This window comes from Platalea leucorodia, assembly GCF_965183815.1.
Source record: "Platalea leucorodia genome assembly, chromosome: W".
NCBI classification, from domain to species: Eukaryota; Metazoa; Chordata; class Aves; order Pelecaniformes; family Threskiornithidae; genus Platalea; species Platalea leucorodia.
The window spans coordinates 41,073,904-41,212,602 of record NC_138859.1 but is presented as its reverse complement, the minus strand read 5'-3'; the positions used below and the strand labels follow the sequence as shown (position 1 = coordinate 41,212,602).

General features: G+C 45.1%; 1 protein-coding gene, 1 long non-coding RNA gene and 1 pseudogene across 3 annotated transcripts in view; 2 read left to right on the top strand and 1 right to left on the bottom strand.

Moving 5' to 3' along the window:
• Positions 1–30,699: 30,699 nt before the first annotated feature.
• LOC309601981 (lens epithelium-derived growth factor-like) lies at positions 30,700–122,952 on the bottom strand. The gene is made up of 17 exons (XM_082335242.1): positions 122,908–122,952; positions 122,328–122,507; positions 108,689–108,765; positions 103,372–103,510; positions 94,373–94,489; positions 84,317–84,412; positions 83,867–83,929; positions 63,461–63,554; positions 60,682–60,757; positions 58,947–59,172; positions 58,145–58,263; positions 50,899–50,951; positions 47,637–47,707; positions 46,565–46,666; positions 46,135–46,354; positions 41,645–41,756; positions 30,700–30,838 (listed from the first exon to the last, which is right to left on the bottom strand). Exons 2-17 carry the CDS (start codon positions 122,397–122,399, stop codon positions 30,790–30,792), a joined length of 1,686 nt encoding a protein of 561 aa, XP_082191368.1. The 5' UTR covers positions 122,400–122,507; positions 122,908–122,952; the 3' UTR covers positions 30,700–30,789.
• On the top strand, positions 31,684–37,096 carry LOC309602014. The gene is made up of 3 exons (XR_014230615.1): positions 31,684–31,779; positions 36,068–36,293; positions 36,977–37,096. It is a non-coding gene; the product is annotated as an uncharacterized lncRNA (long non-coding RNA).
• Positions 122,953–133,376: 10,424 nt separating the features above from the next.
• LOC309601980 (uncharacterized protein KIAA1958-like) overlaps positions 133,377–138,699 on the top strand; it is a 13,878-nt pseudogene continuing 8,555 nt past the window's right edge. Inside the window, exon 1 of the transcript in view lies at positions 133,377–133,440. The product of the transcript in view is annotated as an uncharacterized protein KIAA1958-like (transcript). The remainder of the gene's footprint in view (positions 133,441–138,699) is intronic.

Genomic DNA, 138,699 nt, shown 5'->3' with positions numbered 1-138,699 from the left:
CCCATTCACTATAACCCTTTGAGCCCTGCCGTTCAGGCAGTTCTTCACCCGGCGCACCATGAACCTGCTCATCTCACAGTTGGACAACTTGTCCAGAAGGATGCTGTTGAGGGACAGTATCAAAAGCCTTACTAAAATCCAGAAAGACTACATCCACCGCCTTCCCTTCATCCACTAGGCGGGTGACCTTATCATAGAAGGATATTAAATTAGTTAGACAGGACTTTCCCTTTGTGAACCCATGTTGACTGTGCCTGATGATTGCATTATTCTTTAAATGCCTTTCAGTAGTACCCAGTATGACCTTCTCCATAATTTTTCCAGGTACTGAGGTTAGACTAACAGGTCTGTAGTTTCCTGGGTCTTCCCTCACGCCCTTCTTGTAAAGTGGAATAACATTGGCTAGCTTCCAGTCAGCAGGGAACCAAGACCTTTGGTTGATGATCGAGAGGGGTCCTGCCATAACATCCTCCAGCTCCTTCAGTACTCTGGGATGAATCCCATCAGGCCCCATGGACTTGTGAACGTTCAGCTGATACAGCTGGTCCCTTACAATTTCAGTGTCCGCAAATGGAAAGTCACCGCTCCTGCACTCGTGGTCCTCCGACTCAGGGGACCGGGCAGCCCAAGGTCTATCAGTATGACTGAGGCAAAAAAAAGCATTGAATGCCTCCGCTTTTTCTTCATCCCTATTAGTCCGGTGACCATCTTCAACAAGTATTGGTCCAATGTTTTCCTTAGACCTCCTCTTGCTATTAGGGTACGTAAAAAAGCCTTTCTTGTTGTCTGACACAACACTGGCCAGTTTCAACTCTAATTGAGCTTTGGCCTTTCGTGTCTTCTCCCTGCGTATACGAACCATGGCTCTGGAATCTTCCTGCGAAGCCTGTCCTTGCTTCCAGAGATCATACAATTTCTTTTTCCTCTTGAGCTCCTCGAGGAGTTGCCTGTTCAGCCAAGCTGGTCTTCTGCCCCGCTTGCTTGACTTTTGACACACTGGAATTGCCTGCTCCTGTGCTTCTAAAAGGTGGTTCTTAAAAACTGACCAGCACTCGTGGACTCCTAAGCCCTCAAAGGCAGATTCCCAGGGGACTCTGCTAAGTAGCTCCCTGAGTAGCTTAAAGTTTGCTCTCTTGAAGTCCAGGGTAGCAACTCTGCTGTCCTTTTTTCTCATTACACTGAAAATTTTAAGCTCAACCATTTCGTGATCACTGTGGCCAAGACAGCCACCTACCATCACATCTCCCACGACTCTTTCTCTATTCACAAACAACAAGCCTAGGAGGGCATCTTTCCTAGTTGGCTCACAGAGTACTTGTGACAAGAAGTTATCTATCTCCCACAAACTTCAAGAATTTCCAAGACCTGCTCGTCACAGCAGTATGATATTCCCAGTTGATGCCTGGGAAGTTGGAATCTCCCATAAGGACAAGGGCTACCGATCCAGAGATTTCTCCTAATTGCCTATAGAATAACTCATCAGTGCTAACATCCTGGCTGGGTGATTGGTAGTAGACACCCACTACAACATCTCCTTTTGTTTTCCATCCCCCTAATCCTCACCCAGAGGCTCTCCACCACATCACCGCTAACTGTAAGGGCTGTACAATCAAACCTCTCCCTTACATATAGTGCGACACCTCCACCTCGCCTGCCCTGCCTATCCCTCCTGAACAGCCTGTAGCCCTCCATCCCAGCACTCCAATCATGGGACTCATTCCACCAAGTCTCACTAATACCAATGATATCATAGTTCTGGGAACTAACCAACACTTCCAGTTCATCCTGTTTGTTTCTCATACTGCGTGCGTTGGTGTACAAGCATTTCAGATATGCTCCTGAGCCCTAAATCTAAATCTAAATCTACCCTCTTTCAGTTTAAAACTGTTGCCCCTTGTCCTGTCACTACAGGCCCCAGAAAAAAAGTCTCTCTCTGCCCCCTTTATATATTGAAAGGCCGCAATAAGGTCTCCCTGGAGCCTTCTCTTCTCCAGGCTGAACAACCCCAACTCTCACAGCCTTTCCTCATAGGAGAGATGTTCCAGCCCTGTGATCATTCTTGTGACCCTCCTCTGGACGCGCTCCAACAGAACTGGATGCCCCAGAGCTGCGTGCAGTACTCCAGGTGGGGTCTCACGAGAGCAGAGTAGAGGGGGAGAATTGACCTGCTGGCCACGCTTCCTTTTATGCAGCCCCGGATGCGATTGGGTTTCTGGGCTGCCAGCGCACATTGTCGGCTCATGTCCAGATTTCTGTCCACCGGTATCCCCAAGTCCTTCTCCGCAGGGCTGCTCTCAATCCCTTCATCCCCAGCCTGTACTGATACCAGGGGTTGCCCCGACCCAGGTGCAGGACCTTGCACTTGGCCTTGTTGAACTTCATGACATTCACATGGGCCCACTTCTCTAGCTTGTCCAGGTCCCTCTGGATGGCATCCCTTCCCTCTAGGGAATCAACCGCACCACTCAGCTTGGTGTCATGTGCAAACTTGCTGAGGATGCACTCAATCCCACTGTCTGTGTCGTTGATAAAGATATTAAACAGTATTGGTCCCAGTACGGACCCCTGAGGGACACCACTCGTCACTGGTATCCACTTGGACACTGAGCCATTGACTGTAACTCTTCGGACGTGGCCATCCAACCAGTTCCTTATCCATCTAACAGTCCATCCATCAAACCCATATCTCTCCAATTTAGAGGTAAGAATGTTGGGGGGGGGACTGTGCCAAAGGCCTTACAGAAGTCCAGGTAGTTGACATCCATAGCGCTTCCCTTGTCCACTGATGTAGTCACTCCATCGTAGAAGGCCACTAGGTTGGTCAGGCAAGACTTGCCCTTGGTGAAGCCATGTTTGCTGTTTCCCCGTCATCTGTATGCCTCGACATATCTTCCAGGAGGATCTGCCTCGACATATCTTCCAGGAGGATCTTACCGAGCACGGAGGTGAGGCTGACTGGCTGGTAGTTCCCAGGGTCCTCCTTTTTATCCTTTTTCAAAATGGGTGCAATGTTTCCCTTTTTCCAGTCACCGGGGAATTCTCCTGACTGCCATGACTTTTCAAATATCATGGAGAATGGCTTGGCAACATCATCAGCCAATTCCCTCAGGACCCTGGCATGCATGTCATTGGGTCCCATGGACTTATGTATGTTCAGGTTCCTCAGGTGGTCTTGAACCTGATCTTCTCCTATGATGGGAGGAACTTCTTTCCCCCAGTCCCTGCCTCGAGGTTCAGGGGCTTGAGAGATGTGGGAAGAGAGATTGCCAGTGTCAGGGTGATTGAAGTCCCCCAGGAGGATCAGAGCCTGCGAGCGCAATGCTTCCTGTAGCTGGAGTAAGAACGCTTCATCGACATCCTCCCCTTGATCAGGTGGCCTGTAGTAAACACCAACCACGAGGTTTCCTTTGTTGGCTTTTCCCTTATTTTTGCCCATAAGCTCTCAACCTGTTCATTGCTGTTTTTCAAAGACAGCTCTGTGCAGTCAATCCATTTTTTTAGATAGACGGCAACCCCCCACCCCCACCCTTCCTTCCTTGCGTGTGCTTTCTGAACAGTTTATAGCCATCGACTGCAGCACTCCAGTCGTGCGATTCGTCCCACCAAGTTTCAGTGATAGCGATTAAATCATAGCTTTCCAGGTGCACAGTGGCTTCCATCTTTTCCTGTTTGTTACCCATGCTGCGTGCATTGCTATAGAGGCACTTTAGTGGGCCTATCGACCTTGTCACCTTTTTAGAGGAACACAGCCTAATTCCTTTGAGGCATTTCACAGGTGTTTCCCTGTTGGTTCCTAATGCATCAGCAGCCCCTGGCTCTTGTCTGGTGCTCAAAACTCCATCCCCTTCCCCCACACTAGATCTAGTTTAAAGCCCTCCTTGTAAGTCTGGCCAGCTTGTTGGTGAAGACTCTCTTGCCCCACTTGGTCAGGTGAATCCCATCACCTCCCAACAGACCTGGCTTCTCAAAGGTAGATCCATGATCACAGAAGCCAAAACCTTCAGTATGGCACCAGCTACAGAACCAAGCATTCACCTGTTCAATTTGCCTCCTTCTTCCTGGACCACTTCCTCTGACTGGGAGGACAGAGGAGACTACAACCTCTGCTCCAGATCCTTTTAACATTGCTCTGAGGGACATATAGTCTCTTTTGATGGTTCTAAGTTGCCTCGTTACGGTATCATTAGACCCTACATGGAACAGTAGGAGCAGATGATAATCTGTAGGATCTAGGGAGGGTGCTACAGACTTTCTGCCCAGACTGCCAGCTACTGGGGGCATGAGTGAATTTGGTACCAACTACTGGAGTCAGACCAGAGTTGTAGGCGTCCCTGGCCTGTGGTATCAGCTGGTGGAGTGAGTGGAGGGGTCTCAGTTCCATCCACTGGAGCAAGTGGGAGTCTTTAATCTCTAGCCACTGGGGTGGGAACAGTGTGGGTCCTGAAAACCAGCTACTGGGCAGGTGGACTGGTGTGAGTGAGGTGAGTGAGGTGCTCAGTGCCGGCAGCTGGAGCGGGACCGTGGGTCACAGTCTGTGTGGCTGGTGCTGGCTGCTGGGGGAAGGCAAACCCAAACCTGGTGTGCATGGGGGCGTGCATGTGTATTCACTATCAAATTTCAAGATGGACTAATTGGCAAGTAGCAGGGGCCTCAGGTCTGGGCCAGGGTGTCAGGCGGGCAAGGGTCTGTTCTGGTATGCCCAGGGGGACTTGCGAATGTGGAGTGCCTGGGGGACGAGTGTGTGAGCATGTGTGTTTGCTAGTGAGCATCAGTCTGGACTAGCCAGTGAGTAGGGGACCCATGAAATGGGTAAGAGGGCCAGTGATCTCAATTCTTGAGTCTCTCTTGTGTGTCTCTCATTCCTCTCTCATCTTTTTCTCATGTCTCTGTCATCTCTTTCATCTCTCTCTTTGATCTCCTTAATCTCTGTAGTCTCTGTCATCTCTCATGCCTCTTTTTTTTTGCCTCTGTTTTCTCTCTCGTCGCTCTCTTGCCTCTCCGTTCTCTTGTATTGGGTTTATGTGGCAAGGTTTTGGTAGTGGGGGGGCTGCAGGTGTGAGAAAAGATCAGGAGCTGCCCCCATGTCAGACACAGTAATTTCCAGCCAGCCCCAAGACAGACCTGCCGCTGGCCAGGGCTGAGCCAATCAGCGATGGTGGTAGCGCCTCTGTGATAAGATATTTAAGAAGGAGGAAAACCATTTTGCAGCAGATGTGAGAATATGTGAGAGAAACAACTATGCAGACACCAAGGTCAGTGAAGAAGGAGGGGGAGGAGGTGCTCCAGGCACCGGAGCAGAGATTCCCCTGCAGCCCGTGGTGAAGACCATGGTGAAGCAGGTTGTCCCTGATATCCACACTGCAGATATCCACACTGCAGCCTGTGAAGGACCCCACACCGGAGCAGGCTCCTGGCAGGAACTGTGGCCTGTGGGGAACTCACACTGGAGCAGTCTGTTCCTGGTGGACTGTACCCCATGGAAAGAACCCATGCTGGAGCAGTTCTCCAAGAACTGCAGCCCATGGGAAGGACCCATGCTAGAGCAGGGGAACAGTGAGAGGAGGGAGGAGTGGCAGAGATGAAGTGTTATGAACTGACCACACCCCCCATTCCCCATCCCCCCTGCACTGCTCAGTGGGGGAGGAGGTAGAAGAGTTAGAAGTGAAGTTGAGCCTGGGAAGAAGGCAAGGGGGGATAGGTGGTTTTAGCTTTTTTGTTTCTCACTATCCTATTCTGTTATTAAGTGGCAATAAATTAAATTAAACTTCCACAAGTCGAATCTGTTTTTCCCGTGACGGTAGTTGGTGAGTGATCTCCCTGTCCTTATATTGACCCATGAGCTTTTTAATCATATTTTCTCCCCCTGTCCTACTGAGGTGGGCACCTGGCGGCCAGCAAAGGTCAACCTACCACCTCTCTATGCTCTGTCTCCTCTCACTCCTCTCTATCATCTCCCATCTCTTGTCTCTCTCATCTCTCAGCTCTCTCTTGTACCTCTCATCTCTCATGTGTCTCATGTGTCCCATCTCTTTACTCTCTCTTCTCTCATGTCTCTTCTCCCTCTCACTTGTCTCACCTGTACCTTCTCTCTCCTCTCTCTCCTCTCTCCTTTTTCTCCTCTCTGGCTCTGTCACCCCCCGGTCTCTCGTGAGTCTCTCCCATCTCTCAGTGTCTCTCTTCCCTCTTGTCTCTCATGGCTATCGCATCATGTGAGAATCTCGCCGCTCTCGTCTCTCACTTCTTGTCTCTCTCATCTCTGCTGTGCCCCTCTTGCATCTTTCTCTCGTTCCACTCTCTTCTTTCTCTCATCTTTCTCATCCAGTCTCTCAAGTCTGTCTCATCTGTCCAATCTCTATCTCTCCCCCCCATCTCCTCTCTCCTCTCTCTCGTCTGTAGCGGCTCTCTCCTCTCTCCTCTCTCCCCCCTGTCGTCTCTCATGTCTCTCATTCTTCTCATGCTTCTACCCCTCTAATTGCCTCTCTCTCTCTAACATCTCTCCCCTCTCTCATGTCTCTCTCGCGTCTCAGTGTATCCCGTTCATCTTGTCTCTCACACCTCTCTCGCCTCTCATTCATTTCTTGTGTCTCTTGTCCCTCTTGCCCCTCTCATCACTCTCATCTCCCCCCCCTTGTTCTTCTCACCTCTTATGTCTTCCTTGTCTCTCATCTGTCTAGTCTCTTGTGTCTCTCTCTCCCCTCTCCTCTCTTGTCTGTCTTGCATCTCGTTGCTCTCTCTGTCTCTATTGTCTCACATCTCTCTTGCTTCTCTCCCGTCTCTCATTATTATATTAGCTCTTTTCCCTCTCTCATTCCTCTCATCACTCAACTTTATCTCATCTTTATTATTTCACAATCAGAATCAGAGAATCACAGAATGGTTGAGTTTGGAAGGGACCTCTGGAAGTCTCCTTGTCCTGATCAAGCAGGGCCATCTAGAGCCAGTTGCCCAGGACAATGTCCAGATGGCTTTTGAATATCTCCAAGAAGGGAGACTCCACAACCTCTCTGGGCAACCTGCTCCAGTGCTCAGTTACCATCATAGTAAAAGAGTGTTCCCTTATGTTCAGAGGGAACCTCCTGTGTTTCAGTTTGTGCCCATTGCCTCTGGTCCTGTCATTGGGCACCACTGAAAAGAGCCTGGCTCCATCTTCTTTGCACCCTCCCTTCAGGTATTTAAATACATTGATGAGATCCCCCTGAGCCTTCTCTTCTCCAGGCTAAACAGTCCCAGCTCCCTCAGCCTTTCCTCATAGGAGAGATGCTCCAGTCCCTTAATCATCTTCATAGCCCTTCACTGGACTCTCTCCAGTATGTCCATGTCACCCCCCTCGACCTGCTGGCAATACTTTGCCTAATGTAGCCCAGGATACCTTCTTTGCAGCAAGGGCACGTTGCTGGTTCTCATCCCTCTCTCGTTTCTCTCATCTCTCTAGTCTTTCTGTTCTGTACAGCCTACCTCCCCCCTCCCCTCTCCCCCCGTCTCTTCTCCCTCTCCTGTTTCTCGTCTCTCTCACCTTACACCTGTCTCATCTGTACCATCTCTCACCTCTCTCCCCGCCTTGCCTCTCCCCTTGCCTCTCTTCCCCTTTACTTCTCCCCTCCCTGCTCACCTCTCTCCCCACCTCTCCCCCTGACCTCTCACCCCTGACTCTCCCCCATCACCTCTTCCCAACCTCGCCCCGTACCCCCCTTGCCCCCTCTTGCCTCACTCCCTCTCACTTTCTCTCTCTTGCTCCCTCCCTCCCTCATGTAACATATTGTCTCTCCCTTTGTCTCTCTTGTTCCCTCTCTTGCTTTCTCACGCTCTTTGTCTTTGTCTTTTGGTGTCTCTCTTTTCCTCTAACTCTTTTATTGTCCCCTCTCACTTTCCACATCTCTTTCTGCCTCTTTTCACTTCTCTCCTCCCCCTCCTTCCCCCCCTCCCTAGCCCTCATTTTCCCTCCTCCCTCTATCTTTCTCCCTTGCTTTTTCTCCCCCTCACTTTGTCTTCCAGTGTCTCTCAATCTCCTATCCATCTATCTTGGACTCTCTGTCTCAGACTCTCTCTCGTCCCCTCCCTCTCCAGTCCTCTCTGTCTTGGCCTCTCCTGGCCTCTTTCAAACTCTCACTCGCTCGGCGCACACACACCCCGCCCCCCCAGGGTCTCTTTCGGTATCTTTCTCTGCATATCTCTCTCCCCATCTTGTGCTTGCTCCCCCCCCCCCCGCCAGTGTCTCTCCCTCTCTCTCTCTCAGCCGCCCCCCCCCCCCCCCCCCCCGCCTCTCTCTTACTCTATTTCACAGTCTCTCAATTTATCACACTCTCAGGCCCTTGGTCTCTCTCTCTGCCGGGCTCTCGCCCCAGCTATCTCCCTCTCCACTCTTCTGTGTCAGTCTCTCCCTCAGTCTCTCCGGGTCTCTCTTTCTCTCTAACACAAAGTCTTTCTCAGTCTCAGCCCCCCTCTTACCTCACCCTCTGGCTCTTACTTGGTCTCTCACTCTCTTTGACTCTCCCCCTCCCCCCGTCCGTCTCTTGCCATCTCCCCCCCCCATCTCCTCTTGTCGTCTCCCCCCCGTCGCATGCTCCCTCTCCCTCTCCCCACACTTGCTCTTGCTCTCCCCACCCTGCTTGGGGTCTCCCCTGCCTCTTGATCTCTCACCCCATCTCTCTCGGCCCCTTTCTCAGACTCCCTCTCACCCACTTTCTTTCTTCCCATCTCTCTTTCTAAGTCTTGCTCATACTCTCGATCTCAGTCTGCGTCTCTCTCCCCCCCAGTCTCTCTCCCATACCCTCTCGGTCTCTCTGCCTCTTTCTATCCGTGTATCTCGGCTTCACTCTCTCGATCTCTGTCTCTCTGCCTTTCTATTGGTACATCTCTCTCTGTGTCTCTTGGTCTACCCCACCGCTCGGTCTCTCTCGGTCTCTCTCTCAAAGCCTCCCTCAGCGCCTCTCCCTTGTTCAGCCTCTCCCTCGTTCACTTTATCCCTCCCCACCTCCCTCTCTTGGGGTCGCTCTCCCCGGCTCTCTCAATTTCGCTCTCTCATTCTCATTCTCAGGATATTCCCCCCCCCCCCCCCCCCCCCCAATTTTCTCAGTCTCTCTCACACCCTCCCTCTCAGTGCTCTAGATCACTCTCTCAGTCTCTATGTGTGTGCATGACTCTCTTTCAGCCCCCCCTCCTTTTTTCTTTTGCCCCCCACCCCCTTCCTCTCTCAGACTTGGACACCCCCCTCCCGGTCGCAATCACACGCTCTCGGTCTCCCTCTGTCTTGGTCTTAGCCCCCCCTCCATCTCTGTGCTACCCCACCTATCTCTCTCTCCCCACCGTCTCTGTTCCTCCCCCCCTCCCACCTTGCCTGTTTTGGTCTCGATAACTTTCTTTGCCTACCCGCTTCTCTCTCCCTCTCCTCTGTCTCTCCCTTCCCCCTCCCCTCTCCTCTCCCTCCCCCCCTTCTCTTTCCCTTTTATATCTCTTTCCTTCCCTCTTTCTCTCTCCCCCACTCTCTTTTCCTTCTCTTTTCCCTCTCCCTTTCTCCCTCCTTTCCCCTTACCTTTTTTCGCTCTCTCCCTATCTTTCTCCCCTGCTATTTATTCCTCGCTCTATCTTTTCCCTCTGCCCTTTTCTCTCTTTCTCCCACTCTTTTGCTGCCTCTTTCTCCTTCTCTTCCTCCATCTCTCTCTCTCTCTCTCTCTCTCGCACTCTCTGTCTGCCTCTTCCCTCTCTCTGTTTCTCCCCCTTCTTCTCTTTTTCTCTCTCTTCCTCCCCCATCTCCTGTATCCCTCTCGCCCTCCCCATCTCCCTCCCCCTGTCTCCCCCTTCCCTCTATTCCTCTCTTCCTCTCCCTCTCCCCCCCTTAACTTATATCTTCTCCCATGTATTCTCTCTTTCTCTTTCTCTTTCTCTTTCTCTTTCTCTCTCTCTCTCTCTCTCCCCTGCTCTCTTTCTCTCCCCCTCTCTACCTTTCCCTCTCACGCCTTCCTTACCTACCTCCACCCACCCCCCCACCCCCTCCCGGCACTCTCTGACTATTTTATCTCTTTCTCTCTCGCTATCTTTCACATCCTCTTTCTCCCTATCTTGCAATCTCTTTTTCTCTCTCTTTTGCGTGCGCCCTCTTTCACTCTCTTTTTCTTTCTCTCACAGGGCTAAGGTGATTATTTCCAAGTATTACAAACTCTTGATTGTCAAACTTAGATATATCTCTAAAATAGATCTAAATATATATCTCTCAAAACCAGCTCTTCTAAAGGTTCTTTGTTTTGTTGTTTTTAAAGCATAGCATTGTCAAAATCCAGTTACTGATGATCAGTGTTACCAAATTTTAGCTCATAAACCATTAAATGCCTTGTTTGTAGTCTATTGCATTTTGTTTGTACACCTTTACATTCATATTGTTTGCTTGTTCTGATTCATGACTCTTATCCATATATATAGATAAGCAGTTGTCCAGATGAATTTTTTAGTATTGGTATGAACATTTAGAAGTACTGATATGGAGAAATGTAATGATGTTACCACGAACATAAAATGGAATAAAATAAGTGCTGGTGTAATTTATTTAGTTAGTTAGTTAGTTAGTTAGTTCTGTCATGGTATGTTGCAATATTTTTGACCCGTTCTGACAACTGTCTGTAAATATGAAAGAAATGTAGAGAGCAAGAGGTACACATATAAAAATGAACATGTTTGATTTGGGGGTATTGATGTCTATCTAAAGAAGCAATGTGCATATATAGCCATAAACTATTTAAACCAAAAGTGCAAAGCAGTCTGATGGTTGAGTTCCTCTTCTTCACTTCCGTTTTTCTATAAATGAACTAACTCCATGTTAATTTTTCTATTTTCAGTCATCAAGTAAACAGAATAATAATTTACCTACAGAAGACAGAGAGATGGATACTGTCAAAGAAGATGATGTCCCGTTTGAAAAACTCAGTAGCAAAGTACGTGGAATGTTACTCTCTTTAACCTAAAGAAGTTAACTTTAATACTGTGCACTTTGACTTGCAACCGTATCTTCAAATACTTAGAAGCTACAGTTGCTAGCACTGTGACTGTCTCGGGAGTGGTTTAAAATGTAAAGTTTCATATGTATTCAGATATATTTATACCCCTTGTTGAAGCTAATGGGAATTAGAGATATCATCAGAGAGCAAACTTTAACGTAATGATATTTAGTAACAGAAAGCATCTTGATGTGATGAAATTTTTTGCCTAAAAGTAAGTTGCATATCAGAAGCTTCAGTTATGTGATTTCCCTGAGAAATTCTTGATCATTTAAACTATATCTTAAGTTTGCTAAGACACTTTATTTTTTCTTATCTTCATAGGATGTGATGAAAACAAATGATATATGCACTCCTAAAGTTGTTAGAAGAGGAAGGAAGAGAAAGGTAACAATATATTTAACTAACTAACTTGTTAGAATCTGGATTGGAAGGTATTTTCTTATGGGATAGTCCGATTTCTTTAATCATAGATTGCGTCGGTTTATAGTGCTTTTACCTTCCCCTGTGCACACCACCCCCACCTCCAATTTGAAAGGGTTGTAGTAACTTCTGTTTTCCCAGAGGCCATTTTGCCACTCTCAATTCTGCGTTTGAACTTGATGCAAAGTAGGGAACTCCCATCTTTTCCTGGTTTAGTGTAAATAAGAAATGTTAAGGAATAAATTGTTGTTAAAACACTAACAAAATATAATCTCTTTTGACCCCCCCCCCAACATTTCTGTAACCTGTTCATAACACTGAATCAAACACTTGAAATACCGTCCCTTTTCATGAGGCTATGCTTATGTAGTCACATCAATCCGGCATAAATCTGGCTGCCTTCTGAAAGCAGTGGTCCCAGCTGCTTGTGCAAGCATTAATGCTCACAGCAAGCCAGATCGGGGAGTTGATCTAGAATAAAATGGGGTAAAGTCTAATTTTAAGTTGAAGCCATTTCCTGATTCAACTTGCTTGCATTAGTGCTGGCAGCAGAAATGAGTAGGAAGGTATAACCATGGCCTTAGTGTGCTATGCCATGAATCATTAGCATACTGAATATCAGAAAGATAAAGAAAGATGCAGCATTTGTATGTCCTTATGAGAATTGCTTCTCTTTTTTAAAAAAAACAGAATTTAAATAATACCTTATTAAAAATCCAGCCTCCAACCTGGGACACTGAGGAGCCAAAAGATTGTGTGGGTGTTTTGGTTTTTTTTAACTTCCCAAAGGGACGAAAACCTCTCAGATGACACTCTGAAAGAGAGATCTCATTCTTGAACTTTTTAAACACTCGACCTTTCTGGTTCCTTGGCCTCAAAATGGCTTCCAGGCCCAAGATTATTTTCTCTGTCAGGCATGTGCAGCTCTGCTCAGATGAAAAAGGTGTTTGAAAACTTCTCCCGTAAGTTCTTTAAAATGAATTAAGATTTTTTTTTTTTTTTAAGTCTGAGCCTGACCTTATTCGTATAAAACTGGACTAATTGCATCCATCCCCATGTCAGTGGCATGAGCTAGAGCTAGTTTTGATACTTTTGGTACTAACAAGGCTACAAGTATATGTAGTGGACAAAGATGTACAAAGGGGTACATTTTCTTTAATCTTCCTTTTCTGTCCAACGTACCTGTAGTACGTGTGTCAGTCAGGTTTGTCTCTGTATGTTCCTGTTTATGTCTTCTTTGACCAGATACCCTTAAAGGAGCAGACACTCTCCTTCCACATACCCTTACAAAGACATGCAGCTAACTGCCCACACCAATGCAAGTGCTCACAGCCAAGTTCTCTTGTCAACTACACTTGCTGTTTGCAGCCCATTCTTGTGTTTCAAGACAAGAGCTTTGGCTACAAGACAAGAGCTTTGAACTGTGACAAGAATGGGCTGTAGAAGGGAAGTGTGGGCAGGTAGGAGAATTTGGCTGTGAATATTGTGTTGGCACGGGCAGTGTCTGCAGGTCCTTGCACAGTCAAGAGAACAGCTTGTTGATAAAGATGGTTTTTGGCTGGTGAGCGAGGAGAGTGCCCAGAGCTTCAGTCAGAGCACAACAAGAATTAGCTGCAGAAGGCAGTTGTAGGCAGGAAAGAGAAAATGGCTGTGAGCACTTGTGTTGGTGTGGGCAGTGGCTGTGTCTCCTTTTTAAGTGAGCAGCTGAGATGAGCGCTTAGTGGTAGACACGAGTTTCAGCTGTCAAGCAAGGGGAAGCAAGGTGCTCGACTGCAGTCAGAGTGCAACAGAATGGGCTGTGGAAGGCAAGGCATATGCAGGAAAGAGAAGTTGGCTCTGAGGACTTATATTGGTGTGGGCAATGGCTGCGTGCCCTTAAGAAGCACATAGTTCAGATGAGAGCTTAGCAGTAGAAGTGAGTTTTGGCTGGTGTGTGTGGGGAAGCCCAGAGCTTGGGTCGGAGTGTGACAAGAATTTACTGCAAAAGGCATTGTAGGCGCTCAAGAGAATTTGACTGCAAGATTGTGTTGGAGTGGACAAGGGCTGGCAGGGAAGATAAAGGTTGGGCATGAGAGGGGTGGGCTGGTAGGGTAGGGTTTTGGCTTGGAGGAGTTGGTGTGCAGGGTAAGGGTTGGGTTTGGAGTGGTTATCAGGTAGGGTATGGGTTGGGCTTGGAAGAGTTAGTGGGTAGGGTAAGGATTGGTCTTAGAGGGGTTGCTGGTAGGTTATGAGTTGGGGTTGGTGAGCAGGGAAAGGATTGGGCTTGGAGGGGTGGGTGGGTAGGAGAAGGGTTGGAGCTGGAGGGATTGGGTAGAGTACGGATTGGACTTGGAGGGGAATGGTCTTGGAGAGGTTTGGCATGCTTTGAGGGGTTGGGTGTGGAATGGTTAATGGACTTGGGAGGGATGGGCTTGGAGGGGTTGGTGGGAAGAGTAAGGGTTGGGCTTGGGAGATTTGGGGTTAGGGTAAGGGTTGGGCTATTTGGGTTTGGCGGGCAGGGGTTGGTGGATAGGATAAGGGCTGTACTTGGAAGGGGTGGGGTTCAAGGAGTTGGCGGGCATGGAAAAGGTTGGGCTTGGAGTATTTGGGGTTAGGGAAAGTGTTGGGCTTTGACAGGTTGACAGGCAAGGTAAGGGTTGGGCACTGAGGGGTTGGCGGACAGGGTAAGGGTTAGGCTTGGAGAGGTTGGTGAGCAGGGTAAGGGTTGAGCTTGGAGGTGTTGGCAGCAGGGCTTGGAAGCATTGGGCTTGGAAGGTTTGGCGGTTAGGGGAAGGGTCAGGGTAAGAGGGGTTGGCATTTGGGTTGGGTAAAGTGTTGGAGTTTAAGGAGTTGGGGGGTCAGGCTGAGGGTTGGGCTCAGAGGGGTTGGCAGTTAGGGTAAGTGTTTTGGTTAGAGGGGTGCGGTTAGGGTAGAGCGTTGGTGTTAGCAAGTTTGGTGGTTAGACTAGGCCTTGTGTTTAGAGGGGTTGGGCATTAGGCTGGGGGTTGGGTTTGAGCTCCTTTCAGTTGGGGTTAGAGTGGTTGGATTTTAGGCTAGGTGTATGGGTTGGGCTTGGAGGAATTGGCAGGAAGGGTAAAAGTTGGGGTTGGAGGGGTTGGCTAGGCCTTGGGCTTACAAGGGTTGGTGGTTAGAGATGTTGGCAGTTAGAGGAGTTGGGGTTTAGACTAGAGGTTGGGCTGAGAGGGGGTTGGTGGATAGGGTAAGGTTTGGGCTTAGAGTGCTTGGTACTTAGGGTTAAGGGATGGGCCTGGAGGGGTTGAGCTTAGAGGGGCGAGCAGCTAGGTTTAAGGGTAGGTCTTTGAGGGCTTAACTGTCTGGATATGAGTTGAGCTTGGAGGGCTTGGTGGATAGGGTAGGGGTTGGGATTGGAGGGATGGGTAGACAGGATAAGGGTTGGGCTTTGAGGGTTTGGATTTTGAGGGGTTGTCAGGCAGAGTAAGGGTTGGGCTTGGAGGGGTTTGCTGGCAAGGTAAGAGTTGGGCTTGGAGAGGGGTTGATGAGTTTGGATGGGTTGGGCTTTGAAGTCCTTCATGGGTAGGGGAAGGGTTGGCAGTTAGGGGATGTGTCAGGGCTTGGAAGAGGTTGGTGGGTAGAGGAAGAGTTGAGGTTGGCTATTAGTGGAAGTTTTGGGCTTGGATGGGTTGGCAGTTGGGGTATGTTTGGGGGTTAAAGGACTTGGAGGTTAGGCTAGGGGTTGGTGGGTAGGGTAAGGGTGGGCTTGGAGGATTTGGGGTTGGGGTGAGGGTTGGGATTGGAGGGGTTAGCGGATAGGGGAAGGGTTGGAGAGATGTATTGGGCATAATTGGCAAGGTTTTGGTAGCAGGGGCAGGCTGCAGGGATGACCTGTGTAGGAGGAGGTCATGGACTGCCCTGTGCTGGTCATAGCCAGTTCCAGACAGCTCAGCAACAGACAAAATGGACTGACTGCGCACCAATACTGAACCACTCAGATGACTTTACAGCGCCTCTGCAAAAACATATTTAAGGGTGGTAAATGCTGAGAAAACAACGCCAGAGCAGAACAACCGGCCCGTGGGGAACCCATGATGGTGCAGTCTGTTGCTGAAGGACTGTACCCCGTGGAAAGGATCCATGCTGGAGCAAGGGAAAAGTGTGAGGAAGGAGCGGCAGAGACGAACTGTTACGAACTGACCGCAACCCCCCATTCCCTACCACCCTCCCCGCACTGCTCGTGGGGGCAGGAGGTAGAAGAGTCGGGAACAAAGGAGTGAAGTTGAGTCTGGGAAGAAGGGGTGGGGTGGTGGGGGGGTGTTTTTAGTTTTGTCTTTGTTTCTCACCATCCTACTCTATTTTTAATTGGCAACAGATTAAATTATTTTTCCCCAAGTCGAGTCTGTTTTGCCCATGATGGTAATTGGTGAGTGATCTCCCTGTCCTTCAAAACTAGCTTAAAACTAGCTTGTGCTTAATTAGGAGTAGGTAGGGCTATCAAGGCTAAAGTAAGATAATTCTGTCCAAAAAGCATATAATGGAAACAAAATATAACCAGCATGGACCATAGAGTCAGAAGGGAGTTGTTGTGGGTTAACCTCAGTAGGCAGCTAAGCACCACACAGCCGCTCGCTCACTCCTCACCCCCAGTGGGACAGGGGAAGAGGAAAAGAAGAGTAAAAGCAAGAAAACTCATGGGTTGCGATAAAAATTAATAAGCAAAGGAGAAGTGGAAGAAGAGAGGAAGAAAACAAAACAAAACAAGTGATGCAAAGGCAATCACTCACCACCTCCCATGGGTAGACTGATGCCCAGACAGTTCCTGAGCAAAAGATGGCAAAAGATGGCTAACCTACCTAAACCCCTCTCTTCTCCGTGTTTGTTTTTTTTTTTTTACTGAACATGACATTATATAGCATGGAATATCTCTTTGGTTAGTTCGGGTCAGCTGTCCTGGTTGTGTTCCCTCCCAACCTCTTGTGCATCCCCATCTGTTCACTGGGGGGGGGGGGGGGGGGCGGGCAGAGTGAGACACAGAGAAGGCCTTGACGCTGTGCAACCACTGTTCAGCAATAGCTAAAACATTGGTGTGTTATCAGCATTGTTCTGGTCACAAATCTAAAACACAGCACCATACAAGCTGCTATGAAGAAAATTAACTCCATCCCAGCCAGACCCAGTACAGGAGCCTTGGGATGCAAGGCCACCTTCATCTAGGTAACTGTATCAGTAATACTGTAATACCATATTAGGCTGAAATTGCCTAGGTAACAATGTCGGAAACACCGAATTTGGGTAGAGATGTAACAGAATTGGGACCAATGAGGAAAAAGTAATTAGGGGTGGGTTGTTTGTTTGGGACGTGTTTGGGTGGAGAAAAGGAGGTTGCAGGGGTGGTTAAAAGGTGTGTTCAGGAAAAGAAAAAATGGGGAATAAGGTATAAAATCAGGTGGAGGACAAAGAACTGAGGGATTTTGCAACGGTAGAAGTGCAGAGGCCTACAGACGGTGGTGAAGCTGACCTGCAGAGCCAAGCTCCCCAGGACACTGGAGGGAACCCCCTTGGACAACCTGCTGGACTCTCCATCAGGCTTATGTCCAGAAGACTTGGTGTGGGAGGATGGAGTAAGAAGGAATAAACTTGTATGGAGGGATAGGCTTGTGCCTTACTACTAAGTGCAGGAGGAAAGGCAATAGAATTGCAACTTAATAGCACTTATGTGTGTGTTTTATAAGTTTTCTTTATAGTAATATAACTGTGTATCAATAACGATACTACTAATAAGCAATGGAATCATAACTCAATATTACTTGCAGTGATATAATTGTGTACTAATGTTACTAATAATAGTGGTGAGTTTGTTAGCCAACTAAGGTATTATTAGCTTTTTAAAGGTGTGTTGCTTAATCAGTAAATATAACCATCTTGATCAGCTATGTCTCAAGCCTCCAATCTAAAAGGGGAGAGTCAGACTTAGGGAGGTAACACAGGTCTAGCCTGGCCTGGGCCTGGTTGGGATGATGCCTCTCCAGTGTTTACAAGCCAAGTGGCTTCTGCCAAATGAACATCCCAATTTCTCATATCCCCTTTTCCTCGGGCTTGTAGCATGATTTTCAGGAGTCCATTATGCCATTCTACCTTTCCCAAGGCCTGGGGATAATAGGGAATACGGTATATCCAGTCAATTCCATGTTCAGCTGTTCCTAACTGTATCATTTCATTTTTGAAATGACAGCCATTGTCAGACTCAATTCTTTCAGGTGTACCATGTCTCCACAAAATTTGTTTTTCGAGACCTACTACTGTGCTTTTAGCAGTGACATGGGTCACTGGGTAAGTCTCCAGCCAGCCTGTAGTCATTTTTACGATGGCTAGGACCTATCAATGCCCCCTAGTAGTCCTGCACAAAGGTCCAATGTAGTCTACTTGCAGTCTACTTGCCACGCATCTCCAAATCGGTGCTTTAAATGTCATCTTCCATGCCTCAATATTTTTTGTTGTTTAGCTTTTTCACTAATGCACAAATTTCAGTCCTTTGTTATTTGTATAATAGAATCTTTAGACAAGTCCACCCCTTGGTCTCTTGGCCAGCTATAGGTGACATCTCATCCTATATGTCCTGATGTTTCACGAGCTTCATAGAGCTACAAATAGTTCCCCTTTATGTTCCCAGTCCAGGTCTTTGTCGATTGTGGCAATCTGAGTAGCTTGATCCACTTGATGGTTGCTGATTTGTTCTTCAGTGGCATCTCTTTGGGACATGGGCACTGTGGGACATGGGCTCGAACTCCCTTCATATACTGCTAGTATCTCTTTTTCAGTCAGGGTGTAGCAGGCCTCAGATCCTCTATGTCCTCATCTCCAAAACCCTAGAGGTCAACCTCGAGTCTCTCCAGGTGCTTTCCGCCAGAGGCTCCAGGTGGAGCCATGCTCCCCGGCTGTGCTGTAAAGCACGTTTCTCACAGCTTGTCCTGTCCGGACTGTCCCAAGGGCTACCGCATGAACAATTTCCTGTTTAATCTGTTCAAAGGCTTGTCCCTGCTCAGGGCCCCATCCAAAACTGTTCTTCTTTCAGGTCACTCGATAGAGAGGGCTCACAATCTGTAACCTGGAATATGCATTCTCCAGAAACCCACAACGCCTAAGAAAGCTTGTGTTTCTTTTTTGTTATCTGGTGGGGACATAGCTGTTATCTTATTGATCACATCCATTGGGATCTGACGATGCCCATCTTGCCATTTTATTCCTAAAAAATGGATCTCCTGTGCAGGTCCTTTGACCTTGCTTTGTTTTACGGCAAAACCAGCTTTCAGAAGGAAACACAAACGCTTCCTCTGCTGTGTTGTGCCACACGATGATGTCATCGATGTATTGCAGGTGTTGAGGGGCTGCACCCTGTTCCAGTGCAGTCTGGATCAGTCCATGGCAAATGGTACGGCTGTGCTTCCACCCCTGGGGCAGTCGATTCCAGGTGTACTGGACACCCCTCCACCACATGAAAGCAAACTGTGGCCTGCACTCTGCTCCCAAAGGGATCGAGGAAAACGCATTGGCAATATCAGTTGAGGCATACCACTTGGCCACCTTTGACTCCAGTTCATATTGAAGTTCTAGCATGTCCAGTATGGCAGCACTCAACGACAGCGTGACTTTGTTCAGGCCACTGTAGTCCACTGTCAGACTCCACCCTCCGTCAGACTTTCGCACTGGCCATATGGGACTGTTAAAGGGTGAGCACATCTTGCTGATCACTCCTTGGTTCTCCAGTCGATGGCAAAAAAAACTCATGGATGGGAACCAGGGAGTCTTGGTTGGTGCAATATTGCTGCCGGTGTGCCGTCATGGTAGCAATCGACACCTGCTGTTCTTCGACCCACAGCAAGCCCACAACGGAGGGATCCTCCAAGAGGCCGGGCAAGGTAGACACCTGTTTAATCTTCTCTGTACCCACGGCAGCTACACCAAAGGCGCACTGGTACCCTTTTGGGTCTTTGAAGTACCCACTCCTGAGGTAGCCTATGCCAAGGACGCACGGAGACTCCAGGCCGGTCACAGTAGGATGCTTCTGCCACTTGTACCCTGTTAGGCTCACCCCAGCCTCCAATGCAGACAACTGTTGGGATCCCCCTGTCTCTCCAGAAATCCAGTTGGGTTCTGCCCCCTTGTACCCTGATGGCATTAGGGCACGCTGTGCACTGGTGTCCACCAGAGCCTTATACTCCCGTGGGTCCGATGTGCCAGGCCATCAGATCCATACAGGTCAATAAACCCGATTGTCCCTTTCCTCCACCTGGCCAGAGGCAGGGCCCTTCTATTCCTGGTCGGAGTATTCATTACCTGACTCCTGTAACTGCAAACCAGAAGTCCCTTCATTAGGATCAGAAGGAGGATCAGCCCTTCTGCTCTGCCTGGGGAATTGCTCAACAGCAACCGGAGCAGTAATCTTCCTGGATGGACCCTTTTCCTTGCAAGCCACTTACCTGATCTTCTAGGTTCGAGGTAGGTGCACTGTCCCACTTCCTCATGTCCTCCCTGTGGTCGCGCAGATAGAACCACAGAGTGGCGTGAGGCGTGCGCCCACAGTACCCTTTTCCTTGAGAAGAGAAAGGCAGGCCAGTCTAGCCACAGTTGGTGCCTCAATGTCTGTCCAATCCATTATCACCAGGGTATTGGCATATCACCTCCACTGCTGCTTATTCCCTCAGATACTGGATACTTCCCTCAGTGGTGGTCCACTTGCCTCGGTAGTTTACAAGGTCTTCCTTGAGGGGATACCTTGCCTTCACGCTCAACAGGAGCTGCCTCCAGAGGCTGTGGGTTGTTGCCCCTCTTCCGATTCCTTTGTCGATACTCTGGTCCCTAGCGAAGGATCCCAGCTGCTGGGCTTCCTTGCCCTCTAATTCCTGACTGTTGGCCCCAGTATCCCATCATCAGAGCAACCAGGTGATAATTTGCTCGCCTGGATGACGGCCAAAATCTTTCTGCGTATCTCACAGCTCACTCAGGGATAGGGACCGGGTGGTTTCTGACTCGTTTATGATTTCTGTCTCTTCCCCCTCCTGTTCTTGTGACTGCTCTGCTGCAGAACAGGCTGCCTCTTCTGATTTTTCCTCTCCTGCTCCCTCTTAGGAGAAGCTTCTTTCTCCCTCGCTAACCGAGTTGACTTCCCTTTCCATTGTTCCTTCTTGACTATGGGAGCGACAGTTGAGGGTTGGGTCTCTGGTTTAGCCACAGTGTCCGTTTGTATGTCTTCAGATCCAGAGACCCTCTCGCCCCCTTGAGGGTGCTGAACAGTGGCTCAGTAGGCATAGGCCAGGCCCCAGCACAGTGCGAGAAGTTGTGCCTCTTTGGCATAGCCAGGGCATCCTTTTTTCAAGTGTTCTGTTACTTCATCAGGATTCCGCACTTGTTCGGGAGTGAAGTCCCAGACCATCGGAGCTGAAAACCGCTCTAGCTACCTGCCCGTATTCTCCCACGCACCTTGCCACCCATGATCAGACTGCATCAGGGCACATCCCTGTGTGATATTCCTAAATAGTTGGTTAACTTTGCTTTTTCCAGAAAAGCTGGAAACAGATTCTTGACTGTACTAATTTTGGCTGGCATAGAGTTAATTTTCTTCATAGTAGCTTGTATGGGGCTATGCTTTGGATTTGTGCTGAAAACAGTCTTGATAATACAGGGATGTTTTAGTTACTGCTGAGCAGTGCTTACACAGCATCAAGGCCTTTTCTGCTTCTTAATGTATTGGGTTTGCGTGGCAAGGTTTTGGTAGCGGGGGGGGGGGGGGCGCTACAGGGGTGGCTTCTGTGAGAAGCTGCTAGAAGCTTCCCCTGTGTCCGATAGAGCCAATGCCAGCTGGCTCCAAGACGGACCCGCCACTGGCCAAGGCCGAGCCAATCAATCAGCGACGGTGGTAGCGCCTCTGTGATAACATATTTAAGAAGGGGGAAAAAAAAACCCAAACCTGCACAACACCAGAAGCAGTCAGAAGAGAGGAGAGAATATGTGAGAGGAACAGCCCTGCAGACACCAAGGTCAGTGAAGAAGGAGGGAGAGGAGGTGCTCCAGGTGCCGGAGCAGAGATTCCCCTGCAGCCTGTGGTGAAGACCAGGGTGAGGCAGGCTGTCCCCCTGCAGCCCAACGAGGTTAACGGTGGAGCAGATATCCACCTGCAGCCCATGGTGAAGACCGTGGTGAGGCAGGCTGTCCCCCTGCAGCCCAATGAGGTTAACGGTGGAGCAGATATCCACCTGCAGCCCATGGAGGACCCCATGCCAGAGCAGGTGGATGTGCCTGAAGGAGGCTGTGACCCCGTGGAGAGTCTGTGCTGGAGCAGGCTCCTGGCAAGACCTGTGAACCCGTGGAGAGAGAGGAGCCCACGCTGGAGCAGGTTTGCTGGCAGGACTTGTGACCCCGTGGGGGACCCATGCTGGAGCAGTCCGTTCCTGAAGGAATGCACCCCGTGGAAGGGACCCACGCTGGAGCAGTTCGTGAAGAACTGCAGCCTGTGGGAAGGACTCACGTTGGAGAAGTTCGTGGAGAGCTGCCTCCCGTGGGAGAGACCCCATGCTGGAGCAGGGGAAGAGTGTGAGGAGTCCTCCCCCTGAGGAGGAAGGAGTGGCAGAGACAACGTGTGATGAACTGACTGTTTTGATTGGTAATAAATTAAGCTAATTTCCCCAAGTTGAGCCAGGGTCAACCCACCACACTTACACCACCCCACCAGTGAGTAGGCTGGGGGGTGCACAAGAAGTTGGGAGGGGACACAGCCGGGACAGCTGACCCCAACTGACCAAAGGGTTATTCCATACCATATGACATCATGCTCAGCAATAAAAGCTGTGGGGAAGAAGAAGGAAGAGGGGGATGTTTGGAGTGATGGTGTTTGTCTTCCCAAGTAACCATTACGCGTGATGGAGCCCTGCTTTCCTGGAGATGGCCCTAAACACCTGCCTGCCGATGGGAAGGAGTGAATGAATTCCTTGTTTTGCTTTGCTTGCGCGCGTGGCTTTTGCTTTACCTATTAAACTGTCTTTATCTCAACTCACAAGTTTTCTTACTTTTACCCTTCCAATTCTCTCCCCATCTCACTGGAGGGGGAGTGAGCGAGCGGCTGTGTGGTGCTTAGTTGCCGGCCGGGGTTAAACTACGACGTTGACACGCGCCAATATGAGCATTCTGATTACCCAAGGTTGTTCAAGAAACTGAAGAGCCATTGTAACAAGGCAGAAAACATCTACCCCACAGGAGAAGAAGGGGAAGGTGCCATTTTTTGTTTCCTCCACAAATTGGCTCTCGGCAGAGGAAAAAGGTGTAATTGTTAATTCTCTCCACCAGATGGTTCCCAAAGTACTGGGACAGCAGCAATGCAGGGCCTAAATACCTGATTAGGCTCAAGGCCAGTGCTTTTATCATAACTCTGCCAGGCAAAACACAACAAAGTGATAAACAGCACAGCAAACTGCAGAAGCCAAAACCAGCCTTTAACAAGCCCTCAAATTTGATGTACGGCAAGAGAGGAAGTATGCCATGGAGCAGCTAAGGGAACAAATAAACCAGTGTCGAGAACAATTAAGTCAACATCGTGACCAGCGACAGTAACAACTTGTCAAGCAACGGCTAAACAGGTATAACAAATGTAAATTCCATCTAGCATGCTATGGTCAAATCTGTTGTTATCTCAAACCCCTCAAGCCCCACGTTGGGTGCCAAAAAGGACTGTGGTGGGTTGACCCCAGCTGGCAGGTAAGCCCCTACCCAGTTGCTTGCTCACTTCTCCCCCCCCCCCCCCCCCAAGAAAAGATGGGGGAGATAATTGGAAGGGCCAAAGTGAGAAAACTTGTAGGTCGAGAAGAAGATAGTTTAATAAGGGGCAGGGGGAGAAAGTAAAAAAAAAAAGTGATGCAAAAGCAATCACTCACCACCAGCAGACCGATGCCCAGCCAGTTCCCAAGCAATGGCTACTTTAGAAAGACTTCCTCCCCCTTCCCCCCGACCCCTGCCTTTTATTGCTGAGCATGTCGTTATATGGTATGGAATAACTCTTTGGTCAATTCAGGTCAGCTGTCCTGGCTGTGTCCCCTCCCAGCCTCTTGTCCACCCCCGCCTACTCTGTGCGGGAGCCAGAGTGAGAAACAGAGGCGGCCTTGACACCGTGTAAGCGCTGTTCAGCACTAACTAAAACATCAATGTGTTATCAACACTGTTTTGGTCACAAATGTAAAGCGCAGCACCATAGGGGCTGCTATGAAGAAAATTAACTCCATCCCAGCCAGACCCAGTACACGCATCAACTTGTCACACTGGCACATGAAGTTTTTCCAAATCCTGTGCGATGTTTTCCCTCAAGTTAGCCATCCAAATAGGTTTTCCTTGTCTCTGCCACTTCCTCTGTTTCCGCTGTGTGAACCAGTCCCAGAGGGCGTTGGTCACCATCCAGGAGTCAGTATACAGGTATAACCTAGGCTATTCCTCTGTAATGCTACATCGATGGCCATTCTTTCCTTTTTTTTGGTTGGTGGTGCCATTGCCACAATATCTTGTCAATCATGTCAATAGGAATGAGATGGCACCCATCTTGCCGTTTGACACCCAGAAAATGTATTTCTTGGTGCAGGTCCTTATTCCTCTTGATCGCAAATCCTGCATTTAGTAAAATTTCAGTGATCTGTTTGCCTTTGCTATACCCCTCTTGGGTGGTGTTTCCCCATACTATGATGTCATCAATGTACTGTAAGTGATCTGGGGCATTGCCCTCTTTCAAAACCTTTTGTATAAGTCCGTGACAGATGGTGGGGTGTATTGGGTTTACATGGCAAGGTTTTGGTAGTGGGGGGGCTTCAGGGGTGGTCTCTGTGAGGAGAGGCAAGGGGCTGCCCTGTGCCAGACACAGCCAGTTCCAGTCAGCTTGGCAACAGACCCACTGCAGGCCAAAGCTGAGCCAATCAGCAAAGCTGGTGGCGCCTCTGTGAAAACACGTAAGAAAGGGTAAAACACCACATGACATTGTGAGAGTAGCGAGGGAAAAAAAAGTGTGAGAAACAACACTGCAAATACCAAGGTCAGTGAAGAAAGAGGGGGAGGAGGTGCTCTGGGCACCAGAGAAGATATTCCCCTGCAGCCTGTGGAAGAGACCACAGTGGAGCAGATATATCCCTGCAGGACATGGAGAGGACCACGCCAGAGCAGGTGGATATTTCCTGAAGGAACTGCAGCCCGTGGAGTGCCCACGCTGGAACAGGTTTTCCTCACAGGAACTGCAGCCCGTGGAGGAGCCCATGCAGGATCAGGTTCTCCTGGCAGGAACTGTGGCCCATGGAGAAACCATGTTGGAGCAGATTTTTTTCCTGAAGGTCTGCAGCCCGTGGAGAGGACCCATGCTGGAGCAGGGGAAAAGTGTGAGGAGGAAGGCGTGGCAGAGAGGAACTGCTATGAACGTTTACTGCTATGAACGTTTACGGCTGTTTACGGCCTCAAGCTGCGCCAGGGGAAGTTTAGGTTGGATATTAGGAAAAACTTCTTCACCAAAAGGGTAGTCAGGCATTGGAACAGGCTGCCCAGGGAAGTGGTTGAGTCTCCATCCCTGGAGGTATTTATAAGAAGGGTAGACGTGGTGCTTGAGGACATGGTTTAGTGGTGGACTTGGCAGTGATAGGTTAACGGTTAGACTCGATGATCTTAAGGGTCTTTTCCAACCTTAATGATTCTATGATTCTATGAACCTCCCGTTCCCCATCCTCCCCACGCTGCTCGGGGGGGGGGAGGGGAGGTAGAGGAGCTGGGAATGAAGGAGTGAAGTTGAGCCTGGGCGAAGGGGGGGAGAGCGGGAGGGAAGGTGTTGTTTTAATTTTTGTGTTTGTTTCTCACCATCCAAATCTATTTTAATTGTCAATAAATCAAATTCATTTTCCCCAAGTTGAGTCTGTTTTGCCCATGGCAGTGATTAGTAAGTGTCTTTGTCTCGACCCACAAGCTTTTTCATCTTGTTTTCCCCCCCCCGTCCTGTTGAGGAGAGGTAGCGAGAGAGTGGCTGAGTAGGCATCTGGCAGCCAGCCAAGGTCAACCTACCACATGGGGCTATGCTTCCATCCTTGCGGCAGACAGTTCCAGGTGTATTATACTCCTTTCCCAGTATAGGCAAACTGTCATTTACAGTCAGGTGTCAGGGGAATTGAGAAAAAACACGTTAACTATGTCAATGGTCTCATGCCAGGCAGCATTCTTCGCTTCGGGTTCATACTGTAGTTCTAGCATATCTGCTAGATATGCTGCACTCAAGGGTGGCATTACTTCTTTCAAACCTCAGTAGTCTATGGTTGATCTCCCTGTTGGGTTTTCATGCCGGCCAGATGGGGCTGTTGAAGGATGAATGGGTTCAAGTAACCACCCCTTGACTTTCAAGCTCTTTGATAAGACTGTATATGGGACCGAGCAAATCCCTTTTGGTCCAATATTGCTGTCGGTGTGCCATTTGGGTTGCCACTGGCACCGACTGAGGTGATGCCTGTAGCAGTCCTACTACTGACTCTTCCTCTAAGAGACCAGGTAGTTGAGGTATTGAATGTGTGTCTATAGGGGTATGTGGAAGGAGAGTGTCTGTTCCTTTAAGGGTATCTGGTCAAAGGAGCCTCACTTCCTTGTGCTTCAGGCGTTCTTCTCTCATATGCTTTTTTAAAAACTGTCTTAAGTTATTGGAAAGGAGTTTTAGTAAAGACAATTGGGAAGCTTTCAACATCGTTCTACTTTACTAATAAGAGCTAACAATTAATCTGGATGATTAAGAGTATAAAAGCCTTTTCTTCTCAAATAACAAATTCCTTTATGTTACCCTGTCCAGTTGTGATACACGTTCAGTTAAGTAAGTGGCACGCAGATGGCAAAAGCTGATACTCTGATATTCCTTCTAATGCAACAGACGGTAGTATGCATGATAAACTTAACACTGTTAGAGAAAAGGTGGAAGTACAGGCTTCCTCAAAGGATGGAAGGTAACATTTAAGAGGTTTCCGTATACTCCCCGCTTAAAATCAGCCCTTAGGTCTCTGTGGTGGATTGAACTTGGCTGGCCGCCAGGTGCCCACCAAGGCGCTCTGTCACTCCCCCTCCTCAGCAAGACAGGGAGAAAAAACGATGAAAAACTGGTGAGTCGAGATAAAGGCGGTTTAATGAAAGAAAGCAAAGGCCATGCCCAGAAACAAAGCAAAAAAAAAAAAAAGATTTATTCTCTATTTCCCATCAGCAGGCCATGTCCAGCCACTTCCTGGGAAGTAGGGCCTCAGTAAGCTTTGGAAGAGAAATGCCTTAATAACAAATGCCCCCTCCCTCCTCCTTTCTCTTAGCTTCTACTGCTGAGTATGACATCATATGGCATGGAATATCCCTTTGGTCAGTTTGGGTCAGCTGTCCTGGCTATGTCCCCTCCCAACCCCTTTCTAGCTACAAATACAAAGCACAGCACTATGAGGGCTGCTATGGGGAAAGTTAACTCCATCCCAGCCGGACCCAGTACAGTCTCAGAAATCAGCACTATGCAAAGATAATATGTTTTCAGTTTCTTCCTCTTCTTCCAATGTACCCCCAGAGGTGGATGGGCCACCATGATCCCTGGCACTGTCATCCCCCCCCCCCGCCACATTTGCATTAATCATTCTGTTCCCTTCCTTTTCCATTGTCTAGTTTGGACTAAGGGGGCAACTCCAGCTAAGTAAGCCATTACTGCGCTCTAGAGTGGCTGCTCGGCTCTCTGCTTCTCACACCCGCAGCTGGCCTTTACAACTCCATTCTAAAAGAGACCAGCATGCAAAGGCACGCCCGTACATCAGTGTGGTGCATTTTTCATCATTTCCTTGTAAGCATGGGGTGGGTTGACCCCAGCCAGCAGCAAAGCACCCACCAGCTGCTCACTCAACTCCCCCTCCCCTCTGAGAGATGGGGAAGAGAATTGGAAGAGCAAAACTGAGAAAGAACATGTCGGTCGAGATAAAGACAGTTTAATAGATGAAGGAAAGAAAGGAAAAAAAACCACACGATGCAAAGGCAATCACTTACCACTTCTGTGGTGGGTTGACCCTGGCTGGATGCCAGATGCCCACCAAAGCTGCTCTATCACTACCCTCCTCAGCTGGACAGGGGAGAGAAAATATAACACAAGGCTCGTGGGTCGAGATAAGGACAGGGAGAGATCACTCACCAATTACCGTCAGGGGCAAAACAGACTCAACTTGGGGAAATTAGCTTAATTTATTACCAATCAAAACAGTCAGTTCATCACACGTTGTCTCTGCCACTCCTTCCTCCTCAGGGGGAGGACTCCTCACACTCTTCCCCTGCTCCAGCATGGGGTCTCTCCCACGGGAGGCAGCTCTCCACGAACTTCTCCAACGTGAGTCCTTCCCACAGGCTGCAGTTCTTCACGAACTGCTCCAGCGTGGGTCCCTTCCACGGGGTGCATTCCTTCAGGAACGGACTGCTCCAGCATGGGTCCCCCACGGGGTCACAAGTCCTGCCAGCAAACCTGCTCCAGCGTGGGCTCCTCTCTCTCCACGGGTTCACAGGTCTTGCCAGGAGCCTGCTCCAGCACAGACTCTCCACGGGGTCACAGCCTCCTTCAGGCACATCCACCTGCTCTGGCATGGGGTCCTCCACGGGCTGCAGGTGGATATCTGCTCCACCGTTAACCTCGTTGGGCTGCAGGGGGACAGCCTGCCTCACCCTGGTCTTCACCATAGGCTGCAGGGGAATCTCTGCTCCGGCACCTGGAGCACCTCCTCCCCCTCCTTCTTCACTGACCTTGGTGTCTGCAGGGCTGTTCCTCTCACATATTCTCACTCCTCTCTCCGGCTGCAGTTGCGCAGTTTTTGGGTGGGTTTTTTTCCCCCTTCTTAAGTATGTTATCACAGAGGCGCTACCACCGTCGCTGATTGGCTCGGCCTTGGCCAGTGGCAGGTCCGTCTTGGAGCCAGCTGGCATTGGCTCTATCGGACACAGGGGAAGCCTCTAGCCACCCCTGTAGCGCCCCCCCCCCCCGCTACCAAAACCTTGCCACGCAAACCCAGTACAACTTCCCATGGGTAGACTGATGCCCCAAGCAATGGCTACGTTGGAAAGGCTCCCCCCCCCCCTCGCTTTTATTGCTGAGCATGACGTTATACGGCATGGAATTTCCCTTTGGTCAATTTGGGTCAGCTGTCACGGCTGTGTCTCTTCCCAACCTCTTGCCTACTCCCTGGGGGGTGGGGTGGGGGTGGGCAGTGTGAGAAACAGAGAAGGCCTCGATGCTGTGCAAGCACTGTTAAGCATTAGCTAAAACATCGGTGTGTTATCAACACTGTTTTGGTCACAAATGTAAAGCACAGCACCATAAGGGCTGCTATGAAGAAAATTAACTCCAGCCCAGCCAGACCCAGTACAAGGCATTAAAACCTTTTCCCAGTTGGGTTGCCAGTTCTTTCAGGCTCTTGGTGTGCTCGGGTTTCAGTTCCCAAGCCACTGGAGGATGCATCCAAACCAGGCACTGAGCCGAAGGCACCCATTCCTCATCCCATCCAGGTACTGGAGGTTCAGGAGTCACTTCCCAGGTTCCCTTGCTCTTACGCTAGAACAAGTTTCAAGATGTTTGTGCTATCCTACCTCAAGTAGGAGTACTAAACGCACTTCCTGCCAGACTCTTACCCCCAAGCGCCCACCCTCAAGATCTGCAAGATTACACTCGGGCAAACGAATTTGGCAGCTGTAGGTGGTCTCTGCATTGTGGACATTTGTTGGATGCACTACAGCTGTACAATCCTCTTTTCACAGTCCAAAGCTTCCTTCGAATCCCACTTCTGACAGCAGTTTTAGTAATGTCATTGTTTAGGTCTGGACAGACTAAATGCATGCATTGATTACTATGCAATAATTGGTTCCGTGTGAAGGAGCGTGGATATTTATTGTCCCTGTGAAAGAGTGATTATTAATGCAAAGAACACTACAAAGTTACAGGAAAAGTGGCTATCTCTACTTCCCCTTTCCTTGCTGACAGTAGCAGCAGTTGTCAGAGGTTGGGAGGAGTAGGGTGCTGAGGGTGTCTGTTCTGGCCACCACGAGCATGGTCCCAGGCATCCCCAAAGGCAGAGTCATGATGCCCCCCTTCGGGCTGAGGTGGATGTGTTTTATGAGGTGGAGAGCACCTTCCAGATTATTTCATCTTTAGTTGTTGTTGGACTGCTCTGAACTGTCGCTCGTTGATTGGTGTAGCAAGTCGCCAGGCAAATATTCTTGTATAAGTTTAGTTCTGCTATTTCTGCCAGTTATGTGTTTTTTTATAACACCCGCTTTGTTGCGCTTCATCTAACAAAAGTTACAACCCTAACAACTACATAGCAACATACCGAAGGTCAAACAGTGGGCCTCCAACATCAGTCTAGTTATTCGAGTGATGTCAGCTCAGAAGGCCAAGACAACCAGAGGAAGGCAGAGAGCACAGGGGGCAGAGAGGGGGGCCATGGGGGCAGAGAGAAAGAGAGAGAGCACAAGGGGGCGGGGGTGTTGCACGAGAGTGGGGGCAGGGCTGAGGGATTTTACAAGTGTAGCACTTCTCTGTCTCCTTCCTTTCTTGCCTTCAGAAATCTTTACAAGTTTTTGTTTTTTGGAAAACCTAAGTAAGTTCTAAACCCCTCAAGTTCATGCCAAGGAAAAGTTCTTAACAGCTTTGATTTAGACGTTCCAACAGTTATGGCCCTTATGAATGCCTTAATTTATACAATTAAACTCATACAAAGAAGTTGATTCTTTTTTTTTTTTTAAAGCATTCAAGACTGTTTTCTAACCAATGTGCATCATCAACAGGTTCAGTGAAAACACCAGATTTTTTCCTAGTATGACATCTATAATACCAAAAGCATACTATGAGAATTCACGCAGCATAAATTGGTACATAGCATCACTTGGTACAATGCTTTACAAGAACGAAATTAAACTTTAACATTAACCGCTATAAAAACAATGTTTCCAACTCGTACAAAGCACAGTAAAAAGCCATCCTGACACGTGTTGAAAAACTACACACTAACAGGTCAGTATGACTGGAAGAGAGTATGTTTTATAAAAATGAAGCAATTAAGCAGTTGAAAAACTATTTACACTCTTTCCCGCTATTAACTGGACAAACATACAGGAATCAGATTAAAACATGCAACAGCTCTGTCTCCTGTTTTCTGAATGTGATTTTGAGATGTGTATTGCTTATTAGTACTGGATAAAGCCATCAGCAAAGCATTTAAATACTTTTCAAATGAAGATTAAAGGGGCTGTTATTCCACAAAATTTAACATTAAAATACTATGCTTATAAAATTTTTAAAACTTTTGGTCCATAGATTTCAAATGCAAAACTTAATAACTTTTATTAAAAAAAAAAAAAAAATATACTCCAGTGGCATCATTTCTTTTCAAAGAGATTCCTTTGGATTTTCAAGCTCTCTCTCTTCACCTGATGTTCTAGAAAAATAATAAAGCAACATTAATAGCCATATAAAGAATTTTAGACATAAGTCTTATTTTAAAATTAATTGACCTGGAATAAGACTAGAATCTCAGTGTGTTGATGCACATTCAGCAGTAGATGAAGTTTGGAAGACTGAAGCAGTTAGTGATGCCAGCTTCTCTCCTTGAGAGGACTGTGTGTCCCCCCCAACACCCCCACACACCAATTGAGCTCAAGTCAACATGCCAAGCTGTGAACTGCAGTTATTCAGGATCTGATTTGTATTCCATTCAGGCGTTCCTGAATAGTAAGCCAAACAGTTTTTTACTGTAGTTCTGACACTGGTACCAGTACCAAACTTAATGCCCTTGGAAGTGTAGCAGATGGAATCCAATATTCTTTTTGTGCTGGAAAAAGAAAAGGAAGTTTGTGTTGACTGCAGGACCATGCCATCAGCAGCGTGCGCATTCAAGCTTGTAGCTTCCTTTCACTCCAACCAGCACTAGAAAACTTTTCACATCCTCCTTCTGGATTTTAGCAGTGGGGTTTCTTCCGCTGAGTTATAAAACCTGAATGACTGCAGCATATTGCTCCAAGTTGTTTGCAGTGACCATTGCAACAATCATTTAAGGTTTACTTTCCCCTTTATAAACAGAGTGCTTTGTCCCAAATATTTATGAATTTTTATCCAGAAACTATTGGGCTTTTTATGCATCCTTACTCTACTAAACTAGGGTTTTTTTATTTTTTAGTGGTTTAGAAATATATTTTATGCAATATTTTAGAAAGCAAATAAGAAATAGCTGCTTTACGGGGAGAGGGTCTATGGTTTTAATTTGTGAATTGCTTTCTTTAAATTAGGCTGAAAAACAAGCTGAAGCTGCGGAAACTGCAGTGGTAGCAGCTGCAGTGGCTGTGACTCCAAAAGTAAGCCCTAAAAGAGGAAGACCAGCAGGTAACTTTAAACAAAAAGGAATTTTATTTATTTTTCCCCATACAAAATAACTTAATAGAGATGGTCAGAGGATTTATTGCCCCCAGTTCTCCGGAGTATTACAGAATATTTCCTAATATGTAAACTTCCAATTTTTTTTTTTTTATATATATATATATATATAAAAATATATATACACACATCTAAACTATCCTACATGGCAACCTGAGGTATTTAGCAATTTAGCACATAAAGGGCCTTAAAATGTTTATGGTTATGCTGGGTCCTCTGAAATGAGGATCATTGTATTCCCTTGCAAGTATCACCTTTAGGAAAGCCTCCATAGGATTCTGCTAACTTACAGACTATGCAATAAGACCTCTGTTTCACTGTGGCTTCACAAAGGTTTATATTAATCAAAGATGTATACAAATGGTACTTAAGTTGTGTTAGAATATCCATAAAACAAGTTTTAAAAAAAATGGGGGGAGGGAGACTGTCTATAGGAAGAGCTCAGAGGACAGTAAAAACAAGTGAAGAGCTGGAGAGATTTTGCTGAAAAGACGTTTAAAGGAAACCTCTGTAGACCGATAGACAACTGAGAAGAAAATATAGCTATTAGAAGCAGCATGTAATTTAAAAGATTTTGCTAATAGTTCTGCAGTACTTGTTTGTGAAAGTAGCAATGATTTAATTGCAATTCTTATGGCAAGTTTGCAAGCATTCTTGAAGGAAATGTTTTAAATTTGTTTACTGCTAACATGGGGAAAGTTATTGGAGCACTTAAATATGCTATATGAGCATTTAGTCTGGGAAACAGATAATTTAATACTTTATACTCACCTGTATCTGGTAGTAGTATGAAAATAACTTTTAGAAAGCGCAACCATAGTTAGCTCCCAAGGCAAACTATTTAAGACTAGGTGTGAGGAAATGAAGTATTACCTTAGTACTTCACCCACTTTCATTATATTTATTAAATGAACATTTTTAATATTTTCATGTGTGTGGGATTATATTGATCTTTCAAATGAATTGTGTTTATACAAGCTATTGTCTATAAGAGCAGGAAAGGACCTTTACAAGAGATGCTTTGGCACCCTATGAGAAATGTGTTACTAGATGATGTACTGTGCAGCATTCTCTTGCGTTAATATGATGCATGCATCTCTTGCTTAGCAGTGCTCCACACTAACAGCAGCAGCACTTCAAACACTGGGCTGTTAGGTTTTTTTCCTAACAGAATGTTCACTGGGATTAGCAGATAAGCATGTTCCATAAATTTCAATCCATAACGGCAGCATACTAAGTATTTTCATTTTACAGAGTTTGAAGGGTATAAACATCAAGAAGGTAGATAAACTATTTAGCTCGCTTTAACACTGAAACATGGTGAAATTGAGAGAATGTAGAACTGTGCTGTATACCTCGGTGTGGTGGTAGAATTTCTTGACACTGATTTACTCTCAGGGAAAGGGATGGAAGCTCCATGAAGCTCTTTACTACTACTAAATAGGCTGAGTTTAGATTTGCACACTAAATTATAGAATCATAGAATCACAGAATCATTAAGGTTGGAAAAGACCTCTGAGATCATCGAATCCAACCATTAACCTAACTGCCAGGTCCACCTCTAAACCATGTCCCTAAGCACCACATCCACACATTTTTTGAACACTTCCAGGGACTGTGATTGCACCACTTCCCTGGGCAGTCTGTTCCAATGCCTAACCACTCTCTCCGTGAAGAAATTTTTCCTAATATCTAATCTAAATCTCCCCTGGCACAACTTGAGGCCATTTCCTCTCATCCTGTTGCTTGCTGCCTGGGAGAAGAGACCGACCCCCACCTCACTACAACCTCCTTTCAGGTAGTTGTAGAGAGCGATAAGGTCTCCCCTCAGCCTCCTCTTCTCCAAACTAAACAACCCCAGCTCCCTCAGCTGCTCCTCATAAGACTTGTTCTCTAGACCCTTCGCCAGCTTCGTTGCCCTTCTTTGGACACTCTCCAGCACCTCAGTGTCTTTCTTGTAGTGAGGGGCCCAAAAGTGAACACAGTATTTGAGGTGCGGCCTCACCAGTGCCAAGTACAGGGGCGCTATCACCTCCCTGGTCCTGCTGGCCACACTATTCCTGATGCAAGCCAGGATGCTATTGGCCTTCTTGGCCACCTGGGCACACTGCTGGCTCATGTTCAGGCGGCTGTCAACCAAGCACCCCCAGGTCCTTTTCCGCCAAGCAGCTCTCCAGCCACTCTTCCCCAAGCCTGTAGCGTTGCATGGGGTTGTTGTGACCCAAGTGCAGGACCCGGCACTTAGCCTTGTTAAATTACTTAAGTTTCCCCCCCCCACTTATTATTGTCTTATTATTCCACTTATTATTCTCTTGTTTCAGGCATGGTGTTTTTTTTTTTTTTTTATTAGCTGTGTAACATGAGGCAGGGCCATTCTGACTGCACTGGGTGGAAAAGGCACAGGAACAGATGGTTTAAACCTCTTAGACTGCTATCTTAAAGTACCAGAGTGTTGGTTGAGATTTTAATTTTTCAAAGGGATCTCGATTAAACTTTGATACACAGTTCCAACATTTGAAATTTTTTAAATAGAGTATTTACCCTACTAAGTTTGACTCAAGTGTTTCTTCTCTGTGTTGACATGAGAAACAATCCTTTTAGATAAGGAACGGGTGGTGGCTGTAGACTAACCTGTTCTTTTTATATAATTAGCTACTGAAGTAAAGGTTCCAAAACCAAGAGGGAGACCCAAATTGGTGAAACCACCTTGTCCTTCAGAGATCGACATGTGAGTTGGCTTTTTATATAAAATGCCTGTCTTTATTGTAACCCAAGTGGTTGCATTTGATGAGCTGTCATGACTTACTGAGTTCCTGCCCAGCATTCTCTTTGTAGTACTCAGTATAAGTTGGATGTTGCAGTCAGGATGGGTGGACAACCAGATGGGTAAAAAAGTGGTTGGATGATTGGGCTCAGAGGATAGGGGTTAATAGGTTGTTTTCTACCTGGAGGCTGGTAACAAGTGGAATACTGCAGGGGTCTATCCTGGGACCTGTCCTGCTTAACATCTTTATCAATGACCTGGAGAAGGCGACAGAGTGCACTCTCTTTGAGTTTGCAGATGACAGCAAATTGGGGGGGGGGTGCCGTCAATACACTTGAGGGCAGAGCTGCCATCCAGAGGGAACTAGACAGGTTGGAGGAATATTCCATACCATATGACGTCGTGCTCAGCAATAAAAGCTAAGAGAAAGGAGGGGGAGGAGGGGCATTTGTTATTAAGGCATTTGTCTTCCAAAGCAATCGCTACGCGTACTGAGGCCCTACTTCCCAGGAAGTGGCTGGACATGGCCTGCTGATGGGAAATAGAGAATAAATCTTTTTTTCTTTTTTTTTTTTCTTTTTTTTTTTTTTTATTTGCTTTGTGTCTGGGCACAGCCTTTGCTTTCTTTCATTAAACCAGCTTTATCTCGACCCATGAGTTCTTCATCTTATTTTCTCCCCCTGTCCTGCTGAGGAGGGGGAGTGACAGAGCAGCTTGGTGGGAGCAGCTTGGTGGGCACCTGGCAGCCAGCCAAGGTCAACCCACCACAGCAGTAGATTGAGAGAAGTGATTATCCCCTTCTATTCAGCACTTGTTAGACCACATCTAGAATCCTGGGTCCCCCAATACAAGAAAGATGCCGACTAACTGGAACGAGTTCAGCAGAGGGCCACCAAGCTGGTCAGAGGGCTGGAACACATGTCCTATGAGGAGGGGCTGAGGGAACTGGGCTTGTTCAGCCTGGAGAAGAGAAGGCTTTGGGGGAGATCTAATAACAACCTTCCAATACCTACAAGGAGTTCATCAAGAAGAAGGAGCCAGGCTTGTCACAACGGTGCATGGTGGGAGGATGAGAGGCAACGGGCATAAACTGAAACAAGAGGGGATCAGACTGGATATAGGGAAATACTTTTTCACTCTGAGGACAGTCAAGCAGTGGGGCAGGTTGCCCAAAGAGGTTGTCCAGTCTCCATCCTTGGAGGTTTTCAAGACCAGACTGGAGAAAGCCCTGAGTAACCTGGTCTGAACCACCCCCAGCAAGGGATTGAACAAGAGACTTCCGGAGGCCCCTTCCAACCTGAATTATCCTATGATCCTATGAAATGAAAGATCTAAGAGTGAGCCAACTTTGTGCAGGTGGAGTATTTGATAATAAAAACTAGAAAGTACATCTTCCTGAATTGAGAGTTAGGTTCTCTTTTAAACTGGGTATAGATAATGAATATGAAGCTTAAATAATTTACTGTGTTTTAGTGTTCATGAAGAGGAGAAGACAAAGAAAAAAGGACTGGAAGAAAAGCCCAAAAAACAAGGGAAAAAAGATGAGGAGAGTCAGAAGGAAGAAGACAAATCGAGGAAGGAATTTGATAGAAGAGAAACAAAGAGGGAGACCGAACCAAAAAGGAGAAATACTTCCCAAGTGGGTTCTGCATCAGCATCTGATTCTGAAGAGGATGAAGGAGAACATGAAGGTGATAAGGTATATTGCTCTTTATTGACTTACTTATTGTAAAGAACAGTAGTTCACTGAAAATATTTCTTAGAGCTAATACTAGGTCTTCAATTTTGTCTATTAAGTGTTGGAGCCTTGTGTCTGGCTAATATAGATGCATGTCTTGGAAATGAGAAGTTGCAGAATTCCTTTCTGTCAAATAATCTTTTCAATAACTTTTAGATATTTACAAAGAAAAAAAATTTCTAATACTTTATTTTTTTAAAAGATGGATTTAAATGTAAGTGATTTATTGTAGCAAAATTTTGTTTGTTTGTTTGTTTGTTTGTTTGTTTTTTAATATGCTTACTTGTACGCATATATTTTTTTGCCCTGAGTGTTGAGAATCTGTGGGGTCTGTGAAATACATTTTTGAGAGATGGGAAGCTGTCTCTAGCTGATCATTTGGGAATGGCTTTGGGTTTTTTGGTGTTTGGGATATTCTTCTCCATATCTGAGAGAAAGCACTAATAAAACTCAGCTTCTTATCTGCACATAAAAGATTTGGATTTAGTTACAGAGGAATGCTAACTCTCATCAGGGTGTTTCATAGACTAGAGCAATAATGTGTAGACATCTAGAGCAGGTAGGTTTAACTATTAATGTTTTTGATGTTCAGTAATCTAAAGACTCCTCCTCTCTTCTCACCCTAAAATCCTAAATAAAAACAGAAGAAAAAAGGAGGGAGAAACTTTCAAGGAGCTCATAGAAGAAACATGTTACAAGGCCAACATGAGAGAGAACTGACAGAAAGAAAGTGTAAGCAAGAGGAGCAAATGGAATCTGAGCCGTGAGTATGTTTTAATACATAGTGTCTGTACATTGTGGTAGTACTTTGAAACTAAGAGGAGGCCCAAAACCTAACAAAATTCCCCATTGGTTTGCACGGTGTTCTGTGTCCTCCCTCTGCCTTTTTTTTTCCCAAGCATTATTTAACTTTTTAAGTGGAGAATAAAAAAGCTCTTGTAAATCAATATGTAGTATTGTGGAAGGATGGGAAAAATTGAATCCAGAAATTAAGTGATGTCAGTCTTTCAGTGACTTAGATTTCCTAACAGTAGGACAGAGTTGGTGGGTTCTGTTTAGAAGTATCCTGAGAATACCTGAAGCTAACTCTCTTGTTCCAGCAGGGCCATCTATTACATTTTAAGTCAGTCTTGAATACACGAGACTGAGATTTATATCAAAATTCTATAGCCATGAATTAAGTTGCTCAGGTTATGGAATACATAGGGTTCCCTGGAAAACACTTCCTTCTCTGTCTGGCAGCTGGAGGCTATACTATCAGACAGAACAAGGAAGAAGTTATGATTTATGCTACTCTGGCTCTGCAAAGCCAGTTGAGTAATATCAAGCAGTTTGCAGTCAGAAGATAAATTATCACAAATGAACCAAGCATTAGCATGGAGAGAAGATCCTGTCAGAAACTTAGGGGGTTAGGACAGCAGGAAGAAATCGATCTGACCCATTCTCAAGACCTATTCCATAAGCGGGTGAAGAAGCCACCACCATGAGATCGAGATGTTACCATCCACACAGTTCTTGGGAAGGAGGAAGAAGGGGGAGAACAAGGTAAAAATTCTGGGAACTAGGAGAAGGAAATGGTCCCCTTCATCTATAACAATAAAATTATAACCTTTCTCTATCCTTTAACAAGAATCTAGATTTACTTCCCCCCCCCCCCCCCCCCCCCAAGTGATTTCGTCTCTTCCTTGTCAGTTATTCTTTCTCTAGAAACCTAAACACACTTCTTCCTTGGGGCAAACCTAAACTTTTCCAACGTCCCAAAGACACTAAATTGTTTTCATAATTTCTGCAATTCTTAAGATATTATTATGTAAATCTGACATGCTTTTTGATTTCTGCAAGAAATTGTCATGTGTTGTTTTGGTTATCGTAGAATCATAGAATGGTTTGGGTTGGAAGGGACCTTAAAGATCATCTAGTTCCAACCCCCCTGCCATGGGAAGGGATACCTTCCACTAGATCAGGTTGCTCAAAGCCCCATGCAAGCTGGCCTTGAACGCTTCCAGGGAGGGGGCATCCACAACTTCTCTGGGCAACCTGTTCCAGTGTCTCACCACCCTCACAGTAAAGAATTTCTTCCTAATATCTAATCTAAATCTACCCTCTTTCAGTTTAAAACCGTTACCCCTCATCCTATCACTACACTCCCTGCTAAAGAGTCCCTCCCCATCTTTCCTGTAGGCCCCCTTTAAGTACTGGAAGGCCACTATAAGGTCTCCCCAGAGCCTTCTCTTCTCTAGGCTAAACAACCCCAACTCTCTCAGCCTGTCCTCATAGGGGAAGTGCTCCAGCCCCCTGATCATCTTCATGGCCCTCCTCCTCTGGACCCGCTCGAGCAGGTCCATGTCTGTCTTGTGCTGGGGGCCCCAGAGCTGAACACAGTACTCCAGGTGGGGTCTCACGAGAGCCGAGTCTTCTTTACTTTTAAATAGATTTCATATTTTATGCATCTAGGGAACTATACAGAGCTCCACTTCAGTAAAAGTAAGGAGCAGTAGCTTATCTTAGTGACTGTGCGTAGTTTAGATCATACCCGATGCCTAATTATTAAGCACAAAACCTAATATTGATAAAATGTGAAAAGATTTATTTTTCTTTTTGCTTTCTTGCAACTTCCTCTGTCAGCATAATGGACATAAATTGAATTTTTTTTAAATCATTATTTTCCATTTTTCTGGTCTAGGTAGCTACCTCATTAATATTTGTTAGGCAAACTCAATTCAGTGCTTTGTATGTTAGACACAGTCTTGCTTAAAGAATGTGAGTCTGTGCAGGTACAACTGTGTTGCTCCTCAGTCTACTGCCAAATTTGTGCCAACATCCTCAGCTATTCATCCTCTCCAGTTGGTAAAAAGAAACAAAGGAGCTTGTTGAACAGTGTTGCAGAAAAGACCTTGACTTTTGCTGTTTTAACATGCATTACCAACTACAGCTTTTCTTAGTACCAATGAATAATTCAACACGTCCCAAACTTTAAAAAGATAACTTAAGGAAACAGCATATATGCCTATCAACACAATTGAAAGTAGTTCTTAAGCACAATCACTTGGAATACATTATTTTCTAGAATGCACAGAATCATAGAATAATTCAGGTTGAAAGGGACCTCAGGAGGTCATCTAACTTCAACCTCTGGCTCAAAGCAAGATTAGCTATGGGATCAGATTGTTCAAGTACATATTCAAAAAGATATGAAAGCATCTTATCTCTAGTTAACAAATGGAGTAAAGTTACAGCAACATTTAAAATACAGAACTGAAGAGACATTTACAAACCATTTGCTCAGACGCAATACTCAGTGCTTAGAGTGTTTTGTAAATTCATGTTTTGCTCATGTTTACTCTGCTTAATGGTCTCCTCTTTAAACAATTTAACACTGCATATGAAATTGTAAGCAAGTTTCACATGACAGAAATATAGTTTGCAGATTGTTCGAGTTTTAACATGTGCAGCATATGCATTTCTCAGCATGAAAAGTGTACCAGTTTAGTCAGAGTGGTAAGCTTACAAGTGGACTTTTACTGCAAAAACTGTAAACTAACATTGGTTTAAGCAAGATAGGTTTGTATTATGCACACGTTGTTTGATAATGGCTAATCCAAATAAATTGCTCTTAAGTAGCCATACAAGGGTTTATGTAAACAGGTTTGATTTCTTCGTTTAGATGAGTCAAACAATGCTAACTGGAGCTTAGAGTTCAAGCCAATGCAAATACACACTCTCTCTCTCTCTCTCTCTTAGAGAGAATAGAGGGAAATGTATATTGGCAGAACATAACACTACCACTGGCTCAATCCTTGGAAGATATACTTGCAAGTTTTAAAGGGCAAAAGCACAATATTGTGCTGGAATATTTAAAGAAATATATGAATTAATTTGCCTATAGTTGCTTGTTTGAGACAACCTGGTCAAGACATCTTGTGCAAGTATGTGAAGTGTTTGTCTTCAGTTTCTTTTGACTAGTAATGACCACTGGTGTGTCATGTCTGCAGCCAAATAGCCTTATGCTTTTAACAGGAAATAAAAAGGGCAATCTGACTCAGTTTGTCTCTTGCCACTACAAAAATCCAAGTGTTGTCAGGTTCTGTAGAAACAAGGAAGTGAAACAGGTCATGAAAAATGTACCTTGGAGAGACAGTTATTAAAAGTGTCCATTTGTTTTCAAGTGATTGGCCACATACGTTCCACTGTCCAACCGCTTCATTTACAATTTCAATTAACTCAGATGCCACACCACATTAATGTCATATTGATTTTTGAACAACTCATTGATTTAAGCACAGTGCTGTGTTGCATAACTTGGGTTCAGAACCTGCACTGATCTCTTATTTATAAAAGGTACTCCTTTAGTACGCCACTCATCCAGGCAAAACAAACATTTGTAATTATCATTATTTAGCTGAAAACTCCCAAATGACATTTTTTAAAGCTGTCCAATCAGAAACCAATAATTCCAAGACTACCTCTGGAGCAAAATCAAATCCCTGTTCATCTAAAAGAAGAGAGAAAACATAACTTAAGTTTACCCTACTGCAATTAATAGTCAACATGTCCCACAGATTTCTATGCAAAGTTTTAGCTTCCAGGCAGCCAAAAGGAATGCTGGACACCACAAGTCTCTCAGACTCTTTCATGCTTCTAAAATCAAGGAGAACGCTGATGACAGTATAGCTTCCCCCAACGAATACTGCTGGACAAAAGCAATCTGTGAGCACTGACTACAGGAGAAGAACTACTCCTTGAAGAAATGTACATGTACAAATTCAAGCATTCTTATGTATATTGAACCAGAACAGTTTAATTTGGCAACTTTATACACCTGTCACACTTAGACAGAGAGTTCTGAAATTTCATAGGCAGAAGTTCTAATGCTAGTTAACTATATTTAGGCAATTCTCTTACATTGTATTTACTTGCTTACTGAATAGAATAAGAGAATTTGCAAAAATTTGACAAGTCTCATGAGTTTCTGTGCAATATGGTCCAAGCTTCCTTTGCTTCTAGCTTAATACCACTCTAGAAAGAATATACACTCTAGAATATACACTCTAGAAAGAATATACAGAACTCTGTCCCACCTCAACCTTCTAGCCTACTAGCACAACATCCTATAGAAGTTCCTTCTACCTACACTATAGAAATGAGTGAAGCATTTCTTCTAAAAATTTGTTCAAAACTAGAGTTGAATTAACATACTATTATATTTCTATAAAGTTGAGAAAAAATCCTGTAAAGAAAACATTAATTAAATATAATTAAGTAGCTTCAAATTAGAAATGGTTAGTTCAGTGAACTTACTAACATTAACTCACTTTTTCTTAGTGCCAACTTCATACTTCTCTTTCTTTTCCTCAGTGTTCTCTCCATTCTGTTGTGATTGGTTGATGTCCTTAGTTTCAGACCCTCCATTTAGTGTCTTCGCACCTTTAAAACAAAGGGGAAAGAATCAGCGCTGCAGGAAGCAAGAACAGCAAAATTCTGTCATAAGAAGCATCAACTCCAACACTACAAATGTTTTTCCTATAATCTTGAAATCTACCAGCTGAAGTTATTCTTGTGGTTTAACCCCAGCCAGCAACTAAGCACCACACAGCCGCTCGCTCGCCCTCCCCCTCCTGGTGGGATGGGGGAGAGAATCGGAAGGGTAAAAGTGAGAAAACTCACAGGTTGAGATAAAAACAGTTTAATAACTGAAATAAAATAATAATAATGGTGAAAACAACAACAACAACAAAAAGAACAAAACCCAGGAAAAACAAGTGATGCAACCACTGACCACCCACCAACTGATGCCCAGCCAGTCCCCAAGCAGCAATCACTGCTCCCCGGCCAACTCCCCCCAGTTTATATACTGAGCATGACATCATATGGTGTGGAATAGCCCTTTGGCCAGTTTGGATCAGCTATCTTGGCTGTGCCCCCTCCCAGCTTCTTGTGCACCTGGCAGAGCATGGGGAGCTGAAAAGTCCTTGACTGGTGTAAGCACTACTTAGCAACAATTAAAAACCATCAGTGTGTTATCAACATGATTCTCATACTAAATCCAAAACACAGCACTATACCAGCTACTAGGAAGAAAATTAACTCTATCCCAGCTGAAACCAGGACAGTATCCACCCCTTATTCCATACCATCTACGTCATGCCCGGGTCTTACACTTTCCAATACATTCCAATTAATCACCACCACTTTTCCCATCCTTTGATATATACACACATATATCATGCCCTTAGTCTATGGGCCATCCCTCTAAAACGTTTGTTGAGTTCATTTAGTCCATGACTTCGGGCTCCATCTGTCACAACAGTCTTTCACGGCAGGAGAGAGGGTGTGTGGTGTTGGACTGTTGCATGCTGAAGCCAGTCCTGGTTCTATCACCACTGCACTTTGTTTGATTTCCTGAAAGTTCATTCTTCATTAATTTGGGTGATTCTGTAATACCATTGATATGGCACATAGTAATCATTGAAGTGATGACATACAGTATTATATAGCAACAAACATCATACAATTCAGTTCATTGGCTATTTTCACCCAAAATCAAATCCCCTTGAGGTACACATCGGACTTCCCCATCCTCCCGCATCACCCACCAAGTGCACCCCGGTCCTTGAGCAAAAGCAATCCCAAGAATGGGTTTGCCTTTGCCCGAGGCAGGAAGAACCCAGACTGTCTTCCCCGTCATATTTTTAATGTGCACTACAGGGAGTTTTTTGGTTTTTTTTTTTTGCTTAGGGACATGGTTTAGTGGTGGACTTGGCAGTGCTAGGTTAACGGTTGGACTCAATGATCTTAAGGGTCTTTTCCAACCTTAACAATTCTATGATTCTATGACTTTATCCCCCTCTACAGTATGTAAAAGTTTTGACTGGGCAGGGCCAGCTGGATTGGCAGATCCCCTACTGTTGACTAACCAGGTGGCCTTTGCTAAATGTGTATCCCAATGTTTGAATGTCCCACCACCCATTGCTTTCAGTGTAGTCTTTAACAGTCCATTGTATCGTGTGATTTTCCCAGAGGCTGGTACATGATAGGGGATGTGATATACCCACTCAATGCCATGCTCTTTGGCCCAGGTGCCTATGAGGTTGTTCTGGAAATGAGTCCCGTTGTCTGACTCAGTTCTTTCTGGGGTGCCATGTCGCCATAGGACTTGTTTTTCAAGGCCCAGGATAGTGTTCCGGGCGGTGACATGGGGCACGGGATATGTTTCCAGCCATCCGGTGGTTGCTTCCACCACTGTAAGCACACGGCGCTTGCCTTGGTGGGTTTGGGGGAGTGTGATATAATCAATCTGCCAGGCCTCCCCATATTGATATTTCAGCCATCGTCCTCCATACCAGAGAGGCTTGAACTGCATGGCTTGCTTGATTGCAGCACATGTTTCACATTCATGGATAACCTGTGCAATAGTGTCCATGGTCAAATCCACCCCTCGATCACGAGCCCATCTATATGTTGCATCTCTTCCTTGATGGCCTGAGGTGTCCTGGGCCCACTGAGCTAGAAATAATTCACCCTTATGTTGCCAGTCCAGATCCACTTGAGCCACTTCTATCTTAGCAGCCTGATCCACCTGCTGGTTGCTTTGATGTTCTTCAGTGGCCCCACTCTTGGTTACATGAGCATCTACGTGACGTACTTTTACAACCAGGTTCTCTACCCGGGCAGAAATATCTTGCCACAATGCGGCAGCCCAGATGGGTTTGCCTCTGCGCTGCCATTTACTCTGCTTCCAATATTTCTTCTTGTGCATAGGGGTGACTGATACCGGCACGGGCTGGTTTCCTGGTTTAGCTGCAGTGCCTGTCGCCGGGGTCGGAGTAGCCGCACTGCCTGTCGGTTTGTGTTCCCTCTCTTCTCCCTGAGGGTGCTGCATAATATCGAGCAGTGTTTGGTAGATACTAGCCAGGGCCCAGCACAGTGCGATGAGTTGTGCCTCTTTGGAATAACCACGGCATTTTTCTCTGAAGCATTCTATCACTTCATCAGGATCCTATAGTTGTTTGGGAGTGAAGTTCCAGATCACTGGAGGTGAGAAGTTCTCTAAGTATTCTCCCACATGCCGTGCCACCCATGACTGTCCAGCCTTGGGGCAGATCTCTGGGTAATTTTTTAAAACAGTTTTTTAAACCTAAACAAGACCTGAAACACATTCAGGAGACATAGCAACAGGAGCATGCTGGTTTGAACATCCCAAGGATATTAAAAATTCTCGAGAGCTGGTGTAACTAGCCTGAAGGAGAAAGGGAAGGTGAAAGAACGGGGGAAAGCATCCCCCCCCCCCGTCTTCCCCATAGATTGGTTCTCCGAGGAGAAAAGGTGAAGAGTGTCATTATTAATAATTTCCGAGAGATGGCGCCCGAGGTACGGAGATGACAGCAATACCAAATACAAATGCCAAATGAGTTTTTTGACTCGTAATATTATCGTATCATAAGTCGATGTTACACAGTATAGTAAAATGATAATCCTGATCCATCTCCCAGAGGTGATAAACAGCACCGCAGGGAATGCATATTGCAAGTGAGGAATTACATAATACAACCATGCGAACAAATAAAACAGCATTGTGACCAGCGACTCTTAGACTAATATAATGAATGCTTAAAACAAATTTATTTTAATATGCTCTGGTCACATCTGTCGTTATCTCAACCCTTTGTGCCCCACGTTGGGCGCCAAAAAGGACTGTCGTGGTTTAATCCCAGCCGGCAACTAAGCACTACATAGCTGCTCGCTCCCCCTCCCCCTCCCGGTGGGCTGGGGGAGAGAATCAGAAGGGTAAAAGTGAGAAAACTCACGGGTTGAGATAAGAACAGTTCAATAATTGAAATAAAAGAAAAAAAAAATAGTGAAAACAACAACAACAAAGAACAAAACCTAGGAAAAACAAATGATGCAACTGCTCACCACCCGCTGACTGATGCCCAGCCAGTCCCCAAGCAGCGATCGCTGCCCCTTGGCCAATCCCCCCCCAGTGTATATACTGAGCATGACGTCATATGGTATGGAACAGCCCTTTGGCCAGTTTGGATCAGCTATCTTGGCTGTGCTCCCTCCCAGCTTCTTGTGCACTATAGCAGCTACTAGGAAGAAAATTAACTCTATCCCAGCCGAAACCAGGACAGCTATATATAAAAGCAAGAAGAGATATTATGATGACTTTTAAGAATTCAGTATACCTCAGTTCCATACATTGCATTATCTAAATAAAATGAGCAAGCATATAAAATATTGATGAAGGCTACAGTTTCAAGGTAATTCACAACACATTTCAAGAGAAACTCAAGAACATCGGAAAATTAACTTGAGAAGTATTAAGTATATGACAGTTAATCTGAAGTGATCAGCATATATTTCAAGAGTGTCTAAGCAGGAGGGAGTCCTGGGCCAGAGCTGCGGGAGGAAGCAGCCACTCATATATCCCTTAATGACTTGAACTTGGCTCACAAAGTAGTGGAGATTGGATACAATCAAGAAACTAAAAATGAACTGTGAGGCTAACTGAAAGAACTATTTTATTTAAAACACCACATAAAATATTAACTATGGAAGCTCATTCAGCTATTATACTCCTAAAAGTACTCCAACTGAATTGACTTCAGTACTGATCTTCCTTCCCTACTCCCATGATGCAACTTGGAAGATAACTGCAGTGTAATTAGTTACTAAATAAATCCTACTGTACTATAAAGTTCATTAAAAAATATAGCACAAACATAGCTGGTAACCTTTCAGCCTCTGTGCTACTATAGTGAAGTCACCTGGGGAGAGTGGGATGAAATACACCAACACCTACCTGTTAGTTCTTTTTCCTTTTCTGTTTTTTTGGTTGGACCTTTCTTCCAATGTTCTTTGTTTTTTTTGGTTTCCTCATGCTGCTTCTGCTCAGCAAGTGATTTATTTAGTACCTGTGAGAGAACAGAATCTCCTTCTCCAACTAGAAACATGGTCTTGAACTTGTTATAGAGCATTGTAGATTTTTCCATGATAATTTGGCTAACTTTGAACTTCCGTATCTGAAAATGAAAAGGTAAAACAGTCAACTCCACTTATATATATACATATCTACTTAATCTCAGTAAGTGCTATATGAAATTCTTAACTCGTGTTGTTTAGACTTGAAGTGAAACATGCTCCAAAGTAGTAAATAAACTTGATGTCAATTAAAAAAAAAAGTTTCCTTTTTTCCCTTTTGAAGTTACCTTAAATGAATTTGCAAAACTCACCTTCTTTAGAGTCAAAATCATCTCTGTATGTTTTTGAGCTTGTTGCATTGTGACCTGAAGGGAAGCAAGCTCATCAAGAGCCTCAATACACCTGTTCACATCCTGTATATAAACAGAAGTTTGATTTGAAGACTTTGTTTAAATGCTAACAATCTTTGGTAGTCACATTAAGAAGACAAAAATATAAAATTGAAGGCAATGATGTTGAGTTTTTATTTCCTGTTCTTGGGGGAAAGTAGCAAAAAAGCAAGTCAGACACTGCTTAGATCTCTCTTGAAAGAGGTGAGATTTTCACTCATCAAATTATATACAAAGATACTCAAGTTGTAGAAACCACCTGGGTACTTGGCAGAGAAAAAGAAGGATTCAGGACTACTCTCAGTAAAATATTGTAGTTGCCACACTTAGTCAGTGATAAATACAACAATGAAAGCATCTTTGCTATAGCTCTACAACCAATCTTATAAAATCTTCTAATCCAGGCAAGAATAAGTATATCTCTGTGAGCTTTTATTTCAAGTATTTTTACATTTTAAGTGAATTTACTATCTGGAGTTCAGCTGACAGAAAAATATTTAAACTGAACCATTTTTCTGAGGTGAAAATTTTTAAATTTAATATGAATTACTTTGAAGTCAGAAAATTTTTATAGACTTAAGAGTTGGCGGTACTAGAAACAAATGTTTTATTCTTTAGCATGACAGCACAAACTCTTAGACTGAGTTGAAACTGCTCACTACTTCTCATGCTGCTAAATGCAGAAGCCACTTCAGTGTTTGTTGTGAAAGACTTCATCACTTAAACTAGTAGTTTCTCATTACACAAATAGCCTTCATGAAGTTAAAGTGCTAAGTCAGAGGCCAAATCCCTTTCAACATTTTTCACATGATGGCACTCTGAGAAGACCAGGTGAGTAATCAAGAAAGAAGTTCCCCAAACCAGGTCTTACAAATTAAAGAATTCCTTTACTTCTCAAGATATATTGTTTAATAAATCATAATTCAAACCAGACATTCAAAAAATATTTCCTACCTGAATTATACACATACATCAATGAACAAAATATACTTACTAGATTATCAATTTTGAGTGAGTTTTTAATTTCTGCATGTATCCTTTGAAGCCTAGAATCCATTGATGTTTCTAAAGATCAGAAATAGCAGGCATGAATATTTAATAATCTCATGAGATGTTTTTGTAGAAACATTTCTACAAACCTGAACTTGAGATACAGAAGGTGAAAAACTATGAGTAGGCAACTCATATTAAGTTTTCCTAAGGTGCATTAAGGTAGCAAATAATGTAGCTTTTTTTTTTTTTTTAACTGGACACACAACAACAACATGGAGTTACAACTGAACATTTTTCTGCTGTGTTATCCAACTGTTGCCTTCTAGAAGTTAACCCAGGTTAAATGAAAGTTTCAATAAATAGTAAGAGCTGGGAAACTGTAGAATCTTTATGATGAGAGGATACCTGAATATTGATGCTTTGGATTTAAGAGACTTGGACACAGTCATAGTTCAAATCCATCCAAATAAAGTAGTTCACAATGCATGTGCCCTAACAAGTGGTAAAGACAAATGAATAAGTTGATCTGTAACTCATAGGTGCTACAGATCTGTACTGGGTTTATGTGGCAAGGTTTTGGTAGCAGGGGGGGCTGCGAGGGTAACCTCTGTGAGAAGAGACCAGGGGCTGCGCCTGTGCCAGACAGAGCCAATTCCAGTTGGATCTGCAATGGACCCACTGCTGGCCAAAGATAAGCCAATCAGCGAAGCTGGTGGTGCGTCTGTGAAAACGTATTTAAGAAAGGGTAAAAAACACTGCGCAGCAGAGTAAGAGAGAGGAGTGAGGAAAAAAAAAAAAGAAAAAAAAAAACCAGTGTGAGAAACAATCCTGCAAACACCAAGGTCAGTGAAGAAGGAGGGTGTGGCAGGTTGACTTTGGGTAGCTGCCAGGTGCCCACCAAGCCACTCTGCCACTCCCCCTCCTCACAAGGACAGGGGAAGAAAATATGACGAAAAGCTTGTGGGTCGAGATAAGGACAGGGAGGTCACTCAGCAATTACCGTCATGGGCAAAACAGACTTGACTTGGGGGAATTAGTTTAATTTATTGTCAGTCAAATCAGAATAGGATAATGAGAAATAAGAACAAATCTAAAAAAAACCTTCCCCCCACCCCTCCCTTCTTCCCAGGCTCAACTTCACTCCTGACTTCTCTACCTCCTTCCCTGAGCAGCACAGGGGGACGGGGAATGGGGGTTGCAGTCAGTTCACAATGCTTTGTCTCTGCCGCTCCTTCCTACACATGCTGTTCCTCTGCTCCAGCGTGGGGTCCCTCCCACAGGAGACAGTCCTCTACAAACTTCTCCATTGTGAGTCCTTCCCACAGGCTGCAGTTCTTCACAAACTGCTCCAGCATGGGTCCCTTCCATGGGGTGCAGTCCTTCAGGAATGGACTGCTCCAGCATGGGTCCCCCATGGGCCAAAGGTCCTGCCAGAAAACCTGCTTCAGCATGGGTCCTTCCCATGGGTTGCAGTTCCTGCTAGGAGCCTGCTCCTGCGTGGGCTCTCCATGGGGTCACAGCTTCCTTCAGGGCACATCCACTGGCTTCGGCGGCATGGGGTCCTCCATGGGCTGCAGGGGGACAACCTGCTTCACCATGGTCTTCTCCATGGGCTGCAGGGGAATCTCTGCTCCAGCACCTGGAGCACCTCCTCCCCCTCCTTCTTCACTGACCTTGGTGTCTGCATCATTGTTTCTCTCACATTTTTCTAATTCCTCTCTTTCACAGCTGCTGTGCAGTGTTTTTTACCCTTTCTCAAATATGTTTTTACAGAGGTGACACCAACATTGCTGATTGGCTCAGCTTTGGCCAGGGGTGGGTCCATTTTGGAGCCAGCTGGAACTGGCTCTATCTGACATGGGGGCAGCTCCTGATCTCTTCTCACATACGGAATCCACCCCTGCAGTCCACCCCCCCACTACCAAAACCTTGCCACATAAAGCCAGTACAGAGGGTGAGGAGGTGCTTCAGGTGCCAGAGCAGAGATTCCCCTGCAGCCTGTGGAGAGCCCATGCTGGAGCAGGCTCCTGACAGGAACTGCAGCCTGTGGGAAGGACTCATGCTGGAGCAGGGAAAAGTGTGAGGACGAAGGAGCAGCAGAGATGATAACCTGCTATCAACTGACCACAACCCCTCTTTCCCCATCCCTGCTGTGCTGCTAGGGGCAGGGAGGGGATAGAAGAGTTGGGAATGAAGGAGTGAAATTGAGCCTGGGAAGAAGGGGGAGTGGGGGGAATGTAGTTTAGTTTTTGTCTTTGTTTCTCACCATCTTACTCTATTTTTTTAATTGGCAATAACTTAAATTAATTTTCCCCAACTCAAGTCTGGTTTTCCCCCGATGGTGATTGGTAAGTGATCTCCCTGTCTTTATCTCGACCCATGAGCTTTTCCATCTTATTTTCTCCCCGGTCCTGTTGAGGAGGGAGAATGAGAGAGCAGCTGGGTGGGGGTCTGGCAGCCAGCCAAGGTCAACCCATCACAACATTTATTTGGATTTTCTTCAGTATACAAGTGGTATACACACTAAGTAATATTGCAGGCAAACTGCTTATTTTGTTTGTCCCATCTATCTTGAACACATTTATATAAAAATCTCTCCTCCTGCCAACACTGAAATTGGTTCCAGTTTAAACCACTGGATTTCTACCATATAACAAAAGACAGGTGGAACCTGAAGGCAGTGGTTTGAACTGCCCTTAAGACATATCTAAGAAGGGTAGGGACATTAAGAAGGGAATGACTTCTTATTGTAAAGGTTGGTTTGGAAGTCTGGTCTGGTGAACAAGAACTCAGTAACTATCCCAAATATAAGCCCCTTCCCTGGAAAAGGATACCATCTGACTATTTGCAAGGGGTCCCTGATTATTCTGCTATTATGGAACAGACAATTAGTTGTGAAGATAAAGAACTAAAGTGATTCACTTCAAAGAAACAGAACCTTTGATTTCATATGTAGATGAATGGAGAACATGTAAAAGGTTTAAAAACTAGGATGACAATGAGATGAGAATACTGAAGACCAGTTCTAATACACTGCTGAAGGAAAGAATGTAGAAGGCCTAAAACAAGAATACACTGCTTGAAAGATCTGAAGGAAGTAATCACAGATCAAACATCTTTGACTGAGATCCCAAAACCCCCTTAGCAGTAAGTCTAGACATGTACTTCTTTTAAAAAAATTAAGATAGTAAAAAATATTGTGTATTTATATATTCTGTGTATGTGTACATATATTAAGAATATTTAATATTCTTTAAACTAACCTCTCTTCTTCTCCATCCTCTTAACTTCTGATTTCTTACCTTCTTTATTTTGCCTATAAAAACATGAAAGCATTTTTACAATGCTGTTTTCTAAAGTCTTGAGTCTTTTTTTATGATTATTTTTAAATGAGATGTTTTGAGATATTCAAACTGTGTGTAAAAATACAGAAGTCAAACTCTGGTTTCTTCAAAGACCAAAATAAATTTATTTAATTTATTTATTAAGATACTGCAGATAAAGAATCCTCCAGATTAGCAGACTGTTTCCCCTAGAAGCAGCAAATGAAAGTATTATTAAAATGTAAAAATTAAGATAAAACTGCAGTGTATAAAACAGATTGATGGAGAGAGAATATTATAAGAGGACCCAAATTTAAAACTGACATTCAAGTTTACCTCGGGGAATTATGGGAAAAAGATTGACTATATGACAAATAAAATAACTCCCACAGCAACTCTACTAAAAGAAGTACAGAAATAAGTAAGCTATAAGTATACCACAATCTTTGAAGAAAACTCCTAAAATATTTTTCTTCAGAAAAAAATCCCAAACAAACCCTATTTATCAAGTCTTCAGTCTTGTTTTATCATAGACTTTAAAAGCCTTATTTTAATTGATATATTCCACCACTCTGTGAGTTTTTCCAAATGCCATAAAAATAAGCATCCATTAACTAAAAATCCTGCATGTATACCAGTTTCCATACCCCTTTAACATTTTATTCAGATACGGAATCAAACCCACCAAGGCAAGCGCCGTGTGCTTACAGTGGTGGAAGCAACCACCGGATGGCTGGAAACATATCCCGTGCCCCATGTCACCGCCCGGAACACTATCCTGGGCCTTGAAAAACAAGTCCTATGGCGACATGGCACCCCAGAAAGAACTGAGTCAGACAACGGGACTCATTTCCAGAACAACCTCATAGGCACCTGGGCCAAAGAGCATGGCATTGAGTGGGTATATCACATCCCCTATCATGTACCAGCCTCTGGGAAAATCACACGATACAATGGACTGTTAAAGACTACACTGAAAGCAATGGGTGGTGGGACATTCAAACATTGGGATACACATTTAGCAAAGGCCACCTGGTTAGTCAACAGTAGGGGATCTGCCAATCCAGCTGGCCCTGCCCAGTCAAAACTTTTACATACTGTAGAGGGGGATAAAGTCATAGAATCATAGAATTGTTAAGGTTGGAAAAGACCCTTAAGATCATTGAGTCCAACCGTTAACCTAGCACTGCCAAGTCCACCACTAAACCATGTCCCTAAGCAAAAAAAAAAAACCAAAAAACTCCCTGTAGTGCACATTAAAAATATGACGGGGAAGACAGTCTGGGTTCTTCCTGCCTCGGGCAAAGGCAAACCCATTCTTGGGATTGCTTTTGCTCAAGGACCGGGGTGCACTTGGTGGGTGATGCGGGAGGATGGGGAAGTCCGATGTGTACCTCAAGGGGATTTGATTTTGGGTGAAAATAGCCAATGAACTGAATTGTATGATGTTTGTTGCTATATAATACTGTATGTCATCACTTCAATGATTACTATGTGCCATATCAATGGTATTACAGAATCACCCAAATTAATGAAGAATGAACTTTCAGGAAATCAAACAAAGTGCAGTGGTGATAGAACCAGGACTGGCTTCAGCATGCAACAGTCCAACACCACACACCCTCTCTCCTGCCGTGAAAGACTGTTGTGACAGATGGAGCCCGAAGTCATGGACTAAATGAACTCAACAAACGTTTTAGAGGGATGGCCCATAGACTAAGGGCATGATATATGTGTGTATATATCAAAGGATGGGAAAAGTGGTGGTGATTAATTGGAATGTATTGGAAAGTGTAAGACCCGGGCATGACGTAGATGGTATGGAATAAGGGGTGGATACTGTCCTGGTTTCAGCTGGGATAGAGTTAATTTTCTTCCTAGTAGCTGGTATAGTGCTGTGTTTTGGATTTAGTATGAGAATCATGTTGATAACACACTGATGGTTTTTAATTGTTGCTAAGTAGTGCTTACACCAGTCAAGGACTTTTCAGCTCCCCATGCTCTGCCAGGTGCACAAGAAGCTGGGAGGGGGCACAGCCAAGATAGCTGATCCAAACTGGCCAAAGGGCTATTCCACACCATATGATGTCATGCTCAGTATATAAACTGGGGGGAGTTGGCCGGGGAGCAGTGATTGCTGCTTGGGGACTGGCTGGGCATCAGTTGGTGGGTGGTCAGTGGTTGCATCACTTGTTTTTCCTGGGTTTTGTTCTTTTTGTTGTTGTTGTTGTTTTCACCATTATTATTATTTTATTTCAGTTATTAAACTGTTTTTATCTCAACCTGTGAGTTTTCTCACTTTTACCCTTCCGATTCTCTCCCCCATCCCACCAGGAGGGGGAGGGCGAGCGAGCGGCTGTGTGGTGCTTAGTTGCTGGCTGGGGTTAAACCACAAGAATAACTTCAGCTGGTAGATTTCAAGATTATAGGAAAAACATTTGTAGTGTTGGAGTTGATGCTTCTTATGACAGAATTTTGCTGTTCTTGCTTCCTGCAGCGCTGATTCTTTCCCCTTTGTTTTAAAGGTGCGAAGACACTAAATGGAGGGTCTGAAACTAAGGACATCAACCAATCACAACAGAATGGAGAGAACACTGAGGAAAAGAAAGAGAAGTATGAAGTTGGCACTAAGAAAAAGTGAGTTAATGTTAGTAAGTTCACTGAACTAACCATTTCTAATTTGAAGCTACTTAATTATATTTAATTAATGTTTTCTTTACAGGATTTTTTCTCAACTTTATAGAAATATAATAGTATGTTAATTCAACTCTAGTTTTGAACAAATTTTTAGAAGAAATGCTTCACTCATTTCTATAGTGTAGGTAGAAGGAACTTCTATAGGATGTTGTGCTAGTAGGCTAGAAGGTTGAGGTGGGACAGAGTTCTGTATATTCTTTCTAGAGTGTATATTCTAGAGTGTATATTCTTTCTAGAGTGGTATTAAGCTAGAAGCAAAGGAAGCTTGGACCATATTGCACAGAAACTCATGAGACTTGTCAAATTTTTGCAAATTCTCTTATTCTATTCAGTAAGCAAGTAAATACAATGTAAGAGAATTGCCTAAATATAGTTAACTAGCATTAGAACTTCTGCCTATGAAATTTCAGAACTCTCTGTCTAAGTGTGACAGGTGTATAAAGTTGCCAAATTAAACTGTTCTGGTTCAATATACATAAGAATGCTTGAATTTGTACATGTACATTTCTTCAAGGAGTAGTTCTTCTCCTGTAGTCAGTGCTCACAGATTGCTTTTGTCCAGCAGTATTCGTTGGGGGAAGCTATACTGTCATCAGCGTTCTCCTTGATTTTAGAAGCATGAAAGAGTCTGAGAGACTTGTGGTGTCCAGCATTCCTTTTGGCTGCCTGGAAGCTAAAACTTTGCATAGAAATCTGTGGGACATGTTGACTATTAATTGCAGTAGGGTAAACTTAAGTTATGTTTTCTCTCTTCTTTTAGATGAACAGGGATTTGATTTTGCTCCAGAGGTAGTCTTGGAATTATTGGTTTCTGATTGGACAGCTTTAAAAAATGTCATTTGGGAGTTTTCAGCTAAATAATGATAATTACAAATGTTTGTTTTGCCTGGATGAGTGGCGTACTAAAGGAGTACCTTTTATAAATAAGAGATCAGTGCAGGTTCTGAACCCAAGTTATGCAACACAGCACTGTGCTTAAATCAATGAGTTGTTCAAAAATCAATATGACATTAATGTGGTGTGGCATCTGAGTTAATTGAAATTGTAAATGAAGCGGTTGGACAGTGGAACGTATGTGGCCAATCACTTGAAAACAAATGGACACTTTTAATAACTGTCTCTCCAAGGTACATTTTTCATGACCTGTTTCACTTCCTTGTTTCTACAGAACCTGACAACACTTGGATTTTTGTAGTGGCAAGAGACAAACTGAGTCAGATTGCCCTTTTTATTTCCTGTTAAAAGCATAAGGCTATTTGGCTGCAGACATGACACACCAGTGGTCATTACTAGTCAAAAGAAACTGAAGACAAACACTTCACATACTTGCACAAGATGTCTTGACCAGGTTGTCTCAAACAAGCAACTATAGGCAAATTAATTCATATATTTCTTTAAATATTCCAGCACAATATTGTGCTTTTGCCCTTTAAAACTTGCAAGTATATCTTCCAAGGATTGAGCCAGTGGTAGTGTTATGTTCTGCCAATATACATTTCCCTCTATTCTCTCTAAGAGAGAGAGAGAGAGAGAGTGTGTATTTGCATTGGCTTGAACTCTAAGCTCCAGTTAGCATTGTTTGACTCATCTAAACGAAGAAATCAAACCTGTTTACATAAACCCTTGTATGGCTACTTAAGAGCAATTTATTTGGATTAGCCATTATCAAACAACGTGTGCATAATACAAACCTATCTTGCTTAAACCAATGTTAGTTTACAGTTTTTGCAGTAAAAGTCCACTTGTAAGCTTACCACTCTGACTAAACTGGTACACTTTTCATGCTGAGAAATGCATATGCTGCACATGTTAAAACTCGAACAATCTGCAAACTATATTTCTGTCATGTGAAACTTGCTTACAATTTCATATGCAGTGTTAAATTGTTTAAAGAGGAGACCATTAAGCAGAGTAAACATGAGCAAAACATGAATTTACAAAACACTCTAAGCACTGAGTATTGCGTCTGAGCAAATGGTTTGTAAATGTCTCTTCAGTTCTGTATTTTAAATGTTGCTGTAACTTTACTCCATTTGTTAACTAGAGATAAGATGCTTTCATATCTTTTTGAATATGTACTTGAACAATCTGATCCCATAGCTAATCTTGCTTTGAGCCAGAGGTTGAAGTTAGATGACCTCCTGAGGTCCCTTTCAACCTGAATTATTCTATGATTCTGTGCATTCTAGAAAATAATGTATTCCAAGTGATTGTGCTTAAGAACTACTTTCAATTGTGTTGATAGGCATATATGCTGTTTCCTTAAGTTATCTTTTTAAAGTTTGGGACGTGTTGAATTATTCATTGGTACTAAGAAAAGCTGTAGTTGGTAATGCATGTTAAAACAGCAAAAGTCAAGGTCTTTTCTGCAACACTGTTCAACAAGCTCCTTTGTTTCTTTTTACCAACTGGAGAGGATGAATAGCTGAGGATGTTGGCACAAATTTGGCAGTAGACTGAGGAGCAACACAGTTGTACCTGCACAGACTCACATTCTTTAAGCAAGACTGTGTCTAACATACAAAGCACTGAATTGAGTTTGCCTAACAAATATTAATGAGGTAGCTACCTAGACCAGAAAAATGGAAAATAATGATTTAAAAAAAATTCAATTTATGTCCATTATGCTGACAGAGGAAGTTGCAAGAAAGCAAAAAGAAAAATAAATCTTTTCACATTTTATCAATATTAGGTTTTGTGCTTAATAATTAGGCATCGGGTATGATCTAAACTACGCACAGTCACTAAGATAAGCTACTGCTCCTTACTTTTACTGAAGTGGAGCTCTGTATAGTTCCCTAGATGCATAAAATATGAAATCTATTTAAAAGTAAAGAAGACTCGGCTCTCGTGAGACCCCACCTGGAGTACTGTGTTCAGCTCTGGGGCCCCCAGCACAAGACAGACATGGACCTGCTCGAGCGGGTCCAGAGGAGGAGGGCCATGAAGATGATCAGGGGGCTGGAGCACTTCCCCTATGAGGACAGGCTGAGAGAGTTGGGGTTGTTTAGCCTAGAGAAGAGAAGGCTCTGGGGAGACCTTATAGTGGCCTTCCAGTACTTAAAGGGGGCCTACAGGAAAGATGGGGAGGGACTCTTTAGCAGGGAGTGTAGTGATAGGATGAGGGGTAACGGTTTTAAACTGAAAGAGGGTAGATTTAGATTAGATATTAGGAAGAAATTCTTTACTGTGAGGGTGGTGAGACACTGGAACAGGTTGCCCAGAGAAGTTGTGGATGCCCCCTCCCTGGAAGCGTTCAAGGCCAGCTTGCATGGGGCTTTGAGCAACCTGATCTAGTGGAAGGTATCCCTTCCCATGGCAGGGGGGTTGGAACTAGATGATCTTTAAGGTCCCTTCCAACCCAAACCATTCTATGATTCTACGATAACCAAAACAACACATGACAATTTCTTGCAGAAATCAAAAAGCATGTCAGATTTACATAATAATATCTTAAGAATTGCAGAAATTATGAAAACAATTTAGTGTCTTTGGGACGTTGGAAAAGTTTAGGTTTGCCCCAAGGAAGAAGTGTGTTTAGGTTTCTAGAGAAAGAATAACTGACAAGGAAGAGACGAAATCACTTGGGGGGGGGGGGGGGGGGGGGAAGTAAATCTAGATTCTTGTTAAAGGATAGAGAAAGGTTATAATTTTATTGTTATAGATGAAGGGGACCATTTCCTTCTCCTAGTTCCCAGAATTTTTACCTTGTTCTCCCCCTTCTTCCTCCTTCCCAAGAACTGTGTGGATGGTAACATCTCGATCTCATGGTGGTGGCTTCTTCACCCGCTTATGGAATAGGTCTTGAGAATGGGTCAGATCGATTTCTTCCTGCTGTCCTAACCCCCTAAGTTTCTGACAGGATCTTCTCTCCATGCTAATGCTTGGTTCATTTGTGATAATTTATCTTCTGACTGCAAACTGCTTGATATTACTCAACTGGCTTTGCAGAGCCAGAGTAGCATAAATCATAACTTCTTCCTTGTTCTGTCTGATAGTATAGCCTCCAGCTGCCAGACAGAGAAGGAAGTGTTTTCCAGGGAACCCTATGTATTCCATAACCTGAGCAACTTAATTCATGGCTATAGAATTTTGATATAAATCTCAGTCTCGTGTATTCAAGACTGACTTAAAATGTAATAGATGGCCCTGCTGGAACAAGAGAGTTAGCTTCAGGTATTCTCAGGATACTTCTAAACAGAACCCACCAACTCTGTCCTACTGTTAGGAAATCTAAGTCACTGAAAGACTGACATCACTTAATTTCTGGATTCAATTTTTCCCATCCTTCCACAATACTACATATTGATTTACAAGAGCTTTTTTATTCTCCACTTAAAAAGTTAAATAATGCTTGGGAAAAAAAAAGGCAGAGGGAGGACACAGAACACCGTGCAAACCAATGGGGAATTTTGTTAGGTTTTGGGCCTCCTCTTAGTTTCAAAGTACTACCACAATGTACAGACACTATGTATTAAAACATACTCACGGCTCAGATTCCATTTGCTCCTCTTGCTTACACTTTCTTTCTGTCAGTTCTCTCTCATGTTGGCCTTGTAACATGTTTCTTCTATGAGCTCCTTGAAAGTTTCTCCCTCCTTTTTTCTTCTGTTTTTATTTAGGATTTTAGGGTGAGAAGAGAGGAGGAGTCTTTAGATTACTGAACATCAAAAACATTAATAGTTAAACCTACCTGCTCTAGATGTCTACACATTATTGCTCTAGTCTATGAAACACCCTGATGAGAGTTAGCATTCCTCTGTAACTAAATCCAAATCTTTTATGTGCAGATAAGAAGCTGAGTTTTATTAGTGCTTTCTCTCAGATATGGAGAAGAATATCCCAAACACCAAAAAACCCAAAGCCATTCCCAAATGATCAGCTAGAGACAGCTTCCCATCTCTCAAAAATGTATTTCACAGACCCCACAGATTCTCAACACTCAGGGCAAAAAAATATATGCGTACAAGTAAGCATATTAAAAAACAAACAAACAAACAAACAAACAAACAAAATTTTGCTACAATAAATCACTTACATTTAAATCCATCTTTTAAAAAAATAAAGTATTAGAAATTTTTTTTCTTTGTAAATATCTAAAAGTTATTGAAAAGATTATTTGACAGAAAGGAATTCTGCAACTTCTCATTTCCAAGACATGCATCTATATTAGCCAGACACAAGGCTCCAACACTTAATAGACAAAATTGAAGACCTAGTATTAGCTCTAAGAAATATTTTCAGTGAACTACTGTTCTTTACAATAAGTAAGTCAATAAAGAGCAATATACCTTATCACCTTCATGTTCTCCTTCATCCTCTTCAGAATCAGATGCTGATGCAGAACCCACTTGGGAAGTATTTCTCCTTTTTGGTTCGGTCTCCCTCTTTGTTTCTCTTCTATCAAATTCCTTCCTCGATTTGTCTTCTTCCTTCTGACTCTCCTCATCTTTTTTCCCTTGTTTTTTGGGCTTTTCTTCCAGTCCTTTTTTCTTTGTCTTCTCCTCTTCATGAACACTAAAACACAGTAAATTATTTAAGCTTCATATTCATTATCTATACCCAGTTTAAAAGAGAACCTAACTCTCAATTCAGGAAGATGTACTTTCTAGTTTTTATTATCAAATACTCCACCTGCACAAAGTTGGCTCACTCTTAGATCTTTCATTTCATAGGATCATAGGATAATTCAGGTTGGAAGGGGCCTCCGGAAGTCTCTTGTTCAATCCCTTGCTGGGGGTGGTTCAGACCAGGTTACTCAGGGCTTTCTCCAGTCTGGTCTTGAAAACCTCCAAGGATGGAGACTGGACAACCTCTTTGGGCAACCTGCCCCACTGCTTGACTGTCCTCAGAGTGAAAAAGTATTTCCCTATATCCAGTCTGATCCCCTCTTGTTTCAGTTTATGCCCGTTGCCTCTCATCCTCCCACCATGCACCGTTGTGACAAGCCTGGCTCCTTCTTCTTGATGAACTCCTTGTAGGTATTGGAAGGTTGTTATTAGATCTCCCCCAAAGCCTTCTCTTCTCCAGGCTGAACAAGCCCAGTTCCCTCAGCCCCTCCTCATAGGACATGTGTTCCAGCCCTCTGACCAGCTTGGTGGCCCTCTGCTGAACTCGTTCCAGTTAGTCGGCATCTTTCTTGTATTGGGGGACCCAGGATTCTAGATGTGGTCTAACAAGTGCTGAATAGAAGGGGATAATCACTTCTCTCAATCTACTGCTGTGGTGGGTTGACCTTGGCTGGCTGCCAGGTGCCCACCAAGCTGCTCCCACCAAGCTGCTCTGTCACTCCCCCTCCTCAGCAGGACAGGGGGAGAAAATAAGATGAAGAACTCATGGGTCGAGATAAAGCTGGTTTAATGAAAGAAAGCAAAGGCTGTGCCCAGACACAAAGCAAATAAAAAAAAAAAAAAAGAAAAAAAAAAAAGAAAAAAAGATTTATTCTCTATTTCCCATCAGCAGGCCATGTCCAGCCACTTCCTGGGAAGTAGGGCCTCAGTACGCGTAGCGATTGCTTTGGAAGACAAATGCCTTAATAACAAATGCCCCTCCTCCCCCTCCTTTCTCTTAGCTTTTATTGCTGAGCACGACGTCATATGGTATGGAATATTCCTCCAACCTGTCTAGTTCCCTCTGGATGGCAGCTCTGCCCTCAAGTGTATTGACGGCACCCCCCCCCCAATTTGCTGTCATCTGCAAACTCAAAGAGAGTGCACTCTGTCGCCTTCTCCAGGTCATTGATAAAGATGTTAAGCAGGACAGGTCCCAGGATAGACCCCTGCAGTATTCCACTTGTTACCAGCCTCCAGGTAGAAAACAACCTATTAACCCCTATCCTCTGAGCCCAATCATCCAACCACTTTTTTACCCATCTGGTTGTCCACCCATCCTGACTGCAACATCCAACTTATACTGAGTACTACAAAGAGAATGCTGGGCAGGAACTCAGTAAGTCATGACAGCTCATCAAATGCAACCACTTGGGTTACAATAAAGACAGGCATTTTATATAAAAAGCCAACTCACATGTCGATCTCTGAAGGACAAGGTGGTTTCACCAATTTGGGTCTCCCTCTTGGTTTTGGAACCTTTACTTCAGTAGCTAATTATATAAAAAGAACAGGTTAGTCTACAGCCACCACCCGTTCCTTATCTAAAAGGATTGTTTCTCATGTCAACACAGAGAAGAAACACTTGAGTCAAACTTAGTAGGGTAAATACTCTATTTAAAAAATTTCAAATGTTGGAACTGTGTATCAAAGTTTAATCGAGATCCCTTTGAAAAATTAAAATCTCAACCAACACTCTGGTACTTTAAGATAGCAGTCTAAGAGGTTTAAACCATCTGTTCCTGTGCCTTTTCCACCCAGTGCAGTCAGAATGGCCCTGCCTCATGTTACACAGCTAATAAAAAAAAAAAAAAAACACCATGCCTGAAACAAGAGAATAATAAGTGGAATAATAAGACAATAATAAGTGGGGGGGGGAAACTTAAGTAATTTAACAAGGCTAAGTGCCGGGTCCTGCACTTGGGTCACAACAACCCCATGCAACGCTACAGGCTTGGGGAAGAGTGGCTGGAGAGCTGCTTGGCGGAAAAGGACCTGGGGGTGCTTGGTTGACAGCCGCCTGAACATGAGCCAGCAGTGTGCCCAGGTGGCCAAGAAGGCCAATAGCATCCTGGCTTGCATCAGGAATAGTGTGGCCAGCAGGACCAGGGAGGTGATAGCGCCCCTGTACTTGGCACTGGTGAGGCCGCACCTCAAATACTGTGTTCACTTTTGGGCCCCTCACTACAAGAAAGACACTGAGGTGCTGGAGAGTGTCCAAAGAAGGGCAACGAAGCTGGCGAAGGGTCTAGAGAACAAGTCTTATGAGGAGCAGCTGAGGGAGCTGGGGTTGTTTAGTTTGGAGAAGAGGAGGCTGAGGGGAGACCTTATCGCTCTCTACAACTACCTGAAAGGAGGTTGTAGTGAGGTGGGGGTCGGTCTCTTCTCCCAGGCAGCAAGCAACAGGATGAGAGGAAATGGCCTCAAGTTGTGCCAGGGGAGATTTAGATTAGATATTAGGAAAAATTTCTTCACGGAGAGAGTGGTTAGGCATTGGAACAGACTGCCCAGGGAAGTGGTGCAATCACAGTCCCTGGAAGTGTTCAAAAAATGTGTGGATGTGGTGCTTAGGGACATGGTTTAGAGGTGGACCTGGCAGTTAGGTTAATGGTTGGATTCGATGATCTCAGAGGTCTTTTCCAACCTTAATGATTCTGTGATTCTATGATTCTATAATTTAGTGTGCAAATCTAAACTCAGCCTATTTAGTAGTAGTAAAGAGCTTCATGGAGCTTCCATCCCTTTCCCTGAGAGTAAATCAGTGTCAAGAAATTCTACCACCACACCGAGGTATACAGCACAGTTCTACATTCTCTCAATTTCACCATGTTTCAGTGTTAAAGCGAGCTAAATAGTTTATCTACCTTCTTGATGTTTATACCCTTCAAACTCTGTAAAATGAAAATACTTAGTATGCTGCCGTTATGGATTGAAATTTATGGAACATGCTTATCTGCTAATCCCAGTGAACATTCTGTTAGGAAAAAAACCTAACAGCCCAGTGTTTGAAGTGCTGCTGCTGTTAGTGTGGAGCACTGCTAAGCAAGAGATGCATGCATCATATTAACGCAAGAGAATGCTGCACAGTACATCATCTAGTAACACATTTCTCATAGGGTGCCAAAGCATCTCTTGTAAAGGTCCTTTCCTGCTCTTATAGACAATAGCTTGTATAAACACAATTCATTTGAAAGATCAATATAATCCCACACACATGAAAATATTAAAAATGTTCATTTAATAAATATAATGAAAGTGGGTGAAGTACTAAGGTAATACTTCATTTCCTCACACCTAGTCTTAAATAGTTTGCCTTGGGAGCTAACTATGGTTGCGCTTTCTAAAAGTTATTTTCATACTACTACCAGATACAGGTGAGTATAAAGTATTAAATTATCTGTTTCCCAGACTAAATGCTCATATAGCATATTTAAGTGCTCCAATAACTTTCCCCATGTTAGCAGTAAACAAATTTAAAACATTTCCTTCAAGAATGCTTGCAAACTTGCCATAAGAATTGCAATTAAATCATTGCTACTTTCACAAACAAGTACTGCAGAACTATTAGCAAAATCTTTTAAATTACATGCTGCTTCTAATAGCTATATTTTCTTCTCAGTTGTCTATCGGTCTACAGAGGTTTCCTTTAAACGTCTTTTCAGCAAAATCTCTCCAGCTCTTCACTTGTTTTTACTGTCCTCTGAGCTCTTCCTATAGACAGTCTCCCTCCCCCCATTTTTTTTAAAACTTGTTTTATGGATATTCTAACACAACTTAAGTACCATTTGTATACATCTTTGATTAATATAAACCTTTGTGAAGCCACAGTGAAACAGAGGTCTTATTGCATAGTCTGTAAGTTAGCAGAATCCTATGGAGGCTTTCCTAAAGGTGATACTTGCAAGGGAATACAATGATCCTCATTTCAGAGGACCCAGCATAACCATAAACATTTTAAGGCCCTTTATGTGCTAAATTGCTAAATACCTCAGGTTGCCATGTAGGATAGTTTAGATGTGTGTATATATATTTTTATATATATATATATATATAAAAAAAAAAAAATTGGAAGTTTACATATTAGGAAATATTCTGTAATACTCCGGAGAACTGGGGGCAATAAATCCTCTGACCATCTCTATTAAGTTATTTTGTATGGGGAAAAATAAATAAAATTCCTTTTTGTTTAAAGTTACCTGCTGGTCTTCCTCTTTTAGGGCTTACTTTTGGAGTCACAGCCACTGCAGCTGCTACCACTGCAGTTTCCGCAGCTTCAGCTTGTTTTTCAGCCTAATTTAAAGAAAGCAATTCACAAATTAAAACCATAGACCCTCTCCCCGTAAAGCAGCTATTTCTTATTTGCTTTCTAAAATATTGCATAAAATATATTTCTAAACCACTAAAAAATAAAAAAACCCTAGTTTAGTAGAGTAAGGATGCATAAAAAGCCCAATAGTTTCTGGATAAAAATTCATAAATATTTGGGACAAAGCACTCTGTTTATAAAGGGGAAAGTAAACCTTAAATGATTGTTGCAATGGTCACTGCAAACAACTTGGAGCAATATGCTGCAGTCATTCAGGTTTTATAACTCAGCGGAAGAAACCCCACTGCTAAAATCCAGAAGGAGGATGTGAAAAGTTTTCTAGTGCTGGTTGGAGTGAAAGGAAGCTACAAGCTTGAATGCGCACGCTGCTGATGGCATGGTCCTGCAGTCAACACAAACTTCCTTTTCTTTTTCCAGCACAAAAAGAATATTGGATTCCATCTGCTACACTTCCAAGGGCATTAAGTTTGGTACTGGTACCAGTGTCAGAACTACAGTAAAAAACTGTTTGGCTTACTATTCAGGAACGCCTGAATGGAATACAAATCAGATCCTGAATAACTGCAGTTCACAGCTTGGCATGTTGACTTGAGCTCAATTGGTGTGTGGGGGTGTTGGGGGGGACACACAGTCCTCTCAAGGAGAGAAGCTGGCATCACTAACTGCTTCAGTCTTCCAAACTTCATCTACTGCTGAATGTGCATCAACACACTGAGATTCTAGTCTTATTCCAGGTCAATTAATTTTAAAATAAGACTTATGTCTAAAATTCTTTATATGGCTATTAATGTTGCTTTATTATTTTTCTAGAACATCAGGTGAAGAGAGAGAGCTTGAAAATCCAAAGGAATCTCTTTGAAAAGAAATGATGCCACTGGAGTATATTTTTTTTTTTTTTTTAATAAAAGTTATTAAGTTTTGCATTTGAAATCTATGGACCAAAAGTTTTAAAAATTTTATAAGCATAGTATTTTAATGTTAAATTTTGTGGAATAACAGCCCCTTTAATCTTCATTTGAAAAGTATTTAAATGCTTTGCTGATGGCTTTATCCAGTACTAATAAGCAATACACATCTCAAAATCACATTCAGAAAACAGGAGACAGAGCTGTTGCATGTTTTAATCTGATTCCTGTATGTTTGTCCAGTTAATAGCGGGAAAGAGTGTAAATAGTTTTTCAACTGCTTAATTGCTTCATTTTTATAAAACATACTCTCTTCCAGTCATACTGACCTGTTAGTGTGTAGTTTTTCAACACGTGTCAGGATGGCTTTTTACTGTGCTTTGTACGAGTTGGAAACATTGTTTTTATAGCGGTTAATGTTAAAGTTTAATTTCGTTCTTGTAAAGCATTGTACCAAGTGATGCTATGTACCAATTTATGCTGCGTGAATTCTCATAGTATGCTTTTGGTATTATAGATGTCATACTAGGAAAAAATCTGGTGTTTTCACTGAACCTGTTGATGATGCACATTGGTTAGAAAACAGTCTTGAATGCTTTAAAAAAAAAAAAAGAATCAACTTCTTTGTATGAGTTTAATTGTATAAATTAAGGCATTCATAAGGGCCATAACTGTTGGAACGTCTAAATCAAAGCTGTTAAGAACTTTTCCTTGGCATGAACTTGAGGGGTTTAGAACTTACTTAGGTTTTCCAAAAAACAAAAACTTGTAAAGATTTCTGAAGGCAAGAAAGGAAGGAGACAGAGAAGTGCTACACTTGTAAAATCCCTCAGCCCTGCCCCCACTCTCGTGCAACACCCCCGCCCCCTTGTGCTCTCTCTCTTTCTCTCTGCCCCCATGGCCCCCCTCTCTGCCCCCTGTGCTCTCTGCCTTCCTCTGGTTGTCTTGGCCTTCTGAGCTGACATCACTCGAATAACTAGACTGATGTTGGAGGCCCACTGTTTGACCTTCGGTATGTTGCTATGTAGTTGTTAGGGTTGTAACTTTTGTTAGATGAAGCGCAACAAAGCGGGTGTTATAAAAAAACACATAACTGGCAGAAATAGCAGAACTAAACTTATACAAGAATATTTGCCTGGCGACTTGCTACACCAATCAACGAGCGACAGTTCAGAGCAGTCCAACAACAACTAAAGATGAAATAATCTGGAAGGTGCTCTCCACCTCATAAAACACATCCACCTCAGCCCGAAGGGGGGCATCATGACTCTGCCTTTGGGGATGCCTGGGACCATGCTCGTGGTGGCCAGAACAGACACCCTCAGCACCCTACTCCTCCCAACCTCTGACAACTGCTGCTACTGTCAGCAAGGAAAGGGGAAGTAGAGATAGCCACTTTTCCTGTAACTTTGTAGTGTTCTTTGCATTAATAATCACTCTTTCACAGGGACAATAAATATCCACGCTCCTTCACACGGAACCAATTATTGCATAGTAATCAATGCATGCATTTAGTCTGTCCAGACCTAAACAATGACATTACTAAAACTGCTGTCAGAAGTGGGATTCGAAGGAAGCTTTGGACTGTGAAAAGAGGATTGTACAGCTGTAGTGCATCCAACAAATGTCCACAATGCAGAGACCACCTACAGCTGCCAAATTCGTTTGCCCGAGTGTAATCTTGCAGATCTTGAGGGTGGGCGCTTGGGGGTAAGAGTCTGGCAGGAAGTGCGTTTAGTACTCCTACTTGAGGTAGGATAGCACAAACATCTTGAAACTTGTTCTAGCGTAAGAGCAAGGGAACCTGGGAAGTGACTCCTGAACCTCCAGTACCTGGATGGGATGAGGAATGGGTGCCTTCGGCTCAGTGCCTGGTTTGGATGCATCCTCCAGTGGCTTGGGAACTGAAACCCGAGCACACCAAGAGCCTGAAAGAACTGGCAACCCAACTGGGAAAAGGTTTTAATGCCTTGTACTGGGTCTGGCTGGGCTGGAGTTAATTTTCTTCATAGCAGCCCTTATGGTGCTGTGCTTTACATTTGTGACCAAAACAGTGTTGATAACACACCGATGTTTTAGCTAATGCTTAACAGTGCTTGCACAGCATCGAGGCCTTCTCTGTTTCTCACACTGCCCACCCCCACCCCACCCCCCAGGGAGTAGGCAAGAGGTTGGGAAGAGACACAGCCGTGACAGCTGACCCAAATTGACCAAAGGGAAATTCCATGCCGTATAACGTCATGCTCAGCAATAAAAGCGAGGGGGGGGGGGAGCCTTTCCAACGTAGCCATTGCTTGGGGCATCAGTCTACCCATGGGAAGTTGTACTGGGTTTGCGTGGCAAGGTTTTGGTAGCGGGGGGGGGGGGCGCTACAGGGGTGGCTAGAGGCTTCCCCTGTGTCCGATAGAGCCAATGCCAGCTGGCTCCAAGACGGACCTGCCACTGGCCAAGGCCGAGCCAATCAGCGACGGTGGTAGCGCCTCTGTGATAACATACTTAAGAAGGGGGAAAAAAACCCACCCAAAAACTGCGCAACTGCAGCCGGAGAGAGGAGTGAGAATATGTGAGAGGAACAGCCCTGCAGACACCAAGGTCAGTGAAGAAGGAGGGGGAGGAGGTGCTCCAGGTGCCGGAGCAGAGATTCCCCTGCAGCCTATGGTGAAGACCAGGGTGAGGCAGGCTGTCCCCCTGCAGCCCAACGAGGTTAACGGTGGAGCAGATATCCACCTGCAGCCCGTGGAGGACCCCATGCCAGAGCAGGTGGATGTGCCTGAAGGAGGCTGTGACCCCGTGGAGAGTCTGTGCTGGAGCAGGCTCCTGGCAAGACCTGTGAACCCGTGGAGAGAGAGGAGCCCACGCTGGAGCAGGTTTGCTGGCAGGACTTGTGACCCCGTGGGGGACCCATGCTGGAGCAGTCCGTTCCTGAAGGAATGCACCCCGTGGAAGGGACCCACGCTGGAGCAGTTCGTGAAGAACTGCAGCCTGTGGGAAGGACTCACGTTGGAGAAGTTCGTGGAGAGCTGCCTCCCGTGGGAGAGACCCCATGCTGGAGCAGGGGAAGAGTGTGAGGAGTCCTCCCCCTGAGGAGGAAGGAGTGGCAGAGACAACGTGTGATGAACTGACTGTTTTGATTGGTAATAAATTAAGCTAATTTCCCCAAGTTGAGTCTGTTTTGCCCCTGACGGTAATTGGTGAGTGATCTCTCCCTGTCCTTATCTCGACCCACGAGCCTTGTGTTATATTTTCTCTCCCCTGTCCAGCTGAGGAGGGTAGTGATAGAGCAGCTTTGGTGGGCATCTGGCATCCAGCCAGGGTCAACCCACCACAGAAGTGGTAAGTGATTGCCTTTGCATCGTGTGGTTTTTTTTCCTTTCTTTCCTTCATCTATTAAACTGTCTTTATCTCGACCGACATGTTCTTTCTCAGTTTTGCTCTTCCAATTCTCTTCCCCATCTCTCAGAGGGGAGGGGGAGTTGAGTGAGCAGCTGGTGGGTGCTTTGCTGCTGGCTGGGGTCAACCCACCCCATGCTTACAAGGAAATGATGAAAAATGCACCACACTGATGTACGGGCGTGCCTTTGCATGCTGGTCTCTTTTAGAATGGAGTTGTAAAGGCCAGCTGCGGGTGTGAGAAGCAGAGAGCCGAGCAGCCACTCTAGAGCGCAGTAATGGCTTACTTAGCTGGAGTTGCCCCCTTAGTCCAAACTAGACAATGGAAAAGGAAGGGAACAGAATGATTAATGCAAATGTGGCGGGGGGGGGGGATGACAGTGCCAGGGATCATGGTGGCCCATCCACCTCTGGGGGTACATTGGAAGAAGAGGAAGAAACTGAAAACATATTATCTTTGCATAGTGCTGATTTCTGAGACTGTACTGGGTCCGGCTGGGATGGAGTTAACTTTCCCCATAGCAGCCCTCATAGTGCTGTGCTTTGTATTTGTAGCTAGAAAGGGGTTGGGAGGGGACATAGCCAGGACAGCTGACCCAAACTGACCAAAGGGATATTCCATGCCATATGATGTCATACTCAGCAGTAGAAGCTAAGAGAAAGGAGGAGGGAGGGGGCATTTGTTATTAAGGCATTTCTCTTCCAAAGCTTACTGAGGCCCTACTTCCCAGGAAGTGGCTGGACATGGCCTGCTGATGGGAAATAGAGAATAAATCTTTTTTTTTTTTTTGCTTTGTTTCTGGGCATGGCCTTTGCTTTCTTTCATTAAACCGCCTTTATCTCGACTCACCAGTTTTTCATCGTTTTTTCTCCCTGTCTTGCTGAGGAGGGGGAGTGACAGAGCGCCTTGGTGGGCACCTGGCGGCCAGCCAAGTTCAATCCACCACAGAGACCTAAGGGCTGATTTTAAGCGGGGAGTATACGGAAACCTCTTAAATGTTACCTTCCATCCTTTGAGGAAGCCTGTACTTCCACCTTTTCTCTAACAGTGTTAAGTTTATCATGCATACTACCGTCTGTTGCATTAGAAGGAATATCAGAGTATCAGCTTTTGCCATCTGCGTGCCACTTACTTAACTGAACGTGTATCACAACTGGACAGGGTAACATAAAGGAATTTGTTATTTGAGAAGAAAAGGCTTTTATACTCTTAATCATCCAGATTAATTGTTAGCTCTTATTAGTAAAGTAGAACGATGTTGAAAGCTTCCCAATTGTCTTTACTAAAACTCCTTTCCAATAACTTAAGACAGTTTTTAAAAAAGCATATGAGAGAAGAACGCCTGAAGCACAAGGAAGTGAGGCTCCTTTGACCAGATACCCTTAAAGGAACAGACACTCTCCTTCCACATACCCCTATAGACACACATTCAATACCTCAACTACCTGGTCTCTTAGAGGAAGAGTCAGTAGTAGGACTGCTACAGGCATCACCTCAGTCGGTGCCAGTGGCAACCCAAATGGCACACCGACAGCAATATTGGACCAAAAGGGATTTGCTCGGTCCCATATACAGTCTTATCAAAGAGCTTGAAAGTCAAGGGGTGGTTACTTGAACCCATTCATCCTTCAACAGCCCCATCTGGCCGGCATGAAAACCCAACAGGGAGATCAACCATAGACTACTGAGGTTTGAAAGAAGTAATGCCACCCTTGAGTGCAGCATATCTAGCAGATATGCTAGAACTACAGTATGAACCCGAAGCGAAGAATGCTGCCTGGCATGAGACCATTGACATAGTTAACGTGTTTTTTCTCAATTCCCCTGACACCTGACTGTAAATGACAGTTTGCCTATACTGGGAAAGGAGTATAATACACCTGGAACTGTCTGCCGCAAGGATGGAAGCATAGCCCCATGTGGTAGGTTGACCTTGGCTGGCTGCCAGATGCCTACTCAGCCACTCTCTCGCTACCTCTCCTCAACAGGACGGGGGGGGGAAAACAAGATGAAAAAGCTTGTGGGTCGAGACAAAGACACTTACTAATCACTGCCATGGGCAAAACAGACTCAACTTGGGGAAAATGAATTTGATTTATTGACAATTAAAATAGATTTGGATGGTGAGAAACAAACACAAAAATTAAAACAACACCTTCCCTCCCGCTCTCCCCCCCTTCGCCCAGGCTCAACTTCACTCCTTCATTCCCAGCTCCTCTACCTCCCCTCCCCCCCCCCGAGCAGCGTGGGGAGGATGGGGAACGGGAGGTTCATAGAATCATAGAATCATTAAGGTTGGAAAAGACCCTTAAGATCATCGAGTCTAACCGTTAACCTATCACTGCCAAGTCCACCACTAAACCATGTCCTCAAGCACCACGTCTACCCTTCTTATAAATACCTCCAGGGATGGAGACTCAACCACTTCCCTGGGCAGCCTGTTCCAATGCCTGACTACCCTTTTGGTGAAGAAGTTTTTCCTAATATCCAACCTAAACTTCCCCTGGCGCAGCTTGAGGCCGTAAACAGCCGTAAACGTTCATAGCAGTAAACGTTCATAGCAGTTCCTCTCTGCCACGCCTTCCTCCTCACACTTTTCCCCTGCTCCAGCATGGGTCCTCTCCACGGGCTGCAGACCTTCAGGAAAAAAATCTGCTCCAACATGGTTTCTCCATGGGCCACAGTTCCTGCCAGGAGAACCTGATCCTGCATGGGCTCCTCCACGGGCTGCAGTTCCTGTGAGGAAAACCTGTTCCAGCGTGGGCACTCCACGGGCTGCAGTTCCTTCAGGAAATATCCACCTGCTCTGGCGTGGTCCTCTCCATGTCCTGCAGGGATATATCTGCTCCACTGTGGTCTCTTCCACAGGCTGCAGGGGAATATCTTCTCTGGTGCCCAGAGCACCTCCTCCCCCTCTTTCTTCACTGACCTTGGTATTTGCAGTGTTGTTTCTCACACTTTTTTTTCCCTCGCTACTCTCACAATGTCATGTGGTGTTTTACCCTTTCTTACGTGTTTTCACAGAGGCGCCACCAGCTTTGCTGATTGGCTCAGCTTTGGCCTGCAGTGGGTCTGTTGCCAAGCTGACTGGAACTGGCTGTGTCTGGCACAGGGCAGCCCCTTGCCTCTCCTCACAGAGACCACCCCTGAAGCCCCCCCACTACCAAAACCTTGCCATGTAAACCCAATACACCCCACCATCTGTCACGGACTTATACAAAAGGTTTTGAAAGAGGGCAATGCCCCAGATCACTTACAGTACATTGATGACATCATAGTATGGGGAAACACCACCCAAGAGGGGTATAGCAAAGGCAAACAGATCACTGAAATTTTACTAAATGCAGGATTTGCGATCAAGAGGAATAAGGACCTGCACCAAGAAATACATTTTCTGGGTGTCAAACGGCAAGATGGGTGCCATCTCATTCCTATTGACATGATTGACAAGATATTGTGGCAATGGCACCACCAACCAAAAAAAAGGAAAGAATGGCCATCGATGTAGCATTACAGAGGAATAGCCTAGGTTATACCTGTATACTGACTCCTGGATGGTGACCAACGCCCTCTGGGACTGGTTCACACAGCGGAAACAGAGGAAGTGGCAGAGACAAGGAAAACCTATTTGGATGGCTAACTTGAGGGAAAACATCGCACAGGATTTGGAAAAACTTCATGTGCCAGTGTGACAAGTTGATGCGTGTACTGGGTCTGGCTGGGATGGAGTTAATTTTCTTCATAGCAGCCCCTATGGTGCTGCGCTTTACATTTGTGACCAAAACAGTGTTGATAACACATTGATGTTTTAGTTAGTGCTGAACAGCGCTTACACGGTGTCAAGGCCGCCTCTGTTTCTCACTCTGGCTCCCGCACAGAGTAGGCGGGGGTGGACAAGAGGCTGGGAGGGGACACAGCCAGGACAGCTGACCTGAATTGACCAAAGAGTTATTCCATACCATATAACGACATGCTCAGCAATAAAAGGCAGGGGTCGGGGGGAAGGGGGAGGAAGTCTTTCTAAAGTAGCCATTGCTTGGGAACTGGCTGGGCATCGGTCTGCTGGTGGTGAGTGATTGCTTTTGCATCACTTTTTTTTTTTACTTTCTCCCCCTGCCCCTTATTAAACTATCTTCTTCTCGACCTACAAGTTTTCTCACTTTGGCCCTTCCAATTATCTCCCCCATCTTTTCTTGGGGGGGGGGGGGGGGGAGAAGTGAGCAAGCAACTGGGTAGGGGCTTACCTGCCAGCTGGGGTCAACCCACCACAGTCCTTTTTGGCACCCAACGTGGGGCTTGAGGGGTTTGAGATAACAACAGATTTGACCATAGCATGCTAGATGGAATTTACATTTGTTATACCTGTTTAGCCGTTGCTTGACAAGTTGTTACTGTCGCTGGTCACGATGTTGACTTAATTGTTCTCGACACTGGTTTATTTGTTCCCTTAGCTGCTCCATGGCATACTTCCTCTCTTGCCGTACATCAAATTTGAGGGCTTGTTAAAGGCTGGTTTTGGCTTCTGCAGTTTGCTGTGCTGTTTATCACTTTGTTGTGTTTTGCCTGGCAGAGTTATGATAAAAGCACTGGCCTTGAGCCTAATCAGGTATTTAGGCCCTGCATTGCTGCTGTCCCAGTACTTTGGGAACCATCTGGTGGAGAGAATTAACAATTACACCTTTTTCCTCTGCCGAGAGCCAATTTGTGGAGGAAACAAAAAATGGCACCTTCCCCTTCTTCTCCTGTGGGGTAGATGTTTTCTGCCTTGTTACAATGGCTCTTCAGTTTCTTGAACAACCTTGGGTAATCAGAATGCTCATATTGGCGCGTGTCAACGTCGTAGTTTAACCCCGGCCGGCAACTAAGCACCACACAGCCGCTCGCTCACTCCCCCTCCAGTGAGATGGGGAGAGAATTGGAAGGGTAAAAGTAAGAAAACTTGTGAGTTGAGATAAAGACAGTTTAATAGGTAAAGCAAAAGCCACGCGCGCAAGCAAAGCAAAACAAGGAATTCATTCACTCCTTCCCATCGGCAGGCAGGTGTTTAGGGCCATCTCCAGGAAAGCAGGGCTCCATCACGCGTAATGGTTACTTGGGAAGACAAACACCATCACTCCAAACATCCCCCTCTTCCTTCTTCTTCCCCACAGCTTTTATTGCTGAGCATGATGTCATATGGTATGGAATAACCCTTTGGTCAGTTGGGGTCAGCTGTCCCGGCTGTGTCCCCTCCCAACTTCTTGTGCACCCCCCAGCCTACTCACTGGTGGGGTGGTGTAAGTGTGGTGGGTTGACCCTGGCTCAACTTGGGGAAATTAGCTTAATTTATTACCAATCAAAACAGTCAGTTCATCACACGTTGTCTCTGCCACTCCTTCCTCCTCAGGGGGAGGACTCCTCACACTCTTCCCCTGCTCCAGCATGGGGTCTCTCCCACGGGAGGCAGCTCTCCACGAACTTCTCCAACGTGAGTCCTTCCCACAGGCTGCAGTTCTTCACGAACTGCTCCAGCGTGGGTCCCTTCCACGGGGTGCATTCCTTCAGGAACGGACTGCTCCAGCATGGGTCCCCCACGGGGTCACAAGTCCTGCCAGCAAACCTGCTCCAGCGTGGGCTCCTCTCTCTCCACGGGTTCACAGGTCTTGCCAGGAGCCTGCTCCAGCACAGACTCTCCACGGGGTCACAGCCTCCTTCAGGCACATCCACCTGCTCTGGCATGGGGTCCTCCATGGGCTGCAGGTGGATATCTGCTCCACCGTTAACCTCATTGGGCTGCAGGGGGACAGCCTGCCTCACCACGGTCTTCACCATGGGCTGCAGGTGGATATCTGCTCCACCGTTAACCTCGTTGGGCTGCAGGGGGACAGCCTGCCTCACCCTGGTCTTCACCACAGGCTGCAGGGGAATCTCTGCTCCGGCACCTGGAGCACCTCCTCTCCCTCCTTCTTCACTGACCTTGGTGTCTGCAGGGCTGTTCCTCTCACATATTCTCTCCTCTCTTCTGACTGCTTCTGGTGTTGTGCAGGTTTGGGTTTTTTTTTCCCCCTTCTTAAATATGTTATCACAGAGGCGCTACCACCGTCGCTGATTGATTGGCTCGGCCTTGGCCAGTGGCGGGTCCGTCTTGGAGCCAGCTGGCATTGGCTCTATCGGACACAGGGGAAGCTTCTAGCAGCTTCTCACAGAAGCCACCCCTGTAGCGCCCCCCCCCCCCCCGCTACCAAAACCTTGCCACGCAAACCCAATACATTAAGAAGCAGAAAAGGCCTTGATGCTGTGTAAGCACTGCTCAGCAGTAACTAAAACATCCCTGTATTATCAAGACTGTTTTCAGCACAAATCCAAAGCATAGCCCCATACAAGCTACTATGAAGAAAATTAACTCTATGCCAGCCAAAATTAGTACAGTCAAGAATCTGTTTCCAGCTTTTCTGGAAAAAGCAAAGTTAACCAACTATTTAGGAATATCACACAGGGATGTGCCCTGATGCAGTCTGATCATGGGTGGCAAGGTGCGTGGGAGAATACGGGCAGGTAGCTAGAGCGGTTTTCAGCTCCGATGGTCTGGGACTTCACTCCCGAACAAGTGCGGAATCCTGATGAAGTAACAGAACACTTGAAAAAAGGATGCCCTGGCTATGCCAAAGAGGCACAACTTCTCGCACTGTGCTGGGGCCTGGCCTATGCCTACTGAGCCACTGTTCAGCACCCTCAAGGGGGCGAGAGGGTCTCTGGATCTGAAGACATACAAACGGACACTGTGGCTAAACCAGAGACCCAACCCTCAACTGTCGCTCCCATAGTCAAGAAGGAACAATGGAAAGGGAAGTCAACTCGGTTAGCGAGGGAGAAAGAAGCTTCTCCTAAGAGGGAGCAGGAGAGGAAAAATCAGAAGAGGCAGCCTGTTCTGCAGCAGAGCAGTCACAAGAACAGGAGGGGGAAGAGACAGAAATCATAAACGAGTCAGAAACCACCCGGTCCCTATCCCTGAGTGAGCTGTGAGATACGCAGAAAGATTTTGGCCGTCATCCAGGCGAGCAAATTATCACCTGGTTGCTCTGATGATGGGATACTGGGGCCAACAGTCAGGAATTAGAGGGCAAGGAAGCCCAGCAGCTGGGATCCTTCGCTAGGGACCAGAGTATCGACAAAGGAATCGGAAGAGGGGCAACAACCCACAGCCTCTGGAGGCAGCTCCTGTTGAGCGTGAAGGCAAGGTATCCCCTCAAGGAAGACCTTGTAAACTACCGAGGCAAGTGGACCACCACTGAGGGAAGTATCCAGTATCTGAGGGAATAAGCAGCAGTGGAGGTGATATGCCAATACCCTGGTGATAATGGATTGGACAGACATTGAGGCACCAACTGTGGCTAGACTGGCCTGCCTTTCTCTTCTCAAGGAAAAGGGTACTGTGGGCGCACGCCTCACGCCACTCTGTGGTTCTATCTGCGCGACCACAGGGAGGACATGAGGAAGTGGGACAGTGCACCTACCTCGAACCTAGAAGATCAGGTAAGTGGCTTGCAAGGAAAAGGGTCCATCCAGGAAGATTACTGCTCCGGTTGCTGTTGAGCAATTCCCCAGGCAGAGCAGAAGGGCTGATCCTCCTTCTGATCCTAATGAAGGGACTTCTGGTTTGCAGTTACAGGAGTCAGGTAATGAATACTCCGACCAGGAATAGAAGGGCCCTGCCTCTGGCCAGGTGGAGGAAAGGGACAATCGGGTTTATTGACCTGTATGGATCTGATGGCCTGGCACATCGGACCCACGGGAGTATAAGGCTCTGGTGGACACCAGTGCACAGCGTGCCCTAATGCCATCAGGGTACAAGGGGGCAGAACCCAACTGGATTTCTGGAGAGACAGGGGGATCCCAACAGTTGTCTGCATTGGAGGCTGGGGTGAGCCTAACAGGGTACAAGTGGCAGAAGCATCCTACTGTGACCGGCCTGGAGTCTCCGTGCGTCCTTGGCATAGGCTACCTCAGGAGTGGGTACTTCAAAGACCCAAAAGGGTACCAGTGCGCCTTTGGTGTAGCTGCCGTGGGTACAGAGAAGATTAAACAGGTGTCTACCTTGCCCGGCCTCTTGGAGGATCCCTCCGTTGTGGGCTTGCTGTGGGTCGAAGAACAGCAGGTGTCGATTGCTACCATGACGGCACACCGGCAGCAATATTGCACCAACCAAGACTCCCTGGTTCCCATCCATGAGTTTTTTTTGCCATCGACTGGAGAACCAAGGAGTGATCAGCAAGATGTGCTCACCCTTTAACAGTCCCATATGGCCAGTGCGAAAGTCTGACGGAGGGTGGAGTCTGACAGTGGACTACAGTGGCCTGAACAAAGTCACGCTGTCGTTGAGTGCTGCCATACTGGACATGCTAGAACTTCAATATGAACTGGAGTCAAAGGTGGCCAAGTGGTATGCCTCAACTGATATTGCCAATGCGTTTTCCTCGATCCCTTTGGGAGCAGAGTGCAGGCCACAGTTTGCTTTCATGTGGTGGAGGGGTGTCCAGTACACCTGGAATCGACTGCCCCAGGGGTGGAAGCACAGCCGTACCATTTGCCATGGACTGATCCAGACTGCACTGGAACAGGGTGCAGCCCCTCAACACCTGCAATACATCGATGACATCATCGTGTGGCACAACACAGCAGAGGAAGCGTTTGTGTTTCCTTCTGAAAGCTGGTTTTGCCGTAAAACAAAGCAAGGTCAAAGGACCTGCACAGGAGATCCATTTTTTAGGAATAAAATGGCAAGATGGGCATCGTCAGATCCCAATGGATGTGATCAATAAGATAACAGCTATGTCCCCACCAGATAACAAAAAAGAAACACAAGCTTTCTTAGGCGTTGTGGGTTTCTGGAGAATGCATATTCCAGGTTACAGATTGTGAGCCCTCTCTATCGAGTGACCTGAAAGAAGAACAGTTTTGGATGGGGCCCTGAGCAGGGACAAGCCTTTGAACAGATTAAACAGGAAATTGTTCATGCGGTAGCCCTTGGGACAGTCCGGACAGGACAAGCTGTGAGAAACGTGCTTTACAGCACAGCCGGGGAGCATGGCTCCACCTGGAGCCTCTGGCGGAAAGCACCTGGAGAGACTCGAGGTTGACCTCTAGGGTTTTGGAGATGAGGACATAGAGGATCTGAGGCCTGCTACACCCTGACTGAAAAAGAGATACTAGCAGTATATGAAGGGAGTTCGAGCCCATGTCCCACAGTGCCCATGTCCCAAAGAGATGCCACTGAAGAACAAATCAGCAACCATCAAGTGGATCAAGCTACTCAGATTGCCACAATCGACAAAGACCTGGACTGGGAACATAAAGGGGAACTATTTGTAGCTCTATGAAGCTCGTGAAACATCAGGACATATAGGATGAGATGTCACCTATAGCTGGCCAAGAGACCAAGGGGTGGACTTGTCTAAAGATTCTATTATACAAATAACAAAGGACTGAAATTTGTGCATTAGTGAAAAAGCTAAACAACAAAAAATATTGAGGCATGGAAGATGACATTTAAAGCACCGATTTGGAGATGCGTGGCAAGTAGACTGCAAGTAGACTACATTGGACCTTTGTGCAGGACTACTAGGGGGCATTGATAGGTCCTAGCCATCGTAAAAATGACTACAGGCTGGCTGGAGACTTACCCAGTGACCCATGTCACTGCTAAAAGCACAGTAGTAGGTCTCGAAAAACAAATTTTGTGGAGACATGGTACACCTGAAAGAATTGAGTCTGACAATGGCTGTCATTTCAAAAATGAAATGATACAGTTAGGAACAGCTGAACATGGAATTGACTGGATATACCGTATTCCCTATTATCCCCAGGCCTTGGGAAAGGTAGAATGGCATAATGGACTCCTGAAAATCATGCTACAAGCCCGAGGAAAAGGGGATATGAGAAATTGGGATGTTCATTTGGCAGAAGCCACTTGGCTTGTAAACACTGGAGAGGCATCATCCCAACCAGGCCCAGGCCAGGCTAGACCTGTGTTACCTCCCTAAGTCTGACTCTCCCCTTTTAGATTGGAGGCTTGAGACATAGCTGATCAAGATGGTTATATTTACTGATTAAGCAACACACCTTTAAAAAGCTAATAATACCTTAGTTGGCTAACAAACTCACCACTATTATTAGTAACATTAGTACACAATTATATCACTGCAAGTAATATTGAGTTATGATTCCATTGCTTATTAGTAGTATCGTTATTGATACACAGTTATATTACTATAAAGAAAACTTATAAAACACACACATAAGTGCTATTAAGTTGCAATTCTATTGCCTTTCCTCCTGCACTTAGTAGTAAGGCACAAGCCTATCCCTCCATACAAGTTTATTCCTTCTTACTCCATCCTCCCACACCAAGTCTTCTGGACATAAGCCTGATGGAGAGTCCAGCAGGTTGTCCAAGGGGGTTCCCTCCAGTGTCCTGGGGAGCTTGGCTCTGCAGGTCAGCTTCACCACCGTCTGTAGGCCTCTGCACTTCTACCGTTGCAAAATCCCTCAGTTCTTTGTCCTCCACCTGATTTTATACCTTATTCCCCATTTTTTCTTTTCCTGAACACACCTTTTAACCACCCCTGCAACCTCCTTTTCTCCACCCAAACACGTCCCAAACAAACAACCCACCCCTAATTACTTTTTCCTCATTGGTCCCAATTCTGTTACATCTCTACCCAAATTCGGTGTTTCCGACATTGTTACCTAGGCAATTTCAGCCTAATATGGTATTACAGTATTACTGATACAGTTACCTAGATGAAGGTGGCCTTGCATCCCAAGGCTCCTGTACTGGGTCTGGCTGGGATGGAGTTAATTTTCTTCATAGCAGCTTGTATGGTGCTGTGTTTTAGATTTGTGACCAGAACAATGCTGATAACACACCAATGTTTTAGCTATTGCTGAACAGTGGTTGCACAGCGTCAAGGCCTTCTCTGTGTCTCACTCTGCCCGCCCCCCCCCCCCCCCCCCAGTGAACAGATGGGGATGCACAAGAGGTTGGGAGGGAACACAACCAGGACAGCTGACCCGAACTAACCAAAGAGATATTCCATGCTATATAATGTCATGTTCAGTAAAAAAAAAAAAACAAACACGGAGAAGAGAGGGGTTTAGGTAGGTTAGCCATCTTTTGCCATCTTTTGCTCAGGAACTGTCTGGGCATCAGTCTACCCATGGGAGGTGGTGAGTGATTGCCTTTGCATCACTTGTTTTGTTTTGTTTTCTTCCTCTCTTCTTCCACTTCTCCTTTGCTTATTAATTTTTATCGCAACCCATGAGTTTTCTTGCTTTTACTCTTCTTTTCCTCTTCCCCTGTCCCACTGGGGGTGAGGAGTGAGCGAGCGGCTGTGTGGTGCTTAGCTGCCTACTGAGGTTAACCCACAACAACTCCCTTCTGACTCTATGGTCCATGCTGGTTATATTTTGTTTCCATTATATGCTTTTTGGACAGAATTATCTTACTTTAGCCTTGATAGCCCTACCTACTCCTAATTAAGCACAAGCTAGTTTTAAGCTAGTTTTGAAGGACAGGGAGATCACTCACCAATTACCATCATGGGCAAAACAGACTCGACTTGGGGAAAAATAATTTAATCTGTTGCCAATTAAAAATAGAGTAGGATGGTGAGAAACAAAGACAAAACTAAAAACACCCCCCCACCACCCCACCCCTTCTTCCCAGACTCAACTTCACTCCTTTGTTCCCGACTCTTCTACCTCCTGCCCCCACGAGCAGTGCGGGGAGGGTGGTAGGGAATGGGGGGTTGCGGTCAGTTCGTAACAGTTCGTCTCTGCCGCTCCTTCCTCACACTTTTCCCTTGCTCCAGCATGGATCCTTTCCACGGGGTACAGTCCTTCAGCAACAGACTGCACCATCATGGGTTCCCCACGGGCCGGTTGTTCTGCTCTGGCGTTGTTTTCTCAGCATTTACCACCCTTAAATATGTTTTTGCAGAGGCGCTGTAAAGTCATCTGAGTGGTTCAGTATTGGTGCGCAGTCAGTCCATTTTGTCTGTTGCTGAGCTGTCTGGAACTGGCTATGACCAGCACAGGGCAGTCCATGACCTCCTCCTACACAGGTCATCCCTGCAGCCTGCCCCTGCTACCAAAACCTTGCCAATTATGCCCAATACATCTCTCCAACCCTTCCCCTATCCGCTAACCCCTCCAATCCCAACCCTCACCCCAACCCCAAATCCTCCAAGCCCACCCTTACCCTACCCACCAACCCCTAGCCTAACCTCCAAGTCCTTTAACCCCCAAACATACCCCAACTGCCAACCCATCCAAGCCCAAAACTTCCACTAATAGCCAACCTCAACTCTTCCTCTACCCACCAACCTCTTCCAAGCCCTGACACATCCCCTAACTGCCAACCCTTCCCCTACCCATGAAGGACTTCAAAGCCCAACCCATCCAAACTCATCAACCCCTCTCCAAGCCCAACTCTTACCTTGCCAGCAAACCCCTCCAAGCCCAACCCTTACTCTGCCTGACAACCCCTCAAAATCCAAACCCTCAAAGCCCAACCCTTATCCTGTCTACCCATCCCTCCAATCCCAACCCCTACCCTATCCACCAAGCCCTCCAAGCTCAACTCATATCCAGACAGTTAAGCCCTCAAAGACCTACCCTTAAACCTAGCTGCTCGCCCCTCTAAGCTCAACCCCTCCAGGCCCATCCCTTAACCCTAAGTACCAAGCACTCTAAGCCCAAACCTTACCCTATCCACCAACCCCCTCTCAGCCCAACCTCTAGTCTAAACCCCAACTCCTCTAACTGCCAACATCTCTAACCACCAACCCTTGTAAGCCCAAGGCCTAGCCAACCCCTCCAACCCCAACTTTTACCCTTCCTGCCAATTCCTCCAAGCCCAACCCATACACCTAGCCTAAAATCCAACCACTCTAACCCCAACTGAAAGGAGCTCAAACCCAACCCCCAGCCTAATGCCCAACCCCTCTAAACACAAGGCCTAGTCTAACCACCAAACTTGCTAACACCAACGCTCTACCCTAACCGCACCCCTCTAACCAAAACACTTACCCTAACTGCCAACCCCTCTGAGCCCAACCCTCAGCCTGACCCCCCAACTCCTTAAACTCCAACACTTTACCCAACCCAAATGCCAACCCCTCTTACCCTGACCCTTCCCCTAACCGCCAAACCTTCCAAGCCCAATGCTTCCAAGCCCTGCTGCCAACACCTCCAAGCTCAACCCTTACCCTGCTCACCAACCTCTCCAAGCCTAACCCTTACCCTGTCCGCCAACCCCTCAGTGCCCAACCCTTACCTTGCCTGTCAACCTGTCAAAGCCCAACACTTTCCCTAACCCCAAATACTCCAAGCCCAACCTTTTCCATGCCCGCCAACTCCTTGAACCCCACCCCTTCCAAGTACAGCCCTTATCCTATCCACCAACCCCTGCCCGCCAAACCCAAATAGCCCAACCCTTACCCTAACCCCAAATCTCCCAAGCCCAACCCTTACTCTTCCCACCAACCCCTCCAAGCCCATCCCTCCCAAGTCCATTAACCATTCCACACCCAACCCCTCAAAGCATGCCAAACCTCTCCAAGACCATTCCCCTCCAAGTCCAATCCGTACTCTACCCAATCCCTCCAGCTCCAACCCTTCTCCTACCCACCCACCCCTCCAAGCCCAATCCTTTCCCTGCTCACCAACCCCAACTCATAACCTACCAGCAACCCCTCTAAGACCAATCCTTACCCTACCCACTAACTCTTCCAAGCCCAACCCATACCCTACCTGATAACCACTCCAAACCCAACCCTTACCCTGCACACCAACTCCTCCAAGCCAAAACCCTACCCTACCAGCCCACCCCTCTCATGCCCAACCTTTATCTTCCCTGCCAGCCCTTGTCCACTCCAACACAATCTTGCAGTCAAATTCTCTTGAGCGCCTACAATGCCTTTTGCAGTAAATTCTTGTCACACTCCGACCCAAGCTCTGGGCTTCCCCACACACACCAGCCAAAACTCACTTCTACTGCTAAGCTCTCATCTGAACTATGTGCTTCTTAAGGGCACGCAGCCATTGCCCACACCAATATAAGTCCTCAGAGCCAACTTCTCTTTCCTGCATATGCCTTGCCTTCCACAGCCCATTCTGTTGCACTCTGACTGCAGTCGAGCACCTTGCTTCCCCTTGCTTGACAGCTGAAACTCGTGTCTACCACTAAGCGCTCATCTCAGCTGCTCACTTAAAAAGGAGACACAGCCACTGCCCACACCAACACAAGTGCTCACAGCCATTTTCTCTTTCCTGCCTACAACTGCCTTCTGCAGCTAATTCTTGTTGTGCTCTGACTGAAGCTCTGGGCACTCTCCTCGCTCACCAGCCAAAAACCATCTTTATCAACAAGCTGTTCTCTTGACTGTGCAAGGACCTGCAGACACTGCCCGTGCCAACACAATATTCACAGCCAAATTCTCCTACCTGCCCACACTTCCCTTCTACAGCCCATTCTTGTCACAGTTCAAAGCTCTTGTCTTGTAGCCAAAGCTCTTGTCTTGAAACACAAGAATGGGCTGCAAACAGCAAGTGTAGTTGACAAGAGAACTTGGCTGTGAGCACTTGCATTGGTGTGGGCAGTTAGCTGCATGTCTTTGTAAGGGTATGTGGAAGGAGAGTGTCTGCTCCTTTAAGGGTATCTGGTCAAAGAAGACATAAACAGGAACATACAGAGACAAACCTGACTGACACACGTACTACAGGTACGTTGGACAGAAAAGGAAGATTAAAGAAAATGTACCCCTTTGTACATCTTTGTCCACTACATATACTTGTAGCCTTGTTAGTACCAAAAGTATCAAAACTAGCTCTAGCTCATGCCACTGACATGGGGATGGATGCAATTAGTCCAGTTTTATACGAATAAGGTCAGGCTCAGACTTAAAAAAAAAAAAAAATCTTAATTCATTTTAAAGAACTTACGGGAGAAGTTTTCAAACACCTTTTTCATCTGAGCAGAGCTGCACATGCCTGACAGAGAAAATAATCTTGGGCCTGGAAGCCATTTTGAGGCCAAGGAACCAGAAAGGTCGAGTGTTTAAAAAGTTCAAGAATGAGATCTCTCTTTCAGAGTGTCATCTGAGAGGTTTTCGTCCCTTTGGGAAGTTAAAAAAAACCAAAACACCCACACAATCTTTTGGCTCCTCAGTGTCCCAGGTTGGAGGCTGGATTTTTAATAAGGTATTATTTAAATTCTGTTTTTTTTAAAAAAGAGAAGCAATTCTCATAAGGACATACAAATGCTGCATCTTTCTTTATCTTTCTGATATTCAGTATGCTAACGATTCATGGCATAGCACACTAAGGCCATGGTTATACCTTCCTACTCATTTCTGCTGCCAGCACTAATGCAAGCAAGTTGAATCAGGAAATGGCTTCAACTTAAAATTAGACTTTACCCCATTTTATTCTAGATCAACTCCCCGATCTGGCTTGCTGTGAGCATTAATGCTTGCACAAGCAGCTGGGACCACTGCTTTCAGAAGGCAGCCAGATTTATGCCGGATTGATGTGACTACATAAGCATAGCCTCATGAAAAGGGACGGTATTTCAAGTGTTTGATTCAGTGTTATGAACAGGTTACAGAAATGTTGGGGGGGGGTCAAAAGAGATTATATTTTGTTAGTGTTTTAACAACAATTTATTCCTTAACATTTCTTATTTACACTAAACCAGGAAAAGATGGGAGTTCCCTACTTTGCATCAAGTTCAAACGCAGAATTGAGAGTGGCAAAATGGCCTCTGGGAAAACAGAAGTTACTACAACCCTTTCAAATTGGAGGTGGGGGTGGTGTGCACAGGGGAAGGTAAAAGCACTATAAACCGACGCAATCTATGATTAAAGAAATCGGACTATCCCATAAGAAAATACCTTCCAATCCAGATTCTAACAAGTTAGTTAGTTAAATATATTGTTACCTTTCTCTTCCTTCCTCTTCTAACAACTTTAGGAGTGCATATATCATTTGTTTTCATCACATCCTATGAAGATAAGAAAAAATAAAGTGTCTTAGCAAACTTAAGATATAGTTTAAATGATCAAGAATTTCTCAGGGAAATCACATAACTGAAGCTTCTGATATGCAACTTACTTTTAGGCAAAAAATTTCATCACATCAAGATGCTTTCTGTTACTAAATATCATTACGTTAAAGTTTGCTCTCTGATGATATCTCTAATTCCCATTAGCTTCAACAAGGGGTATAAATATATCTGAATACATATGAAACTTTACATTTTAAACCACTCCCGAGACAGTCACAGTGCTAGCAACTGTAGCTTCTAAGTATTTGAAGATACGGTTGCAAGTCAAAGTGCACAGTATTAAAGTTAACTTCTTTAGGTTAAAGAGAGTAACATTCCACGTACTTTGCTACTGAGTTTTTCAAACGGGACATCATCTTCTTTGACAGTATCCATCTCTCTGTCTTCTGTAGGTAAATTATTATTCTGTTTACTTGATGACTGAAAATAGAAAAATTAACATGGAGTTAGTTCATTTATAGAAAAACGGAAGTGAAGAAGAGGAACTCAACCATCAGACTGCTTTGCACTTTTGGTTTAAATAGTTTATGGCTATATATGCACATTGCTTCTTTAGATAGACATCAATACCCCCAAATCAAACATGTTCATTTTTATATGTGTACCTCTTGCTCTCTACATTTCTTTCATATTTACAGACAGTTGTCAGAACGGGTCAAAAATATTGCAACATACCATGACAGAACTAACTAACTAACTAACTAACTAAATAAATTACACCAGCACTTATTTTATTCCATTTTATGTTCGTGGTAACATCATTACATTTCTCCATATCAGTACTTCTAAATGTTCATACCAATACTAAAAAATTCATCTGGACAACTGCTTATCTATATATATGGATAAGAGTCATGAATCAGAACAAGCAAACAATATGAATGTAAAGGTGTACAAACAAAATGCAATAGACTACAAACAAGGCATTTAATGGTTTATGAGCTAAAATTTGGTAACACTGATCATCAGTAACTGGATTTTGACAATGCTATGCTTTAAAAACAACAAAACAAAGAACCTTTAGAAGAGCTGGTTTTGAGAGATATATATTTAGATCTATTTTAGAGATATATCTAAGTTTGACAATCAAGAGTTTGTAATACTTGGAAATAATCACCTTAGCCCTGTGAGAGAAAGAAAAAGAGAGTGAAAGAGGGCGCACGCAAAAGAGAGAGAAAAAGAGATTGCAAGATAGGGAGAAAGAGGATGTGAAAGATAGCGAGAGAGAAAGAGATAAAATAGTCAGAGAGTGCCGGGAGGGGGTGGGGGGGTGGGTGGAGGTAGGTAAGGAAGGCGTGAGAGGGAAAGGTAGAGAGGGGGAGAGAAAGAGAGCAGGGGAGAGAGAGAGAGAGAGAGAAAGAGAAAGAGAAAGAGAAAGAGAAAGAGAGAATACATGGGAGAAGATATAAGTTAAGGGGGGGAGAGGGAGAGGAAGAGAGGAATAGAGGGAAGGGGGAGACAGGGGGAGGGAGATGGGGAGGGCGAGAGGGATACAGGAGATGGGGGAGGAAGAGAGAGAAAAAGAGAAGAAGGGGGAGAAACAGAGAGAGGGAAGAGGCAGACAGAGAGTGCGAGAGAGAGAGAGAGAGAGAGAGATGGAGGAAGAGAAGGAGAAAGAGGCAGCAAAAGAGTGGGAGAAAGAGAGAAAAGGGCAGAGGGAAAAGATAGAGCGAGGAATAAATAGCAGGGGAGAAAGATAGGGAGAGAGCGAAAAAAGGTAAGGGGAAAGGAGGGAGAAAGGGAGAGGGAAAAGAGAAGGAAAAGAGAGTGGGGGAGAGAGAAAGAGGGAAGGAAAGAGATATAAAAGGGAAAGAGAAGGGGGGGAGGGAGAGGAGAGGGGAGGGGGAAGGGAGAGACAGAGGAGAGGGAGAGAGAAGCGGGTAGGCAAAGAAAGTTATCGAGACCAAAACAGGCAAGGTGGGAGGGGGGGAGGAACAGAGACGGTGGGGAGAGAGAGATAGGTGGGGTAGCACAGAGATGGAGGGGGGGCTAAGACCAAGACAGAGGGAGACCGAGAGCGTGTGATTGCGACCGGGAGGGGGGTGTCCAAGTCTGAGAGAGGAAGGGGGTGGGGGGCAAAAGAAAAAAGGAGGGGGGGCTGAAAGAGAGTCATGCACACACATAGAGACTGAGAGAGTGATCTAGAGCACTGAGCTTGTTTTCTGGGATTAAGTGGTTATCGAGTCTCATTACAGAAAGCCCAAATGTTGAAGAAGGAAGTAATATACCTGGGATTCGTGATTTCTAAGGGACAAAGACATCTCGGGAATGACCAAAAGGAAGCTATATGCAGAACTCCATAACCAACCACGGTAAAAGAGCTTCGAACCTTTTTGGGAATGACAGGTTGATGCCGATTATGGATCTATAATTATGGACTTTTGGTTAAACCTCTATATGAACTGTTGAAAATAGCCAGACACAATTAATATGGACTGATGAAGCTAAGAGGGCATTCAAGGAACTGAAATTGGAGCTAACGAAGGCTCCAGCTTTGGGCCTACCAGATGTAACAAAACCTTTCTGGCTGTTCTCGTATGAAAGGCAAGGAGTGGCTCTGGGAATTCTGGCCCAGAAGCTGTGTCCTTATAAACGAGCTGTAGCATACTTCTCTAAACAATTGGAAGAAGTAAGCAAAGGATGGCCGGGATGCCTTCAGGCAGTGGCCGCCGTTGTTTTGATTATCCAAGAAGCTCGAAAATATACTTTGGGACAAAAGATGATTGTGCAAACTTCCCACACTGTAACCTCCGTTTTAGAACAAAAAGGGGGACACTGGCTTTCACCATCAAGATTCTTGAAATATCAAGCAGTTTTGATGGAACAGGATGATATAGAAATCGTCACATCTACAATTATCAACCCTGCTTCCTTTTTAAGCGATAAACAGGAAATGGAGACTGTCGTGCATGATTGTATAGAAACTATTGAAACTGTATGTGCAAGCAGACCAGACTTGAAGGAGGAGCCGCTGGAGGAAGCCGACCGAACCTGGTATACTGATGGGAGCAGTTTCGTAAAGAATGGAGTTCGTATGGCAGGATATGCTGTAACCACCACAGACCAACTGGTGGAAGCAAAGTCACTCCCTAAGGGCACATCTGCACAACGAGCTGAAATAATTGCTCTAGTGAGGGCGTTGGAGCTGGCCGAAGGGCTGCGAGTGAATATTTGGACAGATTCAAAATATGACTTTGGTGTAGTTCACGCCCATGGAGCAATTTGGAAGGAACGAGGACTCTTGACTGCTCAAGGAAAAGGTATAAAACATGCTGATATAATTTTGCGACTTTTAGATGCTGTACAACTTCCGTCAGCAGTGGCGATTATGCACTGCAAAGGGCATCAGAGAGGTAACACTGACAGGGAAGTGGGAAATAAATTGGCTGATTACAAGGCAAGACGAGCTGCAGAACAAGGTGAGGTATTAAGTATAATTCCTGAAAAATCTTTGCCACTACCTGAAACAATTGAATATGATGAAAAGGATCAAAAGCTGATCACTAACTTAGGAGCTGAAATCAGCCCATCAGGATGGGCACTGTTGAAAGATAACAGAATAATAGTTCCCTTTAGCATATTATGGAAACTTATAAAAACAGAGCACGACAAAACTCATTGGGGAACTGAAGCCTTATACAACTCTCTTATTAAGCAAATTGTAGCTAGAAATTTATATCCAACTCTAAAGACTGTAGTTAATAGATGTGAAGTATGCTTAAAGAACAACCCAAAAGTAGAAAACCATGTGAAATTTGGAAATATCAGCAAAGGAAATGTTCCAGGTCAAAATTGGCAGATAGATTTCTCGGAACTCCCCAGAAAAGGGGGATATAGTTATTTGCTAGTGTTAACTGACACTTTTTCTGGATGGCCTGAAGCCTTCCCTTGCAGAACAAATAAAGCCCGAGAGGTAACAAGAATCCTGCTAAAGGAAGTTATTCCTAGATTTGGAGTACCAGAGGCGATGTCTTCTGACAGGGGACCACATTTCATATCACAAGTGGTCCAGCAAGTTAGTAAGTTTTTAGGAATCAATTGGAAATTACATACAGCTTATTGCCCACAAGCAAGCGGGCAAGTGGAGAAAATGAACCATTTAATAAAAACACAACTAAGTAAAATTTGTCAGGAAACCAATTTAAGATGGGATCAAGCCCTCCCTATTGCTTTGCTAAGACTCAGAACCAAACCAAGGCCTAAGGAAAATTGAGCCCTTTTGAAATCCTATATGGGAGACCATTTCAAACCAGATATCAGGGGCAAGATCTTACCCAGGTGGGAGAGGTTAATCTGCAACAATATTTAATAGCATTAGGGAAACAATTACAAAAGGTAAATAAATTAGTGATGTCCAGTAGATCATGGGGTTTAGACTCCCCAATCCATCTGTTTAAAGCTGGAGATTGGGTTTATGTTAAAAATATTTCAGGTGATCCCCTCGAAGAAAAATGGAGCGGCCCTTTCCAAGTTCTGCTCACGACCTACACTGCAGTCAAGCTGGAGAAGCACGCTGCCTGGATCCACTATTCCAGGATTAAAAAGGCTCCCGCTCCATGGACAGCAGAACAGCAAACTCCCCTCAAACTGAAACTGAAAAGATTATGATTGGACTTTACATTTTATCTATGACAATCACAGTAACCATGGGTCAAATTTGGCCGGACTCACAATGGTATCAAAATCTCCACTTTGTTATGACCCAGGAAATTGTTCAAACCTTACACAAGAATGATTGTTGGGTGTGTACTTATTTTCCTGAACATGGCAACAAGGGAGTGTCTTTAATAGGAATACCAATTCCTTTCAATACATCCTGGAATAATTTGTGGATAAATCCCAAATTCACCAAAAAGAATGAAACTAACCTTCAAATTTGGGATGTATGGAACCCTAATCTTTCAAATGTCAAGTGCGTAACGACAAACAAGACTGGAATGGGTAATATTTCAGTAGGGCATTACCCATATTGCGATTGGCCGATGCAACTACAAAGAAAGAAACAGCAGAGTGATTACTGGAATGTTCCTAGAGGTAGCAGTTGGTATTGGTTATGCGGTGGTAAAGTCCGAAAAGCCCTGCCTCCAAATTGGTCAGGAACATGCACACTAGGAACAGTGGTCCCTAACATGACAATAATCAATAGGTTACAGGAACAAAGTGGTTGGATAAAAACCTATGTTAAACGAATTAGAAGGGCTCATAATGCCATAGAAGATCGCCCTTATACTTTTCACAGCTTTGTAAGAAGGTTTCTCCCTTGGCTTGGAGTAAGTGAGCTAGAGAAAACAATCGTAAACATATCTGCTGCAATGGAAAAGATGATAGTAAATAGAACCACAGACGCCATACAGGCGTTACAAATTGAAGTATCCAGTCTGTCTCAGGTAGTGTTACAAAACAGAATGGCCCTTGATTTATTGCTGGCCTCGCAAGGGGGAGTCTGTGCTGTAATCAATACCAGTTGTTGTATATATGTCGATCAAAGTGGGAGGATCTCTACGGATCTGGCAGAAATTTGGGAACGAACAGAAGTCCTACATCAGACTGCCCAGGACAACACATCCTGGGGTTTCGAAGAATTATGGCATGATCTTACCTCATGGCTACCTAATTGGACATGGCTAAGGAATCTGTTTGTAATAGGGATAATGGTGATCTGTGTATGCATCCTAGCTTGTGATATGATACAATGCTGCTCTTGTATTTCCAATCTTTCTAAACGTTGATTGAGGCTTGAGCTCTAAAGAGCTGCAACCCTCAATAGGTAAGGGAGGAATGAAAGGGTTAAAAACCACAAGAGCAAGAAAGATGTTGTAAATACCTTAGTCACTTAATTAGATCAGAAGACACCCTGGCATGATATAAGGGTGCCTTACAGTTTGATGTGATTTAGGGAGTAGCTAGAAGAATAGTTATAAGATAAGGGGGGCTCCAGGATAATCCCATCCCAGACAACTGGGCCTTGGGAGAACAAATGCATGGAAGATAGTAAGTCACAATAGAATGACGACAGCCTTGAAGGACACCGTTTACGTGATCCTAGGACTGAGTTTGCGCAGAAGCAAAGGTCAATCAGCGAACACAGTGAAGAAGACTACGAGCCTTCATCTGAAGACCCCCAAAGACCACTTGAAGACCACCACGGGAGACGACTGCGCATGCGGATCGGACATTTGCATATGTTAATAAGTTCCAGGAAATCTCATGTTTATGTAAATGATTTCTCGGAAATCCTGTGAATATGTAGGATTTTATAGTATATAATCTCTGAAAGTCTACCAGATCGGTGGAGCACTCATGGTGGAGAATCCCCAGTGCTGCCCAGCGCTGCAATAAAGAATACCTGCTTAATAGTAACTTTGTTGCAATTGAGTTTCATTTCAGGGACTCTCTGAATACTCCGTTTCTCCCTTGGGGAGATTTGGACTGTGAGGAGAAACATCCGTGAATTTTTGTATCAGAGGGAGGGTGTGAGAGAGACTGAGAAAATTGGGGAGGGGGGGGGGGGGGGGGGAATATCCTGAGAATGAGAGAGCGAAATTGAGAGAGCCGGGGAGAGCGACCCCAAGAGAGGGAGGTGGGGAGGGATAAAGTGAACGAGGGAGAGGCTGAACAAGGGAGAGGCGCTGAGGGAGGCTTTGAGAGAGAGACCGAGAGAGACCGAGCGGTGGGGTAGACCAAGAGACACAGAGAGAGATGTACCAATAGAAAGGCAGAGAGACAGAGATCGAGAGAGTGAAGCCGAGATACACGGATAGAAAGAGGCAGAGAGACCGAGAGGGTATGGGAGAGAGACTGGGGGGGAGAGAGACGCAGACTGAGATCGAGAGTATGAGCAAGACTTAGAAAGAGAGATGGGAAGAAAGAAAGTGGGTGAGAGGGAGTCTGAGAAAGGGGCCGAGAGAGATGGGGTGAGAGATCAAGAGGCAGGGGAGACCCCAAGCAGGGTGGGGAGAGCAAGAGCAAGTGTGGGGAGAGGGAGAGGGAGCATGCGACGGGGGGGAGACGACAAGAGGAGATGGGGGGGGGAGATGGCAAGAGACGGACGGGGGGAGGGGGAGAGTCAAAGAGAGTGAGAGACCAAGTAAGAGCCAGAGGGTGAGGTAAGAGGGGGGCTGAGACTGAGAAAGACTTTGTGTTAGAGAGAAAGAGAGACCCGGAGAGACTGAGGGAGAGACTGACACAGAAGAGCGGAGAGGGAGATAGCTGGGGCGAGAGCCCGGCAGAGAGAGAGACCAAGGGCCTGAGAGTGTGATAAATTGAGAGACTGTGAAATAGAGTAAGAGAGAGGCGGGGGGGGGGGGGGGCCTGAGAGAGTGGTCAAAAGACATAAAGAGCTTTAGAATGGGGGGGGGGGAGATACAAGGTAGGGAGAGAGACAAGGTGAGAGAGAAGGTGCTATAGACAAGGTGGGGGAGACGAGGTGGGAAGGGAGAGGGACAAGGTGGAGGGAGCAAGAGAGAGACAAGGTGGGAGGGAGACACACACAGAGAACATGAGGCGCACACATGCAACGTGAGAGATACAGAGGCACGCAGACAATGTGAAAGAGCTACAGCAGGAGAGAGACAGCGTGCAAGCTTGAGAGGCACACACTGTGAGAGAGAACATGAGACAACGTGAGAGGCAGCGTGAGATGAGAGACAAACAGATACACAATGAGGCAGGCAGAAGAGATGCACGAGAGACAGAGACAGGCACATGAGAGAGACAGACACACCGAGAGACTGACACGAGACATACACAACGAGAGAGAGAGAACAAGAGGTGACAAGCACATGAGGCCGACATGAGACAGGCACAACGAGACAGGGGACACACAAATAGAGAGGGAACATGAGATGAGAGAGACACGAGAGATGGACACAGGCGCAACTAGAGAGCGTGACAGAACAAGAGACATGAGAAACAGACATAAGAGAGAGAGATGAGACAGAGACAGACACGAGTCACACATAGTGAGACAGAGACACGGACAAACAACGAGCGAGGCAGAATGAGCTGCGAGAGAGGCACGCAGCAAGAGATGGGCCCCGAGAGTGAGGTGGAGACCTGCACAATGAGAGAGTGACATACAGCTAGCGAGAGAGGGACAAGAGAGACACCGGGAAAGAGCCAAGAGACATGCAATGAGACAAACTCACGGGACAGACACATAACGAGAGAGAGAGATGAGAGATGAGGCGCAAGAGACATGGAGAGAGAGAGCAAGAGAGAGAGCAAGAGACACAAGACAGCCACAAGATGTGACAAGAGAGCAGGGGGGAGAGACAAGAGACAGACCCACAACTAGAGAGGGGGGGAGGAGTCAACGGGACAGGCACAACAAGAGAAGGATGCGAGAGAGACAACCAGACAGACAGATGCATCAAGAGCCAGGCAGATGAGACTAAAAGAACTAGAGAGAGACAGAACAAGAGACATCAGACAGACAGACACACGAGATACGCGGACACATGAGAGAGAGACAATGAGAGAGACAGTCATAGACACCACAAGATAGAGACAGACACGAGAGACAGACAGACAGTCACGAGACAGGCACAGTCACACAACTAGAGAGAGAGAGAGAGAGAGAGAGACAGAACGAGAGATGCACAAGAGACAGACAGAACTAGAGAGCGAGAGGCAACGTAGAGACAGGCACACGAGACACACACAACGAGAGACAGACAGCCACACGCACACACACGCTGAGAGAGAGACAGCTAGTAAAACCGGTCCTTAACTTGCCTTTGATTAGCTGATTAAAAGACTAATTAGAGAGGCCTACAGAAGAGGAGTCCCTCAGGCTTTTACCATCCCATCTTCTCATTTAAAGGGCTCTCCATGTACTTCTGCCCATTTACCTTGGCAGCACCAACTTGAGACAGTTTGAAAAAATACTTGTGGCTTTAAGCCCACTGCCATCCCCAGCACCACGCAAGCTTTTGCACAGCTTCCCAGCGAAGCACTCCAGCTTAAAAAATATAAATAAAATTGTTTCCCCCACTCACAAAAGCAGGGTCAGCTACTCACATCAATGAACAAATGCTTTTATCAGCACAGTACAATGGCAGGAAAGAGCAGCAGCAACAGGCTAAGTAATACTACCATGATGTTACTTATCAAATCGTGCCCCTAATGTGCAGCAGAGAAGCCATATCATACTGTCCTTAGAAACATGGGTTGGAAACATTAAAGAAAAACCTCAAAGCAACAAGAAGTTGGGAGAGAATCTAGAAAATAAGAAATCCTGACATATCCAGAGTCTCCTTCCTACTACCAACTCATTGTAATAAAAGAACTCTTGACAACATCCATCAATGTAGTATCTAAAACTGTTAAGAATTTAGCACCTAAAATAAAAGGACACTGATATCCTGTAATACAGTAGTTTCCATAAATGAGTCAGAAATAACTGAGATACTACAGATGTATCACTATCATCCTCACTTAGTTTTGTGCTTTTAGGATTATTTAGACCACACATAACACCAACACCTTCATGAAAAGAGACCACACACCTCTCTTCCATACTCTGTGTATGTATGTATGTGTGTGTGAGTGCATGTGTACATCACATGAACAGAGCTAAAAAAAATAAGGATGCAAATCTAAAGATGTTTGTTACAGTGTAATATCAAATGCATAGTGAAGTAGAAAGGTTTTCCCTCTCTCCCTTGTAGTAGAGACTACATACAGCAGCAATAAACAGCAGACATTTCAAATAAATGCAGTTTAAGTTCAAGTACAATATATTTTAAAAGGACACAATCTAGTTTCAGTAGGATTTTAAAACAATACATGCTTATGCAAGCCAAAAAGAAAAACTTTGTCTACATAAACTAGCATATACCAGTTACTGATAGAGACTTCCTGACGCAAAAATTTGATGAGTATGAAAACCCTTACATGCATTCATATGAAGATTTTTAGTAATTTAAATTGACTCTTAAAAAAAATCTTTTTAGTGAGAGTACTCTTTTAGCCTAGACAGAATCTAATGTTGTTGTAGATTTTTCAGCCAAAGTTGTCACAGAGAGAGCCCTACCTGTTCAAGCTATTAAACAGCCTTCAGAAAGAAATTGTGAAACAATACTAAATCTTGACAGTCGTTTCCCCTTTCACTTAGCTAAAAATGCTGTATAAGTTTTCATTAAGTGTATTCTGATTTAGAAAACTAGATCTGTAAAGTAATTCAGTTTCACAAATATTTACTGCACCTGAAAAGCACTACAGAAGGATAAAAATGTTATAATGTTCAAACCTGAAAACAACAAAAAACAGTCACAACACTGACACACTGCTAATTTACAGTAATTATGACTTTAGCAATACATTTTTAAACTTGAAAGATTTTCTGATAAAACAAACCTAATTAATTTAGCCACTCACTTTGGAAATAACAGACTTCCTCCTTTTGGCTTCTCCTTTTTCTTCATTGCCCTCAGTAGGCTCTTGGCAACTTTCGCAAACAGTTTCTTTGACAACACTGTTAACAGCTGGATGGGACTAAAATACAAAAACATCATACTTGAAATCTAAATACCTTCCTAAACTAGAGAATAATGATATTAAAAGTTGCGCTGTATCTGAAGATCTAAGTAACCTCTGGTTAAAGCTGCAAGAATGTTAAAACATCTTATCTAATTTATTAATTCTCAATTTAAATTGAGAAGTGACAGTATTTTCATTATCTACCTTTCAAGCTCTCATGCACTAACAGCAGCTTATATTTAGGTTATAAATATTGCAGGGGAACATTTCCTGAAGTGCAATTTAATAAATGGAAGAGTTCCGAGTCAAACATGACTTGTCAAGATCTTTGGCCAAGAGATGAAGTTACACCAGAAATAAATTCCACCATGGGGTACCTTTTCCAAACATATGACAAACTCCACAAGTGCATTCTTGTATATACCTATAAATGTAATAAAGCCAATCAGCAATTCATCATCAGCAAACACAAGAAACCAAAATCCACTATTTAAAATTTTTGTACAGTTTTTATTTTAAATAATACCAAAAAGCATGGTCAACCTTCTTCCTGGACAATAAATCCATTTTTTTAATTAGCTGTCAATACTAAGTGAGCACAGAAAGCAATTAATCTTTTCCTGAAAATATTAGTAGATTAATATTTCAAAAGGCTGAAGAATTAAAGTAAAAGACATGGAAGTAGAGGAGGAGAAGGCAAAACTACTATTTTTAATTAGATTATTTTATGAATTATGTTCTCATTATTAAATCTTGGCTCTTTTGCATAAAACTGGCAGAACTCCCTCAACTCTCATTTTTTTCCTCCCATTGAGAAAGTGGCTCTAGATTAAAACCCAAGCCACAAGCTCCCTTTTATCCTCCACCTCCCTAACAATTACAATTACCTCTGCAAAGTATAAATAATGCCTTTGGAACATTCTAGCTACTTCCGTCAGCTGAACATAAAATGAAGCTCTCAAAGACTTATCAAGATAAAGTATACTTAGGGAAGGGAGTTAAAAATAATAATAATAACAACAATAAAAAAATCTGTGAAATAAAAATTAATCATCCCTTAGTAATGACTAATGTCTTATCCCTTTACTCTAAGCCCATCTCACATCCAAATTAAAAATTCAATTATTCTGACATCTCAGTATGAATATCCCACTATTAACTTATTCTGCATGTGGCCAGAGTTCTCTATTCACCCTTCATTTTCCAGACACTGAGGACAGCTACATTGTCTTCCCTGCTACTGTCCCAAAAACTGTGCCTCCTCTAAGTAGGTACAAATTTTTTTAAAAAAAAAAAGTATATGTAGATCAAATAACATCTTTAATATGCATCTTTTCCTCTCCAACAACATAGCTAAAAACCTTGCTAGTCTAGTCATAACCACATGTAGTGATTACTGCAATGTACTGGCTGTACACAGTTCCACTTTGAATACTGCTGGAAAAATCCATTTTCCTAGCTTGTCAGATTGTCCACATCACTTTTCCATTGACTCTTCACTCTCCATGAGAGAGCCAAGGGGGCTGACCCAGATTGGCCAAAGGGCTATTCCATACCATATGACATCATGCTCAGCATATAAGCTGGGGGAAGAAGAAGGAAGGGGGGGGGGACACATTCGGCGTAATGGTGTTTGTCTTCCCAAGTAACTGTTAAGTGTGATGGAGCCCTGCTTTCCTGGGGATGGCCGAACATCTGCCTGCTGATGGGAAGTAGTGAATGAATTCCTTGTTTTGTTTTGTTTGCATGCGCAGCTTTTGCTTTGCCTATTTCACTGTTCTATTTTATTTTACTTCAATTATTAAACTGTTCTTATCTCAACCCACGAGTTTTCTCCCTTTTACCCTTCCGATTCTCTCCCCCATCCCACCAAGGGGGAGTGAGCGAGTGGCTGTGTGGTGCTGAGTTGCTAGCTGGGGTTAAACCACGACAACTAGGCACATAGTAACTAGAGAAGGCTTGTGAAGGAGAGATTACCAATGCAAAACTGATATCTAGTATTTCACGTGAAAGTAATGAGGAACATTCAGACAGACCAATTTTTCTTATTTGTACTATAGTATTATCCAGAGGCCCTAGATTGTGATCAAGGTCCACATAAATGGCCTGTAGTCTTTACAACGTTCTGAGCAGGTAAGTATAAACAAAGCAGGAAGAGGACAATTTCTTTGTCTTTAGAGTAACTTTGGGCTTTCTGATGGATGGATAGCTATAATTTAAGCCTAAAAGGTTTATCAGGAGAATATGAAACAGGGGATCACTGACAGACAAGGATTGATTCAAGCAGGCTATGTGACAATTTTGGTGGTAATAAGATGTAACATTGCTTCCAATAAATATAAGAAGGGAGGAAAATACAGTACACTAAGATATGACATAATGAAATGTTGTCGTGATATCTGTGGAGAGCAAGTATTTGCAGCTTAAAAGGTGTGACAGATGCACCCACTCTGAGTGAGTGAACAGTACTTTGGTTCAGGCATAACTGACAAGTAGGCCTGACTGAAATCAGCCTTGCTGTGCAAACTGTGAGAACTGTGCTAGGCCATATCTTCTCAGGGACTAAGGAATCTAGGCCATGTCTTATCAGGAGCTAACAGTACCAGCCCGAGCTGGGACTAGATAAAACTAAAACTGCTACAGCTGCACAGCTGCACATACACCAAAGGGGGGGTGTTGACTACCAGTCAATCATTTTATGCTATAAAAATCTGTAGCCCCTCTGAGCCCATTGAGCTCTCCTGTATGGCAGCAGGCTGCACAGCAGCGATCTCCCCCTTGAGCAGGGATGCCTCTCAAGGTTACTCCTCGAGGTTGAGAGGCCCCTTACCCAGCATCTGATATCTATAATGAGGTAAGCGATGTTTTACATTAGGCCTAAAAGTATATTGTATGCTAGTGACATTTCTATATATCCAGCTATAGCTTAAGTATTAGAAGTGCAGTAAGTAGTAGTGTGTTTGACAGCTGTCTAAATCATTGTCTAAATTATTGCTTAAATTATCATTTAAATCATTGTCAAATCATTGTTAAATCACTGTTTAACATTCAATTATTGCTTAATCACCATTTGATTTTCATTCAATCACTGATTAATTACCATTTGATCATCATTTGATCAGTAATAAAACCCTTTTAGTTAACCCCATAATGATGACTTCTCTTAATAATTCACCTGCGACAAAAATTGGCATAGTCAGCAGGATGGTGGATTCAATCACTGCCTACTTACGGAGGCACGGAGTTAACCCTTCACTGAAATTTTTGGATGATTGGGCGTGTGAAAAGCAGTATAATCGGAATAAGATAAAAGAACAGTTAAACCTTGTAAGAGGGAAACTGAAAGATGGTAAAGAGAAGGGAATAACATGCAAAATGTTGGGAACGTGTTTGGGAGCTGCATATCAGTATAAGAAATGTAAAGAACAGAAAATGAGAGTGTTACAAGATGAGTCTGAACAAAGAAAGCAACAAGAAATGCTGTTATCTCTGCAAATAGACCAATTGCAGAAACAACTGGGGGAGGAAAAATGCAGGAATTTAGAGGATAAACTAGAACTCATGAGAATTCGGGCCCCCAACCCCCCAGATCCTGTGAAAATTCGTAAGCTAATCGTTTCCCCGGAAGACTGGGACAGAGATACTTGGGAGGACCCCAATCAAGAACTTAGCGATGAGAGTGAATTAGATGAATCAGAATTTAAGGTAGCCCCTATTATTAAAACTGAGATATCTGCTGGACCTCAAGGAGGCAACCAGAGAGATACCGTAAAAAACACTCCATGGGACCCCCTTCAATTGGCCAATCTGCATGAAAAATATGGGCAGAAGCCTGGTGAAAGTGAGACAGAGTATCTGTGGCATGTCTCCTTAACTGGAAGTGATCATACTATGTTAGATCAAAGCAAAGCAGATGGCTTTTGGGGACCAGGAATATTCTTGAATGAGGGACCAGCCCCTAACACTGAACCACACTCTATTATGTGGCATAATAGAGTAATAGAGTAGCATATTGGGCAGGGGGCATAGATCCTCAGGACAGAGGGGAGCCCACTGCTATACCATTAAGATCATTAAGCGAACTTTCCACTGCTGTTATAAAGCAGCCTGCCTTCAGGCTATGAATGGCAGGGGTGCATATGGTAATTACCCTATCTATGCCCCAAGCCATGAGACCACTGATAAGGGGAGCCCCTGCTGTTTTAAAATCCTACTTCATTGCAAAAAGGGAAGAAATAAGACAAAACATAGAATATAACGCTCATGAGGGTCAGGACAGCCAACCCCGCCTCCAACCCATCTCAACCTGGGCAGATTTGATGCATGGCATTGTAAATCATAGTCAAGAAATGGGGTGGGACGAACTGACACCAGCAGGGCAATCCCAAGCTAATGCAGACAGCAGACGGATCCAGCAAGTAAAACAGATTCCCCAGAACCCCCGATGCTTTCCCTGATCTCATAAACCCCGTGATGGAAGCTTATCAATGAGATAACACAGATGGCCCTCATATTTATGTTCCAATGGGCCCCCAAAGACAACTAGAGAAATTTTTAATTGACACAGGAGCTCATATTTCAATACTTTCAAATTTGGATGTCCAAAGAATTAATGTTAAGCCCGGCTGACAAAGGGCTAAAATAATAGGATTTACCGGCAAAAGTGAAATATGCCCCTTAGCTAAAGTAAACTTATTATTGCAAGGGGAGAAAAGAATATCAAGACACCAATTAGCAGTAGTTTCAGGGATGGAAAATGTTTTAGGCTTTGATGTATTATAAGGACGAGTTTGGAAACTGCTGGATGGTAGTGTTTGATCTTTTGGCCACGTGGAGTGTCCTTGGTTAGCTGAGTGAAAATTAGCAGCTACCCATGGGTGTCAGGGAACTGGCATAGTTTGCTTGCTGCGAGCTGCACCCACATTGCCTGACTCAAAAATAACTAATGTCCCTCAGTATCCTATCTCTGCAGTTGACCAGATAGGTATTGCAGAGGTCATAGCTGAACTAGAAAAAGACACATTATCTCCCAAATGTACTCCCCATATAATTCCCCAGTGTGGCCAGTTAAAAAAACAGATGGGAAATGGTGCTTAACCATAGACTATAGAAAGTTAAATGCAAACACCACTCCTCTTACGGCCACCGTCCCAAACACTGCTACATTAACTGCCACCCTCCAAGTTGCCGCTCACCCCTGGATGGCGATACTAGATGTAAAAGATATGTTCTTTATGGTGCCGCTGCAGAAGGAAGATAAAAGAAAATTTGCTTTTACCTGGGATGGGATACAATTTACTTTTAAAAAATTTCCTCAGGGCTATAAGCATTCATACAATCATAGAATCATAGAATTGTTTAGGTTGGAAAAGACCTTTAAGATCATCAAGTCCAACCGTAAACCTAGCACTGCCAAGTCCACCACTAAACCATGTCCCTAAGCATCACGTCTACATGTCTTTTAAATACTTCCAGGGACGGGGACTCAACCACTTCCCTGGGCAGCCTGTTCCAGTGCTTGACAATGCTTTCGGTTAAGAAATTTTTCCTAATATCCAACCTAAACCTCCCCTGGCGCAACTTGAGGCAGTTTCCTCTCGCCCTATCACTTGTTACTTGGGAAAAGAGACAGACACCTGCCTCCCGACAACCTCCTGTCAGGTAGTTGTAGAGAGCGATAAGGTCTCCCCTCAGCCTCCTTTTCTCTAGACTAAACAAACCCAGTTCCCTCAGCAACTCCTCATAAGACTTGTGCTCTAGACCCTTCACCAGCTTTGTTGCTCTTCTTTGGACATGCTTGTGGTGGGTTGACCCCGGCTGGATGCCAGGTGCCCACCAAAGCTGCTCTATCACTCCCCCTCCTCAGATGGATAGGGGGAGAAAATATAATGAAAGCCTTGTGGGTCGAGATAAGGACAGGGAGATCACTCAGCAATTACCGTCAGGGGCAAAACAGACTCGATTTGGGGAAATTAATTTAATTACCAATCAAATCAGAGTAGGATAATGACAAATAAGAACAAATCTTAAAACACCTTCCCCCCACCCCTCCCTTCTTCCCAGGCTCAACTTCTACTCCAGATTTTCTCTACCTCCTCCCCCCCCCTCCCCCCCCCCCCGAGCAGCACAGGGGGACGGGGAATGGGTGTTGCGGTCAGTTCATCACACTTTGTCTCTGCCACTCCTTCCTCCTCATACTCTTCCCCTGCTCCAGCGTGGGGTCCCACTTACGGGAGACAGTCCTCCATGAACTGCTCCAGCGTGGGTCCTTTCCACAGGGTGCATTCCTTCAGGAATGGACTGCTCCAGCATGGGTCCCCCACGGGGTCACAAGTCCTGCCAGAAGACCTGCTCCAGCGTGGGCTCCTCTCTCTCCACGGGTTCACAGGTCTTGCCAGGAGCCTGCTCCAGCACAGACTCTCCACGGGGTCACAGCCTCCTTCAGGCACATCCACCTGCTCTGGCATGGGGTCCTCCATGGGCTGCAGGTGGATATCTGCTCCACCATAGACCTCGTTGGGCTGCAGGGGGACAACCTGCCTCACCCTGGTCTTCACCAGGGGCTGCAGGGGAATCTCTGCTCTGGTGCCTGGAGCACCTCCTACCCCTCCTTCTTCACTGACCTTGGTGTCTGCAGAGTTGTTCCTCTCACATATTCTCACTCCTCTCTCTGGCTGCTGTTGCGCAGCAGTTTTTTCCCCTTCTTAAATATGTTATCACAGAGGCGCTACCACCATCACTGATTGGCTCAGCTTTGGCCAGTGGCAGGTCCTTCTTGGAGCCAGCTGGCATTGGCTCTATTGGACATGGGGGAAGCTTCTAGCAGCTTCTCACAGAAGCCACCCATGTAGCGCCCCCCCCGCCTCCGCTACCAAAACCTTCCCACGCAAACCCAATACAGTGCTCCAGCACCTCAATGTCCTTCTTGTAGTGAGAGGCCCAAAACTGAACACAGTATTCGAGGTGCGGCCTCACCAGTGCTGAGTACAGGGGCACTATCACCTCCCTGGTCCTGCTGGCCACACTATTTCACCCACTGTAGCTCAGTGTAGTTAAACATCGCATTAGTGCTAGGTGGATATATCCTAGCTATTAATTAAAAGGGGCAACCAGTCCAGAGTCACCCTGCCGAGACTTGTTATTTTCTCTTTCCAGAAACAGTAGCAGGAATGCTACCAGAATGCCTCCCCTGGAGATCAGATTGATCATTGGAGGAATATTCATCCTTCTTGCAGAAGCAATCATTGCCAACGTGAACCAGATCTGGTTTACACCACCAGAAGCCTGACGCATGGGGTGGAGGCCCTCACTTCTTTTATTTGTGCTAATCAATACAGTAACTGTAGTACATTCTGCACCGTACATGTTTAAAATTGCTGGAAATACAGGAATATTGGGAGAACCAAAAATAAAAAATAAGAATAAAAGCTCCATAAAGTCACAGGTACTATACAGACACATTTAAAAATTAAGATGTTTAGAACTTCATATGCACTGTGCCAGTTTATTTTAAAAAGTGTTCAACTTTTAATAGCTTCTATTGAGTTTATGTGGCACGGTTTTGGTAGCAGGGGGTAGGGTGGCTTCTGTGAGAAGAGATCAGGAGCTGCCCCCATGTCAGATAGAGCCAGTTCCAGCTGGCTCCAAAATGGACCCACCCCTGGCCAAAGCTGAGCCAATCAGCAATGTTGGTGTCACCTCTGTAAAAACATATTTGAGAAAGGGTAAAAAATGCTGCACAGCAGCTGTGAGAGAGAGGAATGAGAAAAATGTGAGAGAAACAATGATGCAGACACCAAGGTCAGTGAAGAAGGAGGGGGAGGAGGTGCTCCAGGTGCTGGAGCAGAGATTCCCCTGCAGCCCATGGAGAAGACCATGGTGAAGCAGGTTGTCCCCCTGTAGCCCATGGAAGACCACATGAGAGCAGATATCCACACTGCAGCCCATGGAGGACCCCACAACAGAGCAGGTAGATATGCCTGGAAGGAAGTTGAAGCCCATGGAGAGCCCATGCTGGAGCAGGCTTCTGGCAGGAACTGTGGCCCATGGGGGACCTACACTAGAGCAGTCTGTTCCTGATGGTCTATATACTGTGGAAAGGACACATGCTGGAGCAGTTTGTGAAGGACTGTATCCTGTGGGATATGTATATGAAGGACTGTATCATATATGTATATGAAGGACTTCATATATGTATATGAAGGACTGTATCCTGTATCCCATGCAGGAGCAGAACACTGTGAGGAGGAAGGAGCAGCAGAGACAAAGCGTTATGAACTGACCGCAACCTCTATTCCCTGTATCCCCAGCGCCACTTGTGGTGGGAGGAAGTTTAACATTTAGCAGTGAAGTTGAGCCTGGGAAGAAGGGAGGGGTGGGGGGAAGGTGGTTTTAGTTTTGTCTTTGTTTCTCACTATCCTACTCTATTTTTAATTGGCAATAAATTAATCTTCCCCAAGTCGAGTCTGTTTTGCCCGTGACAGTAATTGGTGAGCTAACTCCCTGTCCTTATCTTAACCCACGAGCTTTTTTTCATCTTATTTTCTTCCCCTTGTCCTCCTGAGGAGGGGGAGTGACAGAGCAGCTTGGTGGGCATCTGGTGGCCAGCCAAGGTTAACCCACCACATAACTTTATCCTTGTGTCCTGAAACTATTAACATGATCCCTCCTTAACTTTACTATAATAACATGGCATCCCCAATTATATAGAAGAGCAATTTTATCTTATTTTGCTGAAAAATTGAGGTAAATTGTAAATAACAATAGCAACATTAGTCCAACTTGCAACTCGGCGATGCAGATCAATAAATTATTCCCCTATAGCAGCTAAGCCATCATTGCTTTTTTACAACAATATGACAAAATAGATTGAAGTATTCACAGACTGAATCGCTTACCTGCTGATGAGAGAATTTCACTTTCGGATTGTTGTCAATTTCCCATAATCCTTCATTAAAGCCTTTTCTTTTATTTGGTCTGCCATATTTTTCTTTATTTTCATAATAAGGGAATATATCCTTTGGTCCCAAGAATGCCCTTCAAGAGATGAAAACATTAGTTACCAGAAACATCACATTTTTAAATTGCTACTCTTCAAATTAACTTTAGTACCATATATTATAAAAAAAAATTCATTAATGAGGCATCTGAAGTGATATTCTGTAACCAGCAAAGTGCTGCTACTGAAGCATCTTTAGTCTTCTAAACTTTTGCTTTCAACAAACCCAGTTTGCCATTAGTACTACCACACTCACTGCTCTCTCCTAGGTGTTGAGTGACCAGGCAAGAAACAGTCAATGCTATGTCTTGAATGTTATGTCTTGTTAAGATCACAGTTGACAGAGCCACCCACCACTGTCAAACAATGATTAAAAATTGAGCAGCTGACTGATGTACAGAAAGAGCCATTGCTTCCTTAGCAAACCAAGCTAAAATGTGAAGAAATAAAGATTCCTCAAATCCTGGAAACATAATGCAAGATAATGAGTACGAGTATAAGAAGATATGGCTTCAAGCCAAAGAAAAATCTTTCAAAATTATTAAATTAAAACGAATACATCTGGGATGACAAAACAAAGTTGGGATAGAATGATTGCCTAGATCTTTGTAAGAATGCTATATAGTTTATCCTGAAAGACATGGTAATCTAACAAAAAAAAATATACAACTTTATTAAATGTTTTACATTAAATGCTCAACATTTCTGTCTTTATATCTGAATGAAAAGCAGCTTATCAAGAAAATGATAATTCTGCTGCTCAAAGATACTTAAAAAGGCCTAAAACCTTTGCTTAAGTTAATAGTGTTTTGAAATGACGTGGCACAGAGTTGGAAACAAACTTACAATTTTTGTATATTCTGTTTTTTAATTTATTAGGTTTTTTTAGTTTAAGTGTGAAGAGAGACACACTCAATAATTGGGCTAGTAGAAGTGTTAAATTGCTCCTTATTTTAAATTTCTTCTCCATCCCTACTCATAAAAAGAAATGTGAAAAAAAAAATTAATCTACTCTCAGTATCTGGGGCTTAAAACTGCTTCTTTTTATCTTTGTTTTCATCTACAGAAACTGGCCTCCCCTAAGGCAGGCAAAAAATCCTCCCCCTAAAACCCATACATTATTATCTGTAGTGCAAGTTGTACAACTATGGCTATTAGACTGGCACCTTTTCCCACAAATTGCAGTATTTACACTGTATTTTTTTCTAAGCCACACCTGGGAAAACAAGGTAATAAAGTACTAAACACCAATATTCTACTTTGTACTGCAGAACATCAAGGCACATGAAGTTTCTGCTGTAATACCATGTCCTCTAGAGTTAGGATTTCATAGAATTGTCAAGGTTGGAAAAGACCCTTAAGATCATCAAGTCCAACCGTTAACCTAACACTGCCAAGTCCACCACTAAACCATGTCCTCGAGCACCACATCTATCCGTTCTTTAAATACCTCTAGGGATGGAGACTCAACCACTTCCCTGGGCAGCCTGTTCCAATGCTTGACCACCCTTTCGGTGAAGAAGTTTTTCCTAATGTCTAACCTAAACCTCCCCTGGTGCAGCTTGAGGCCGTTTCCTCTCCTCCTATCTTTTGTTACTTGGGAGAAGAGACCGACCCCCACCTCGCTACAACCTCCTTTCAGGTAGTTGTAGAGAGCAATAAGGTCTCCCCTCAGCCTCCTCTTCTCCAGACTAAACAACCCCAGCTCCCTCAGCCACTCCTCATAAGACTTGTGCTCCAGACCCTTCACCAGCTTCATTGCCCTCTTCTGGACACGCTCCAGCACCTCAATGTCCTTCTTGTAGTGAGGGGCCCAAAAGTGAACACAGTACTCGAGGTGCGGCCTCACCAGTGCCAAGTACAGGAGCACTATCACCTCCCTGGTCCTGCTGGCCACACTATTCCTGATGCAAGCCAGGATGCCATTGGCCCTCTTGGCCACCTGAGCACACTGCTGGCTCATGTTCAGGAGGCTGTCAACCAACACCCCCAGGTCCTTTTCAGCCAGGCAGCTCTCCAGCCACTCTTCCCCAAGCCTGTAGCGTTGCATGGGGTTGTTGTGACCCAAGTGCAGGACCCGGCACTTAGCCTTGTTGAACCTCATACAGTTGGCCCCGGCCCAACGATCCAGCCTGTCCAGGTCCCTCTGCAGGGCCTTCCTACCCTCCAGCAGATTGACACTTCCACCCAACTTGGTGTCGCCTGCAAACTTCCTGAGGGTGCACTCAATCCCCTCATCCAGATCATCAATGAAGATATTGAACAGGACCGGCCCCAACATTGAGCCCTGGGGAACACCACTCATGACCGGCCGCCAACTAGATTTGACTCCATTCACCACCACTCCCTGGGCCCAGACATTCAGCCAGTTTTTAACCCAGCAGAGAGTGCACTTATCCAAGCCGTGAGCAGATAGCTTCTCCAGGAGAATGCTGTGGGAGACTGTGTCAAAGGCCTTACTAAAATCCAAGTAGACAACATCCACAGCCTTCCCCTCATCCACTAAGCGGGTCACCTTGTCATAGAAGGAGATCAGGTTAGTCAAGCAGGACCTGCCTTTCATAAACCCATGCTGGCTGGGCCTGATCCCTCGGTTGTCCCACACTTGCTGCATAATGGCTCTCGAGATGATCTGCTCCATGACCTTCCCTGGCACCGAGGTCAGGCTGACAGGCCTGTAGTTCCCCAGATCCTCCTTCCGACCCTTCTTGTAGAGGGGCGTCACATGAGCTAGCTTCCAGTCATCTGGGACCTCCCCGGTTGACCAGGACTGCTGATAAATGATGGAGAGTGGCTTGGCAAGCTCCTCTGCCAGCTCCCTCAGTATCCTCGGGTGGATCCCGTCTGGCCCCATGGACTTGTGCGCATCCAGGTGGAGGAGCAGGTCAGTGACTGCCACCTCTTTGACAACCGGGGCTTCATTCTGCATCCTATCTCCATCTCCCAGCTCAGGGTCCTTAATATTCTGAGGATGACCAGCCTGCCTATTAAAGACTGAGGCAAAGAAGGCATTAAGTACCTCTGCCTTCTCCTCATCCTTCGTGGCAAGGTTGCCTTCCGCATCCAACAAAGGACAGATATCACCCTGACATATAGGGTCCAGGGTCTTGAGTCCAGATTATGACCTTCTGCCTGCCTGTGACTAACTAAAATTTGTGCTTATGTGATTTACTCACATAAGAAATTCACATAAAGCTTTGTTAAAATACAAATACCTAGTTTATATCTAGTTTTCCTTTAGAAAAGTGTAATATTTCTAAAACAAGATGACAGCTGGCAAATATCTTGAAAAGAAGAAATAGGCTCTTAGGTTTTGTGGGTTGTTTTTTTTTCAAGAATATCAAGAAGCCACAAATTTAGTTTTTGATGAAGTTCAGAAGAAAGCAGCAATGAAAATCAAAGTACGAGCTTATACTTTAGAATCATAGAATCATTGAGGTTGGAAGGAAACACCTCTGGAGATCGTCCCCCTGTGCTCAAAGCAAAGTCAACTAGAGCAGGTTGCTCAGGGCCATGTCCAGTCAGGTTTTGAGCATCTCAGAGGATGGAGATCCCACAACCTCTCTGGGCCACCTGTTCCAGAAGAAAGGAAGCACTTTGCAACACTATAAGATATGAGAGGCACAGATTCAAAAACATTTTTCAAAGTTATATTCTAAAGAAAATATTTGAGAACTTCGAAATACAGTAGCCCTGAGTCTACCACATTACCAAAACCAGATTTCAGTAAAACTGGTTTGTATGAGTATCAAAGAGTGGGTATAAGGTTTCAAATATGCCAACAATCTACATGCAATCAAACATGATTTCAGAACCTAAGTCACATTTGAAAAAAGGTCATTGTGCTTCTCAAAGTTCTACAGAAACTTTTAAGATTACATATAAATTCATTTCTTTCTACCCTACACTTGATTCGTGTTCCTGAATACATCTTCAGGAATGACAGTAAAAACAAGTAGTGCAATCCAGAATGGCATACGTTAAAAAGGAGAGAAGTAAAAGGGTGCTTTATTTGAACTGTCAAAACATCCTGAAAAGGGTACAAACCTACTGAACAGTATAAAGCAAGGACAAAAAAGGGGGGAGAACAGAATTCAAACCTTGCTTCCTCTCCCCACAAAACCACAAAAAATAATTGTGCCTATATAGAACTATATGGAGTGACGTGAATAGTCAATGAAATGCATGGCTATAGGAGCCAAACACACACAAAGCTCGTTGACAAAGAAGTCACTTCTTAAAAAGAGTCAAATAGAAAGTAGTCTCAGTGAGAGCTGATAGTGCTTTCTTTTTAATTCATCAGAATACTGTATTTTCTCTACCACATTTATTTTTAAAGATAGGTAGGAAGTGCCACCTCAGAGAGATTTTTATAGATTTCTTAATGGTCTGAAGGAGGACAAAAAAAAGCTTTCTGCAAGCTGTACAAGAAATGAAACAATTATACAGACAACTAGCTATGTGACCTGCTTTACAATACTATTTGCAGCTTATTAAAAAAAGGGAATAAAACCAGCATTTCCCCCACAAGTCAAACAGGAAATTAACACTGAATTAAAGATCTTTGTAATCTACAGTAGAACAACATTATGAAGTAGCATGACAAATTTCACTATAATAGTCAGAGAATAGCATAAAAACATATTTAGAAGTGGGAAAAATCAAGTCCTTTCAAAGGAAATTTTACATTCCTTTGCAAAATGTTAGTGTTACCAAAAATATTCGTCTTTCTTGGATACTTCACATAATAGCAGGCATGAAACTAACTGGGGTGAGACCTTGGGCTTCAAATGCACCTCTTCACTTTTTCCTCAAACCTTCCCCCTCTCCCCCTCAAAGGACTCAAATGCTACTTATTCCATAGTTTTCAGCTTTATTTCATTTTCCTTTAGAACACAGTTTTGAGGATACACGGGACTATAATTAAAATCCCTTACAAAAGAAAGAAAGATATGTCAATCATACCACTTTGGGTAGGCTCTTGCTTTTTTACTGAGCAGGAAAAAGTGCATGTTGCAGGGAATAGTAGACTATAACCACACCATTTCACAGCAAATGTGGAAAGAAAGCTGCCTATCTTGCCACTAGAGATTAATTTAAGAAAATATAGTCTGCCACTGAATCACATAATTTTCAAACACATGATGCAAACAGTTAAACGACTGGTAAGACATCCTGCAATGAAAACAATACGCCCTTTAATCTAAAGAACTTACGTCTCATGAGTGCCAAAAAAGAATATAGGCATTTTATTCATAGGAGGTTTTACTGCTCCATCTGGGATTTCATCCACCTAAGAGAAAGAGAGACTAGAATTAAAGTTTAGTAACAATTAAAAACACTCTAGGGGAAAACACTTAAGTGTTAAGTATTAACCTGAAGAAACAAAATACTATTGAAAAACTGAAAGAGATTTAAACAAAACAAGACTGAAGGATTATATATTAAAAAAAAAAAAAACCAAAAACAAAGAAACAAGCAATATTTGTAAGGGTATGTAGAAGGAGACCATCTGCTCCTTTAAGGGTATCTGGTCAAGGACCTTTTCAACACAAAAAAAGGTATAATAAGAAAAGGAGGAAGCCATAAACAAGAATATACAGGGACACAAACCTGATCAACAAATAATAAGGGATGCAGTGACCAGAACCAAACCTGTTCACTCACTCTAATTGTTAAGGATATGTGGAGTGTGAGAGTGTTTATTCCAGCAAGGTTATCTAATCAGGGACTTTGTCAGTTGGGAAACTAAGGAAAAGGGGGAAGCCAGAAACAAAATATGCAGAGACACAGACCTGACAAAACAAACACGGAGAGAGTGAGAAGAAACAAACCTTGCCACTCACACTATTTGATAGGCTATCAAGAAACTACAGGTGTCACTTCCAGGAAGATCAACCTGGACTTTGCAACTAAGATTATAAACCAGGGGAGATCCCAGACACCAGACCGGGAGGGGTAAAGGAATCGATAGAACTATGTAAATCCATGAAGGGATATGTTGGGCAAACGGAGAGCAGGGAGAAACAAAGAGGGGGGTAGAAAGAAAGGGTTAAAACCAGGGCTGGTCAGTATGCTTGCCTAGCTGAGCCCTGTGCCTGATCACTGTAGTCTGTCCTATCTTCTTATTAAATCTTTTCTCAACTGTCTCTCTGTGTAATCTCACTCTCTATCCCATGTGTATGTTTGCTACAAGGACTAAGTGCCAGCTACTGGAGTCAGACCAGGGATGTAGGCACATGTATTGGGCTTACATATCAAGGTTTTGGTAGCAGGGGGTGGGGGCTGCAGGGGTGACCTCTGTGAGAAAATGAGCCACCCCTGTGCCAGACAGAGCCAGGTCTATCCAGCTCCAAAAAAGACCCACTGCTGGCCAAAGCTGAGCCAATCAGCAATGCTGGCGGCAGCTCTGTAACAACATATTTAAGAAAAGATAAAAAAGTCTGCGCAACAGCAGCTGGGAGAGAGGAGTGAGAAAACGTGAAACAACTACATAGATACCAAGGTCAGTGAAGAAGGAGGGGAAGGAGGCATTCCAGGTGCCACAGCAGAGATTCCCCTGCAGCCTGTACAGAAGACCAAGGTGATACAGGTTGTCCCCCTCAGCCCAATGAGGTCTATGGTGGAGCAGATACCCTGCAGCCTGTGGAGGACCCCGCACCGAAGGAGGTGGAAATATCCTGAAGGAAGCTACAGTCTGTGGAGACCCCACACAGGAGCAGGCTCCTGGCAGGAACTGTGGCCCATTGGGGATCCATGCTGGAGCAGTCTGTTCCTGAAGGACTGTACCCTGTGGAAAGGACCTATGTTGGTACAGTTCTTGAAAAATTGTTTCCTGTAGGAGGGATCCCATGCTGGAGCAGAGGTAGTGTGAGGAGGAAGGAGCAGCAGAGATGTGAGCAGTGTTATGAACTGATGGCAACCCCCATTCCCCATCCCTCCTGCACCACTCGTGGGTGTAGGAGTTAGAAGAGTTAGGAGTGAAGGTGAGTCTGGGAAGAAGGGGTGGGGTGGGGGGAAAGGTGGTTTTAGTTTTGTTTTGTTTCTCACTATCCTACTCTATTTTTAATTGGTGGCAACAAATTAATTTCCCCAAGTTGAGTCTGTTGTGCCCATGACAGATGAGAGATCTCCCTGTCCTTATCTTGACCCATGAGCTTTTCCAGTGCTCAGTCACCCTCACAGCGAAAAGGTGTTCCCTTATGTTCAGTGGGAACCTCCTGTGTTTCCGTTTGTGCCCATTGCCTCTGGTCCTGTCACTGGGCACCACGGAAAAGAGCCTGGCTCCATCTTCTTTGCACCCTCCCTTCAGGTATTTAAATACATTGATGAGATCCCCCTGAGCCTTCTCTTCTCCAGGCTAAACAGTCCCAGCTCCCTCAGCCTTTCTTCATAGGAGAGATGCTCCAGTCCCTTAATCATCTTTGTGGCCCTTTGCTGGACTCTCTCCAGTAGCTCTATATCTCTCTTGTACTGGGGACCCCAGAACAGGACACTGTACTCCAGGTGTGGCCTCACCAGTGCTGAGCAGAGGGGAAGGATCACCTCCCTCGACCTGCTGGCAATACTTTGCCTGATGCAGCCCAGGATACCATTACCTGCCTTTGCGGCAAGGGCACATTGCTGGCTCATGTTCAACTTGGTGTCCACCAGGACCCCCAGGTCCTTTTCCGCAAAGCTGCTTTCCAGATGGGTGGCCACCAGCATATATTGGTGCATGGCACTGTTCCTCCCCAGGGGCAGGACTTGGCACTTACCCTTGTTGAACTGCATGAGGTTCCTGTCAGCCCATTTCTCCAGCCTGTCAAGGTCCCTCTGGATGGCAGCATGACCCTCTGGCATATCAGCCACCCCTCCCAGTTTTGTGTTATCTGCAAGCTTGCTGAGGGCACACTCTGTCACATCATCCAGGTCACTAATGAAGGTGTTGAACAGGATCAGACCCAGTATGGACCCCTGGGGTATGCTGCTAGTTACTGGCCTCCAACTAGACTCTGTGCCACTGATTACCATGATCTGGGCCCGGCCGTTCAGTCAGTTTTCAATCCACCTCCCTGTCTGCTCATTCAGCCCATACATCAACAGCTTCTCTGTGAGGATCTTATGGAAGACAGCATCAAAGGCCTTCCTGAAGTCCAGGTAGACAATAGTGACTGCTCTCCCCTCGTCTACCAGGCCAGTCATTTCATCACATAAGTTTATCAAGTTGGTTGAGCATGACTTCCCCTTGGTGAAGCCATGCTGACTACTCCTGATGACTTTCTTGTCCTTCATGTATCTGGAAGTGGTTCCCAGGATTAGCTGCTCCATCACTTTCCCAGAGATCGAGGTGAGGCTCACCAGCCTGCAGTTCCCTGGGTCCTCCTTCTAGCCCTTCTTGAAGAAAGGAGTGACAACTGCTTTCCTCCAGTCCTCGGGCACCTCCACCAATCACAATGATCGATCAAAGATTATTGAGAGTGGCCTCGCAATGACATCAACCAGGTCCCTCAGCACTCGTGGGTGCATCACATCAGGGCCTATGGATTTATGTGTGTCCAGTTTGCTTAAATATTTCCTGACCTGATCCTCTTCCACCAAGGCTAAGTCTTCCTTGCTCCAGACTTTCCCCCTGGTCTCTGGGACCTGGGATTCCTGAAGGCCAGTTTTGCCAGTAAAGACTGAGGCAAAGAAGGCATTCAGTACCTCAGCCTTTTCCATGTCCTGTGTCACCAGGGCCCCTGCCCCATTCAGCAATGGGCCCACATTTTCCCTTATCTTCCTTTTGTCACCTATGTACTTATAGAAGCCCTTCTTGTTGCCATTGACATCCCTGGCCAGATTCAATTCCATTTGGGCTTTATCTTTCCTAACCTCATCCCTGCATGCTCAGAGAATGTTTCTGTATTCCTCCCAGATTACCCATCCTTGCTTCCACCCTCTGTATGCTTCCTTTTTGTGTTTGGCCAGGAGCTCCTTGTTCATCCACACAGGCCTCCAGGCATTTTTGCCTGACTTCCTACTCCTTGAGATGGACCACTCTTGAGATCGGAGGTGATTCTTTAATATTAACCAGATTTCATGGGTCCCTCTTCCCTCCAGGGCCTTTTCCCACAGGACTCTTCCAAGCAGATCTTTGAAGATGCCAAAGTCTGTTCTCCTGAAATCCAGGGTTGTGATTCTGCTTTTTGTCCTCCTCCCGGGATCCTGAACTCCACCATCTCATGATCACTGCAGCCAAGGCTGCCTTCAGATCCCCAATGAGCCCCTCCTTGTTGGTGAGTATGAGGTCCAGCAGAGCACCTCTCCTCGTTGGCTCCTCTATCACTTGGGCCAGGAAGTTGTCATCTATGCAGTCCAGGAACCTCCCTAGATTGCTTATGCCCTGCTGTGTTGTCCCTCCAGCAAATATGGTGGTTGAAGACCCCCATAAGGACCAGGGCCTCTGAACATGCAGCTACCCCAAGCCTGATCCACTTGTTCTTCCTAGTCAGGTAGCCTGTAGCAGACATTGACTAGAATGTCACCCTTACCTGTCTTCTCTTTATTCCTGACCCATTTAGGATCACTACAGGTGTTTTGTGTTTACATCACAGAAACTCTTCATTTGTTTGTTGGCACTGTGTACTCTCCATATAAGGAGTCTTATTTATCACTAGAATTTACCCCCTCCCAACAAAACTTGAAAAAAATGAACAACATCCTTCTCCTTTCCTTACCCCTCATTTTTCCTCTCATATATGTGATGGGATTATTTTGTTCTGTGGAGGGAAACTTAACAGTAGTATGTGGAAGGAGAGGGTTTTTTTCCTCCAAGCATTTTTTTCCTATTAATTTTGTATTTAGAAATTGAGATTTTTCTCAGCAGAGGATGGGCAGATTCCTAATTATTTAAGGATGTGATATGCATTTTTTAATCTTTAAACAAGTGTAGTATTTTTTAAACTTAATACAGGAAATACAGCGAGAAAGGCTTTTGGGGATCCCTCTATAATGGTGCCTTGTAGGTACTTCCTTGCTTACATGCAAATGCTGGAAGTGACCCTGCTTGAGTCCTGTTTTTTTAATTTTGTGATCCCTTCCTGTCACATTACTCCATGCCCTTTGCTTATCAACCCTGTATGACACTCCCTCACATGGCTGCTGGTAACTCTCTCCCTCCCCCATCATTCTTAGTTTAAAGCCCTCCTTACCAGGTCAGCCATCCTACTAGCAAAGATACCTTTGCCCCCGCTTAGTGAGGTGGATCCCATCTCTCCCAAGCAGACACTGATCTGCAAACTGGGTCCCATGGTCTTAGAAACTAAAACCCTGTTGCTGACACCAGTTCCAGAACCAATTATTGACATGCATTATCAGTGCCCTCCTCCTCACACCCTTTCCCATCACCAGCAGGATTGAGGAGAACACCACCTGGGCCCTCATGCCCTTAGCTGCCACCTCCAGAGCTCTGTAGTCACTTTTGATACTCTCCAGGTTGTCCCGGCAGTATCACTGGTGCCCACGTGGAAGAACAGCAGGGGGTAGTAGTCAGAGGGCCAGACAAACTTAGGCAGTCCCTCCACAACATCCCACATCCAAGCCCCCAGCCAGCAGCAAACCTTTCTTGTTGATGGGTCAGGTAGGCAGATGGGTGCCTCTGTCCCCTGCAGCAGAGTCACCCACTACCTCTTCCTGGTGGTCTTGCATGATTTAGGGTGAGGTGACCCAGATCCTTTGCTTGAAAGCACATCTGGCTTCTCTTCACCTTTGAGGGCAGTGAACCTATTTTATAGCTGTAAGCCCTTAGGTGAGGCAGGAGCCTTCCTCTTGGTGCCACAAGTCCCCAGCTTCCATTCTTCCCCTTCTCCAGAGGTTGCACTTAGTACTAGGGGTGGACACTGCCTGTGTCTCTACTGCAGTTGGGGTCTGGGGCTCTTCAAGCTGTTGTGTCTCAGAGAAAATCCTGTCTCTCTCCCTTTCATCTTCTCTGATGCTGTGCAGCCTATTCACTTCCTCCCATAACTCCTCCGCTTGGTAACACAGCTCCTCCAAGACAGCACACCTCCTGCAGGACAGAGGGCCATCTCTCCTGGCCTCAGAGAGAGGCCTCAGGCACTCCCTGCAACCTGGAAATCGCAAGGCTGCATCCACTATCTGAAGGTCTACCTGCATCAAAGCCTCTACCATAGCAGGGGCAGCTGCTCCAAAGCCTGCCAGGGAAACTGCCCTGTGGTGTATCATCACCATAAGTGAAAAACACTTAGGCTGGTTTGATTTAAAAGAACCCCTTCTTTGCAACTTTTTGTATAAGCTGCTGCACTGGGCATGGCTTTTATAGAGGCCTCTACATGGCACTTGCTAAGCAGGTGCTTGACCCTCCCTAATCAGGGTGTAGCTGCAACAAAGGCTCCAGGCACCCTGGGTCAAGGGTAGCTGACCAGGCTTGTTAGAAGCTGCTAGAGCTTCCTCAAGTCCACACCCTTTTAGCTCCCCTTACCTTGTCCTTACTTGACAGCAGCAGGAAACCTCAAGTTTCTTAGAGGTTTCGTAGGAGTTCCCTGATAACCCTATACCCTATCCCCAGAAGATCTAGAAGCTCCCAAAGAAAAATGCAGAGCTTGCTGCACAAACTGCTACACCTGTTTTCTGCTTCTGTTAGCTGTGTCTCCCCTTCCTCCTTCTTTTCCCTGACTGCTGAGAGTGATGTCATATGGTATGGAATATCCCTTTGGTCAGTTTGGGGTCAGCTGTCCCCTCCCAACTTCTTGTGCACCCTCAGCTTACTCGCTGGTGGGGCAGAGTGAGAAACGGAGAAGGCCTTGACACTGCAAGCACTGCTCAGCAGTAACTAAAACATCGGTGTGTTATCAACACTGTTTCCATCACAAATCCAAAACATAGCACCATTCAAGCTACTATGAAGAAAATTAACTCTACCCCAGCCAAAACAAGAACAATCTCTGCCCCTTATTCCATACCATTTACGTCATGCTCAGGACCCACTCTATGCAATACATCCTCATTAACCATCACTCCATTCCCACCCACAGACATCATTCCCTTAGTGTATGGGCCACCCATATAAAAAGTCCATTGAGTTCATTTAGTCCAATGATTTGGACTCCATCTGTTATGGTGGTTGCTTAAGACAGGAGAGGCGGTGTGTTGTGTGGAGTTATTGGCCCACCTCAAGTTGCATTAGTTCGTGAAGGACAGTATCCCATGGGAGAGACCCCACGACAGAGCAGGGGAACAGTGTGAGGAGGAAGGAGCGGCAGAGGTAAACTGTTATGAACTGACTGCAATCCCCATTTCCCATTCCACTGCGCTACTCATGGGGCAGGGAGGAGGTAAAAGAATTGGGAATGAAGGAGCAAAGTTGAGCCTGGGAAGAAGGGATGGGGTAGGGGGAATGTATTTTTAGTTTTGTTTCTCATTATCCTATTCTATTTTTAATTGGCAATAAATTAAACTAATCTTCCCCAAGTTGAGTGTGTTTTGCCTGTGATGGTAATTGGTGAGCAAACTCCCTGTCCTTATCTTGACCCACAAGCTTTATCATCTTATTTTCTCCCCCTGTCCTGCTGAGGAGGGAGAGTGAGAAAGTGGCTTGGTAGGCACCTGGGGAAAATTAATTTAATTTCTTGCCAATTAAAATAATAGAGCAGGATGGTGAGAAACAAAGACAAAACCTAAAACACCTTCCCCCCACCCCTTGTTCCCAGGCTCAACTTTGCTCTTCCATTCCCAACTCTTCTATCTCCCTCGTGCCCGGATTGGTGCAGTGGAGATGGGGAATGGGGGGTTGTGGTCAGTACATAACAGTTCCTCTCTGCCGCTCCTACCTCCTCACACTTTTCTCCTGCTCCAGCGTGGGTCCTCTCTACAGGCTACAGTTCCTGTCAGGAGAACCTGCTCCTGTATGGGCTCTTCATGGGCCACAGTTCCTTCAGGAAATATCCACCTGCTCCAGCATGGGGTGCCAGAGGTTGGTGACCCTGGAGTTATCCAGGTATCCAAGACTCCTTGCTATCTTCGGGAAAGAAATGTGCAGCTCAAGCTTGCAACCTCTGTACTCAGGATCCCCAACATATCTGGATGAGCAGACAACTGGCTGAATGGCCGGGCCCAGAGGGTGATCAGCGGTGCAAAGTCTAGTTGGAGGACAGTGACTAGCAGTGTACCCCAGGGGTCAATATTGGGTCCAGTCATAATCAAGACCTTCATTAAGGAGCTGGATGATGGGGAAGTGTACCCTCAGCAACTCTGCAGACAGCACCAAAACTGGGAGGGGTGGCTGATATGCCAGAGGGTCGTGCTGCCATCCAGAGGGACCTTGACAGGCTGGAGAAATGGGCTGACAGGAACCTCATGCAGTTCAACAAGGGTAAGTGCCAAGTCCTGGCCCTGGGGAGGAACAACACCATGCACCGATATATGCTGGTGGCCACTGTCATGGTTTAACCCCAGCTGGCAACTAAGCACCACACAGATGCTCGCTCACTCCCCCCACCCCAGTGGGATGGGGGAGAGAATTGGAAGGGTGAAAGTCAGAAAACTCGTGGGTTGAGATAAGAACAGTTTAATAATTGAAGTAAAATGAAATAGAATAGTAGTAGTAGTAATAATAATAATATAATACAATAATAATATACAAAGCAAGTGATACATGATACAATTGCTCACCACCCGCTGACCGATGCCCAGCCCATTCCTGAGCAGCAATCGCTGCCCCCCAGCCAACTTCCCCCAGTTTATATACTGAGCATGATGTCATACGGTATGGAATAGCCCTTTGGCCAGTCTGGGTCAGCTGTCTTGGCTGTGCCCCCTCCCAGCTTCTTGTGCATTGGGCAGAGCATGGGAAGCTGAAAAGTCCTTGACTGGTGTAAGCACTGCTTAGCAACAACTAAAACATCAGTGTATTATCAACATTATTCTCATCCTAAATGGACACGGCCCTGGGCAACGTGCTCTAGGTGGCCCTGCTTGAGCAGGGGGTTTGGACCAGATGACCTGCAGAGGTCCCTTCCAACCTCAGCTGTTCTATGATTCTAACAACAGGAAATTTATTGAATTTTAAGCTTTGTTCAATTTTAAGCTAGAATAATCATAGAATCATAGAATCGTCATGGTTGGAAAAGACCCTTAAGATCATCAAGTCCAACCGGTAACCCAGCACTGCCAAGTCCACCACTAAACCATGTCCTCAAGCACCACATCTACACGTCTTTTAAATACCTCCAGGGATGGAGACTCAACCACTTCCCTGGGCAGCCTGTTCCAACGCCTGACCACCCTTTCGGTGAAGAAGTTTTTCCTAATGTCTAACCTAAACCTCCCCTGGCGCAGCTTGAGGCCGTTTCCTCTCCTCCTATCTTTTGTTACTAGGGAGAAGAGACCGACCCCCACCTCACTACAACCTCCTGTCAGGTAGTTGTAGAGAGCGATAAGGTCTCCCCTCAGCCTCCTCTTCTCCAGGCTAAACAACCCCAGTTCCCTCAGCTGCTCCTCATAAGACTTGTGCTCCAGACCCTTCACCAACTTCGTTGCCCTCCTCTGGACACGCTCCAGCACCTCAATGTCCTTCTTGTAGTGAGGGGCCCAAAACCGAACACAGTACTCGAGGTGCGGCCTCACCAGTGCCGAGTACAGAGGCACTATCACCTCCCTGGTCCTGCTTGCCACACTATTCCTGATGCAAGCCAGGATGCCATTGGCCCTCTTGGCCACCTGAGCACACTGCTGGCTCATGTTCAGGAGGCTGTCAACCAACACCCCCAGGTCCTTTTCTGCCAGGCAGCTCTCCAGCCACTCCTCCCCCAGCCTGTAGTGTTGCATGGGGTTGTTGTGACCCAAGTGCAGGATCCAGCACTTAGCCTTGTTGGACCTCATACAGTTGGCCCCAGCACAACGATCCAGCCTGATTACATCAAGACAGATTGCACAGAATAATCTATCCATGTAGTTCCAAATACAGAGGCTTCTAACTAATGACAGGCAGCTTGGAGAATGGGAACCAGGCCTCCATGACTAATGCACAGAATCATGTGCTAGGCAATATCCTTCTCGGAGTGTGGAAAGACCCATTCTTTGATTCTGTGATCTTACCAAGGAGCCTACCAGAGAAGTAAGAATGAGACATTTCAAATGAACAAAACAAACCAGAATATTGGGCAGTGAGATGATTACAATCCTCACAAAAGAGAAGTCTAGGGTAAACCCAAATATATTTATGTGGTTTTTTTTTTTCCTGTGCGCAAACTGAGAGAGCTAATATTGCCATGTGAACACTGGACGTTATCTATAATCATTACAGCATGATGTCGTGAAATACACACACTGAGCCTGAAATCCTGACCTTAGTCCTACTGATGGTCAGTTTCATTTTTTTATTTTAACACAAAGAAGCCTCTGTAACTCAGAGCCTGTGGAAGCTTCTCAGGTGTGTTAGTTACACAGCTGCTTCTTTTTGTCATATCAAGGGGTTATTTCTCCATCTGTGGTGGTTGCATAATGTATTTGTTGTTGTGAAATTGTTAGCTATTAATGCTTCCTTTCCATGGAAGAATTTAGCATTTATTTAGAACAGTTGGTCCAGAGAAGTAATTTCTGGATACAGACTAATTTCACTCAGTAAGTAAGTGCTCTGTTAAGGGAAAATATTCTTCCCTGGAAGGTTGACTCATAGGGCCTGATTTTTAATTTTTTCTTTAATTTTTAATCAGGGATGCTGTTACACAAGCAAAGCTATCCCAGAGCTGTGTACCTGTTACAGATATAATTGCTGTAACTATACTGAGTTTCCCTAGTATTATATGGAATTTACATAGCACAAGGCATTAGCTTTGAATATTTCTCTTGAAACATTTGAAGAGTTTCTTAATGAACATCACTAAGGCGTTATGTCAGAACATTCTTTCTTGTTTTAAAAAGGGACAAATTGTGTTTGGTTATTTTCTTTTTCATTTGTTTGTTGGCAGCTGCACACAAATGGTGCAAATCCGGTATGTGAAATGACTCTGGCACCTTCCATAAATTAGTTGTAATTTTCCAAAGAGACAGTTCTAGCATATCAGTTGGCTTGCTTACAGAAATTAGCATTTCTCTGCCCATTAGTGCTATTACTTTTTGCATAGATGGTAACGATATTAAGCTTCTCTACTTGATGAGCATATACATGTCTAATTCTCTGAGATGGGTTATATGTTCATTTGCAAATATTTCTGTACCATCTATCTTTGTTGAGAAGCTGTCTTTGATTAATAATATTGTATTTCAATACAAGCTACAGAGAGGAGTGTTTATATTTAATAGGCAACAGCATTAATTTAAAGTCGGGGAAGGACAAGTAATCAAATTGAATAACAGAGATTCTACATGCAAGGCGCCATTCTACCTCCACACCCTTTACGTACATTCGGTTTAGTTTATACTGGTAGCATTTCCAACCCCTTGAATAACCCAGGGTTGGTAGGGCAAAAATCACGGCTTAAAGCCACCATACCCCATGTTCCCTATCACGTGCAAGTTTGGCGACTCAACACCGACTCCTACCTTGCGTTGTCCATAAGAAGGTATATAGTAGTCCATTTTCTTAAAAGAACAGTATTCTATATCCATGTTTATATCCGTGCGTCAAATCTTGTTCCCCTTGGAATTTGCGATGGTATTGCCACTGGCTTCAGTGATGCCGTGATTTGCCTATTTGATGCGTAAACTCAGCTGGTCACCACTATCCCAGGTCAGGAAAGCATTTAAATGGGTTGAACTTACTCCAAGTTTGTATAAAGATGCTTCCACGAATCTGGAGGTAAGGCCTTTCATTTTCCTAACTCATACACGTGCACAGGTATGGAGCTTCAATGGAATAATCATGACCTTCAGATAAGCAAGCGTTAAGTCACTGCAGGATCAGGACATAAAGCACTGACCTTTTGATCAGAATGAAAGCACCTTCAGAGTATCTTACAAAAACAGTTTGACTGAATATCTACTCTGTCCTCTGTTATATTTTTAATTATTTTATATAGACATTGTAAGTAAATAAATGTAAGTTTTCCCTGCAAACTACACTATGAACCTAGTGAAATGTGCATGCTCTACGTTGCAGTAGCACTATTGCATTCACTTTCAGAGGAAAATATATGATGAACCTTTCTGAATGACATGGTGGTGTTTGTGCATGATATGACACAGGCACAATGACTGGTGAGAACTTAGCGCAACCTTCTGGGTGGCACAGTTCCCCAAAGGCGGGTCAGTTGGTTTCCTGGGAGCAGTGAAGCAGGATTTGTTCATGTATAAATTGCCTTAGACTAGAACCACCATACTGTTTACTCTGGTATGAATTCGGCTGAGGCCCTTTTCTTTGTCCCCTTCTGTGCAAACTGCTGTGTTTGTTGGCTGACTTTCTTAGCTACACTTTGGTGAGTCTTGAAGGGAGCAGGGAGAACAGGAAAGAGGACTGGAAGACTTATTACATACTTGCTCCCTCAACCTACTCTATAGAAATAGGAATAGCTAACTTTAATAGTCAAGAGTACTCCTACCAAAACTTAAGATTTTGGGAGGGTTTTTCTATCACAAAGGATCAGCTATTTGGCAGTAGCATTTCTGTACCATTTGGTTCTTGTACAATCTCAGAATTTGTTGTGCTAATGGTATAGCAGTCTTCATTTCTAAAAATGAACTTACATTATGAGAACACTCGAGCGCTTTTGTTGATTTATCACAAAAACAGAGTATCAAATTCTCTATTTAAAGATATCTACACATGTCAAAAAAAGACATTGTACTGGATCTGGCTGGGAACTTTCTTCATAGCAGCCCGTATGGTGCTGTGTTTTAGATCTGTGGCTAAACCAGTGTTGATAACACACCAATGTTTTGGCTATTGCTCAACAGTGTTTGCACAGCATGGAGGCTTTCTCTTCCCCCCCCCCACTCTGCCCCTGCCAGGGAATAGGCTAGGTGTGGGCAAGTATTTGGGAGGACACACAGCTGGGACAGTTGACTCAAACTGACCAAAGGGATATTCCATGCCATATAAAGTCATGCTCAGCAATAAAAAAAATGGGGGTTTGGTCTTTCCAAAGTAGCGATTGCTTGGAGACTGCCTGGGTGTCAGTCTGATGTCAGCCATTGCTTGGAGACTGCCTGGGTGTCAGTCTGATGGTGGGTGGTGGTGAGTGATTGCTTTTGCATCACTTTTGGTTTTTTTTCCTCCCTTTCCTTCACTTAATAAACCGTCTTTTTCTTAACCCACATGTTTTTCCTCACTTTTTCCTCTTCTAATTTGTTCCACATCCTGCTGTGAGGAAAGTGAGCAAGCAGCTGGTGGGTGTTTAGTTGCTGGCCAGGGTCAACCCACCGCAGACATATAGAAAGCTTTAAAGAAATAAATATGAAGTTCAGTAGGACTTTTTCCTCCTAAAAACGCTATTAATTAATTAATTTCCAGATGTTAAGACTCTCAAAAATTACTGCTTGACTTTAACACAAACCCAATACATATCTTCACATATAGAATTCAAGCAGCCCTTCCACAACTTAAAAAACCTAATGACAGCTAATGACTACTAGACAGTACTACATGTCAAAAAAGAGAGACTTATAAAGCATCATAAGCCAAGGACAAACCACAGTGTGGGACCTGCAGTGTGATTTAGAAGTCACTTTCAGCAACAGCAGTGCTACCACACACGCAGACACACACCCCCACACACATTAGCAAAATAGAGGCACAACACAACTTATCTGTTTTCTTCTCTATAGGTGCCTGAAAACACTCTTCTCAACACAAAACTGGAAGAGCAGAAAAGGCAATGAGGAGGAAAAAAGGACAGATAAAGAGGTAGCAGCAGCCTGCACATAGAGGAGGGAGTGTCTTACCCTGGCTGGCCAATGGGGATAACCTTTCATCTTGGCAAAGATCAAGTCTCCGGGTTTGAAATCTCGGCTCATGTTTTCACAGCGATGTGATGCCTGTTGCTACGAGACGAATAAGGTCGGGGGAGGGATCTGCACCTCCTTTTCCCGCCACCGAGGTGCTTCCAGCCGCTCAAGGTCGCACTGCCAGAGATAAAAACACCAGGGGATAGGAAGAGGATGCCAACAGAGCGCTCCACCAAGGGTAGCCCCCACCCCATGTCATTACCCTCCCCGCCCACCTTCTGGCTAGAAGAGGGATACTGAAACCAAGCTGCCAAGTACATCTACATCTGCACACACTCCCTCCTAGCGCAGACACCACCCAACCTCATCTCTGACCCCCAGAGACTCCTCTCCGCCCATGTCGCAGCACCCCCCAAACTCGTCCCAACCCGCTTACATTCGCATATGTGACTTCCCCCCTCTGCTCGTGCTCTCTCACTCCCCTTCCCCACGCAATCAACACCACACACATGCATATGATACGTGCTTTGTATAATATACATACACAAATACGAGATATGTATATATATATACACACCCCTCCACTAAAGCTTCCCCGAGGCCAACAGTGCTCCCGCCGTACCGTCTGTCCCCACCCCACACGTATGCGCACGCGCCAGACCGGGAAGAGGGGCGGAGGAACAAAATTTTGTTTGCCCTTCCCCCATAGCTTCAACCGTTGCAATCTAGTCTTTACCACATTCATGTCCAATCCCACAGTTCACTTCAGCCTGCGGTAGAAAATACCACTATGCTCCCTCTCTCCCTTTAGAAAGCTTGTTGATACTAACCGGAGCGAAAAGAAAAACAAAACGAAACAAACAAACAAAAAAACAAAAAAAAAACAAAAAAAAAAAAGAGAAAGAAAAAATAAGCAAGCCCTGCTGAAAGGAGCTTAATCCCTTCCCGTGTGGGCGTGTAAAAGGCTAAAGGGGAAAAGAAAGAAGTGATATTGTCTTCCTGCGTTAGAAAAGGAAAAGAGACCCTAATTTGTGTTCTCCCCCTATAAAGCAGATGAAATAGTTCATTCCTTCTTTCGCGGCTGCTGCTTGGGGAGGGGGGGAGGAGGGGATGTGCTATCTGTCACAGTTGGGAATAGGGGAAAGAGAAGCACTTCCGTAGAGGAGGCAGTGGCGGCTGTGTTCAGGCAAGGCAGAGGGAAGAGACGGTCAGCATGTACTAAGTACTGCAATGTTCGTCTAGTAACTTCTCCGTTCCAGACAGTGGTTGTGACGTACCGGTCTTAGCAAGTTTGACCTGCTTGTGCAGGCAGTTACCTGGGAGGGAGCTGCTCCCGAACAGAAGCCCGCAGGTAGCTCCTGGTGACAACTGTGCAGAAACAGAGAGAAAAGTCTGCTGAGAAGCACTGATCCTGGACTGCCGGGGGCGGGGAAAGGTTTGTTCTGGCTGAGGCGGCTTCATCTTGGCTTCAGGAGTCTGCGTCATTTCTTCCCTTAGGTACGCAAAGCTGTGTTCCCTGTTTGCCACCTCCGAAGGGCAATGGTTATTGCTAGTGATAGTTCAGGTTGGCAATTCACCTCTACTTTCCAAGTACACTTTTGGGGCACTGAGGAAAAAAAGTAACAGATGGTTCTGGGGCCGTTTGTAAGAGACCTCCTCCTCAAAGCAGGGTATAATCAGAACACCAACATGAAACTGCATTGCAAGCTTTCCAAAGAATGAAAAGCAAGAGAGTGTTAAGGACCAACTGTAGTTAAGCAATTACTTTCCAGCCAAACATTTTATTTTGGCGATGGCTCACATGCAGTATAGAATACTATTTTTTCAGAACTGCGTGTGACTAATTCTGCTAGTATTAAGTTCATTAGCTGCAGTCTGGTAATTAGAGAGTTTTCATGACTTAGGTCTTCAACCCTTTTCATCAACTTTTTACTTGTGCGTGCTTCAGGATGTTATGATATTTTTGTACCTTAGATCTTAAAGTGTGTGGCTAGAAAGATACTCAAAAGGTTGCACATAGTTTGTCCAGAAATGTGGAATGCCTATGTTTGTTCCACTATCTCTCAAAAGTAAGATGTACTTGCTCAGGAATCACAGAGCATGACGTTGTTATAGATAATCTGAAATACTGTTCTTTACTGTTCTTTATAATCAGTGAGAGAGAAAACTGAAATATGTGTACTTTAAATATGTGAAGATAGACTCGAGATGTGATATTCAATCCTGACTCTGGAATTTCTCAAATCTTGTTGGTGCTTAGCTCCTGTGGTGTTCTCATAATGATATTTAGCTAAAACTAATGGCATGGTCAAGTTTAGGCTTATTTTTGTGGAGGCAGAAAAAACCCTCCTATCCCTAGCACAAATACCAAGTTCCTAAAGGAAGCACAAGAGCTTATCAAAAACTGAAACATCAGTAACACATTTGACAGGGACAAAAAAACCCCTGTATTTTCCTCACCTCCTACACACAAATGCCTGACCATTTGGGACCCTGTGGTGCTGTGTTTGGGATTTGTGATGAAAACAGCGTTGATAACGCACCAGTGTTTTGGCTATTGCTGAACAGTGCTTGCACAGTGTCAAGGCCTTCTCTGTATCGTACTCTGCTCTCCCCAGCAAATAGGCTGGAGATGCACAAGAAGTTAGGAGGGGACACAGCTGGGACAGCTGACCTGAACTTACCAAAGGGATACTCCGTACCTTATGACGTCGTGTTCAGCAATAAAAGCTCGGGGAAAGAAGGAGGAAGGGGAGACATTCATGGTTATGGTGTTTGTCTTCCCAAGTAACCATTACATGTGCTGAGGCCCTGCTTTCCAGGAAGTGGCTGGACATCTGCCTGCCAATGGGAAGTAGCGAATGAATTCCTCTTTTTGCTTTCCTTGCACATGCAGCTTTTGTTTCACCTATTAAACTGTCTTTATTTCAACCTATGAGTCTTCTCACCTTCCTTCTGTTTTCCCCCCTGTCCTGGGGGAGAGGGTAGTGAGCAAGCAGTTGTGTGGGTGCTTGGTTATGGCTGTAGTCAACTCACCGCAATTTCTGTTTAACCCTACAGTTATATTTGTCTTCCACATCTTATTAAGTAAGTTTATATTTTAGTTTTAAAGTGATGCTTTTGAAATCTCTTGAGGACATGGTCATTTTTTCAGTCTTTTGAAGCTGACTTTTTGAAAATTAATGTTTCTCAGGAATTAGAAGCCTTGCACCTTGTGCAAGCTTTAAATGAAAATATTTTCTTTAAGGAAAGAACTGACTGAAGTATGCTTGCTTCCAGAAAACAAAAAGAAAGTGTATTAAATACAATTTAAGACAGGCAAAACAGACTCAGCTTGGGGAAAAATATTTTCATTCATTGCCAATTAAAAATAGAGTAGGATGGTGAGAAAAAAAGACAAAGCTAAAAAACACCTTCCCCCCACCCTTCCCCACTTCTTCCCAGGCTCAATTTAACTCCTCCATTCCCAACTCCTCTACCTCCACCACTGCAGAGCAGTGCAGGGGGGATGGGGGGTTGCAGTCAGTTCATAACAGCTCATCTCTGCCACTACTTCCTCCTGACATTTTTCCCTGCTCCAGCATGGGTCCCCCACGGGTCACAGTTCCTGCCGGAAAACCTGCTCCTGCATGGGCTCCTCTCCACAGACCACAGTTCCTGCCGGAAAACCTGCTCCTGCATGGGCTCCTCTCCACAGACCGCAGTTCCTGCCAGGAGCCTGCTCCAGCATGGGCTCTCCACAGGCTGCAGCTTCCTTCAGGGCATATCTACCTGCTCTGTTGTGGGGTCCTCCATGGGCTGCAGTGTGGATATCTGCTCCACCATGGTCCTCTCCATGGGCTGCAGGGGAATCTCTGCTCTGGCACCTGGAACACTTCCTCCCACTCCTTCTTCACTGACCTTGGTGTTTGCAGGGTTGTTTCTCACACTTTTTTTTCTCACTCCTCTCTCACAACTGCTGTGCAGTGTTTTACCCTTTCTTAAATATCTTTTCACATAGGCACTACCAACGTCACTGATTGATTGGCTCAGCTTTGGTCAACAGAGGGTCCGTTATGGAGCTGGCTGGAACTGGCTCCATCTGGCATGGGGGCAGCCCCTGTTCTCTTCTCACAGAGGCCACCCCTGCAGCCCCCGCTACCAAAACCTTGCCACATAAACCCAATAGAGAGCTATTACCTGACACTAGTCCACTAATAAGCAGTAAATTGTTGTTGCCACACCTGTTTCACAGAGCCTATATGAACTTAGAACCACTTCCTCCCCACAAGCAGTTGGTTAGCTGGATCTTGTGCGTTTAAAACAGTAGTTCCAACTGATTTCCTGCAGGTGTGGGTTACATTACCTTGCAGAGAGGCGAGCTGATATCCTGTCTGAATATGAAACAGTTGTTCCTTACTCTTCCTCAGGTCAGAACCATACTGAAATATTGTATTTTCACTCCTATTCACCTGAATTTCAAGCACTGCACATTATAAATAAATCTCTGTACAGAATCTTTTTCACAAAAATAAGTTAATGTTAAATTCAATTAATATTATGGTTTTGATTTCTTTCTACCTTGCTAAAATATTATGTCTTTATTTAGACTGAAATATTTCTTGGCTTTACAGTAATATGTAAGACCTTTTATACATCGTATGTTTGTTTTTTTTTTTTTAATATGGGAGGAAGGAAATGGTTTTGTTTGTCTGTCTTGCTATAGTAATACAGCTGTACTAGCCTAAACAAGTGCAGCAACACTATTTTGTCTGAAGTAACTTTTGTCAATTAGTGAATGTGTACTACTGTGCTTTGTTGTTTTTTTTAAAAGATGTACACAGTATTTTAGGCAGGTATATTAGTCTGCTAGTAGGGTCAAATGCTTGGTAAATTATTATAATGCTAAACCCTACTGGAATTTGGGAACGTGGTATTTAAATCTTTATGAGTCCTTCCATGCCATCCCATAATTTGTCTGGTTTCCTAGAGCCAATACCGTTTTCCAACTGATTCAGTTTCAAACTAATTTTCAGACTGCAGACAGGAAACAGAGAAAGGAAGCCCTGTTCAGTACTGGGGTTTTGATCATCAAGAAAGTACTGTTTTATTTTTCAGAGCCGCCTCACAATGTCTTTCAACTGCATGCACCTGGACAAAGTCAAACAAGATTATTTATTTGGCATATAATGAATGAATTTAAAAAATACTATATGATTCAGAAATAGCAAAAATACAGATAAAAGACATTTGTGCGGATCAGATCACAAACTGAGGATAAAGAACTGTGTTGCTTTGGAGGGTGTGAAAAGTTGAGGGAGCTATTTGCCCCTTCATTTACGTTTTCAGTCTGTATCCTGAAGGACATTGCTATCAGGCTGTCTCTGACCCCACAGCTTAGAAAATTTCAACCCAAACACTAACATTTTGGTAACGCTAAAAGCAACGGGAATTAATCTTGAAATAAAAAGTGCCAAGGGACCTTACCTGATATAGCAATATTTTGTAATTATGATGTCATGCTTTTGCCTAAAACCAATTCAGAATCTGAAGCAACCAGTTGTACTTTAAATATAGTATTAGGTATCATGTTTTCCTGAGTGAGAACTACTATCCCTAAAACATGCCTGGTATTTGGCAGACAGAAATATATGCATGTGTGTGTATATATTCCAGCAGTTCTGGGAAATAATGGATTTACCTCATACATTGTACAGGCTCCCTGTACGTGTTCAGTAAATGAGTTCTTCCGGGGATGCTTTGGGTTTGATCCACATGCTCTGTTAATACATCTGTCCAGTGTTTCCAGAAAAGTCTGTGCTGCACGGTCACATGCCCTTCTTGCACAGCTGATTGGTATGCAGGAGGAGGATATGGCTAGTGTTTCCAGATATGGTTGCAACTAACAGGTCTGGTGATGTTTTCATATATCCAGAAATCTTGGATAACCATAAGAAATCCTCAAACTGTACTAGACAAAACTTCTGGGTGGAAAAAAGAGAGCACATCAGGCTTATGGTAACCTGAGCCATTCTCCCACTGTTTTAAGTTGTCCTGCTTAGTGATTTACATCTGCACAGGGAAAACAAAATCACACAGCTTTTTGCCTGCAGGGATATAGCATCACTGTTTGCTGAAGAGCCTGACTGCAAAAAGGAGCACCTGAAATTGTCTAAAGCACTTTTCTTTCCAAAAAAGGTTGGGGTATTAACTGAAACTGGACACAGCCTACAAGAGAAGCAGCCCCTGACCTACCTGACTGAGATAAGGCAACAGTGGCGCTTCCTCCATGCATACCTTCTTTAGGTATGATTTAGACGTCACTTTCAGCAACAGCAGTGCTTCTTGAATGAGTGCATCTCTTGAATGGCCCTCTGTTCTGTTCAGAACTGGGAGAAGTTCAGTTCTGAGCTTATTCTGAAACAGGTCACATCACTGCAATACAAAGTCTGAACGTACTGTTTTTCTAAGCATTTCAAGTAGGGTGTGAGGGTATCCACAGATCCAGATGGTGACAAATTTGGAAGGACTTGTGTTCCAGTAATCTTTGCCTAGTTTGCTTCAGTCTTTTGTCTCCTCACATCCCTCCCTTATCTTCATCTACTTGCCTAATCATTGCCTTTATGCTGTGGCCTAGATGGATGAGCCAAAGAAGTGGGGACAGTTTTGTATGCAAGTAATTTCCTTCTGTCCACAACTTTGGAGCACTCTTCCTCTGAGTGTGGTGTGGTCATGCCTTCAGTCACATGGATGTATCTAGTTGTTCCCCCCCCTCCTTGTTGGTTCTTAAGAAAGGCAAATATCCACATAGCACTCATTGTTTGGGACTAGCCCTCTGTTACTGACTAGACCTCCAGGAAAACAAATTAAGGGACAGGAAAATTTTTCTTGGCATTCAGACTCGGCTTTCTTGGCCATATGCAGGTGTCTGTTTTGCTATTTGCTCGTGATTTCCATTTCTTTTTTCTCTCCATAGAAAGAGGCTTCTTTTTGCCTGTTTTCTCTCTCCTGATTTGGAGAGATGATGGCTGTAAACTCTTCAGACGGGATAGGCAAGGAAGGAGAGGCGGTGGGGTAGCCCTGTATGTTAGGAACTGTTTTGATTGTCTAGAGCTTAATGATGGTGACGATGGTGTTGAGTGTTTATGGGTAAGAATCAGGGGAAGGCCAACAAGGCAGATATGGTGGGAGTCTGTTATAGACCACCCAACCAGGATGAAGAGGCAGACAAAGTATTCTATAAGCAGCTGGGAGAAGTCTCACGATCGCTAGCCCTTGTTCCCGTGGGGGATTCAACTTACCAGATGCCTGCTGGAAATACAATACAGCAGAGAGGAAAGAGTCTAGGAGGTTCCTGGAGTGTGTGGAAGATGATAACTTCCTGACACAGCTGGTGAGGGAGCCAACTAGGGAAGGCTCCCTGCTGGACCTGTTGTTTTCAGACAGAGAAGGCCTGGTGGGTGATGTGATGGTTGGAGGCTGTCTTGGGCATAGTGATCATGAAATGATAGAGTTTTCAGTTCTTGGAGAAGGAAGGAGGGGCGTCAGCAGAACTGCTACCTTGGACTTTTGGAGAGCAGACTTTGGCCTGTTCAGGAGCCTGGTTGACAGAGTCCCTTGGGAGGCAGTCCTGAAGGGCAAAGGAGTCTAGGAAGGCTGGACATTCTTCAAGAAGGAAATCTTAAAGGCGCAGGATCAGGCCGTCCCCATGTGCCGAAAGATGAGCCAGCAGGGGAGAAGACCGTCCTGGCTGAACAGAGAACTTTGGCTGGAACTCAGGGAAAAAAAGAGAGTTTATGACCTTTGGAAGAAGGGGCAGGCCACTCAGGAGGACTACAAGGATGTCGTGAGGCTATGCAGGGAGAAAATTAGAAGGACCAAAGCCCAGCTGGAACTTAATCTGGCTACTGCCATAAAAGACGACAAAAAATGTTTCTATAAATACATTAGCAGCAAAAGGAGGGCTAAGGAGAATCATAGAATCATAGAATGTCCTGAGTTGGAAGGGACCCACAAGGATCATCGAGTCCAACTCCTGTCCCTGCATAGGACAACCCCAAAATTCACACCATATGTCTGAGGGCGTTGTCCAAATGCTTCTTGAATATTGTCAGGCTTGGCGCCGTGACTACCTCCCGGGGGGAGCCTGTTCCAGTGCTCCACCGCCCTCTGGGTGAAGAACCTTTTCCTAATGTCCAACCTAAACCTCCCCTGGCATATCTTCCTGCCGTTCCCTCGGGTCCTATCATTGGTCGCCAGGGAGAAGAGATCAGCGCCTGCCCCTCCTCTTCCCCTTGTGAGGAAGCTGTAGACCGCGATGAGGTCTCCCCTCAGTCTCCTCTTCTCCAGGCTGAACAGACCAAGTGACTTCAGCCGCTCCTCGTGTGGCTTCCCCTCTAAACCCTTCACCATCTTCGTGGCTCTCCTCTGGACACTCTCTAGTAGCTTCGTATCCTTTTTGTACTGTGGCGCCCAAAACCGCACACAGTACTCAAGATGAGGCCGCACCAGTGCAGAGTAGAGCGGGACAATCGCCTCCCTCGACCCGCTAGCAATACAGTGCTTGATGCACCCCAGGACACGGTTACCCCCCTGGCTGCCAGGGCACACTGTTGGCTCATGTTCAACTTGCCGTCAACCAGAACCCCCAGATCCCTCTCCGTGGGGCTGCTCTCCAGCCTCTCGTTCCCCAGTCTGTGTGTACATCCAGGGCTGCCATGTCCCAGGTGCAAATTCCGGCACTTGCCCTTGTTGAACTTCATATGGTTGGTGATTGCCCAGCTCTCTAATTTGTCCAGATCTCTCTGCAGGGCCTCTCTGCCCTCGAGAGTGTCAACAGCTCCTCCCAATTTTGTGTCATCAGCAAACTGAGATAGCAAACCTTCAAGTCCTGCATCCAAGTAATTTATGAAGATATGGAAGAGCACTGGCCCTAAGATGGATCCCTGCAGAACCCCGCTAGTGACTGGTCGCCAGCCCGATGTAACCCCCTTTGAGCCTGACCCGTCAGCCAATTGCCCACCCATTGCATTATGTGTTTATCCAGCTGTATGCTGGACATTTTGTCCAGGAGGATACTGGGAGAGACAGTATCGAAGGCTTTACTGAAATCCAAAAAGATGACATCGACTGGCTTCCCTTGGTCAACTAGGTGGGTAACCTTGTCACAGAAAGAAATTAAGTTTGTCAAGCAGGACTTTCCCCTCGTGAATCTGTGCTGGCTGGGGCCAATGACTGCATTGTCTTTCAGGTGTTTTCCAATAACTCCCAGAATAATCTTCTCCATGATTTTGCCAGGCACAGAGGTGAGACTGACAGGCCTGTAGTTACCGGGGTCATCCCTGTTGCCCTTCTTGAAGATTGGGACAACGTTTGCCAGCTTCCAGTCAGCTGGGACCTCCCCAGATTCCCAAGAGCATTGAAAAACCATTGAGAGAGAGGTCTCACTATGACATCAGCCAGCTCTTTAAGTACCCTCGGATGAATCCCATTGGGCCCCATTGACTTATAGGGATCCAGCTGGAGCAGCAAATCCCGCACAAGTTCGGGGTTAGTTGGGAGTTTGTCATTCTCGCAGTCGTGGTTCTCTAGCCCAGGGCTCTGGGGGTCCCAGAGCCCATCATCGGTGTTGAAGACCGAGGCGAAGAAAGCATTAAACGTCTCTGCTTTGTCTATGTCCCTGTTTGTGAGGTGACCATGCTCGTCAAGTATTGGGCCAATGTTATTTCTCCCCTGCCTTTTGCTATTTACATATTTTTAAAAGCCCTTTTTATTGTCCTTCACAGTACTGGCCAGCTTCAGCTCTAGTTGAGCTTTGGCCGTGTGAATTTCCTCCCTACAGTGGCGAACAGCCTCTCTGTAGTCCTCCCATGTTGCCTGACCTTGCTTCCACTGGCCATACATTTTCTTTTTTCGCCTTAGTTCTAGCATAGGATCCCTACTCAGCCAAGCCGGCCTTCTACCTCGCCTGCTTGACTTCCGACATTTTGGAATTGCCTGCTCCTGTGCTCTTAGGAGGTGGTACTTAAAAAGTGACCAGCACTGATGGACCCCAGCACCTTCAAAAGCTTTTTCCCAGGGGACCTTACTAAGTAGTTCCCTGAGCAGCCTGAAGTCAGCTCTCCTCATATCCAGAGTTGAGGTCCTGCTGGCAGTTTTCCTCCTGTTACCATAGATTTTAAACTTGACTGCTTCATGGTCGCTGTGGCCAAGGCAGCCACCAATCGCCACTTCACCCACGAGACCCTCTCCGTTAGTAAGCAGCAAGTCGAGGAAGGCACCTTTCCTGGTCAGTTCCCTTAGTACTTGTACCAAGAAGTTATCATCCAGATGGTTTAGGAATCTTCTGGACCTGCTTGTACCAGCTGTGTGGTATTCCCAGTTGACATCTGGCAAGTTGAAGTCCCCCATAAGGACAAGGGCAGATGACCTGGAAGCATCCCTTAGTTCCTTAAAGAATAACTCATCCGTGTCGTCATCCTGGCTGGGTGGCCTCTAGTAGACTCCCACAACGACATCCGCTTTATTTGTCTGTCCCTTAATCCTTACCCAGAGGCTCTCAACTGTGCCATCGCCAACTGCTAGCTCCATGCATTCCAGCCCCTCCGCTACATACAATGCCACCCCCCCGCCTCGCCTGCCCTGCTTATCCCTCCTGAAGAGCCTGTAACTCATCCATCATGGCACACCAGTCACAGGACTCATCCCACCAGGTTTCACTTATGCCTATGATGTCGTATCTCTGGGACTGGGCCAAAGCATCTAGCTCCTCTTGCTTGTTCCTCAGGCTGTGCGCATTTGTGTAGAAACACTTCAAGTGCGGTTCATTGTGCCCGTTGCCTCGTGGAGCAGCCTGAGGAATCTCACTAGCATGCAGCTCCTCAAGCTTTGGCGTGCAATCCCGTTGCTCGTCGCTGACTAGCCGGGTATTGTCCCTTTCCCCCTTCCAATGTAGTTTAAAGCTCTGTCAATCAGCCCTGCTAGCTCCTGAGCAAAAACCCTTTTCCCCTTCTGAGAAAGGTGCGTCCCATTGGATGTCAGTAGACGTGGGGATGAGTAGACCACCCCATGATCGAAAAACCCAAAGCTCCGCCGATGACACCAGCCTCGGAGCCACGTGTTGATCAGCTGGGTAATCTGAATCTCCATCCTTTATTGGATGCGGGGGGAAACATAGTGACAAAGGACGAGGAAAAGGCTGAGGTACTTAATGCCTTCTTTGCCTCAGTCTTTAATAGTCAGATCAGTTGTTCTCGGGGCACCCAGCCCCCTGAGCTGGAAGACAGGGACAGGGAGCAGAATGAAGCCCCCATAATTCAAGGGGAAATGGTTAGTGACCTGCTACACCACGTAGACACACACAAGTCTATGGGGCCGGATGGGATCCACCCAAGGGTACTGAGGGAGCTGGTGGAAGTGCTCACTGAGCCGCTTTCAATCATCTATCAGCAGTCCTGGTCAACCGGGGAGGTCCCAGTTGACTGAAGGCTAGCAAATGTGATGCCCATCTACAAGAAGGGCCAGAAGGAGGATCCGGGAAACTGCAGGCCTGTCAGCCTGACCTCGGTGCTGGGGAAGGTTATGGAGCAGATCCTCTTGAGTGCCATCACGCGGCACGTATGGGACAATCAGGGGATCAGGCCCAGTCAGCATGGGTTTATGAAAGGCAGGTCCTGCTTGACCAACCTGATCTCCTTCTATGACAAGGTGACCCGCTTAGTGGATGAGGGGAAGGCTGTGGATGTTGTCTACTTAGACTTTAATAAGGCCTTTGACACCGTTTCCCACAGCATTCTCCTGGAGAAACTGGCTGCTCATGGCTTGGACGGGCATACTCTTTGCTGGGTAAAAAACTGGCTGGATGGCCGGGCCCAAAGAGGTGTGGTGAATGGAGTCAAATCCAGTTGGCGGCCGGTCACAAGTGGTGTTCCCCAGGGCTCAGTATTGGGGCCAGTTCTGTTTAATATCTTTATCAATGATCTGGACGAGGGGATCGAGTGCACCCTCAGGAAGTTTGCAGATGACACCAACTTGGGCGGGAGTGTTGATCTGCTGGAGGGTAGGAAGCCCCTACAGAGGGATCTGGACAGGCTGGATCGATGGACTGAGGCCAATTGTATGAGGTTCAACAAGGCTCAGGGCCGGGTCCTGCACTTGGGTCACAACAACCCCAGGCAACGCTACAGGCTGGGGGAGGAGTGGCTGGAAAGCTGCCTGGCAGAAAAGGACCTGGGAGTGTTGGATGACAGCCGGCTGAATATGAGCCGGCAGTGTGCCCAGGTGGCCAAGAAGGCCAATGGCATCCTGGCTTGCATCAGGAATAGTGTGGCCAGCAATACCAGGGAGGTGATAGTGCCCCTGTACTCGGCACTGGTGAGGCCGCACCTCGAGTACTGTGTTCACTTTTGGGCCCCTCACTACAAGAAGGACATTGAGGTGCTGGAGCGTGTCCAAAGGAGGGCAACGAGGCTGGTGAAGGGTCTAGAGAACAAGTCTTATGAGGAGTGGCTGATGGAACTGGGGTTGTTTAGCCTGGAGAAGAGGAGGCTGAGGGGAGACCTTATCGCTCTCCACAACTACCTGAAAGGAGGTTGTAGTGAGGTGGGGATCGGTCTCTTCTCCCAAGTGGAAATTTCCCAAGTAAATGGCCTCAAGTTGCACCAGGGGAGGTTTAGGTTGGATATTAGGAAAAACTTCTTCATTGAGAGGGTGGTCAAGCATTGGAACAGGCTGCCCAGGGAGGTGGTTGAGTCTCCATCCCTGGAGGTATTTAAAAGACGGGTAGATGTGGTGCTTAGGGACATGGTTTAGTGGTGGACTTGGCAGTGCTAGGTTAACGGTTGGACTTGATGATCTTAAAGGTCTTTTCCAACCTTAACGATTCTATGATTCTATGATTTCAGACAGCCCTCAGAAACCTTACACTTTGACAGATAACCCATCCCATATACCAGTCACTTGCATAATTCTTAAATACATGTGACTATTTATTGTTCTAATACATAGTAAAATAGCCATAGATATATACATAAACCATACATCCACAATTGCATCCAAAAAACTCTAGCCCATATCACCTCTTGCAGGAATTAGTCAATGTCATTTCTGGTATGGCAGAATGGCATAACGGAGTATAGCATATGAGTAAATGGCAGGAGAAGCCATTTACTCATATGCTATTGGGAAGAACAAATTATTTTTATGGAAATGAAAATACAAACCAGGCCGGAAAAGTTTGACCATATGATTACAGCATAAAGATAATAGCCATATTCTGAGCAGCAGGGAGGTGTGTGTACATTCTATGTATTTGTGCATGGCTAGAAAACAGTTTGAAAGTCCTGAATTTATTTGAATACACTACAAAATGCAGTCTATTCAATTAAGTTATAGTAAAGCATGTTTAAATATGTGTTCCAGGACATTCAAAACCAAGTTGTTCCATGAACAAGAGACTAATGAAGCCTGATTTCCTATGAGTATGAGTTCCTGATCTCTTAACCTCTTTTCAGTGCAGAATTCCCAGTTACCTCCCATGTTCCTTGGGGCCCTCCAAGCTGACACAAGTATGAACATGCTGTGGCTAGTCTGGAGTTATGTGGGTGTTCTTTGGTCAACAAGGGCATGCATGCAGCTGCCAAGCAGAGTATCTCACGCCTGAGTTCTCTGGCCTTTCCCTCAGTTGAGACACATTCGCATCTCTGTCCTCTGCCCAGCTGTTGATTCTTCTCCAAACTTGTATAACTTTGCATGTTAGAAATTAGAAATAACTGCAAAGGTTGAAGCTAAGTTCAAATGCATTATTTTTTTGGGAGTGTGAGAAGGAGAGAGACAGACTGGCAGCACAGGCTCAAGCTAGAAAAGCAGGTTAAAAAAAAGCACCTTTAAAACTCTGTGAGTGTAACGCTTAACCCTTTCTTGAGAATCTTGTAAACAGCTGGTTGTTAGATTCTCATCTGTGAACTGGTGAAAACAAAGGATATATGTGTGTTGAAAATGTGCACTGATACTGATGAGATAAGGTAGTAAATTGTGAGCTCTTTGAATTGAGTTCATGTTCTGCACAGCTTGCTTCATTCATATTGGGGAAAGGAAAGAAAATTGTTCAAGTTGGGCAAAATCACCAAACAGAATTTCAGAAACAAAAGTGCAAGTTTTGTAACAAGGCTGTTTGGGTTCTATTACTCTGCTAAATAAGAGGGGGAAGGGGAGAAAAGGTGTTAACATGTTACCCATTACATCTGCAGCAGACAGAACAGGAAAAAAATCCACCTTTTGATTCACTACTCTAGGCATTGTAATAAAATAGAGGGGGAAATGTCTGAAGTCGCTAATAAACAATATATCAACTAAGCACTGTCAGGCTTTGTAGAATGCTCCACAGCACAATTTATTTAATTAATTGTACCCACGTGAACTTCATGCTCCTAAGTCTGAAATTGCAATCACATTCTAAAGTTGATTTAAGAATATGCTTTGGCCAAGACCAAAGTGCAGCCTACTATAATGTCGTGGTTTAACCCCAGCCAGCAACTATGCACCACACAGCCGCTCGCTCACTCCCCCCCCCCGGTGGGGTAGGGGAGAAAATTGGAAGGGTGAAAGTCAGAAAAACTCGTGGGTTGAGATAAGAACAGTTTAATAATTGAAGTAAAATGAAATAGAATAGTAGTAGTAGTAGTAATAATAATATAATACAATAATAATATACAAAGCAAGTGATACACGACACAATTGCTCACCACCCACCGACGATGCCCAGCCCGTTCCCGAGCAGCGATCGCTTCCCCCCCAGCCAGCTCGCCTCAGTTTATATACTGGGCATGATGTCATATGGTATGGAATAGCCCTTTGGCCAGTCTGGGTCAGCTGTCCTGGCTGTGCCCCCTCCCAGCTTCTTGTGCACCTGGCAGAGCATGGGAAGCTGAAAAGTCCTTGACTAGTGTAAGCACTACTTAGCAACAACTAAAACATCAGTGTGTTTATCAACATTATTCTCATCCTAAATCCAAAACACAGCACTATACCAGCTACTAGGAAGAAAATTAACTCTATCCCAGCTGAAACCAGGACATATAATTAATATAGTATTTATTACATACTCCTTTGTTTCTCTGGTGTCCCAGTTAGAGTGCCTCATTCAGAAGCAGTCAGATACAATTAGATTTCAGATAATGAGAATCCTCATCGGTTTTTCATCTACTTCTTTGTTGTTGTTCTTATTTTTACATTACTTTCTTCATATTCTCTGTTCTCTTCCCCTCCCCTTTATCCCCCGCTGTGGTGGGTTGACCTTGGCTGGCCGCCAGGTGCCCACTGAGCCGTTCTATCACTCCTCCTCCTCAGCTGGACAGGGGGAGAAAAATACGATGACGAAAGGCTGGTGGGTCGAGATAAGGACAGGGAGATCACTCAGCAATTACCGTCAGGGGCAAAACAGACTCAATTTGGGGAAATTAATTTAATTTATTACCAATCAAAGCAGAGTAGGATAATGACAAATAAGAACAAATCTAAAACCACCTTCCCCCCCACCCCTCCCTTCTTCCCGGGCTCAGCTTCACTCCCGAATTCTCTACCTCCTCCCCCTGAGCAGCACAAGGGGACGGGGAATGGGGGTTGCGGTCAGTTCATCACACGTTGTCTCTGCTGCTCCTTCCTCCTCACGCTCTTCCCCTGCTCCAGCATGGGGTCCCACTCACGGGAGACAGTCTTTCAGAAACTGCTCTAGCATGGGTCCTTTCCATGGGGTGCAGTCCTTCAGGAACAGACTGCTCCAGCGTGGGTCCCCCACGGGGTCACAGGTCCTGCCAGAAGACCTGCTCCAGCGTGGGCTCCTCTCTCCACAGGGCCACAGGTCCTGCCAGGAGCCTGCTCCAGCACGGGCTTCCCACAGGGTCACAGCCTCCTTCAGGCACATCCACTTGCTCCAGCATGGGGTCCTCCACAGGTTGCAGGTTGATATCTGCTCCACCATGGACCTCCATGGGCTGCAGGGGGACAACCTGCCTCACCATGGTCTTCACCATGGGCTGCAGGGGAATATCTGCTCCAGTGCCTGGAGCACCTCGTCCTCCCCCTCTTTATTCCCTGACCTTGGTGTCTGCAGGGCTGTTTCTCTCACATATTCTCACTCCTCTCTCCCAGCTGCTGCTGTGCAACAGTTTTTCCCCCTTCTTAGATATGTTATCACAGAGGCGCTACCACCGTCGCTGATTGGCTCAGCTTTGGCCAGCGGCGGGTCCCTCTTGGAGCCGTCTGGAACTGGCTCTGTCGGACATGGGGGAAGCTTCTGGCATCTTCTCACAGAAGCCACCGCTGTAGCCCCCCCGCTACCAAAACCTTGCCACGTAAACCCAATACACCTGCTTGTAATTCTGTGGTGGATTGA

Excerpts from the sequence above, each read along its gene's own strand:
- LOC309601981 (XM_082335242.1), bottom strand. The coding sequence starts at position 122,399 with ATGAGCCGAGATTTCAAACCCGGAGACTTGATCTTTGCCAAGATGAAA. Across the intron at positions 63,555-83,866 it reads GAAGAGGAAGGAAGAGAAAG|GCTGAAAAACAAGCTGAAGC; the intron begins GTAACAATATAT and ends TCTTTAAATTAG. Across the intron at positions 46,667-47,636 it reads CACTCAAAATTGATAATCTA|GATGTGAACAGGTGTATTGA; the intron begins GTAAGTATATTT and ends GTTTATATACAG.